The sequence below is a fragment of the Aphelocoma coerulescens genome, chromosome 5, assembly GCF_041296385.1.
Source record: "Aphelocoma coerulescens isolate FSJ_1873_10779 chromosome 5, UR_Acoe_1.0, whole genome shotgun sequence".
In the NCBI taxonomy this organism is placed as follows: Eukaryota; Metazoa; Chordata; class Aves; order Passeriformes; family Corvidae; genus Aphelocoma; species Aphelocoma coerulescens.
The window spans coordinates 49,143,455-49,287,633 of record NC_091019.1 but is presented as its reverse complement, the minus strand read 5'-3'; the positions used below and the strand labels follow the sequence as shown (position 1 = coordinate 49,287,633).

Below are 144,179 nucleotides of genomic sequence, written 5' to 3'. Positions count from 1 at the left end.
CACACTTGGCTGTCTAAACAAATCAATACAAAAGGAAAGATCTAGTTAAGGCTGGGATAAAAATCTAGTGCTTTATCTTTAAAGCAAATCAAAACATAACAATTCAACTTTATTATGTATACTGTGGTTTGTACAGATTGCAGCCCAAAGGCTGTACAGGGGTAGATAATACTCTTCCAGGTTAAGATAACAATATTAACAATGGAAAGAGAGAAATTATATCCAGTCACATCCCTCTATCAGTGGTGTAAATTGAAACTGGCACTACTGAAATCAATATGCTTTACACTGATACAGAATTGCTCAGAGATTAGAATCAGGCCCTGGTAAAGTAGCAGAGAAACAATTTCTTTTCAATTGTGAATAGTGATGGAATGGTAAGTCAATGAAGCAGAGACATGGATGGTGGTTTTCAGGTAGCATGAAACTTAAGGGAGGAAAGGAAAAAAGAAGCAGCGAAGCAATATGGGTGAAGTCTATCAGTGTTTTTAAATTTAAAAGGAACATGTGGAAATGCTAAATAAAACAATTGTTGGAAGAATATTTGTGATTGTTCTCACTGTCATGCTGTGGAACTCAATGGGAGTTTTTAATCAGCTTCCAATATTAAATTTGTATCACAAACTATGGACATGTTGCTGGAGTACAGGCAATGCTTTAGGCAGCAGAAACAGAAATAACAAATGAGATGTAGTGGCTACTGAAAGACAAGACAAAATTATGGAGGCATATTTCTTCACTAGATAAGAGCAATAGTAAACTTCTCAATTCTGTGGGTTTTCTTTATCAAAAAACCAGCAAACAACAAAAAGTAAAAAAGGAATATTTTTCATGATCTCCAAAAGAGCACGGTGATCTTAAAAGGTTGGAGGTTGAAGTAGCCCTACATTCTCTTTAGCAGCTGGCAGATTTCTTGCTAATACCCACATAATCTTTGCACAGTATCTACCACTCTAGCAGTGTGCTAAGCCTGTCTCTGATGAGCTTATGATTCTAAAATAGTCCAAGCAGCATTCCCTTAAGAAAGAACGCATTTGAGAGATCAATACTTTTGACTCTTGGCCTTGTTGAACAAAGATCAATGCATGTACAAAATCAGCCCGGCAGATGTGACTGTGAAGACTACCAGGCCCCAGAGAGAGGAATGCCTAATGGGGACAGCTATCTGTATAGCTCTAAAGTGTGCCATTAAGCACTGCACTTCACTTGGCTCATGTAGGGGTTGGGATACCTCAAGCTGTGCAGTGGTAATCTGTGTTGTGTTTTAGCCAATTTGTGCTGCTCATGTGAAGTTAGAGGTACTTTAGCTGTTAGATCCTTTATTCCTTGTCCAACATGGGGCATTCATCAAGTGAAGACGACAGCTATGCCCAGCTCAGAGAATTCTCCTGGCAGCCCCCAGACACCCTGTAGAGAAAGCACTAACATACGACAAATCCTTGCCAGCCTTTGGCACCTTGAGGTTTTTGCCTGGCCTGTTTTCTTATGTAGTTGGTATTTGTCAGCCTTTCTGATGGACTTAGAGATGCTTTTTAATTTTATTGCATAAGGGAGAGAGAAATCCATTAGCATTTGAGGCCTGTCAATGAAGATTGTGTCACTAGCTAATAGAAACTGCAAATGTGACAGCTTGCTCAGCAGAAACTGAAGGGGCAGGAGACTGCAGGTAATAGTTTGAATGAAAATTATCCTCTTTATTTTTCATTAAAAGTTTTTTCCTTTCAAGAAAAACTCACAAAAGGCAAAAACTTTTCCACAGTAATCATTGAAAACATAGGAAAAGGTAATGCTGAAATAGAGCAAAATATAAAATAAAAAATATATAAACAAACTGGATTCTCAAAGGGAACTTAGGCATCAAACTGCCTCTTTAAAAGCCAAAAAGCCCAATATGTCAAAACCCTGAAAGGGCTACTTTCCTCAGCACCTGCATTTCTGCTGAATTGTGTAACACCTAAGACCTGAATTAAATTATGTCCTGGAAAAATGTACAAAGCAGGTATTTCCCTGCTACAGTCAAGCTGGTAATAACACTGAGAGAACACCTGATGATGTGTGAAGAGCAGTTGTTTTCCTTGTTTTTTGAGAGCAAAATTCTAGCTTCTCCATATATGGCAGGAAGGAAGGATTTCAGCTGGGCTCTTCCACCTTTTCTAGAAAGATCTTTAATAATTAAACAGCTGGAATCCTGAGCTAGATGTCTTTTTCTATTTCTCCCCCAGTGAAACAATTCTGCTTTGTGTAAATTATTTAAGTATCCATTAGACCAATAGTGGCAGAAAGAAAATACCAACTGCATGATTTTGCAGCATTCATGTGGGAGAGTGAGGTCCAGATCCTTTCTCTGGTGATCATTCAGTCTGTTAGAGAAAGCAAAACATCTTGAGTGGGACAAAGTTCTTCTCCTAGAAGAACAAACATGAAGAAAGCAAAAGATACAACAAACACGTTGTGTGAAAGAATTAGGACACCATAACACAGTGGTCTAGATAGAGCTCACTGTTGAATGGTTGGATTCCTGTATTAAAGAAAAAAGGAAGAAAACATTTTTATAGATTTCATTCTGCTTACACAGGATAATGGGATAAATTTAAAAAAGATGAACAGAAATAAGAGCCCTGTCATATTGGAACAAGGTCTAATATGATATTCTCTGTCAGACAAATCACAATACAGTCCTGTTTTCTTTTTTTTTTTTTTTAGAGAGAGAGCAGGTCTGGAATTAAAGTGTTGGTGGGAGCAGCTGATAATGCAGGAGACTCTTAACCTTGAAACTTTCCAAATAATTTGCTTTTCACCCTTGGCTGCTCAACATTAGTGCAGTACAATTATGAAGATGTAAACACCACAAGGACACCTGGCACACAGCCTGTCACAATGAGTTAAACTTGAGTATTCGATTCCCTGAGCAGCCATGGAAAGAGAATGAGCCACCTCATCAGGAATTCAACTGTGTCAGTTTAGGAGGAGGTGAGCATGGGAGGAGTTGATCCATCAAGCTCAGACAAGACCCGGCCAACCTTCTGTTTTCTGCTTTCATTCAAGCAGTAGAAGCAGATCATAAATGGGCCTGTCAAGTCCACTGTCAAATGAACTGTAAGAGAGAACCTGGAAGGTACCTCAAGTTGTACCTAAATACTCTTGAAATGCCGTTTTTTTCCCCTCCAGCGCAAGTGCTGCAATTTGCTTGTTTTAAATGGCTATAAATCACATAAAGAAGCAAATTGGCTAGGGAATGGAACATTTAATTTATTTTTTTTCAAACCATTAGCAAATTTGAATTGAGGTACACTGCAATTTTGATAGACCACTAAGCTGCATCCATTCAGGGTCCTTCATTATCATGTTAACCTTGCTTCCCCTTTTTCCAAGACATAAGACATAAAGATTTTTAACTGAAGGAATAGTTGCTACTGATTAGTAAATTAAGTTTGGAGTTTCGGTGATATTTTCATATTATTATTATTAATAATTCATGAAGTGAGAACTTTGCTGAATATATCAAAATACTTAGAACCAGTATTAGAGATTTTGGGCAATTCTTTTAGATTTGTTCTTAATTAATTACTAAATATGTTTTCAAATACTTATAAGAAATAGGGTCTTTCTTACCACATTTTGGGAAAATCTAATTCTCATTTAATGGTGGTGCCATGTCAAAGTAACTTCACTGACTTCATTAAAGACTCAGTGTTAGGAAAATCATTAAAATTATTAAAAACCTTAGCAAAAGTAGAAAACCTGCTGGTGGGATGATATATTTTTTGCATTACTGTTTTTCCAATGCTTTTCCCCATCCAGATTGTTTTAGCCTAGCATACACACCCTCTTTCTTTCTCTTTCCATTTGTTTTTCTCTCTGTACATGCTTTTACATCTATATTCATACTGTTTATATATTGTCAACCATATTGCATGATCTATCCAACCCACAAAATAACAATAAATCTTATATAAACATGCCATTCAAATATGCAGTCATATGGTAAGCATCTTTGTAAAGTAAGCTGAAATTTTATGTTGCATCTACTGTAACAGTACCTCTGACATTTATCTTGACATATAATGTAAAGTAATATTTTAAACTATAATTATCGAAATTCAGCCATAATTTCTGAATAAAAGGGCACTTACTTCCTCAGTTTAGTAATTTTCAAGATAATCACATTACTGTTTGAAGATGTTTAAGAAGTGACAAAATGTCACAGCAAAGTTTCTCAAAATAGCAAGTAATCATACTTAAGGACTGTTTCTCCATAAATTAACAGGAGTTGGCTTTATTGCATTTTGTAGTTCTCTTTGCAACTCAGCTCTGCATCTGTTGCAAGGATGAAAAGGGAGAGGTACTGGTGAGGGTGAATGTGGAACATGATTTAGGTAGGAAAAGAGGAGAGGAGAGGACAGGACAGGAGAGGGGTCTCAATGCTTAGGTACATTACTAAAAGAAACTAATAACAGAGAAACAGACAGTAACCAGCTGAATGTTTCTTGGTTTTGATTGATTGACCTACACATAAATTTTTTCTGAAGAAAAAATATTATAGTGGTTTGTGGAAATTGTCTTTTACCTTAGCATCATTACTGTAATTAAAATATATGGTTTATTTTCTGTCAAAGTGAAGTTTCATCTCACAACCAACTGTGTTGTTTAAAGGCATCTTGAGACCACCAAGTTTATGATCGCTGCCAGGTAGGTTTCCAAAGTGACAAAGTTTTCCATCCTGGTAGTCCATGCCAAGGGGTTTGATCTCTGTGCCAGGGCATGGTATTTCTAAGGTGACTGGATCTGGAATGGAGCAAACAGATGTACAGGGGAAGGAAGTCAGGGGTTCTTCACGGAGCAGATACATTGAACAAATTGCCAAATGGGTATAGAGTAAATCTAGGGACCACAGAAGGGCTGAAAAATCTGAGTCTGAGAGGCTCATGTGGCAGCTGTTTCATTTCATGCATGGTGATAGGAGAAGAGAGTGGGGAAGCAGGGAATGCTGATGCACAGTGAAATTGGCCTGTCACTTTCAAAGCATGTCAAACAGGATACTGAAGAGAAAATCAGCTTCACCAAAAAGCACTAGAGCCTGGGAAGTGCATTACTGCCTGAGAACTTCCAGTTCTGATGAGCTTTTACAAGTTTTTATTAGCCTTTCTATCCGTGAGGAACTATAACATCAGAATTTCCTTCTTATGGGAACTAATGTGAGCTCCCTTTTATCTTTCATGAACTGGACATTGCATGTTTTAGCCAGCTATAGTTGTGTTTGCTCTATAGCTGTGATGGTTCTGCAATATTTAGCCTATCTTCCCCAGAAATCTTTCCTATAGAGACTGGAAAAAAATATTATTTTCCAGCAAATTACTGCTGTTCAGTAACAAAGAAAACAGAGTTACAGTGCAGAGGTGAGAAAAATCCATGTGAATTTTATCATTACAGGTTAATAATTTTTTTAACCTTGATTATTTGCATAGATGCATTTCTTGTAGAACACTGATTCATATATACGCATGTATAAATACTAAATGTTTGCTTCTGTATTCTGTCATAGTTTTCTAAATATCCTGCTTTCCAGGTCTGATGTACTTACAACTAATACTGCCCTTCCTTGTGCTCTACTGCTATGCTGTTATTCTTTTAAACACTCGCTTTAGTACTGCTACCTCCAGCACTGGCCTACCTTGGTGACAAACAGATGAGCACAGTGGAAATATGGCAAGCACAGAATTACTAATATTCTCTTTTACAGAGCTAGTGGAGGTTGAATCATGATTTACAAATACCTAGTGACAGCAAAATTAATTGCATTTTTAGGAAGAGTTTTCTTTATCCCTAACATTGACTGTCTTAGACTTTAATGGAAGGCATCTCCTTCTTTGGTTTTCTAATGTGAAAATTATGTATGTTTTTTGTAATTCTTCATCAATGGGGATAGTAAGAACACCCACTGTTTTCTGTCTTAAAAAAATGTGTGCAATCACTTCCATTTGATATCTTGTTATGCTTAGTGAACTTTTTATTCACAGCCCATAACATGTAATGGGGTGCTAGGCACTATCAGAGCGTGCTTTTTGCTCCTATTTTAGGCTTATCATTATTTTGTGGTATGCTTTGATGTTTCCCAGCCAAAGCATTCTCTATGTAAGTCGCATTAAAATTCTTACAAAATCAGTCAGTAAATTACACAGAGATTTCATATTAACTGTTACAAAAGTTTATAAAAAATATTGGTTAAAGAAAAATAAGCAAACCTCACTTTGTCTACTAATCTCAAAATAACACTTGAAATCTCCACCTTTTTCTAGGTGACTCATCACTGTCCAGATAAACATATTGACCAGGAATTTGATATAGCTCATATCTCACGTTCAAAGGAAAGAACAAGGTGAACTACAAATCAACATTTATATCCCATCACATCCTTATCATAACTCTACTTCCTTGGGGTTTACCATATTTTAAAATTCTTTCTTTCCTATCAGCATTATCAGCTTTTAACCTATTTGCTCTTCCTTTGGCTTATCCTGTTTATTTTTCTATCACGTTCATGATTTGTGCCTGCAACTACATGTCACATGCTGAGGTAAAATGTCTCTGTCACTGTGCTCCAGAATAGAGAAATGGGCAACCTCACCAATAACTTGTTTTGGAAAATGAAGATGTTGAAGTAGTGACAGCTGTAAAAGAGGGCATCTCTATACAATATGGGATGTGGTGTATAACTAGAAGAGAATTAAACCTTTGCTGTGATCACAGTTTCTGGGAAAATAAATTTCACTGTCTTTAATAACAGTGACCAACTTATTCATGACACTTTATGTAGTTAACATAAAATCAGCAAGAATCGAAACATCTATAAACAGGTTATATAGGACAGTAGGTCATATTGTTCACAGTATGTGTTTGATCTGGTAATTGATGGATATTCCAAAGTAATTTACCATTAGTCACTCTATTCAATTATTCTAATAGTTTATCCAATAACATGTGTGGAACTTTTGTGAAAAATAAGATATTTGATTTTAAGTAGAAAATATTTCACAAATAATATAATGGTTTGATTTTCCAGAGTGGCTGTATCAGTGAAAGTAAGAGGTTATTTTTACTTTAAAAAAAAGTTCATTTTTACTCAGAAATCTACTTGAGGAATAAATTGATGTATCCAGACCGCTTTAAATGCAACTTTTTTTAGTTTGAATTTTACCATAATGAACTTAACGTTGCAAATTGGAAAACAGGAATTATTAAACTGTAATTCTGAAAGCATTCACCTCCTTTTTAAAAAGTCATTTTGTGTGCTCAATGTGAGAAAAGAGGGTATACAGATGTATTGAGTTTATGTGGCAAGGTTTTGGTAGTGGAGTTCTGCAGACATGGCTTCTTTGAGAAGCTGCCAGAAGCTTCACCTGTGTACAAGAGAATTGAGGCAAGATGACTCTGATGGATTTGCCATTAGCCAAGGCTGAGCTTTTTTGTAATGGTGGTAGAACCTCTGGTATAATATATTTAAGAAGGAAAAAAAAGTTGGTGCACAGAAGAAAATATCAGCCAGAGAAGAGGGGAGTGAAAATATGTAAGAACCCTGAAGACACAAGGCCAGCGAAGAACAAGGGGGAGGAGGTGCTCCAGGCGCTGGAGCTGAGAGTTACCTGCAGCCCATGGTGAAGACCACAGTGAGGCAGCTGTGCCCCTGCAGCCCATGGGGGTCCATGGGGGAGCAGGGATCCACCTGCAGCCTGTGCAGGAGCAGGTGGAGGCCTGAAGGAGGTTGTGGCACTCTGGGAAGCCTGTGCTGGAGCAGGCTCCTCACAGGACCCACAGCCATAGAGAGAGGATCCCATGCTGGAGGGGGTTTGCTGGGACAACCTGTGTGCCCCGGGGGACTCATGCTGCAGCAGTCTGTGCCTGAAAGACTACAATCCGTGAAAGGGACCCAGGCTGGAGCAGTTCACAGGGAACTGCAGCCTGTGGGAAGGACTCACGTTGAAGTTCATAGAATCATAGAATCATAGAATCATTAAGGTTGGAAAAGACTTCAACCATTGGTCAAACACCATTATGCCAACTAAACTTTAGCACACAGTTGTTTCTTGAGCACTTCCATAGATTGTGAGCCCACCAGCTCCCTGAGCAGCCTGTTCCAATGCTTGTCAATCCTTTCAGTGAACAAACTTTTCCTGCTATCCAAGCTGAACTCCCCTACACTGCTTGAGGCTATGTCCCCTCATCCTGTCACTATTTGTCTGGCATGAGAGGCCAATCCCCACCTTGCTTTCTTTCAGGTAGTTGCAGAGAGTGATAAAGTTTCCCCTCAGCCTCCAGGCAAAACACGCCCAGCTCCCTCAGCCAGTCCTCGTATGACTTACACTCCAGACCCTTCATGACCTTAGTTGCCCTTCTCTGGACACACTCCAACACCTCAATGTTTGTCCTGTCCTGAGGGGTTCACAACTGAACACAGAATTCAAAGTGCAGCCTCACCAGTGCTGAGTACAGGGGGATCATCACTTCCCTGGTCCTGCTGGCCACACGATTTCTGAAACAAGCCAGGATGCCATTGGCCTTTTTGGCCACTTGGGCACATACTGGCTCATGTTTGTCAAGCAACATCCTCAAACCCTTTTCTGCTGTGGCACTTTTTATCACTCTTCCCCAGGGCAATAACACTGCATGGGGTTGTTGTGACCCAAGTGCAGGACTTGACATTTTGTCTTAGTGAAACTCATACAACTGAGTATGACCCATCAACCCACGTATCCAGTCTCTCCAGATCCCTCTGTAGGGCCTTCCTACTGTCCAGCAGATCAACACTCCTGCCCAACATAATGCTGGCATTTAACTGTCTCAAGGAATACTCGATCCCCTTGTCCAAATCATTGATAAAGATATTAAACAGGACTGGTACCAATACTGAGCCTTGGAGAACCCCACTCCACACTGGGACAGGGGTGAGGAGGAAGCAGTGGCCGAGATGAGTCATAAACTGACCAGAACCCTCATTCTTCATTTCCCATTCATCTGTACCACTGGAGGGGAGGAGGAAGAGAAATTGTGACTCAAGCTGAGCCAGGAATAAAAGGGAAGGGTAGGGGGAAGGTATTTTTAAGATCTGGTTTTATTTCTCATTATCCTACTCTGATTTGATAGCTATGGTAATAAATTAAATTCTTTTTTCCTGGGTCAAGTCTGTTTTGCTCATGACTGTAATGTCAACCCACAATTCTTTCTCTATATTTCTTTCCCCTGTCTAGCTGAGGATGAGCAAGTGATAGAGCAGCTTTGGTGGGCATCTGGCATACAGCCAGAATCAAACCACTACAAAAGCATAGAAAAACACCCTTTATAATGTATTAATAGAATGTATTAAATTCAATTTGTAAGCTGGTTTAAGTTGCTTAGTTTTGGGCCATTCTAGAAGACCAGACAAAAGCAATTTTTAAAAAATAACTTTCTTCCTTTGATGCTATCCTCTATATTTCAACTTTTATGCTTATTTTATACATTTCTCACCTCCCTCCCACATGGAGCACAAAGTACCCTTAAGGTATATAAGAAACCACAAAAACATATTCAGTCCTGGAGTAATTTGAAAAAAATCTGTACATGGTTCCAACAGAGCAGGACTCAAGCCAAAGCTTGAATAGTGTGTATTAACTTACCTAATGAAATATGCTGTGGTCATATTACTTTTACTGAAATAGTCGTGCACTGCTCAATTGCATTGCCTCTTTGGGATATCCATTCTGCTTCATGTATAAAAGCTGTTGGTATAGATTCTTCTAATGTCTATTTATTCATAATTCACTGATTTTAACCCCTCCCTTCTAGTTCTAATCTAAAAGTCTAATTTTAGAATTAACTCAAACCAGTCATATCATCTTTTAATCATAAGGGGCTTATTCCTGATAAAGTGGTAGGTTAAAGGTCAAAACCTCAATGCCAGCTAAAATAAACATGTCATTAGAGCAAAGGTATAATTTTCAGGTTCTGACTGCTTTGGGATTATCTCATGATATCTTGGTTTTATCCTCAGTGAAAAAAAAATCAAAAGGGAAAAACTTTTGTATTTCATAAGGCAGATAACACTTGGTCTGGATACTGTCACAGTGGAGTGACAGCTCTTGTCCTGCAGCTGCCAGGATCTAATTATGCCTGGGTTCAAAAAAGGAGTTGTGCAGCTGTGTGGAATTAGGAAGACTCAAATTGTACCCCACATAGACCCAAAGGCTTGTGGGGCCATCAAGAAGTGATTACTGTAATTTTCTAATGGTATTGGAGCAGTGATAAGGTAAGGAGTATGTGTCTGAGTGCAGTTGTTTTTACTTCAGACGTGACAAATCCTAATGTGCCTAGACTGTCTTGGCAGGAGTTGACCAGATCCAGGTTAGACTGGAAGCTGAAGGAGTTTCCAGTGCTCTCAAGCCATGTTCCTAAAGGGAAGTGTTTTGTACAGTGACAATGTAATGGAGAATATATGGAGCATACAGTGGGAAGACAAGGATCAGAGTCCCTGCTTTACAGAGGTATCACTGAGCTGCAGGATGTAGTAAGAGTCCTTATTCCTCATTTTCTCACTGGCCTTCCCACATTGCATAGGTTGAAGTAGAGAAATTATGAGGCCCTTCACACTTTTGGTTTTAATTGGGTAGGCAGAGCACACTTTTCTTTAAAACTGAAATCATGGATATAAGCTCCAGAGGTTAAGGACTTTTTTCTCATTTGTTGGATCAATAAATGTATGCTAACCAGCAGGAGGCAAAAGATCACTTCCTTTTAGAAGGACTCATCAGCCTGGATGTCACTGTGTATTAACGTCACTGTATGGCTTTGAGATTGAAACTGCTGTCATGTCTAAACAGCTTGAAATGAAAGTAGGGAGTTTGCATCAAGATACTTGCATATCCTAGTGCTAAACAGAAGAGATTGAATCCAGACAGCCATCTCTTGCCTAAGAAGGGGGAAAAAAGGATATGCTTTGCTTTTTCTTGAAGTTGTGCAAGTAGATTGCATGAAATCTTTCCTGTGTACAATTTCTTACGCTTAGAAAAAAAATTTGCTCTGTAGCCCAGGTGGACTTCCAGGTAGAAGCTATAATTTTTCAGTTTAGACTTCATTAATTTTGGACTTTATCATAATTTAAAAAAAAAAAAAAGTGGCTCCAAGCTGAATTGTTTCTTTCAGTTTTCTTTCCTCTACAGTTGTGTTACAGCTTGCTTGCTAAGAAAGCATTGATATGTAAGTTATTTTAATAGCCATCCATTACTTGATTAAATGTTTAATTTGTAAGGGTTATGTGTATTTAAACTCCATACAGTCTAGGAGCAAATGGCCTTTATAGAGTTTCTGGATTGATTACAAATATTTTGTTATCTGAAAGGTCTTTTACCCTTTTGCCAGGAAGCTCTTCCTCTCTGCTTATCTTTATTTAAGGGTTAACACCAAAACCTATAGAGTTTAATCCTTTCCAGAAATAGATTCCTGTTCTTAGCTTTTTATTCCCAGGAAGGTTCCCAGGAAGAATATGTGTTTCCGGGAAGAAAGCACAGTAGAACTCTAAGTGTGTTACTGCACAAGCATTAAAAATGTTACTGACCTTTGTCCAGTCTCTGCAGTAAGGTTATTTCATGCATTGAAGGCTGCCTTGTTCTTTAGACACAGTCAGACACAAATAGAATTGCCAAACGAGCTATTGCATAAGTCAGTGCTTTGAACTTCCTTCTCTCATTGTTCACTAACAATGTAAGAGTAGCTGAGACCAGATGCTCAAGGAGACAAGTGACAAAGAAGAGCTCATATGTTATTTCAGACTTGATTAGTTAACATTTATCTTCTTGCTAAAATCCTTTGGGCTTTATCTGTTTATATCTAATTGAAGGAAAAGGAATTGACTGAGAGAATGAGGCTTTGACAGGTGGTTTGGTTTAAAATCATAACTACAGACAACACTGGCTTCATATTGCTTAGTTAAGATTAATTTGCTTTTCCTGAGGCCATTTACATTACAGGTTTAATTCTGATATTAATCTTCTCTCAAATCTTGTCTTTAATTTGCAGAAATTACCCTGTTTGTTATTCAAATTCAGGATGCTTCTTTATGATTATGGTTATCTCACTATCAAATTTCATCGAGGTAAAGATGTCAGTTTCAAATCACAAACAATTTTCCTCCAGGGTTTGGAAAGCTCCATCTATTTAAAAGAATGTCTGGGTGATACTGAAAATATGGTGAAAAACTTATTTTCCAGCTAAAAGTTTCTGAATGGTCATACAGTTCATCACAGCTTAATTTATGAAAGAAACCATAATTTACCCTGACACCTAAGTAACTTTCTAAGAAATAAGATTGCATATTTGATTAGAATAGTATACAATTAATCAATAATTTAAAATACAATGCTTTACAGAGAAGCAAGATTCTGTCTAAAATGCCACACTTCATGAAAAATCTCTTGACTTTACACAGCCATTTTACCTGAAGAGCTCTCAGATTATTATTTTTCAAAAAAGTGAGTTTCAATTTTCTTTCAGATTTTCAATACTTTTCTTATGATTAGGGCACCAGGTCCAAATTTAGCCACCCTGAATATAGTGAGGATAATTCCCTAATTTGATGCCAGGAATTAACCTAACTAAAGGTTGTTCATCACCATTTAAATCAGACTTTGGTCTTCAAATTCAGAAATTAGGTATTTAGTAGATAGCCTCATGTCTTTTGTTGTTATCACTCCTTTCAACGATTGATCAATGTGAGAAGTGATCAGTAATATGAAGTAGTAGCAGTAGCAATAATAAGAATACTTGCAGTAACATTTTCGTAAGAGATGAGTTTCCTTTTTGATTATGATGTTTTCAAAAAGGGAGCTGCTGAGAAAGCAATTCTGTGCAGTAAATTACAATTTCTGCAAGCAGAAATTCTTTTATAAACATTACTGAGTAATAATCAGTAATAGGTGAAAAGACAATGTCATTATTCCCTTCTGCTATGAATTATAGTAGAAATAACTTCTTAAGATGTAATATCTGAGTGCAATCAAGAGATTTTCAACATCAGTACCATTAGTGCACCTGGTTTTGTCAATTCAGCCTTTCCAGCAATGGAAAACTGTGCTAATAGTATCTGAGAGATAGAATCCAAATATTACATTGAATTTTATTTACCTTAATATTTCACATTGTCTACAGTAACATTTTTCTTTACTCGTAACCTCATAAAATAATATAATTTTGAATATGGGGGCTTTATATGGATCAGTCTTAGTTCAGGAGTAACACAGGACACTCCTAAAGGAACCAGAATTAGAACAGAGGGTTTGACTGGAAGGAGAAAAACAACAAGCTTTAAAATCAGAAGGAGTCTGAATAGCAGAAAAGTATAAGAGCATAGGGTCGGCACTCAGGGCTAAAGAATAATGAGCAAGAGGTGTGAGGAAAGCAGCTTTAGCAAAGGGATACCATACTTGCACAGGTTTCAAACTTTATTATGTTACCAAAGCATGGAAAAGAATTTTTAGTAAATGGCCATAAATTTTCTTATATTCTTTCTAGACAGATGTTTATGTAAAATCAAAGACTTTGATGTATACTTCTGATGGTTTCCGCATTCTCTCTGCTTTCCAAAGAGATAGAAATAAAAAAAAAAACCAAACTTTTTTTCTCCTATTTCTTTATCTATAGCCTCCCAGCAATCCATCCTAATGTATTCAGCAAAGTTTCTGTGACAAACCATGTGCTAAATGACGTGTCATTTCAACCTTGAAGGCTTGGGAAAGTTTTTTGTTGTTTTTTTTTTTTTGTTTGTTTGTTTGTTTGTTTGGTTGGTTTGGGTTTTTTTTGTAAGCTAGTATGCTATTTTTTAAGTAAAAAACACTTTCTGCATCATGGACCTTTTCCTCTCTTAACTATTTTAAACTATTTCAGTGACAATCATCAGGGGATGGCAGAGTAATTTCAAATCCTAACTGTGCAGAAGTTTGGTAAAAAGAAAATACTTTTGCCTATATAATTTAATAAAATAAATTATTGGGTCAATTCAATTGTTTTCTTATCACAAATGAAAAGGGTTGTGTTTGGTAAAGGTCATCTGGCTTAAATCTCTACATGAGGGAAAGTCTGTTTGAAATGTAATATCAGGTTTCTGGGGCCACTTGAGTTGCCTTAGGACAAAAAGTTTCTGCAATCCAAACAATCTCTAAAAAGGTAGTGTTATACACATACTAAATAATGGATTACTTCATATTTGACATCAGTATGACAAGCCATTATTTGGAGTGCTCTGAGGTGTGCTGGAGTGCCCTTTGCTCACTGTTAGTTTTCCTAATGTAACATATCTCTTCACAGGTTGAACATATCTAAAGTCACAGTTTTAAAGCATCTTATCAGGTAGTATGTGAAAGGACATGAGTCCTGCAGAAAAAGGACAGTTCTCTTTTCTGAGTGCATTTCCCACACATTTGTATAAATATCCTTCTTCCTTCTAACTCAGTTCACCACCTGTATTTACATAATCTTCCCACTATAAATGCAGTTATTTAATTATTGTTGTTGTCATTCTCTGCTATCCCCTAATCTTGTATTTAAATTCCTAGCTCAAAATGCAGTGGTTTCAGTAGTATCAGCAGGGTCAAAGCTAAAACAAAACAAAGAACCCTGCAAGATTCAATTAGTTTTCTCCCAGATGCTGCAGTTTGTCTCCCACACTGTTAAAAATCTTCTCAGCTCATTGAGTATAGCTGGCACTGTCTTGTTGAAGGCAAGATGCAGTTATGCAGAAACTGTATGCTCTGCTATATGGGATTGCATGGATCATTCCATATCCATATGTATTCTTTCAGCAGCTGGGGAAAATGTGGAGGAATGGACTGCATAAGGTACAGCCTAGGATGACAGAATGCTTAAAACAGAGATTGTTTTTAAAGGAAAGGAGAGGAAAAAAATGAAGATTGAGTTTCAACCTGTGGGAGCCAGGAACTGAAAGCACCTCTCTTAAATAAAAAAGAGAGGCTGAAGTGATTGTTGTTTCATTGATTGGAAACACTGCTAAGCCATATTGCTGGTATTGATTTCATTAGGAAATACCACTCAAAGCTGTCTAGAAGTGGTATGATATCTTCTTTTCCACTGACTATGGAACAGCTGGAGAGATCTGCAAAGTTTCATAGCTTTCTCTAGATCGCAAAATTAATGAGCTCAATGTGTGCGTATATGTGTGCCTCAATGAGATATCCGCAAGAAACTTTAGAATAAAGGAGGGCGAGGGCCTAAGGACCATTTAAAATTCCTAGTTAAAGTCTTGAAGAGCATTAAAGGAACCTAAAAAAAAATAACCTCTCAAACTTGGCTCATAAATCTTTGACTTTTGAAATATTTCTAGCTAGTAGGTTTCTTTAAAGGGCTGGAGATCTTTTGTTCATCTGGTGATTCTGATGAGTTGAAAAATGCATGGTTTTATGACACAGCTCATGTCCCAGTCAGATGCTTTTATCCAAAACAAAATAAAATGTATTTAAAGTAAAATCAAGTGTTTTAAGTCCCAGCTGTCTGCTAGAATGTATGATCATTGACCTGAAAACAAGCAACGGTATAAATAAATAGTTTTTAACAAATGTAAAAAACACAGATTATGACCTTATTGGTAAGTTTTTCTTCAAACAAGTAACACACTGAGTTTATATATCTGAACAAGTTTATATATCTGAGAAAGCAGTGACAGTTTGGCAACTCATGAGCACAGGGGAGAAAAAAAGGTTTTCAAACTCCTCCACAGCTGTGATGTCTATGTGTACTGAGAAGCTTGCTGAGGAGAAGACATCCTCCTGAACATATATCCATAATCTCACTTTGATGGTGTCAAGTATGACTGCTTTGGATTGCTTAAAATAAGTGTCTGCCAACATTCTGTTTACAAATATCTCAAATCTAAGAAATCTTTAAAGTTGTGTGGGCATAAGTTTGTTCTGTAGTCTGAAATCAGAGCCAGAACCCAAATGCCATGACTTAGAGAGCTTTTTTATCTAGCTACAATTAATCACAGCCAGTTGCTTATGTCCTGATGAAATCTATATTTATACCACCCTTAAAGAGGACTTGTGAGAAAGCTGCCTCCCACTTACCTTCCATCTGCAGAACCGTAATGCAGATACTGAAAGCTGTCTCCCATGAGACCTACTGACATTACTTGCAGCCACGACATGTTAAAAAATCAGTAATAACTTTGGCTATTCCCGTTTGCCTTGACATGATGGCAAAGCATGTTGCTGTTTTGATACTCATCAATTATTTGAGGGAAAAGAGCCTTAAATCCATATGCTATGAAGACACCAGCTAAAATTTCACAAGCAGAATGAGGCTGGATACCGGGAGATTGTAGATCAGAAACAGAGATTTTCCAGCAGACTACTAAATCCTGAGAATTCAAAGACTGAACAGAACCTACAAAGCAGATGGAGAAAGATTGCTACTTGCTTCCCATTACCTCGCATAGGAAGAGAGGAATTGCTACTAGACAACTACTGGGAACCACCACTGCTTTTATTTTTTGGACGAATAGCCAGATAATAGCTGCCAAAATAAAAATAAAAAAAAAAACAACCCAACAACTTCTTTTTTAAACTGCCTAGACTGACAAAAGATGATTCTAACTTTATTAGACTGCAGGCCACTGTGCTTACTAAACCTCAATGTTTGGCAATTGTCATGAGTAAGAAATTCTAAAAAAGAGGGAAGCCATATGAGGAGCTACTGGGGCCACTTGGTTTGTTCACCCTAAAGAAGAGGAGACTTAGGGGAGACCTTGTCACAGAATCACAGATCACTGAGCCCAACTCTTCTTCCTGCACAGAACAGCCCCAAGAATCACACCATGTGCCTGAGAGCATTGTCCAAACACTTCTTGAACTCTGTTAGGCTTAGGGCTGTGACCACTTCTCTGGGGAGCCTGTTCCAGTGCTCAACCACCCTCGGGGTGAAAATCTTCTAATAGCCAACCTAAACCTTCCCTGACACAGCTTCAGGCCAATCCCTTGGGTCCTGTAACTCTTCACCAGAGAGAAGAGATCAGTGCCTCCCCCTCTGCTTCCCCTCATGAGGAAGCTGTGGGAATCCAGAGAGGTCCCAGCTGACTGGAAGCTGGTGAACATTGTCCTGATTTTCAAGAAGGTCAAGAAGGAAGACCCCAGAAACTACAGGCCTGTTAGTCTCATTCAGTACCTGGTAAAGTTATCCCTTACAACTGAGGTTATTCTACCATTCTATAAAAAAACACAGTACTTTTAAAATTAAGATAAATTCTGAAAGCTGTTGTAAAGAAAGACCATCATGTACTGATGAATACTTATATTTGATCCACAACTTAATGGAAAACATGGGGTTTAGTCATATATTTTCTGTATAATTGTCTGTATAATATCATATGTTAATATATTTCAGTTGTGCTATTTCTCATCTGATCTTCTGTTCAAAGTACATGTCAGCATATATTCCCATCTTCAGTGCTAGTTAGGACTAACATAATTATTTTTTCCTTGCTTTCAAAATAGGTTTTTCTTAAAAGCAAGTTTGTTTGTTAGCTTGAAGGAAGTCCAAGGCTTCTCAGATGTGTAAAGCTGAGATTTTCATGATAAGTCAGGAAGTCGGTTTCATGATTTTTAGTGATTAATTTTCAACCTAGCAAATTCAATTTCCTGTTCCCAGCAAGTCTGCATTTATTGAATGCTCATAGATGAAACATTGTAAACAAAGTAGGATAGGTTCAGGATTTTGTTTTCAACTATCTATGGTGGAAATTCTGCCTTTTTGAAGTTATAGGCTTGAGCAAACTAACTAACCTTTTTCCAACTCCTGCCTAAATTCCTGCTGCTAAATTCCTGCCTTAATCTACCAGATTTTATATTAAGGTCATACCTGAAGATTATTCTTATTTTTATTTTGGGATGGTGCTTAGGATCACTGGTAATGGATGAAACCTCTCTGCATTTGTGTCTAGACAAACAGAAAAAAAATCAATTTTTCTATCTCCTAGCAAGCTTATGACTCTACATATTTGTCCTTATATTGAACACTGACTGATTTTCTGGTCCTCCTTAGTCAAAAAAAGTAACTCTCCAGTGTGGAAAGGGACATCTAAGTAGGGAATGGATTTCTAACTCATACAGACCAACACTTTACTTCTCTTTTGAATAAAATAACTAGGGATTAATGAAAGTAAAAATTGATGGTCTGAAAAAGAGAAAATGACTTGTGATATGTATAGTTAGTCTTTGACTGATACAAGAATTTGTGGAGGATAAAATTTCAAAATTATCTAGACATATTTCTGAGGAAAAAACCCCTCATCTAGGGTTGTTTAATACAATAGTGGTTAACTGTGAGGGCTGTGACATTCCACCTATCTTGTGGAACTCCAACTCACTACTGTGGAGGGAATTGAAGAAAATACTGCTAAAGCCTGTCTACCCTTCTCCCATTATCTATTATCATCCATTCTCCTATCATAAACAGGAGAGTTGGATAGATGATCCTTTTCATTCTGACCTGGAAAAGCTGTCCTTTCATCTTATTTTCCTTTTATAATGTGCTATATTATCATATATGTAGAGTGAAATACCGTATTTGCTAGCATCATGCATAGATATACGAGTAGATGTGCCAGTCTATTGTTCAGGTAGATACATGGACACACCAAGAGAGTTCCAGTTTCCAGCTGTCTAGAAGATCATAAGAAAAAGAAATATCTGCTCTGCAGTGCAGTTCCTACATTCATATTGCCACTTTATCCAGACAGATCAGCATCTCACTTTGGCTACAGTATTGAACGGTTTCTTTTTCTTCTCAGTATTAGACCAATCTCACTTAAATTTGGTCATATTAATATGAAAATCAGCTAGCCTGTGAGGGACACAATATCTCTCTGGTAGTCCTATGTTTATTCTGGATTTCTTATACCAGTCTAGAGGAGAGATAACTTGGAAGGAAGCCATGCCTACACTGACAGTTGTCTTCTCAGTGTATATAGTATATTGTAGCTGATTCAATTGTGTGTGGGTTAGTGATGAACTGCTTTAGCTGCCTGCATATGTATATGCCAAAGGCCTCTGAAATTAATGAATTTTTCTTAGCATAAAGATAATTACAATTGTTTATTTTCTTTTACAGGCTTGTGTTGAGTGGTGGTAATTCACAATATATTCCATAGTAGAAATAAAATGTAAGTTTCACTCAGATACGTATTAAGGAGCCATATTCTAAAGTAAATATTTTCAAGTTAATCTCCACAAAGAATGCATTTAACTTTGTTTGTAAAGACCTTATCACTCAGCTGTTTTGCATAGTCAATACAATATATACTTATCTATAAATGTATTATATCATAGGGATTTTTCAGAATAATGAACTACTCTAGGTATTTGATTTATGGAATTGGAATAGTTGGCTCTGGTACTAAGAGACTGTATTTATTAAAATCAAGCCATGTGTTTCAAATAAACTTATTACAGTAACTAGAATATTTGTCATGGCACCTGTCTAGCCATGAATATTTGCATTTGTCGTAAGTCTTTTCCCACAGCTGGACTGAAGTAATTTAAATCAGAGAGCTTTGTTCCTTTCTGCAGTTTAAAATGCTTGATTATGGAGGTAGAAAGAGATCAGGGAGTACAGATTCTAATATCCTGTCAAAATTGTATATTTCCACATCCAATTAATATACATTATATAAATAAATAAAAATGAAATTGGCACAGGACTTAGTGGAAACAATTTTAAATTAATGCACAGCAATGTTAGTGAGTTTCCTGTGGCTTGTTGGTTTGCAGAAATGGGAGGGTTTTCCAGATATGACTGCATTTGTTTCATCTATTTGCAGTAATATTGCCTCATAGCATAACAAAGATAATTAGTCACATGGGAAAAGTAAAGCCAAAAGGAAAAGTGCCTCTGTGTTACCTGTATGTTATCCTCTGAGGACGAGTTCTGTTGCATGTACATCAATATATCCATCGACATACAGCAGAATAGTCATAAATACTCAGCCAAGAATAATAATGTTCTAAGGAGGAAGGAAACATGAAATTCCAAAAGAAAGACTTTTTTTTTCCCCAGACCTGTATCCATTTTTGGCACTGACTAAATTTATTTATGGCCCTTTGGGCCATGTTACTCTTGCATTAGGATCTTAAAAGCCTTGCAATTTTTGTTATCATAACATTTGATGTGGCTAATGTGATACAAAAAAGTTCTGTAATGATTTACACATCTGGAAGGTTCTGTCCAGCCAAAATATGAAGAAAAGATAGCCAGACAAAGAGATTAATATGAACACTCCCTTTGTGGCTTCAACATTGTCCTATTTCAAAAGCTATTTTAACTTTTCCCACACTTGAAGAGAGTTTGTCTGAAATTATTGTTATAGTTGTAGTGGGTTCGGTTTCAAACCAGGCAGAAACACCAATTTAGTGTAGTGGTTTGGTCCAAAATACTCATTACTGTTTAACTTCTGTGAGATAAGAATTAGGAGAAACGCAAAGGAGGCACCAACCTTGAAAGAATATAAAGAAGTTTATTAACAGACCTAAAAGAAGAAAAAAAAAAAATCATATCACACCTTCAGAACACTTCTTCTTCTCCCCCCCACCTTTCTCCCTTCTCCCACTGACAATGTAAAAAGACAACCCTTAAGATGTTCAGTCTGTTTACCACTTCCATAATAACCTTGTTCAGTCCATTTAGGAAGAGGAGTCTCTCTTGCCCCTGCTATGAAAACATTATCACAACGAGACAGCCACCCGGGTTGGTTCTCTGCTCGCATGCGAGTCCCTTCCCCTGACTTGCATCTTTTCCCACAACTGCTTTCAAGGGTCCACTCTTGAATTACTGGGGTACAATTTTAAGGTTGAGCCGTTCAGAAACAAAAGTTCTCTTCACCCATCTCTGGGAGCATTTCGTCTCTAAGAACAGAGGCCCTTCTCCTTCCCTGGGAGCAAAGGGTCCTCCTCATCTTCATTTCTAGGACTATCTCTGGGAGCATCTCTAGGAACTGAGGTCTTCTCCTTTTCCATTTGGAGAAAAGTCCTCATCGCTTCCATCTCTCCCTGTTCAAACTTCTCATGAAATTACAGCTGCTTCAGCATCTGCCTATCTCAGCGCAGGTGCTTTTGCTCACAAGTACAAGTTGAACGCTCCACCCCCCCCCATGCCTTCATGAAATTACAGCGGGTACTCTGATACATCATAGCTTTACAACAGAATTTCAGTTTTAGGCATCTCCTCTTTCTTCTTCCTCAGGTTTTCAGCTCTTCACAGCACTAAAAGGGTTAATCTCACCTCGGCCTTGCAGCTGGAATGTCACTTATTGCTGTCGGTCACATGATGTCTGCTGGACAGCGGGGCAGCTTCAGCTGAATCTTGGCCGAACTGGAGAGGGGGGGATCCGAGCTGCTCCGGCTGCCCACAGCAGGGCTGTGGGGGGGTTCCACAGGTGGAACAGGGCCTGTCAGCTCCAGGATGGCCGTGGCCCGGCCTGGCTTGGTCTGAGCAGGGCCTGGGCCGGGCCCGCTGGCCCCGCACAGGGCCTGCAGCCACCTGTCCCAGCACCAGAAACGAGACAGAGACACTCTGCCTGGCGTGTGTTTATTCTTAAGGATCACAGAGGCAGTCATGATTTTAAGTGGCTTAAAGAATTGTCCATATTCAAACTGGGCAGCTGATAGGTTCTGTCAAGTCACAGAGGAAGCTGTAAGCACCCCCTTGCAAGAACATCACTTCTGGGACTATGCTAGCTAATCCATGACAATAGTATGAATAAGGCGTAATCCCTAATGAGAGTATGTAACTTTTGGCATAATCTTAGATTTTTATGTTTTAAAACAAGTTCTGGGGTTGAGTTTTTGGGTTTGGGTGTTTCGCAGGTTTGGGATTTTTTAACTACTTTGGAGTTTCAATAAGGAGCTAAGTGGTTTAAGAGCAAAGGATAGGCATTTGAACTCTTAAAAAACCCATGAAAAATTCCAGTTTAGATATCATTTTATCTCATGCTCCTGCTCTACAAGTACATTTGAGTGAAAGAAGGCACTGCATAGGGATGCAAGGGAAAATGTGAACTATGCTGTTCATTCTCTAAACAACTAAGACAAATTATTGTTTGACCTATGACTGGGAAATAAATATTAGCTTGCCTTTGAATTTTGAAGCTAAAACTACCAGTCCAGCCTAGACCTCTTATCATTCTGATGATATTCCAGCAATAAAACCAATTCAGAATTAGTTTGGTGGCACAGAAATTTTATTCTGATAAACCTTGGCAGAATTAGCTCTGGCACCAGAAGAGCATCTTTCCCCTGGTCACATCGGAGGAAAAATGACATATATGAAGTATAAGCTCACAAGTGATTAAATGTAAGTTAAATGCATGTGTCAGCTATTGACATCCCATCACTTGAAAGTTGTGCCAATGACAGTAGAAGCCGTATACATGAGCTAAATTTCATTAAAGCCATTAACATGTTTGAATAGGTATGGTTATGCATCATAAAATCCAGCGTGCTTGGATTTTAACCAAAACTAGTCATATCATGGACATTAGCCAGATTTTGTACCTATTCTGAAGAACATCTTGCATTTGGAGATGGAAGTTCATATATGTCTAAAAATGTATGTATGCATGCATGCACAACATTTAGGAAAAAAAATATTTAGCACAACAAAAGGGGCTGGAACTACGTCATGCATTACAAAATGTGTAACAAAATGCACAGGAAAGAGTTACAGCTAAAAGTTTGGTTTAAACTGAAGCTGCTGGATAACTAGACTTCACTATATTCATGTCTCACAAGATGTGTACCTAGCACTTTCCCATTTGCTGTATTATCTCAATAAATGAAACTGATAGTATGATTTCGGTGTGAAGCATAGCTACTGGCTTTGGGGTCTAGGTTGCCTGTATTAAAAAGCAGACTTTTGCAGAAAAATCTTATGAAAGTTACGGGAATACTGAGTAAGGGGTCAGAAAACAGTATAGGATTATTATGCTGATCCCTCCCACACATACGTTATTCTCCAATGTAAAGTCTGTGCACTGAGCATTCATAATTCACTCTAGGACTTACAGAATCATGTCATATGGAAGGAGCTTCCAGAGACCATCCAGTCCAACTTTGTACTAAACCGGTGTCAGTTAATAGAGGTTGCTCACGGTCTTGTCCAATTGGGTTTGAATATCTCCAAAGATGGAGATTTGACTTCTTCCAGAGGTTGAAGGTGGAGAGGGGGAAATCCTAATATCTACTCAGAATTTTCCTTCTCGTAACTTCTGTCTGTTGCTTCTCATGTTATCACTGTTTACTTCTAAAACAGTTTGGCTTTGCTTCTCTACACTCTCCTATTGTATAGCTGTAGACAGCAGTAAGACCTCCCCTGAACCTTCTCTTAAGTCTGGACAAAGAAAACTCCCTTGGCTTTCCCCTCCATGTCATGAGCTTCAGGTCCCTGACCACCCTTACTGTCATGCTGCAGTAATGTTTACTATCTGCTTTTCAAGACTTCATATATCTTGTTGAATTTGGGAATATTATCTGGCTGGATAGGTTTTCTGGCAACATCATTTTAAAACATGAAGACGAGACAGAGGAATAACCTCATCTCTCCTTTCCTCTTTCTGCAGAACCTGGATATAGGTCATTACTGTGATTACTGTGATTTAATAGGATGGTATTTCAGGTCTCATGATGAAGAACATCTGCACCAAAACCTAGAAGTACTTGGCTCAATTAAATTTTTGATGTAGGCTGTTTATTTTGTCAAGAAAAATTCTGAAGTTTAACTTTTCTTTCTTTTCTTCTCTTAAATGTGGTATTTGCAAAATACTAATTCCCAAAGTACACATTTAATTAAGGATGTGAGGTTTTTTTTCATCAACATTGTGACCATTAATGGTGTTTTCTGTGACTGGTACTGAAAACTTAGACGAAGGTCTATCAATTCAGAACTTCAGGATTTACCCAAAGCATGCTGAACTAGAATTTATCCATGAATAGTTCATAATTCTGTACCTGATGAAATTACTTTGAAGATTTTTGCACATCTCTGACTTCAGATACTTTGCTTGGGTAACACTCAGATATTTTGCTGAACAAATACTAACCTGTCAGGTATAATTCACATTTTCTCATTTTACTCCCTATCATGCTTATTTGTCTTAAAAGAATAATCAAATTGCATGGAATCCCTTTGAAAGAAAATTCTTCTGCCCTAGAAAAATGGCAAGAGGTATAATCTGTCAGGGAGAGGTTTTAAAATGCTTTTGGGTACTTTTCAAAAATATGTCATTTTTCAGTGAAGGTTGTTTCATTTCTAATAAAGTAAAGCTACTCCATTTGCCTCAGTAGGATTTAACATGAAGCCTTAGGATGAGGAGAGAGATAAAATGGTTTCTACCATTACTGTTTTGAGTACCACAGTTACAAAATATTGTACCTGTATATGTATTTGGGTTTATATACATATATATATATATACACATTTTATGTCTATATAATTTATATATCTATCTATATCTTTATCAATATGTATTTGAACCAGAACAGAAAAACTAATCTGTGCTTGTTGAAGTATCCTAAGTATTTTAGGGACAAAAAAACCCCAACAACCCAAAAAACAAACAAAAAAAACCCAACCATGGTCATATTAGGAGTTCATGACTTGCATATCTTTTTGTATTTGCAAAAATGATGTCTTCAGAAGATTCTCTTGGTCTTCATGTGTGAGAAGCTTAAGTACTTCCTAGATTTAAGATTACTATCATCAGGGATCTTAATTAAACTCTAACCTGGATTCCATGTTAACATGGGTAGCTCTGATAGCCTGGGGCGATAAAGACCAGTCCCATAATCTGTAAGCTTTAGAACCTTTCAAGTCATCTCTAAGATACTTCTCAGTTTTAAAGAAGGAAGAGCCGTAGTTTGTTTTTCTCTTTCCAAACCCATTTTGTCTCTCTTTGTTGAGAAAAAAAAGACCAACAGGACAATTCTGCAATGTGAACCATGTACTGGTGGCATGTAAAAGAGTAGTGAATAGATTCTTGATGAGATTCGGATGCAAATCATGTCAGGAACTTTGCACTATGATGTCTCTAGCACTATTTTCTTTTTTTTCCCTTTCCTTTTTTTTTTCTTCTTTTTTTTTTTTTGGTATAATTCAATACTTCTTGGAAGTCTGTTAGGTCATTGACAAATACTGCAAATGTAGAGTGGAGTTCTATACATACGGTATCACTCAATATAGAAATTCAAGTTACTGATTGAGTTCACAACCAGGAGTATTTCCTGGGACAATAGATCACAAATAGGATTAACGATCTAAGAGTTTATGATCTTGGCAGAACCAGAAGCTGTCCAACTGTTTAAAGTCACCACTTTCCCCTTTACCTGTGTCATCTTCCTAAAAGGACTATAGTGTTGCCACCTCCTGGCTGCCCCACAAGATATTCTGGACTGTTATGAAGAAATTAATCCTATCTGGAGACAGGATCATTATGTTGTGACATAAAACCTTCAGACAGGTGTTAAATCAAGGATATTGGAAGCATGCCACAGGATATTCCTCAAAAATTACAAAAATATATTTCAAAAAGGTTTTAATTGCAAGGAAGCCTTTGGAGCAGATGAATAATTCACACATCTCAGGCTGTTTTTCAGGCAGAGCTTTTATTGATAAATGTATACGCATAAATAAAATTTTTGTAAATTAATGAAATGTACAACACTGCATGAAAAGGTCTGATGTGGAAAAATTCTCTCTGTGTGTCTGGTCTACCAAAGAATATGTATATTTATGTGCAAGTGTTTGTGTATGGGCTACTCCCATTCTTCTCCCACATGTATAAAACTTAAGTTTTACCATTTGGGCATTTTTCCCAAAGAAACAGGACCCATTGCCCACCAAGAATCCAGGAATCAGGAAAAGTTGGCATCAACTGAATACTAGCATTCCTCTTCCTCATGTAACTGCCAACAGAGCAAGTTAAGTAATATATGAAGGTGAGCTCAAGGTTCATAAAAATACAGATGACATTCAAATGAAGTAAGTTAAAAAATCTGTTGGAAAAAATTCCAGATGTATTTTATCATACAACTATAAAAAAACCCCAATGAACAGGAGGCCTCCTAATGTAATATGGAATGAAGCAGAAATTCCTTTGTACACCTAACAATTTAATCACATGGGCGAATCTAAAGTTGTCCATGTCTTTAAAGAATTATCTCAATATCTCTTTCTTTTAATAGATATATAAATATGATATATAAATGTGCACCATTCTGTCAAATGGGATTTTGATCTGGGTCCAAGTTTACCATCATGTGAAGCAACTTTCTAAGCTCTTTCTAGAAATGGGTCATACTTTATTTTTGTTCACTGTAATCTCATCCCTGGCAATTTGATTTAAATTTCCTTCTTTCCAACTATGTGCTGAATAAGATCACTAAAGATGGGTAGCTTAAACATAGGAAACCAGGAAAAGAACACCCACCAACTGGTAAAGAAAAAATACTGTGCCATAGATACAAAATTAGTTCTTCAAATTCCTATATTATTTGAATGTATGGTTTAGGATACTGACAACATAAAAGCAGGATTGCTCTACTTTTATATAGTAGAATGTGCACCACAGTGAAGCTGTCCAGAAAAATCTACTTATCCTCAGAGTCGGACGCACAAAAGGTATGCATACTTTTGAAATACCAAATCATCTCACTTGTCATATATCTGCTTTTTTCCTAACACATAGAAGATGTGATATAATGCAGTTTTATATTTCCTCTGGGGGACATCAGCCATATATTTTTAAATTAAGTATGGCTATTCATTTCCACCTGGCTTATTTTCTCTCCCACTTATCTTAGACTCTTGCTGTCATGTTCCAGAGGTGTGACTCTGTGTTTCTATCAGAAGACTGATTCTATGTGTTATATAAATAATATGTAGCACCTTTGGTCCAAGGTCTACCCACCATAAACTGCATAACATCTTAACATTAGATACCTAGTCCTAAATTGGGCATCTGGTTGCCTGAGGTTCTGTTCAATGGGGAAAGGCACATTCAGAGCGTGATTCAGATTTCATACCCTTTAAAGAAACATCTGAAGCAGCTCATTTCTCTCCATTAACAACACAGACAGCCTACAGCAATCGTGTACTTAATTTAGTCATGTACATTAAAGCAGCTAAGTAGAATGAATCTAGGCCAAGCTGTCTGTGTGCGTGGAGCACTGGAGTCACAGTCATTTGCACATGGTACCCTGCATATTTCATTAATGCTCTGTTCATCAGGGAACATTTGCAATTTCACCCTTAAAATTAGTATTCCATGTTAAAAAACTGAAAGAATATCACTCTCATATAAACATGGAACTTTTAAGCACACAAATTCATAGCAAATAGCTCTAATGTAAAAGAAGAGCAAGCATATAATTGTATGATTACACTTGGGGGTACAATGAAAGAAAATTAATGTAGCTACACTGTGTTTTGCTCAAAGAACATCCAAACTTGCATGGAATTTTTAAAATCTTATTAGAGAAAAACACAGACCTCTTCCCAGCTAATATGAGCTCTATTTTTTTTTGCAACTAACCAAGTAGAATCAAGAACCAGTATTTAAATATTGTGTACTTGATAGCTTCATAGTCTATAGACTAAAACATTTCCCATTGGCTTAACAAATATATAAGGCATGGAGAGATGATGCAAGGTCAAAATAACACAAAATACAGGCTACTCTATCACAATATGTCATAACAGAAGTTGGTTATTAGTAATTCTTGTTTTGAGTTTATATTCATTGATCCATATGCCAATAAGACATACGAAACTATCATCAATGTGTTTATAAGGTTGTATAAATGCATGCAAAGAGAATACCTACTGCTGTTTGTCTGCTGTCTCTCCTAATGTGCCAGTGGATTAATCAGTCAGTTCTGCATCTAGCAACAGCCTTATTGCAATTACCCTAAGTGTCATGTTAGGGTAAAGTGAAAAATCTCACAGGATCTATGAGAAATCAAGCCAAGAAGCATTCCTGATTGTCAGGAAAGTGTGGGATTTTAACAAAAAGTATCTAGATATTCTGTCAAGGATTCCTCCTGTATGTTAATGTTTAGCTAAATATTCCACAGGTGCTGACCTGGTTGTGTATGTGGTCTTGTTTAGGTCTTCTTTCAATCACATACTGACACAGATCTGTGCCGTAAATCAACTCTCTCCTGATGGGAGAGAGTTTTTAAAGTCCTTTCCAGGAGTTAGTTCGGGAGACAGAGACTTTCAGCTTTCACTGCTGCTAGAGAGTTGTTTATTAAATCTTATCAGAGAAACAGAGTCACTAGCATGACCCAGAAACAGCACAGAGCAGAGAAAGAAGGAGAGAAGTGTCCAATTATCAAGATTTACACAGCCTTTTAAAGATAATTTAACCAATAGTTACTAAAAAAGTATATTATTTTCACTTTCTTACCAATTATTCAGTAACACAGCCAGGAACTGTGGAATTTTTTGTCCAATCATCCCAAATTACTTTTACTGCAGAATATGGAGTAGTAGAAGAAGAAAAAGAAGGTTTGGAGAACAACAACAATCCTCCATTTTGATGTTTTTTTTCTCTTATCTATTTACTACAAAGAGAAGCCCAAAACCTCTAAATTTTTTCACCCTGTGACAATCTTACATAGTAGTTTATCACCTATTCACACCATTGTATTTTCTAGTTCTTGTCTAATAGTAGGCAGTTTTTTCCAAGGTTGGAGGTTAAAACAGTGTTGTTCAGGGGGGTAAAAACCCTTCAAAATGGACAGAGAAATATTCTCAGCACTCTGGGGTCCTACAACATACAATTTGGAAAATTTGCTTCTGGGTACTGCTCTGTATTTCAGTGTAAAGTGTATCCATACCTTCAGGGCATGACTTGTGCCATATCAACAAGCAACTATTAAAACAGATCTTTTTAAATTCAGGTGATGCCAATACATATATGATAACATCCCACAGTCATCATAATCTCTTAGAATTGGGAGACAGGTAATGTCCCTTCTTGGTTGGTCTGGCGTGATTATTAGCCCCTTAAGTCTATGATAATCTAACTAGTATGGGTATTTTCAGTCTTGATCACAATGAGGGAAAATGAAAGATGCAAGTCCTGAAAGACCCTCTGTAGAAACATTTAACAACTGTGGTCACCACAGAGTCATGCTCCTTTTTCATCTCTCCCTCCACTGTAAGCAAAACCACATCACAACGCGCTTTCACTCCCAAGTCCCTGCAATCCAGATTCCAGCTATCTTGAGTGTAACAATATTCTATTCTCTTCCAGTCAATACCTGTGCCTCAAATCCTTACACCCCGAGATTTCATCTGTAGCTGAAACTCTCTCATCACGTGCCATCTGTAGCTGCTGCCCTCATTGTCTCCTCCATCGCTAGTGATCCCTAAACCTTCTACAGTCCATGTGCATTTCTGGTGCTGTTCCAACATCTTCAAATGCATTAACTCAGGACACTGATCTCTGTTCAGCAAATTTGATCTTCAAGTACATCCACAGGAATTTTTTCCACATAAATTATCTTGGATTATTATTATTTTATACAGAAAAAGGGTAGTCAGAAGGAGGAGAACTTAGCTGACAGCCACAATATGTGGACTGTGAACTGCAGGCACACTTTGGCCCCATTCACCTCCTGTCCACCCATTCCTTTTCTATGTCTCATAAAAAACGTTACATTCTTCATGAGGTTGCCCAGGAGGGCAATGGGGAGAAAAAGGATGGTTGGAGTTCTTATTCTTCTTCCCACACTTTCTCCCAGTGAGAGGTAGATTCCTGACCCTCTCCTACTTCCTCATCCAGTGGTACGAACCCACTTTTGAGCTACTATAACGTCTCTGCAGCCATAGGAAAGATGTTTCACATACCTTTATGCCTGTTTTCCTTCTCCATGCTTTATGCTCTTAGCACTTTAGACAGATGATATCCTTTAGAAAGACTTGGTTTGTGCTGTTTTTAGAACAAGAGGGCTCTGGTCTCATACTGCGAGTTAAGTGAAATACAAATAATAATTGATAACATTGTCACACTATTTTTAGATGATCTAATCACAGATGAACAAGAAAAGGATTTGTTGCTGTTGTCTCACTTTATTGTTAGGGCTCATATAAACATCGAAAAAGTTGCTTTGCTGTAACCTGGATAATCAGCGTAAGGGACCTTTCAGAAGATTTCAGTTAATCCACTTTCCTTCTTTTCTGTGGAGTCCTCACATCGCTTCGTTCACTACTAGAAAACTGTAAAGGTCAGCTTCTTACTTTATGGATGATGAGAAAAGGAAGTGTCCCTTTTATATGTATAAATACACTTGCAGAGATGAGTAGATAGTAACAGCATTTGTAGGTTGGAAATTTCTAGGGAGGCATATCAAGAGGACCAAGTCAGTTAGTGCTATTAGCAGCAGGCCCAAAAAGCAGCAGGAGGTTTCCCGTGTACCAGAGCTTACACTGATAACTAGCTATCTAATGAAGCAGCTGATAATACAATAGTTATTTTTTGTCATCCCATGAATTTTCTACTTTGTAATTCTATTCAGGTGTCAAGCTAAGATGACAGAGAGTTTCCAGTGGCTGAATTGATGTGGGGTTGGAAAGGACATCAAAAGAAAACAAAATAGTGTTTTAACAGAGAAAAAACCCCCTGATTTTACTCACACTTACTGAATTTGATATATACACAGGGTTTCTTAGAGGAATACTAAAGGCAGTGAAGGATCTTGCCTTTATTTCTTAGGTTCTGTTATCTTGTAGGTTATACTCAACATTCTCCACAGGCAAGGAAAGCATTCTTCCTTCTGGAATTTTGGAAAGCAGTACTTGTCTCATTGCTGTCTTCTAATAACACTAATACCATGCTTTAGTATTTATTAATGCTTATGTGTCTTCATAGCACAACTGTGAATGTGAATGTGTGTGTGCATGCATAGGGAAACAAAAAAAGCCCACATCTAAAGTGCATATGTTTCAATGATTTTATAGGAATTGTAAAGCTGCTTTCTTTCCAGTTTACTGCATAGAAATTGATAATTCCTATGGCATAGAAATTATCCATTTCCTGTACTATGTTCATTAAATTAGACGAGAATGCTGTTCTTTCTTCTCAGTCAAAATGCACCAGAACAACCTAATATGTTCCATTCGCATTAATACCTTGGTATGCAGTAGAGTTTTGTAGCTTGTCTCTCACCAAGACACATCAATAACTTGTGTAAGACCCTCTCAGTGCAGCTGGAGCAAGTCCACACAATCATACAGATAAATGTCACACATTCATTTGGATTACACATCATATTAGTTTTCCCACGTGAAAACAGCAAAGAAGAGGAGGCGATTCCTTAATACTAATTTACCTGTAACACTTCAGTGACAGTTATGAAGAAAAAAGTTATTATCATTCCTTGATTCTGCATTCCCACGTAGTTCAAGCAAATTTTTGATCAGCAAGGATGAGAAGCCTGGAGAGGAATGTAGTATCTGACTGCCTTGTGAAACTGTTTCCTTACAAAGGCAAAGTTTCCTTACAAAGGCAAGTTCAATTTACCTGAACTTTTCACTTCTAATGTTAAAAGGAAAACAGAAACTCCATTTAAAAATGCTACTTGAGTTGATTACATTTCCTGACTATTTATGAACTCCTGATGGTGAAAAGAGCAGCTCTGGTACCTCAGGTCCCGATCTCTCTATGGTAATGCCAATGCACTGCATGTATTAACCAAAGGCCCATCTGCAGAACTCCATCCCAGACCAGATGTGGTCTCTAAATGTAACTATGGGGCTACAGTGACTCAAAGGAAAGGTCCAGGTGGTTCAGGTATCCCATAATTCTTAGAATTGTAATGCATTGCAATATTTGAAGCTCTGCTAAATTACACCTGTTGAGAATTTAGACTATTTAGATAATAATGTTTGTAGACAGTAGAGTTACAAAACAGGCAACTCCTAGAAAAATGTGTGCAATTTGAAATTAGTTTTATGATATTTTATCTTTTTTTCAACACAGTCTTCTTGTCTTCCTCATTAAATTGCTTCTTATCTTCTTACAGTGTTGTTATTATTAGCTTCCTCATTTTTATTATTAGCTTTCCTCTTTTCCTAGCACAGTGTGATTTCCACCAGGATCAAGATTTGGCTGAGCTAGGTGCTTTAAAGATGAGAGGCAAAGTGTGATGGTTTCCCTGGCAATAGGATATGCTTTAAACCTCAGAGTGCAAACATTTGCTCTCACACAATACATTTTCCTTCCGTTTAGTGGCTGGCACAAACTGTCACCTCTTGCAGGGAATCAGATATTTGTTTCTGCAGTGAATTATGCAAATAAAATGAAAAAGGATGTTTAAAATTCTTCATGCATCTTATACAGGCAAGTTCAGTGCTATTCAGATTATTTGGGGCTAACTCAGAATATTGTCATTCCTCAGGAACAGTCCTCTCTCAGCCAGCAGCAGGTTACATTGCATCATGTGAACAAGCGTGGCTGTGTCACGGCTCATGAGCCTCCGTCCAATGCCAGCTGCATTAGAAGAAATTAGCAGTGGGTGAATGTGTAATGCTGAGTAGCCATGGTAATGGGTGATGTCTGGCCCCTTTCCTGTCCAGTAAAAATAGGTTGCAGATTTCTGTCTCTCCTCAGGGCGCCTCTCATCAGGAGGTCAGGAAGGCCAGGAGGGGCCGCGGCCCGGCTGCCACTGTCTCTGAGGCAGCTCCGGAGTGAGCGCGGGGCACCTGCAGCTCTCGGTGTGCGCTGCCGCGCTGACGGCTGTCCTCGCCGGGCAGACACAAGCAGGCAAGGCAGACAGACAGACAGACGGCTGCAGTCCCCGCGGGACTGTCAGCAGGCGGTGCTGCGTGGGACGGACAGCTCCTCTGTAAGTGGCCGCACAGGGCCGTGCGGGATGGAGCCATGGGGGCTCGCACGGCCGGGCTGCTCAGCTGTGGCTCCCGCAGGGGCTGCTCTGGCCACGGCCCTGGGCCACACGGAGAGACACGGAGGATTATGCAACAGCAGGGAAAGTGGGGTGAGATTGAGAAGGTCTCTGAGGAAAATCTGCGGGAAAATCTGAGCCACACAAAGCAAGGGAGGAGGGAAATTGGGGACCCCAGTGGTATAAGCAGTGGAGGGTGGCTGCTGCGGTGGGGAAGGCTGGGAGCTGATTGATGACTCCTAGCAGCAGAAGGAGTGTTCCTAGTCCACCTTTAAACCCACTGCTGTGGAATAGGCTTAGTGTCAGGCACTGCAGGACTCAAGCAAGACCTGTCAGGGCCAGCTGATGAACCTAATATCTACACAAGGTGGAAAATTTGAATGACAGTTTTAGGAGTCTCATTTCTGCAGAGAACTGTGGCAGGAATTAGCTGTCCTGACCTGTTGTCTTGGGAAGTCTGTTGTTCGCTGGGGTCCAGGAAGTGCGATGTTGCAGTGACTGCCCAGGTTTGTCAGGCTGTCAGACTGTTACCCCTTGCTTCTCCTCTGTGTGCAAACCAGCAATCCTGCGAGAGGTGAGCTGTCTGGTCTGGCTGGCTTCCAGGACACCAGGACCCTTTTCAAGGAGTGAGAGCAGGGTGTGATACATGTGGCCAAGTGAAGCAGCACTTTGCAAACACTGTTTGCAAAGGCCTGTTGCCCTCATGAGGAGGGCTTTAAGCTAGGAGTAAGATCACTACATCCTGAAGAGAAGCAAGAACATAAGGGACAGAAAATACTCATCCTGGGGAGAGCATGATAGAGAACATCTCCAACTTTCTTGTCAAAACAGCTTGATTTGGGGCTCATCTCAAGTGTCTATATATGCATGTAGAATGGGGAACAAGCAAGAGAAATTTGAAGCTATGACTTTTGTTATGGAAACATTATGGGATAGCTCTCCTAGCTGGAATGTTGTACTGGATATCCAGTCTCTCCAGATGAGGGAGGGTGGGAAAGCAAGGAGGAGGTGCTATGCTCTATGCAAAAGGGTCACTTAAATGCATAGGGTTTTGCCCTAGGGCACAAGATGGAGCAATGGAAAGCTTGTGGGCGCAGGTTACAGAACAGACCAGCACAGATAAAATTGCAGTAGTTGTCTACTACCTATAAATCCTGATAAAGAAGAGGTGGCAGAAGAAGTAATATTTCGGGAATGTAGAGAAGACAATTTTGTGCTGCAGGTGATGGATAAAGCAACAAGGGGAGGACACTCTGCTCACAAACAAGAAAGAACATCGGGGTGATGGTTGATGTTGTCAAAGGCTGCCTTATCTGCAATAAAAATGACATTGTGCCGTTCAAGATCCAGAGATGAATGAGCAAGATAAACAGCAGAAATACCATCCTGGACATCAGAGGAGAATTTTTTTTTCTTGTTTAAGAACCTGATTGGCTGATTCCTGGGCAAAATTTGGGAAAATATAAACACATCCTCTCACACATGGAGCTGTAGGGAAAGCAAGCTAAGAACATGCTCAACTTCACTGTAAGAATTCAAGAAGCATAATTTATTTTACAGTTAATAGATCTGAATTTAGATCATATATTTTAGAACATTCTAAATGAGGGATTAGTTATTTTTTCAATGAAAGGTGAACTATTTTGCATGTAAAATATTTATCCACCCGTGCATCAGAAGAGCCAACACTTTCTACAGAGTTCAGTGGCAGGAGGGAGACTAGGAACACACTGATAAAATTTAGAGACCCTTCAGACGGGTGTGAGAATTGAACATAGGTCTCTGATTTCTCTTATTTGTGAGTCCTTCCTTCCTTCCTTCCTTCCTTCCTTCCTTCCTTCCTTCCTTCCTTCCTTCCTTCCTTCCTTCCTTCCTTCCTTCCTTCCTTCCTTCCTTCCTTCCTTCCTTCCTTCCTTCCTTCCTTCCTTCCTTCCTTCCTTCCTTCCTTCCTTCCTTCCTTCCTTCCTTCCTTCCTTCCTTCCTTCCTTCCTTCCTTCCTTCCTTCCCCCGCCCTGTTTGGATTCTCCATTTTTGTTCTTGAATTAAACAATTGGTTACCTATCTCCTGCAGATTATACAGCATTATCAATCTTAAACAAAGCTGGAGCTATCTGCCAGATAAGATTTACACATTTACAACGATTCAAGCCATGCATCTCTCTTAGGTACATTCTGTTAGCAGCTAATAAGAGCCTCTAATTGGCATTTAATCTTAGTAACCTCTGCATTCAGTATCTGTCTATCTCTGTGTTTTGCTTGGAAAGCTAAAGTGGTTTAGTCTGCCTTGTGATAATGTCTCTTTTATGTTCAAAGAAGGTGAATCTTCAGCCTATTTTATTGTAGGTTTCTAGACTCTATGTAGAATCACAACATGTCCCAGAACTTTTAGTATAGCTTTTCAAGCCACAGATACTTTGAGGTTTATATTTTACATCTATGTGTGAATAGAATCATAGAATGGTTTCAGTTGGAAGGGACCTTAAAGATCATCCAGTTCCAATCCCCTTGTCAATGGCAGGGACACCTTCCACTAAACCAGGTTACTCAAATCCTTATCTAAACTGGTCTTGAACACTTCCAGGGATGGGGCATCTACAACTTCTCTGGGCAACCTGCTCCAGTGTCTCACCACTCTGACAGTAAAGAATTTCCTCCTAACATCTAAATGTACTGTCTTTAAGTTTGAAGCCTTGTTGTGCCCTTTGAAAAAGTCCCTCTCCATCTCCCTTGTATGCCCCCTTTAAGTACTGGCGGTGACTGTGTCCCGGTACTCAGCACTGGTGAGGCCACACCTCGAGTGCCTCTAGGATCTTCAGTTCAGGAAGGATAGTCAGGTGGAGCTGGAGTGAGTCCAGAAAAGGGCAATGAAGCTGGTGAAGGGGCTGGAGCACAAGTCTTACGAGGCCTGAGGGAGCGGGGATTGTTTAGCCTGGAGAAAAGGAGGCTTGGGGGGACCTTATCACTCTACATTTATCTGAAAGGAGGTTGTAGGCAGGAAGAGTTCAGTGTCTTCTTCCAGGCAAACAGTGATAGGATAAGGGAAAACAATCTCAGATTATCCAACGGAAAGTTCGGGTTGGATATTAGAAAAAATCCTTCACTAAAATAGCTTTCAGGCATTGAAACAGGCAGTCCAGGGAGGTGGTCAAGTTCTGATCCCTGGAGGCATTTAAAAGGGGGATAGATGTGGTGCTTAGGGACATGTTTTTTTGGAAGACTTGGCCATCCAAAGGCTGGACCTGATGAGAGTACAAGTCTTTTCCAAATGTAATGTTTCTATGATTCTATGAAATATTCTTTCTTTCTGCTCCAAGTCAGGCTCGGCTATTAGCTGATTCAGAAACCTTCTGACAGTGTCTACATCAAGGATCTTTGGCTGCCTATTTGAAGGGGTAAACATCCAAAGCTTCTAGGATATGTTTATAGTTAGGCACGTAGTTTTCTTTTCTTTATATAAAATAATTAAATTAATAATATTACAATAAGTAATAAAATCTTTTATCTCTGGCCCCAGTGATTCCACAAGTTTATTTCGCTTTACTGGGGGAATGTCTTAGAAGCACCTTTTGATTTGCACATTTTATTAGACTTATTGCAATGAGTTTCAGGGAATTGTTTGGGTCACTAATCTAATGAGTGCATACATCTGTGTCTTTATTTTTTCAAGTCATATAACATAAGTAATTTTCTCAATAGCTAGATTATTATCATTGTAGGCATAAACATGACACGTAAGTTAATCTAAGCTAAGTGGGATCTCTGCAAGATCAGTAATCAGAAGCTGGGGTCACAAGATAAGTTCTCCAGTTGTTTTGTGTTAAACTTTCAGAATATTCTGTACTCGAGATTGGTAGCTTTGAGGGCCATTAAAACTCTTTCCTTCAGTATACTATATTATCTATGAATAGTAAAACAGAATTCTGGAAGTTCTCTGAGATTTCTAAAAGTACAAAGAGAGAGATGGGACAGATGATGCAGGATTTAGATCTCCAGGAAAAAGTACAGCTAGCTGCCCTTTATGGTATACTTTATTTTTCTTTTTTCTGTGTTGACCCTGGACATCTTTGAAACATGATGTTTAAATTTAAAAAACCCCAAATATTCATAACTTTTTGAAGTGTTTGAATAGAGAGAAGGTCTAAGAATAAGTTACAATACATACATATCAGAAAATGAGTCTGAGAGTCAGGGAATGTTATATTAATGGACTCAACTCAGAAGAAAAAAAAGGTATACTGTGGATTATGCTATCTACCCCAAATGCTAAATAGGATGCACATTTTTTAATAACAGAAGTTTATGCTTGGACTAAAAATCAAAGCTTACATATATCTCTATCATAAGAATTACTCTAAATAATTCAGGAAGACCCTAAAGTAAAAATCGGAGTATAAACTTATTTACAACTAGTGACATGAACATCCAGGAGTCCTGAAATCCATTAAACCTTTTTTCTGCTCTGTGAAAAGTGCCATTGTTGTAGTGTTCCAATGAGATGGTGTATATATCCCAGTCCATTGCAATAATTCATATCTAGTTATATGTTCCTGCCTAATCAATCTATAAATAGCCATCTGACAGCCTTGGTGATTGTATCATGTCATTACAGGCTGCGTCTCAAATGCAGTGTCATTAGTCACTCTCAGTACTGCTGGTGGTTTGTTCCAAACATGGTTTAAAGTCCTTCATTCTTGTGCTAATAATATCTTCTAGACTTCTTTTATTCACTCCAGCGTATTAGACTATCAAATATACAGGTAGAGCAGTAGGAGTCATTGGCATACACATGCTGAATTGGCTATGGCGGGCTGACATCTGCCTAGCTCTGCCTGCTACAGGGCTTCCCATAAAGCCTACTACCCATATATGTACCTAGTTCTGAAAAAGTGTGGAGAATTTATAGCTGAGCAACTAACTGAGGGTAAATAATTTCACAAAGTTTGCATACTTTTAATTGCTACAAGTACCATCTAACTTTTTTATCTTAAAATAATTCTGGGGTAATAATTTTGGATATAAATATCTTGAATAGTTTCAACATGCCCCATTTGCTTGAATTGCATGAGATCTGAAATTTTAGACAGTGTTTGATGTTCTCCTCAGCCATAATTATAGCTAAGTAAATATTGGGAATAACTAGCTATGGCTGTAGTTTTCTGCTTAGTATTCTTGGATTTAAGTAAGTCTTCCTGAAAACAATCCAGAGACAATGAACCCAAAAAAGAGTCAGCACATTAATTTCATTTTTTAATGAAAAGTCATTAAATATTTAAACAAGCATTCACAGATAAAATTCGTCTGTAAACAAACACAACTTCTATAATTATAAAAACTTCATAAATTTGTGATTTGGCAGCAGCAGAATGGATGCTAAAGAGGTAGCAAGCCGAGAAGTGTGATGGGAAAAGACTGCTAGGACACAAAATATAGATGGTCGAGCTAATGCTGTGTGTTGTCATTTTGTGTGAGTCCAGGTGCATAGCACATGTCAGAGTGGAGAAAGCCGCATTTCCTTCAAAGAGAGAAATTTTGTTCATTCCTGGGGTGAAAAAGGTGCTGTGATTTACCTTGGCTTTATTAATTGTGTAAATAAGCTTGATAATGCACATACTTTAGTAACTAGTAAATATTCATTGCAAGAAGTTACTGGAGCATTGTATCTGCCTGTGTCTGTAGATACATACGTCTTTGAAGGGTTCATTATTTCTGTAAAGTGAATGATTCAGTGACCCTGGAACAGAAATGTATATGTGGTGAAGTGTGCTAATAAAACGTTAGTTATGCTATCAGGAAACCACAGTTTGAGGGCTGTTGAAGAAAAACAGAGGATTGTAACAGAGACTCCCTGAAAGTTCAAGTATAGGATAATTGCAGAGGCCTGGAAAGTGCAAGGAAGGAACAATACCAGAGGTGCCAGGTCTATTAACTGAGATCACAAATGGTCATTTCATGGTCATTAATGAAATGCCATATTGAGAGCTGAGTGGAACTTGTTTCAGAGACAAAATACAACAAAGAACAAGTATCACACATATGTGAAGCTTACATTACAAAATAAATTTGAATACACCTAAGTGTGAACCAGTGAGAAAAGATCAGACAAGCACAGTGTTAGTGAACGTATCAAAGTTCCCTAGGCAGACCCCAAGTGAGAAGGAAGCATCAGCTTCAATGTTTCTCCCACAAAAGAACTTGAAGTACCTCAACCACATGCTGATTCTTCTCCTCAAAGACTGGTACCCTCATTTCAGGACCCAAAGAGCAGAAATAGGATGGAGATAATGCCAGAGAGATATGTAAATACTAGAAAGTTTGTGTGTATCTGTTTTATTGCCATCATTTTGAGGAGTGGACTGTAACAGTTGTACAATTGTGGAACAGTTTAGCTTGGAAAAGGATGTGTAAAGGTCATCTAGTTGGATTACCTGAGTCAGACCATTACCGAGCAGGCGATACTTTTTAGGCCATCTAGTTTTAAGTATCTGTAGAGGCAAGGGATTCACTGCCACTTTGGTCAACCTGTTACAGTGTCCTACAAAACAGGTGAAACATTTTCTAATAACTTAGAATTGTCATGTTGGAAATTGCAAGGATTGCCCATCCTGTTATCACTGTATTCATTACCTACATCAGCTTGTGATGGTTATCTGTCCTTCTGTACAATTGGGGGGAAGCTGAGAAGAAACTTCACCTCATGTGAGTCAATGATTTAGGTGCAATCATGCTTCAGAAATCCAAATGCATTGTCTTCATTTTCTGCAAACACCATTTTATTCATGCTCTAGGGCAAAACATCTTCTCATTAGTGCATGTCCAGGAGTGTCTCTAAACAACACAAATGAGCCCAGTGGCGATGAATAGCTTATCTTTCATCCACAGCTATAGTATTTTGCCATCACCACCTGAGTGAATTTTCCATTATACATTAATAATGGGTAGAACTGAAAAGGTTCAGATTTTATGTGCCAGTTCCAACCGGACTCAGCAAATTTTTTGAATCAATAATATTTTAATTGCAGATCTCCTTGGGAACAATTTGTGGGGGTTTTTTTGTTTGTGATTTTATTGTTGTTGTTTTAAATTTTATTTAGAAGGATCATAAGGCATCCTATTCCAGTTCTTGGATGGATATCTAGACAGCACTACATTGTTTATGCGTAAAACAAATCCCAAGAAAGGCACTAAAATTTTGAGAGTTTTCAGAAAACTGGGGAATTTGATTAAATTTCAAATTATTTATTAAATATATTTCACAACAACAATCAATAGAATTTATATTTTTAGGGAAAGCACGGAAACATTTCAAATCACTTCAGTAAGGGAAGCAATATCTATGTTACTTGCAGCACAGAGAGTGCTTTCAGGTGACTTCTGGAAGAATATGAAGCCCCAAGATATTATTTTGTCTTCTGAAACTTCTTACAATTTCTGACTGCAAAGGCTGAAAAAGTTGTTTCACACATAGCGATCATTGGATGTGGATCAGTGAATTACATGAAAGTGTGCTTTTCAAAATAAACTGTAGACATACAAAATGTCTCTTACGGATTTTTTATCTAATTAAATGAGAACATAATAACATTTTCACTGACACAGAAGTATTTTCCATTGGTATACCTGAAAGCATTCGAATATGCTCAAATTAATTTCATTCCAAAGTTCCATTTCACAGAGAAGTAAAAGCAGAAACAGAACGAAATCCCTGGCTAGTGATCCCACTATTGGTCCTAAATGGCATGTGGGATTGTTCTTCCAGCCCAGAGATAGGAAAAGATATCTGAGCTCATCACCTGCAGTCATGTGGTATTTGCTTGGACATCAGCAACCCATATTTCAATAGTAACTCTGAAATAGGAAAAATCCTAAGGTTTTCACTTTTTCCAAGGACTTACCTCTTTCAGGTACAAAGCACTCCTCTCTGGAGGAGCCAAACTTTCCTGCTTTCCTGGTTCCTATTTGGAGTGAACGGGAGAAACAAAATAACAAATACTGTAGAAAACCTCAGTGTCTTTTTCAGTGCTAAAGAAATGCAGGCAGGTTGGAACTGATATTTTAAAAGCCAATTGTAATTTAAGCTCATCTGAAAAGAACTGCTTTCCTAAATATAGCACCCTCCAAAAAAATATTCCTTAAAAATGAGCTGAGACATGAGTGAGTAAATGAATAAGTAAATAATCTTTCCCAATAACAAAAAAAAGCCAGGTACTGAATATACAGCTATGACACAAGGAAATTTTATTTCTCTTGATCTAATACTTTGAGTGTAACATGGCTGTAAACCAGCAGGCAGCCATAAACACCAATAGAGAGAATTTAAATCAATATGAAAAAACAAGTTTTCCAACTGCAGCCTTTGTAACCTTAAAAACAGCATTAAGAGGCAGAAGGAACACATTGCATTCACCATACAATTTTCTGAGTGTCACAGAGGTTAAGAGTCTCCTTGACCATATCAGCAGGTAAATCCTCTATGTTTGTTCCAAACCCAGCAGGAACATCAGTAATTTACAGCAAGGGATCTGTGCAGGATCTTTTGCTTTCATCCATGAGGAGCATTTCTGTTGCTTAGGTGCTGTGCATGGTAGAATTTCCTGTTGTTTCTTAACATAGGAGAATTGAATTTGTTGCATAGGAGAATTTTTGATGTGCATACACAAAATAAATCTCAGACATCTCAGGTTTATTTCTCAGATTTTTCCAACAGGAAGTTTTTTAAATTGTGTCTTGCCCTCTCTCCCCACTTCCCAAGTCAATGGCAATGCAGTTGTTTAACTGTGGCCTGCTGAAATAGAGACTTCGTTTTTTACCTTCCACTGAATATGTGATGTCATAGCCACCTAGTAGATAAGCTGCAGATAACATGACAGTAATCACAAGTCTCTGACTGGGTACCAGAAGTCACATTCTTCCTCTTTCCAACTTAATTACTGGAAAATTTCAATAAAGTGTAAGTTAATTTTATTTTTTATGGAAGAAAGAAGAGACTTCTGCTCATGAAAAAGTGCAAAGTACCTATTCTCCTGGGCTCTATGTTACTGAAAAATACAGCTGCCAAAAGTATGTTGAGGAAATTCCATATACATGTGCTTATTTTGATAACCAGACTCCAACAACATTAAGTTTCAGAAACAAAACTGGTCTGAATGATTAGCCCTTCACACCTCAATGATATCAAATTGACATCTGTGGAGGAGATAGAGTATTTTTTTACTGTTTGTATGTCAAATTAGGAGATGGGTGCTGTTTATGATATTTGACTGATTTTTCATCATTTTACTGTTCTTCCTAAAAAGAAGATACTGATGGTCTTTGGTCCAAAACATTCCAAGATTGCAGCTGGATTGCCTGGGTTACTGTATTGTTAAGAGTTACTCAGGATTTCAACTTTTAAGAAGACCTATTTCAAACCTGTAAATGAATGAAAACTTCTTTTTGACAGTCAGGAGATATTCTCACAGAGGCAAAAATTACTGTAGTTTAGGAATCTAACGAGTATGCTACTGAGGGACAAACTTAGAAAACAAAGTCTTGCAATACTTAAAGCAGACGAAGGTGGATACTTATATAGTAAAGGTTCATTCATGGGTTTTATGTATAATAGGGATTTTTGTGTGTCTGTTTTTGGAAACAGGTTTGAACAGGTTAGAAATACCTCCATGAAGAAATTATCTGAAAAATATGAATTCATATATGTACAAGGATAAAGGATCTGGAACTGTTTTTATTAATACTGCTAAACCTTCACACAGAAAAATTAAGAAATGCTTTTGATAAATACTTGTATGGAAATAAGCTATTTTTGGTCTTCTAAATTTTCATCATTGTTGCTCAACCCTTATTTCACTGGTGAAAAACTTATTACTATTCTTTTTTCCACAAGCTGCCAATTTCTGTATCTTTGTCTGACACCTATAAACAAGGTTGTCAAGGTAGATGGAGGAGAGGAGTAGCTGGGGCAGAATTACACAGCTGATGTTGACACAGACTCACAGGCACAGTTATTTGCAAGGTCCATAGCTAAAGGCATACATGGATTCTAATGGCAAATGTTGCTTCCAGGGACAAAAGGAAACAGTTTGAAAAAGTCTATAAATCATTGAAAACTACAGAAATTCATTTAAATGACAAAGGTTCTAAACTGTCACAGTACATGTAGAGAAAAACATCAGATTCAAATGTGAATGATAAGTCTGTTAATTTAAAGTGTTTATTGTGTCCAGGTCCTTACCACCTGAAAGCAAATTATTCTGTAATGTAGGACTCATGATGATGTGATGCCATAAATGTGTTAATACTATGTAAATGCAAAGACAAAGTGCTTTAAGAGCACAGACTCAAAGTACTTCTCTGTCAAGGACTGAACCTTTCATATGTTTTGAAATGCTAGTTAAGTAAAAAGCAACCAACATGCTATGTTATTAGAGTTAAGCTTTTTAGTTTGCAAAGTGTCACACTTTGAAAGGTAATTTAATGCTGCTGGAGTTAGAAGCTGTTTTTAGATTTAAAGTTACCAACTATATTGCACACCTGCACCACAATTTTACAAGGCATTCTGGTCCTTTTTCTCATCATATCAGTGTGTGTGTATGTGTTCAGGTTTTTATTCTTATAGCAGAAAGATAAAGTATTCACAGCATGTTATCTATCTTAAAATATCATGTTACTTCATGATATTGAAAGCACACACAAAATCATCTTGGTGATTTTTTTTCTCATAAAGACATTGTGTGACAAAGTTTGTCTTATATACGTCTTAATAGCTGTGAACAGATCTACTATTTTTACATATTTGCAAAATCGTTTGGCCCCTCTGCTACATTTTCATTTAAAGTAAATGAAGGTTTTTAAACTACTAAAAGTGGTAATGAAATTTTTGTGATCTGGAAAGTTACATGAAACTGTGTTCTTTACTCTGAATTTTAGTTAAGAGAATGAAAAGAGTAAACTTCCTTACCAATAATTTCATATCTTAAAAAGAGCAGCCTCTTCTACTCTAAACAGACTTACAGTAACTTTAATGTTCTGACAAAAAAATTCAAAGGAAACAGAGCACATAAATATCTAGTGAGATAAACTTATACATATAAATTTACTTTTATTTTATCATGTTGTATACCAGAAAGGTTATCTGTTATTAGTTGACATCAGTGTATCTGAAGGCACACTTGAAAATGTTGATTTATCTGAGAAAAAATTAAACCAGCTTCTTTTCTGAATCTCTGAACTCACAATAAATTAACAGAATGGCCTAAGCAATTTATTTGGTGAGATGATATTTCAAAAGTTCATTTTCAACATTTTCTTCCATAAGATTTCTAATCTGCTATAGATGAAACTCAGTTAGCAAAAGATTTTTTCCACAGGCACTGAAAACTGCAACATTTTTTTCATCTTGTATGTCTCTTTACCAAATAATGGTCAGATGAAATCCTCAGGAGATGGGAATGTTTCCTAGAGCTATAAGTCTCTCTTTCCTAAGGAAGGAGTAGTAACAATGGGTGCCTGGCTAAAGTGCTTCTTAGGTGATTGAATTCGAAGTGCTGTATAAGAACACAGACTTTTATAATTCAATTTCAGATCATGTCCAGAATAAAGAATTCATGGCAGGTGTAAATTGAAAGCAGTGGCTGAAAGAAATGAAGTTAGTACAGAAACCTTTAAAATGCAAAAATGTTCAGATTTTGTTCACTGTGATTTTCAGAGTAATTGCAAATCATTTTTAAAGCTATTTAAACCAATTTCCCCATCTTCAGTTACTCCCATTGCTCTTACTGCATGGTTTCTTCCTCTTGCTTTTGCTCTGACAGTAGCACATTTTACTTAATGACTGATACCTTTTGTTTTTCTTTTTCATTTATTCAGTTCATAGGACACTTCAGTGCTCTACTGGAAAAGAAATATTATCAAAATTCATAAATTATGTTAATTTTAAAATTATTGATAATAATGTAGATCTGCTATAAGAATGCAATAACTAAGAATTGGAAATGTTGCATTTCTTATTTTTACTCCTGTAAACATATGCAATTTATGACACATGTCCATTATAAGAGAGTTGAATTTTAAATTTATTCTCTCTTTGAAGAAAATGACCAAACCCCCAGTGACAGGAGTATTCAAAACTGTACCTCATAATTTTAATTGGCAGCATAATCCAGAAATTTTCTATTTATAATCCATTTTTAAAATGTTTCATTAGAACCATTCTTTCCTTTTTTAATAGATTACATTGATTCCACTGTTGTAACTTGGAACATAGAATAAAGCAAGAAGAAAAACCTCATTAAGCTTAAGGTTGGTCTGTATATGACTAACTGCTGAGAGATCTCGTAGAAGAAAGTCCTGTCTGAATAATTCAATGACACTTAGAACATGGTTAATCTTTCTTATATTGTAGAGAAGCTTTCTTCTGCATCTGGAAACAGAGACTGGTTAACATGGCAGAAGTTGTCTGATCTAGCCAGGTATTACAGACACTATGCTCTGCACATAGTCATAGTCCTTAACATCAGTGTACACGTCTCACCGTCAAAACAATTCATAGGGAGAATTCTGAACTCAGGTGTTAGAAATTAATTTTAAACATTTCCCACAAATATGAATAGTAAATAAAATCATGTCATTTCACTGTATGACAATGACAGCCTATGGAAGTGATACTTCACTCCCTACTCAAATTAAAATTTATTTTAGAAATAAGTATTTTTTTAATAAAAGCAGTACTTTCAGTATTTGCACATCTGACCAGACCTTGGAGCTTTCTCTCTGAATTCTATTGAAAGACACAGTTTTTCAGCCTGATTTAAATCTCTATACAGAAGACAGACCATTGGCTTAGACTTGATTTTGAAACTTCACTCCCACATACTGGCATATGCACAGACAAACAGAAAGGTTGGATAAGTTCCTTATATTTGGAAATGCTTAGAAAGATATACTTTCTGATAGTTTTGTTTTGTTTGATTTGGAAATAAAAATATTATTTGAAATAAGCCTTGAGACTGGAAACTCCAGCTCCACTGAGCACGAATGCTCAGCTTCAAGGCTTTAGCAATTCCCTTCAGAGTAGAAGACCTTAGATTAAAAATATCTTGCTCAAAATTATTATAATGATTAAAATATTTTTTAATTTGATTGTCAATTTCTATTAGAAATATAAATGCCTATGAACAGCAGGATTTTTTTGGAAAGTGGGAGTGAATTCACAGATCCCTTTAAGTGCTAAAAAACTGAAATGTGATACTGTCTGGTTTTAGAAAGGACAAGAAAATAAATTGTAATAATATGTAAAGGATGCTAAGAAGGCATGTTAGTGTGGTTCTGTTCAGACAGTAAGAGTGTCTAAAAATATTCCAAAATTAGTCTTAAACTGAGTTTATTTATTTCTGTTCTTTAACATCTGATTTAGGGGACATTCCATCAAAACAGAGGTTCACTTAAAAAAATAAATATAAGATTGCTATCATGCCTACCAATTTACAGGAAACTTGAAATGTATTTTGATTAAATTACTTTTTTTTTTTGAAGTGCAGACCCTTTTGCATAGTGTCAAGTCTCTTATGAAGTCACAGGGGCTTTAAATAAAACTTGCTTGTTAAAAGCACAAAGGAAATTTCCTGAAGGTAAGAGGCTCACTTTGTCAGGACTTTGGAACTGAATGACAAAAAATAGTCTTTGGCTCTTTTAATTCTTTGGATTTGGTGAAAGAAATTTAGAGAGGTTAAACAAAGTTTGCGTGTGGTCCTACAAGCCCTTCAGCATGGTTTTCAGCTGCTCATGTGACAAGGTTAACCAGAAAATTCTGCTGTCTTTATAACAGACTGCTCATTGAATGTCCATTATTTAAAACTCAAGAGGCATAAAGGAAAGATATAAATTATCATTTAGATGACAAATTATAAAAGAAGCTTATAGGGACTTAATAAATTTAAGTAACAATTGCAGATTAAATACATTCAACATATATTATTCTTTAATGTGCACCATACTTTATTTAAAAAAATGAAAAAATGAAGTCACTCCAGAAATACAAATGTGTTCTGCCTTTTTATAGCTTGATGCCATTAGGGTACATCATGCACCGGATCTGTGACAGCTTTGTACTCCTGTGGGTCTGACACGGCAGCGGATTCCTGACAGCTGACTGCATTGGAGACTGAAGTCAGCCTCACTGGGAATGAGTGGCAAAGGCATCCCATTGTAACTTGCCCAGAGGCTCTGGGCATCCTTGGCATAGAGTCTTTCAGGAGAGGGTATTTCAAAGACCCCAAAAGGTTGTGGTAGGCTTTCAGTACAGCTGCCTTGGAGATGGAGGAAATTAGGCAGCTGTCTACCTTGCCCAGTCTCTTGGAGGACCCTTCTGTTGTGGGGTCCCCGAGGGTTGAAGAACAAAAGGTGCTGATCTCTATCACAAGGAGTACCATCCAAGACTCCCTGATTCCCATCCATACACTCATTTGGTGACTAGAGATACAAGGAGTGATCAGTAGAACCCGCTCACCCCTTAAGAATCCCACAATGGGTGCCAAATAAAATTGTTGTAGTTTAACTCCAGCTGGCAGCTAAGTACCACACAGCTGCTCACTCACCCTGGTGCCCTGCCCTGCTGCCCCCAATGGAGAATTAGAAAAGGATAAAAGTGCATGGATGCAGATAAGAACAGGTTAATACTTGAAATGAATTCTTGAACTTCTTGTGCTGGCTGGCAGAGCATGGGTAACTGAAAAGTCCTTGTCTTAGGGTAAGCATTGCACAGCAGCAACTAAACCAGCAGCGTGTTGCCAACATTATTCTCACTGAACCCAAGACACAGCTCCAGCCACTAGGAAGGAAATGATAGTTGGAGGCTGTCTTAGGCACAGCAATCATAAAGTTAAAGAGTTTTTGACTCTTGGAGAAGTAAGGAGGCATGCCAGCACAGATGCCACTTTGGACTTCCAGAATAGAGTTTGAATAGTTATTTTCAGTATTTATTTTCATTATTTCAATCCCTGTTCCTAATGTAAACTGTTAAAAATCCTCTAAAATTGACAAATTCACAAATTAATTGAAAAATGTAACAATTTTAAAAATTGTAAAATATTATGCTTTGAAATCCTGAATTAATTGAAAAAAAAATTTACAGTGTCCAATCTAGGCATTGTCTAAGCAATCAATTATTTATGAATGGCTTCTCCTGTCTTTTCTGGTCCTGTTTTTCTCTAGTGTCTCTTAGACTGAGTAGTGTAACAACATCCTAAGTATCATTAAATAATAAATCAGTAAGTAGTACTCACCTCATCATACTCCAGGTCACACAACCTAACATTTCTGAGAATTCTAATTAACTCTTGTGGATTAGTAAACTGGAAATATGCTTTGTCATTGAAATAAGGGAAAAAAATGCAAGGAGAAAGAACTCCTACGTAGATTGCCATTCTCACAGCAGGATAATCTTATCCTGAGAGAGACTAGTACCATTTCCCTTTGGAACTGTTGAATTTCTCTTCACATGCTGATTGTGTTTTACAAAGTGTTTGCATTTATTAGGTTAAGCATACATTGAAACATTATTTATTTTTTCAATATTACCTGATGACAGAGGGAAAGAAGCAGAGGGGAATAATTTGTGTTGGACATTTCTTGGCAGCAGCTGACAGCTGTCATAATCTGGTAATTGATCCTGAACCATGTGAACCACTGTTAAAACACTGTGACCTATTTTGGTGATCCAGGTAGAATTTCTGTTCCTGAAAGACAAGCAAAAAGAACTGGGAAAAGAGGGGGAAAAGGATCATTCTTCAAGAAAGAAGTAGCAGTTTAGGAGAAACACATTACCTGTTTCCTGTACTCACCACTAATTCAGGCTAAATACTTCTTTGGTTTGCCCCTTTTGTGTCATGAAAAGGCATTCATTACGCTGATTTCAGGCTTTGTGTCGGCTTGTAATAGTGCAGTTTATCACCACAGCAAGAGCGAAAAGCACAGAAAAATTAGGTTAATCAATATCCCTGCAGTGTGTTTGACATTACATTCAGGAAAGGTTTAGCATGTCATTCCTAACTACAGGCCATAAACTGCCTGAGGTCTGTGTATGCTCTTGATGTGAATGCTGGTTCCTCATGCGGATCGAGGGCAGAACATAGCTTTAAGCTTCTGCTAATCATGCACCCCCTGCAGACACCTAGCACCTTGGATTGTAAAAAATGTGACACCACTGCTTCCAGTATTCCCTCTCCTGAAAAAAACTTAAAATGTTTCTAACTGGCAGACCTAGGAAAAATCCCTTACCAAATGTTCTGCTTAAAACTTATGCTTATAAACAATTTTTTCCCCTAACATTTAAAACTATTCAGTTTGGTAGGCAGGGATTTGCTGGAGGCTGGTGTTTGGGTTTTTATGAGTGTTTTGGTACCTTTACGCTGGATCAAGATAGGAAATGCAAAACTGACAAGTGAAAAAAATTTGTGAGGCACTTCACTAGTAAGGGATAATGTGATCACAACCATAGGGAACTTAGGGGAAAAAACCTCCTACTTTTTGTGCTGAAAAATCACAAAACTTCCAGAAATGTGCCGATTCACGTCTATGATTAAAAAAAATATATGAATACCTTATTTGTGGAAATAGTATGCTCTCTTATACTGAAGGTGGAATTTGAGCAAATGCTAGTGATGACTGTGATGATGCTTTGTGATGACAATGGAAACCTTATGACACATTTTGTAACGCTGGAAGTTACTCCCCATGTCTTTAGACTCAAAACTTCCTAGTCTTGCATGTTGCAATCCCCTGTGAATTAGGTAGTAAATCTTTAATTTATTTTCTAAAAGCCACGAATTTTTTGAATTTTGTTCAGAGCAAGAATTGAGGACTGTGAGTTTTAGCATTGCACAAAGTATTGCTATAATTTAAAACATATTTTATATCTGTTATTTTAAATTACATGTTCTTGAAGATATGTCATAATTTCTGTAAACCTCAGTAAAATACTCCAGGTTTTTTGGAGAGTTACTTGTAGAGTTTATACAATTATATAGTCTGAGATAAAGTTCAAAGACTCTAGGATGAATATCATTCAAATTTACAGAAACCTGCAGTCCAGATCCTTGGTAGACTTAAAGAGACATTACTTCACTGAAATTAATGGAGCTATACAGACTTGCTCCAACTCAGAAACTGTACTGAAATATTTATTTAAAGATAATTTAAAAAACTTTCATCTTGAAATTGCATAAGGTGGTTCACAAATACTGGCTTTCCTTCAAGACTTGATATATGTGTGGTTTTCACTCGAATGAGAACAAAAGGGCTACTCAGCATAAATTAGAGATAAAACAGGAAAAGGAAAAAAGGACAATTAGAAAGATACACTGACAACTGATAAGACCTGAGTACAAGTGAGATATATTCACTAAATTAACCCTGAGTGGAGTTCATATGTGCTACTAAAATTTCAGAACCTAAGGTTTATTTCTGAATTATTTTTCTACTCACATTTTTTATATGTTAAAAAGTCCTCTTCCCACCCTTAAATGAATTTATTTTAAAGTCAGAAGGGGATCATTATGATCACTTATTCTGAACCTTTGTATAAGGCCTGCCCCATCTTTTGAAGCAAAAGAATACAATTTCCTCCATAATAATTTGTATTTTTATGTCTCTCATTTTTTCACAGTATTTCTACAAAATGAGATGTGGATTTCACTGGGAACAATGTCTCACTCTATGATTTTACTGTAGGGCAACCACAGGCACACATTCCTGCTATTCTTTTACCTCTATTATTCAGAGAATGGGTAACATTTTGTGGCATAGGCCTTCCAAAACTTTCCAGTGCTTATGTTTTACGTGCCAGATGTTTTGGTTCCTGTAAACATTTATTCAGAAGCACACGTAAGTGTTTATAGATTAATTTGTAAAATGGGTCTGAAAGAATTAAACATTTTAATTGGCATGTTGAAGGATTGAGTTGTGTCTCTCTTTGGCTACTATTATAATAATTATTATCCATGATAGAATACAAATTTATGAAAATGAGGGCAAAACTCAGACTTCCAGCTCTGAAATGTACCCTCCTTATAGCCGGTTACTTGTATTATCTTGCTATATCAGTGTGCAATTTGGCAGAAAAAGGACAGAGGCACACTACCTATTCAGTTAATCACATATATATATATATATATATATATATATGTATAATATGTAATCATATATAGATATAGATATAGATGCATAAAGGTATTTCTCCTGAAGGAATCAGTCTTATTTACACTTATTCATACTTCACAAGTATAATACTTTCATTACAAATGCAAACTCAACAAGGAGTCCAGATATGATTCTGGATGAAATCATGTAGGGAAATTTTGCATTTGTAAAACAAATGTTGAATTCAGTGAGAATCTAAGAGGATAGTTATGTGGCCAGGGTGGCAATCAAGGTGATTTGGGCCTCATAGTGAATCACCTGGTCTGGAGGCCCCCTCGAATGCTGGCAGCAGTGCAGTGATGCTTGTAGGCAGTCCTTGAGCACTTTATTCTGGCAGCTAATAATAAATCCACTGTGTATTTTATCAGCCCGGATATTCCCTGAATAATGGCCAAAGAGGAAAGCATTTATCCACCATGTGCATCTGCTTAAAAGCTGGAACAAATCTTCATTTTTATTAGAAAGGTCACTCACTCATGGCCTTCATCTTTACATAACAAGTGCAAATGATTTTCTGGAGCATTTCTGTGCGATTATGCTCTTTCCTGAAAAGTCCACATTAGCAAGGTGATACTTTTTTAATATCAAATGAAACCTTGTTAACTACTTAAAAGCCAAAACTGAATGAAATTCTGTAACTGTGCCTTTTACACCTAGCATATGCATCCCTTTCTCATACACTACAGAGCATCTAAGATAATTTTAACAAATTTTATACTGCCTTAGGATGCAATGAAATAAAGAATTGGAATGATAATCATGGTGATTGGCTAGGTATGAAGACCAGAAAAAGCAGACAGGAAACATTTGCTACATTCTAGGAGATTTTTTATAGCAATAATTATTTTACTAAGTTTTAAGTTTTATCATCTGTGGAAACCATGATAAAATTTAGAAATACCAAGGAAAAATTGAGCCATGAAACTGAAAATTATTGGAATCTAATGTTGAGTCTATGAAGAGTTGTTACCAGTGGTTTTGATTTGTAGAGATTCATATTTGTAGAGATTCTAGTTAAACAAATCTACTCACAGCACCTGGAGACTCCATGAATAATGCAGAACAATTCTCTATATGTTATTAACACAGTACCCAAAGAGATTATTGGAATGTTTATCAGTATTGTTTAATAGCAGATTGTTTGACAAACAGGCAGGAAGGCATGACTTCAAGCAAGTATTTCATTATTATTTCTGGTTTTATTAAATATGTGGTTTGAGCTATTTTAATTAGGCAGATTATACATCTATAGCTAGAAATTGAAAAGAACAGGCTAAAAAGATAAGATTTTCTTACACCACAGCAAAATATTTTGTGATATTTAAAATAAAGAGATGCAAACAGCTCTGTTCTCCTGTGCTTGAGATATAAAGTAACTGAGATATAAACTTGAGATATAAAGCTTAACTGAGTGTAGATGATTATTTTTATCTTAAGTTATATCTTCTTCCTACTATTAGATTTTAGTAATATTTTAATTTGAAAAAGTGATTTGAAGCCCAGTATTGCTGTAATATTGGGTACCCCTGATTTGCCAACTGATGCATTAGAATCATCTAAGAGTTGCAAATTTGCTAATTTTAGGTTGAATGTGTTCCTGGAGAAACCAGGAACCAATGTAGAGTTCTGCTGCAATGCTGCAGAGACCATGCATTGTGGGCAAAAGGTAACCATCCTTTGGAATAAAGCAAGTTTTCTTTCAGGTCTTCTACCAATTTGGTCTCTGCATGCAGAAGTTCAGAGGTTCATGCAGAGTTCAACAGTTCTGTTCATAGTAGCCAGACAATCTGAGATACAAAATTTTATTTCACAGCCTCTATTCAGAATAGCCACTTGTTGCCTCTGTAGGACCAGCAACTTCTGCAAGCTTCACAGGTAGTAAGCAAACACAAATGGTGTTAGAATGATACTGGTTTGCAATATATGACACTATTCTTTCTGTCTTTGCATCATACCAGTTGCTAACTTAGATTTGTCCAATGACAGCAACTGTTAAACTGATATCCAAATGCAATTAACTGTATGAAACATTGTTGATACAAAGGCTACAGTAGGTGAGGACCTACCCTCAGTATTGGAAAATAATCACAGGTTTTGAGTGAAGGAAAGAGCCAATGTTAAGGAAGCACTTTGAGGGAAAAGGTCCCAGACTGCAGTGCCCTGAACACTTTAGGTTTAGTACACCCTAAACATAAACACCTAAAATACCATAAATCCTTGTTGATACATCTCTACTATGTATTGATATGTTTACTCTGTCTAGCAACACATGCTAGATTCATTTATGTCTCCCCTTCTTTATCTATGTCATTAGCAGATATATTTACTGTATCCTCCTATTAACATATTCAACAGACCATTTGAGTCAACTATCATCTACTACTGTTTTAGTATGAACATATTTTCCATCATAATTTGTCACAACACCTACAGGTGGCCAAAACATGTCAGTTGATTTTGTGTTAGGGTACCTTGCATATAATTTTAAGATAACTATAATCTATTAAAATAACCAGAATTACTGTATACCCAACACTATCAACTGCATCTACAAAAAAAAAAAAAAAACCCCCAAAACAGTAGAAGATACTCTCAAAAACTTTATTACTATATAGATAATACAACATGAGTATTTCCTGCAAGTCTATATATGAAATAATAGACCATCAATAAGGAGAGGTATAAGAACTGAAGAGAACAGTCAGAAAAATCTTGTGGCAAAGAGTTATGTCCCATCCCAGAAGACAAGGGTAATTGAAGTTCTTGTTAATAGATACCTTGGTGTGGATTAGAGTGAAATGACACTGAATGACAAGTGTATGTAAATATGTATGGGTTTATTTTAGAACAAATTGATTGCAAAGGAAAACAAGTATGTAGTCATTTTGGTTGTTATTATCTATAGTAATATAAAAATAACACTTAAGAAAATTTGTAAGGAAAAAGAAAGAAAGGATAAGAGTAGAAAGATCTCACCACTCCTAAGCCTCAGACTTGGTTGTTGCAATTTCAATGCCTGTTGGTCAGAAGCAGTAGCCAGTCTTGACTAAGTAGCAATGGCTGTGGTGGGGGAGCCCTAACAACCCTTCGGTTTATATTCCCTCAGGTTTCGGTGGGAACTCCCAGTACCAGCCCTGGGGCAACAAGTTTTACACTGGATGATGTAATGCTGTGGATCAGGGATCCTTCAGGAGTCTTTGATGGTCTAGGTCATTACAGCTGCCTACTAAGTCAGTGCAGTTGAGTCCAGTGTGGCCCATGATGGACCATCAGCAGAGATGAGCACCTCCAGGCTGTGTGTGACTATGCCAGTAGTTCCCTGGCAGGGGATTTATCACAGCTGAGTTCACTTGAGTAAGGACAAAGAGACATTAGCTGCCTCAAAGGATTTGCCTCTTCCCTTGCCTCGTTCAACACCCAGCTTGTAGCCTGTTGGCTGTGCTCACCATCTGCACCTGAGAGGTTACTTTGCAGCTTACTGCATCAATGTTTGAGTCCCCAGCATTCTAGTCTATTCCAGTATCATTCATGGATACATTCTTCTCCCCAGACCTGGGATGACTGGACAATAGTATGTCCCTTTATGTTATCTGAATTTCCTGTCACAATCCAAATTCCAGTTAGTAGGCATATTTGGGGAGGATCACAGATGAACTGCTGCTTCTTTGCAGTTTACTAGAGTAGGTAAAAGTCCTTCAATGATTTTAGCTATGTTTAAGCCGTTAAGGTTTTCAGTTTCTCCCAAAAGCTCAAAACTTCCTGGAATGTATTACTAATTCTGTTCCAGTTAGTGTTGAGAGCCTGTGACATCCCATAGGATTACTCTAATGGTGATCTCACTTCTAAAGGTAGTACTAGAGATTGTGCTGGATTGAAGTTTGATCTCCTATGAGGAATTTGACAGCAGCCCTGTGGATAAAATCTTGGGGGCATGGTAAATGAAAACCTGGACACGAACTGGCAATGTGAATTCACAGCCCAGAAAGCCAACTGTATCCTGGGCTGCATCCAGAGCAGCATGGGCAGCAGGACAAGGGAGGGGATTCTGCCCCTCTGCTCTCCTCTGGTGAGACCCCACAAGCCACACTGAGCTCTGGGGTCCTCAGCACAGGAAGGATGTTGACATATTTGAACAAATCCAGAAAAGGATCATGAAGATGATTAGAGGGAAGGAGCACATCTCCTATGAGGACAGCTAAGTGAGCTGAGGCTGTTCAGTCTGAAGAAGAGAAGGCCTCAGGGAGACTTTCCTTTGGGTACTTAAAGAAGTCTTATAAGAAAGATTGGGACAGACATTTTAGCAAGGCCTGTTAAGGTAGGACAGGGGGTAATGGTTTTAAATTAAAAGAGGGTAGATTCAGAATAGATAAAATGATAAAATTATTTATGATGAGGATGATGAACCACTGGCACAAGTTTCCAGAGAATCTGTGTCCGACCCACCCCTGAAACTGTTCCAGACAAAGCTGGATGTGGCACTGAGCAACCTGATCTAGTGGAAGATGTCTGTGCTCATTGCAGGGTAGTTGGACTAGATGGCCTTTAAAGCTCCCTTCCAACACAAAACACTGTATGATTCTATGAAATTGAATGGTGTCAAATCAACTATTCTTATGAAATATTCTGACTGCTAAGAGGATGTGGCAAAAACATTATCCTTTAGTCATATTTTTTTTTTTAACTCTCTTTCATTCTCTTTTTCTTCCTTATGGTGTTAGTACCCCTTGTGATTTCCTACCTGACCAATATGACATTGATTAGCACTTTCTTTAAAGGGATTTCTCTTTTGTATTCACTCTGGTGTTCAGGAACTCTGAAAGTTTGTAAGGTGTAGCATTGCTTTAAGCATGAGACTTACTTAGTACTGATGTATGTCTATCTGGCTTCAATCAAACAAGAAAGTAACATCTGCTTACAAAAGATTATTTAGATGAGGCATTTTAATGTTAATGGTAAACCATGTCATTAGAAATGAAAATAAAAAAAATTACCCATATTCTTAAAATATACTATGATTTTTTAAAATCTTGAAAATAATTTTGTTTCCAGCATCTCACAATAATAAAATCAAAGGGGATCTCCAGGTAGACGAGAATCTTCAAACTATAAAACAATTTAGGTTTGCCATTTTCAGGGAACATGAACTTTTATTTGATCTTGATCTTAAGCCTGTGCAGACTTTGCCATAGTACTTTTCATGAGAGAGTTATTCATTATCCTTAATAAAGGCACACTGACTGGGACCCATTTGTTCTTCACTGACTCCATTACAGATATGACTTAATTAAACCTGTCTTTTCATAGCTAAATGGAGATGAGATGAATCCCACTTTTGCTGAGTTCCTCAAAACCTGTATCAAAAATTTTCCTGATGGAGCTTATTCTATCTGATTTCCTAGGACAGGGGCTTGAAAAGTATCTAATGATAAATGCTGCAGAACAATGGCATTTTGATTTTTTTCTTGTCCCAGAATGTTGTTGATACATTCACATGAGTTTCTACTTTATAAAGTTTAACAGGGCAGGGCATGGTAGGATCATTATCCATACTGAAATATCAGAGATAATATTGCTGCCATGGACAGAAACACTGAACATAAAATAAAAAAGTTTCCAAAGCATTGTAAATAGAGTTTATATCTTCACCATTTTGCCCTGGCATCAGTTCAGTTTCACCTATATGCTATTGATGGTGTAGATCAATGTTCTACCTCCTCTAAGTAATAAGATATATGTTACATGCTGTTGTGAGTATAAATTCTGTATGTATGGAGTACTATATCTATATATTTCCAAAGAAGAACATACTATCTTTCATGGAATATCTATAATCGAATAAGGAGCTTTTAGTACAATATAACAACGTTTAAAAGTATTGTGTATATGGATATATTTATAAAGTACTTAAACATGTTCATTTGATCACAGCTGCTCCATTTGCTGTGCAGATGTACTTCCCTTTTAATCTGCAAAGCCTCAAGTTTGTGAAAACTTTGACTGGTGAAAAGATGAGAAACATATTTCAAGGTTTTATCTTCCTATTGCTTAAGAAATGCTATGAAACGTGATGTGAGATGTGGAATGTTCCATCAAGTTGTATAAATAAGTGAAACCATTTGTCCTTCTGATCCTCTTGCATGTAAATGCTGTCAGGATAAAATGGCTGTTAAGAAAATGGAACATAATTAGACCTGACTTATTCTAAACACCCTCAGTATAACTCAAACTAAGGAAGCTTAATATTTAAGAGTAGGCAATTAAGATAGCAGTCTTTTTGCTTAACATTTCTCCTCAGTGTTTCTTTGTCAAGTAGTTTGAGCTGTTTATGTACAGTACAGCTTCTGTATATAATATTACAGGAAAATCCTGGCATTCACTGGGGCACTGGTAGTTTAATGTGACTGCTACTACAACAGAAAGGTCTGCAATAATTCTGCTACTCCTCTGAAAAGAAATCTTTAAATCAACAAAGAACTGAGATTAATTCATTTTGCCTGAATATGAATAACTAATATAATTTTGGATTGCAACTGTTGAACCATTGTAAACAAAAGGAGAAATACATTCATCTATACAAAATGAAACTAAAAAAACCTTTTTTTTTTTAATTGAAATTTCCAATTGCATTAACTTTTTTATGTAGATGTAGTCTACTGAGGCAAAAAACTTAATACCATGGAGCCTCCTCTCTTCTACTCCAGTAAAACTAGAAATCTGCTTTTAAGTGCATATTTATTTATCTTTATGCCATTTAGGATGAAACTGTTAAAATGTTGAAAGCAATTTTTATTCTCTTCTTGATTTGACAGGTTAATTTCCTGGGCATTAAATTTTGAAATAAAGTAGATAAACTTGAGAATACAGCCTGTATATACAGGTCACTTTATCCCAAAGTTTGATAGGGAAAATATAATTAATTTCACCTGCTTTACTGGGATTTTCAATTGTAGTAATCTGTGAGCAATTATGAAGTAATAGGTAGCAATTAGTAGTATTTTAGATGCTGTGTTTAATTGTAGATCTTTTATCTCAGTCCTTTCCAACTCAGGATATTGTATGATTCTATGATTCCATGAACTGAAATTATGCCTGTTCATTGTAAGTCAAACAGTGGTGTAACATGATGATTCTTAGCAAAGTTTTGAATTGCTTTAAACATCTGTAAATCAAATCAAGCACAGACTATCTCCTCTGAAATAGTCCAAATACTTAATCTTGTATCTTTTAGTTACAGTGAAGAACAGACTTTTATTACAGTGAGCATTTTGTATATTTTTTCATTTCCTAGTTTTGCCACGTCCCAATTTCCTTACTTCAAGTTTTTATTTCATTTGCATTTTGTTACGCCAGTCATCTCAGTTCTAACTGAATACATTAAATTCCTTTGTGGATGCAAGCATAATACATGAAGCAGCAGGAATAACCAGAGTAACCGATCAAATCAGACAGACTTTAAGGCTTAACTATATGTTATATGACAGTCATGACAGATATCTTTACTAAATGTTGCTAAGCAAGATAAAACTACATGAAATATGAGAGATTCATTGGTGTATTTGTGTATTTTTGTCCTTTGAAAGGGCAAGTGATGATGAAAGAAACTTTAGCTGTGATGGCTAAATTCCTCTGTGTGGTTAAAAGAATTCTTTAAGCTTTCCTATGCTGTTTTCATGGGACTTAGTATAGCACTGGTAAAAGTGGTAAGGTTAGAGATATACTCACTCTTAAGGCCTTCAACTGAGTGAAAATAAACAGAACAAATAAATAAGAAATGTAAAATTAAACTTTGATGTCTCTGGTTAATTGCCTCCCAAACTAGCAAAAAAGCCCATTTGCTTCAGAATGGCCCATTTGACAAAATACACTTACAAAGGACATAAATTTGCATTTATGCAAATAGTAACAAGGCAGTGAGACAGTGGGATCGAAACCACTCATGTTTTAAGGTGGGGGCAGTGATACAGAGCTCAAGAATTTTAATTAGAAATAATAAGATGTCAGAAATATTATGTTGATAAAATCATGATCAAAACAAAGATTGTGGCTCCTTAGGGGTGCTGCCAGAGTAACTGTCCTTGATTTTATTTAGAAGCTTCAGCCTTATAATGCTTGCTAGAGTTCTTAGGATAGATACAGTTTCTTTTCTCTGTTAAGTGATTTATGATTCCTACATCACACGTGAGAATCATGAAGATTCACTATAGATCTCTGTTTAAACTTCTTTCTAATCCAGATAGAGAAATTGAGTTGGAATCATTCCTCATCTGCCTGTAGATGTGTCCCTTACAATGAAAGGGGGATGGATAATTCACAAAGAATGATTGATAGGCTGAAATCAGATCATCTTTCATATTCATGAAAGCTGACATGAATTTTAAAAGATCTCTTCAGATGTGACTTTTTTTCCCAAATATCATTTCTGAATTTTAGAGATAATACTTCCTGATAATATTCTTCAATCCATTACAGTATATTAATTATTTGAGAGATTGATCAATTAACAAAGACTTATAAGGGTTTGGGTTTTTTGCCTGATACCAGACAAGTTAATTTTGTTTTGAAGGGACAGAATTTCTTAGTCATAAAAATATTTAAAATATTAAAAATTAGTTCTCTTTACATATACTAATGATAATATCTTTTTATGAATATTTATTAACAGAAGTTTAGAGTTATTCAAAGACATGACAAAATACTTCCAAATTTTACTTTATTGTAATTATTTTTGCTTGTTATTAGATAATTTCTTTAAATATATTTGACTTTTCAGAATACTGGAATATCCTTTTTGTCTTATGTTTTCCTTCTCTGATATATGCTTTCTGTCTTCCTCTACTTGACTGCATATCCAATTATTTTCCTTGTAGCAAGTAAGCACCTCAAAATTCTTAGTATTTTTAAATACATTTTGGAAGATGCTTAGGATACTGAAATTACAATGTATTGTAAATGTAGTTTAGCTAATATTTTCCTCACTTTGAACAGTATATGTAATCCAAAAGTAAATATTTTAAGAGTCTCATTGAGCAATTTTAGTTTTGACAAATTAGTTTTAAAATCATGGGTTTTAATCCATGGAAATCAAAAAACCCCTTTTTTTTAAGCTATTATTGCTGAAATTAATTAGAAAACTGAATGTTTCCTTGAGAATCCTGTGTCTTGCTTGTCTCACCCCTTTCTGCATTTTTTGGCTTGTATCCCCCTAAAGCTCTTACCCTGAAATGTATCAGCCAGACAAGAATCATGATGTGGCAGTGAGGGCACTCCAGCAGTATTTGGAAGGACTGATAGGTCTGAGAAGGTTCAAGAAACACAGACGAACAAAAGGGCTCAAAGATGAGAAGCAGAAGAACTCAAAGAAACCCTGCAGAGGTGGAGTAATGGGATGAAGCATCATGAACCAGCCTCTCATGTTATGACCTCTTTAGCACTGGATGATCTGGAGGAATGCATCTGTTTTACAAACTCAATACACATGTTCATGATGTTTGTAATTGCATTCCTGATACATTAACTTTGGCCACAGTTATTTATTGTGTCATGTTAAGCTCAAATTCAGCTGAATGTGTTTGGTTTTTTTCTTTCTCTTTAGGTTCTTTATCTTAAACTTGCTGGGTGTTTGACAAGTAGTTCTTAGGTTCTTTCTCATAAACATAGCAAATAAGGTGTGCAAACAAATCTAGACAGAAGTATTCACTGTATAAGCTGTGATGTAAGGAATGTAAAATATGGATTCAAATGTCAGGTCTACCTACTCATTTCCTGAACTTAGAGTAAATGTCTGGTGACATATAAGAGTAAAGTACTTAAAAGATATATATAAATTCTCTTTGCAACTAGGCTTACCAGCCCTATGCAGATCAACTTTAGTATTCTGAGACCAGCCTCACTTGTTTGGTTCAGTTTGAGATGAAGAACAAGAAAAGTGAAACTTTAAAAATGTATTATCACTTCTCTGGAAGACATACTATCCAAATTAGTTGAGCTCTAAAATTTCAAAGTATCTAGAAGCTGGAAGTCTTTTTACTCAGAACAAATACAGCTAGATTTTACACATAACTCATCAAATACAAAGGAAGATAATCAATATCTCATTTTATAATCCAGTTTAGTAAGCAATGATCTGGCAGTTCTTAGAAACATTTTTAAAAATGCCACTAAGCTGAACCTTTAGTCAGAAAATGTGAAATAAGTTTTCTTCAAGTCTGCAGTTCTCTGTAAATCTTGTCAGACGGGAATATCTGCATTCATTATAACTTATAATGCATTTTACTTCTACAACAACAGCTTGCCAAAAAAATCCAATACTTGTCAAATCAAAAGTAGAGATTGACCTTCAAAAGCATGAAATTAACCTCTTGGTACACTATGTGTTTCAAATTTCAATCTTCTTGATGTATATGCTGTTTTTTTAACTTCTTAATTTATGTCATTTATGACAATGTGTATTGTTCACACAGCTAGAAGTCTGGGTAATGCTCAGATTGGAGGGCAGGTCTGTGCCTTCAGTGACATATGAAGAACAGTCAATGAATGACAAACCAAAATGAAGGCATGACTGACCCAAGAAAACACAAAAAACTAGTAAAGCAGCCACGTGCTGAGAAAGTATAGGAAAATGCAGAGAGGACTCCTTTCAACTGTGTTGTTTGCTTGAGGGTGGCTGCTGAGCCAGGTGGGCTGAAGAACATAGGAGATGGTGAGACAACCTGGCTGCAGAATCTGCAGAGTGCAGTGAAGGAGCTGCTCTCAAGAGCTACCTCTCAGCTCATTGAAGAATCAGCAGTCACCTACGAAAGTTTTGCAGCAGGGAAGGGGTGAAAACTGGAAGGGATCATGTGCAGATAAGAGTTTGAGGTCATGATGGAGAAGAAGTAAGGGGCAAATTGTTACTAAGACATGTGTCTGGAGTTAAAAGAAAGAAACAAAAATAGCATTCAGATGATCATAAAGTAAAAGGGAAAATATGATAATCACCATAAAGAAAAGTGACAGAGAGGAGGAAAGATATTTTACATCAACAAATACTATGATTAGGATCTTTTTGTCAAACTTATTCAGCAGACTGCTGTTATAAAACAGAAAATTAAAAAAAAAAAGGCAACAACAAAACAGTCCATTTGCTAGACATGGTATCATAAAATATCATGCTTTGGAAGTATTTGTCTTACAGAATCTATCTGCCACAAAGAAATATACAAGATTGTTTCAAAGATAAATTTCTGTTAAAGCTAGAAATTTGTCAACGAGGAATTACATCTACATAAAAGACTGTTTATTTATTCACAATATGAGTACAGACACTGAAGGACTTTGACCATGGGAAAACCCAGTGTGACCCTTGTGCCAAAGGACATATTTCCAGGAGACACTTTCACAAACAAGGCTTCACACAGAAGCTCATTTATAATGTGTTTGCTATACTTAAGTACTAAATAAAAACAATAACTGTGTTTTTTTAATAGATTTAAAAGGCCTACATTGGTAACTAAAAAGCTGGAAAATTTGTCTTATTAGGGAAAACTGAAGGGCAGAAAATTAAAGTTTATGTGGAAAAATCTTTACACTTTAAATATACAATCATTTGATATGTGCTAGAAAAAAATCTTCTCTATCTGAAAAATAAAGTTGGTATAGGAAGAAATTAATACAAAGTGGTGATGGGTACAAACATTCAGACTGTAAACTAAAATAATAATTAAAACTAGGAAAAAAACATCTGGAAAACAAAAACAAACAACCTCTTAGTTGATGTGGTGAGAGGAAAGCCTATCTCTAAAGTGGAGCCTGAATGATGTCTGAAGTCAGCTAAATTGTGTACATATCAACGTTAGGGAGACTGGACTTAATGATCTAGGTTCCCCCTTATAATCCTGTGTCTCTGGATTTAAAGGCATCTTCATGCATTTGAAGTTACTGCACTTGTAACCCACAAACAAGCCTGAATACTTGGAGAAATAAAACTGACATCCTTAAGGATAAACAGGGGGGACTCTTCATTCAAGATATGTCACTGCTGTCATTAAAGACATTGATGTACTGCAGCTTCTCGGTCTCTGAGAGTGATGAGTGGTGTGAAATGTCTGTTCAAGACCTACATGACATTAGTGAAATGAAATCTTTGTAATATAAATCCCTTGGCATTGGCAGAGCATAGAATACCATTTCTCATTTTATTAATTTCTGACTCAGGAAAGGTACTCCACAGTTTTGTTGATTATTCTGAAGTATTAAACTTTCAGTTTTCTGGTTTCTCCAGATAAAAATAATAGCATGGGTCCATGTCTTGGTTTAAAGACAATTTAAGAGACAAACACTCCAAAATTATTTACCTCCTCTTTAGTTTTAACCAATATTTTTCCACCAATAAGGACAGATGAATAGGAGTAGATATAAATGGAAAAAACCCCACAGTTTACTGAAAAAACCAAAATAGCAGCAGGCAAGAAAAATAATAGTAATAATCACTAATTACAAAGTTGCCGAAAGTTCAATGACTCCCTGGGAGCTAAGAGAAACTAAAACTGGTGGAGAAACCCCTCCTTCAAGCTGGCATCCTCCCCAGACGACTGTGTGTGTGGGGACAAACACGGTGGCAGCCCTCCCCCCTGTCCTGACTATGTGTGCCAAGACATAACAAAGAGAGAAAGAAAGAAAAAACAACACGGAAACCAACCCAACACAGTTACAAAAACTCCTTCTTCCCACAAACAGCAACCAAAAACGATCAAGGACAAAAAGAAAGAAGAGCCTGGAGTTTAAAAACATATCTATTAGAATACAATAATATTTTGGGTTTCCCAGGACAAGCCAATAGAGATGAGGTTCTGGCTCAAGTCAAGAGGAAAATCCAATACTTCCTATGAAGGGTGAATTTTATGGCTTATCAAATAAACCTACAGTATAGATCACAAGGGTTTATGGTGTACAGGGCATATACCACTGCCAGTGGGACACAATGGGATCTGTACTGCAAGATCAGATGGGAATGCCTGGCAACACTCAGGAAGTTTAGTACTTTGGGGCAGTCCAAATGGCTTCCCTGTGGTGACATGGCCTGGATAACAACAGGTAATAAGGGAAGAATGTGAGTATAAACTGTTGATGTGAACAAACTACCATATTATCTACCTCTGAGTGGGAGGATTTTAGCCAAAATTTATAATGCTGTGAGGAAATCAGCAACGGTGACATTTACTTAAGATGACCATCAACTTGATTAAACAGTAACCAAATTGCTATCAAAAGCCAAGAGTTAGCTGAGGTATAAAGTGAAATTAAATATAAAAGAACAAATATTTTTAACAGTGAGAAGTGACTTCAGAACTGGAAGATGGAAACAACAGTAATCAAACCTGGTTTGACACTGCCAGAACTTTCTCCACAGCATCATAACTCTGCCTTGGCTAGAAAGAGATGAGCAGAGAGTATCCAGCACATGCAGTGACAATGTGGGTTGCAGCAAGGAGATTCACAGCTGGGGTTTGCATAGGTGACCTTTGGGGGTTTGCATAGGGGGAGCCTTTTCTCCACTGTGGGCATGATGATATATTTGTCATGGTTGCATATAAAGTTGGAATGTCTGCATATTCAACAGGAGATGTACATGTAGAGAAACACCCCTGTTCTTTTTAGTTTGGGAAATTTTTCCCTTTGATATCTGCCATTTTTTTTCTGTCAGTAGGTATTAATGTGCAGGAGACACTAATAAAACAGACAGAAACCCCAAGACCTTCCCTTCAAGGAACCCTACCTTCCAGTGTTTTTCAAATATTAAATTGTTAGGTCTACAAAGTAGCCTTTCCTAGCCTGACTTGTGGATCCATTTATAAAGTATCTTATCCAGTGCTTCCTAGTTCACAATCCTTTGAGAATAATCCCTTTTCTTCTCTTTGTAAAGGTTTTAATTTAGCAATCATTAACCATCTTTCAGCTTTCTCAACAGTCTCCTTATGCCTACCAGAAGGGTCAGTGGAGTTTGCAAAGAAACTATTCTTATATATTTTAAAAAGTCTTTCTTACCATCTCCCTCTCTGTAACTTTTCATAGATTCCCAAACACTTGACAGATTTTCAGCTGAGCCACCTGCTTGAACAGTGTTCTGTAGTCCCAGGGATGCTGGCCTCTAGCTGAGACTCAAGTAGGAGCTCTGTCTTGGGGTGACTTTATGATGTGTATCCCATATCGCTGCCCTATGCCCAGAAATTAATTTTTGTGCCTTTCTATGCCTTTAAACTGAGCCTGAGAGAGGGAAGTAAAAACTGAGCAAAACTTTTTCAAAGCAGTTTGCAGCTTGTTCAAGGACACACAGAGATAGAGACTTTTTTTTTCAGCTGCAGCAGGGGAGTGGGAGGGAAGGGAAGCACCCGTCTTGCTTTCCTTCCAGCCAGCTTTTGGCAGTTTTATTTCTCAGCTCCTTTTCCTTCAGATAGTTGAACTTTTGTTTTCCTGGGACTTTGTTTTTTTCCTTTTCTCTCTGCTGGACTGTTTCAACATCAGAATACATTGGGAGGACTTTCCACCGAGGCCTTGGCTCTGGAGGTGGGCCCACCACCCCATCCCAGCTCCAGCGAGGGGGGGGGGATCTACAGAAGGACTCGGAACTTTTCCCAGGTGTCTCTCAGCAGATCAAGAGGTTTTATTATTTAGCATCATTATCCTTTTCCTGTGTGTTTCTTAAAGAAATAGTTTTTATCTCTTTCACTTCCCTTCGAGGAAAATTTATTTTTTTTCCCAAACCTGGTAGGGAGGGATGGTTGTGACCTACCATCTCTCAGAGGATATATTTCTAAATTTGGCCAAACCAGAACAAGCTCAAATGGTACAGTAGATATTTGCACAATTAAATATTATCTTCTTTTGATGGACTGTGGGGTCACATGGCTGAGGGAATCATAGACCGACATGCAGTAATTCAGATGTCCCCTCTTTTTGTGTGCCACCAGAAACTACAGACTTCAAAACACTGCAGGAAACTTCAGAGCAGCTAAAGATGAAACTACAAGTGCCCTGTGCAATAGCAGAGCACAAGAACTTAGAAGCATTTTTTAAGCCTTTCAGAAGAATTGTTGGCTCCATTTGTAATCCAGTCTCCAGTCAACCTCACACAGAGCTCTTGCAGATCTAGCTGTCAGATCCACTGCAAACAAAACAGCTTGTCCAAGTTAAATTTCAATAATATGATGAGAACTTCTATAAAATTACATACCACTTATGTTTTTAAAGACACAGGAAAGATTTAAATGTACAGGCCTTCTGCCCAGAAGTATGTCAGAGATAAATGAAAATGTCATATTTCTGAATGTCAGAAGCAACCAAAAAAGGTGCATTTAGTTTCTTCTTGTTTCAACCGAGTGCACCTTAGCACTGACCTCAGGCCTTTTTCACATTTTCTGAACTAGTTCCACTTAGATTAGGTACTTCATTATTATTAGTTGTACTAGTTACTAGTCTAAGTATTTTCTTCTCCCTTTTGAACTTAAACATGATTTGTAGTCAGATAAGCCCTAATAGGTATTACTTCCCTTAGCTGTCCAGCCACAGCCTGGACAATGCTCGAAGTTAAATCTGAATTTTAACTTCTTGAAGAAATAATTAAATCAGTGTTAGCAGCAACCCATGTGGAAAGTGCCTGCCTAGTAATTCATTACCACAGCCTGTCTCTAATTTGCCAGTGTGCATGGCAACCCTACAGTAGTGTGAGAGAGGCAACAGATCATTTATATAAATTAAAATCAATAGGGGGTTGAGTATGGAGCCCAGTGGAATATCCTCTGGGCAAGTGGAAATTTTAAAGACTAAGGACTTAATCTTAGATGCTTGACTTCTTTCATCAAGGTAAGACTTAAAAAGATTAATTATAATTTATGAAATATTAATACCTAGAAAGCTTTTTAGCAGAGATATTGTATTTCTGCAGAGTCAAAATGAAAGCTTTTTCAGGTTTCAAAGTGCAGTGTCAACATGGCAAAATTTACAGCTTTAAAAAGCTTATTATTTTCAATCTCGCTAAAGGGGATTTTTTTTTCTCTTTCGCTGAACAACAGGGGTTTTTTGAAAATAATAAATGAATTGCCAAGAATTATAATTTCTGATGCCTTTGAAATGTATTTCTTGATCCAAAACCAGAAGGGAAAATGTTTTTTTCATTCTGAACTTCTGTTACAATGTAACTATCACTTCTTTATCTGTGAAGTTTCTGTCCTTGACTTTAGTAGGCACACTGGTTCTAAGGCTATAACTTACTGTAGGTCAGACTCTGGCCCAAAGCCTTCATGCATATATTTATACTGAGAGAATTACTAGAGAGATAGATATGGATATTTCTGACATTCATAACATACAGACATCTGAAGGTCTAAAGAGTCCTTATTTCTCTAATGGCTGCAGCACTGCATTGCACAGAAAACTTAATGAGATCTGGATGCATTGAGTGACTTTACAGCAAGCAAATGGTGGAGTCCCAAAGCCCCTTGCTGTCACCACAAGACAAAAAACACTGCTTTTCTCAATGGGTTAAAGTTGACAGGCAATAAAAAATAACCCTTTTCTTAAACACAAAGCAGATAATAACTCACACTAAAATCTACATTTGTTAGTTTCAAGATCTATACATTAGCCTCCCACAGAATCATATTATTATTTAATCTGTTTTTTTCTGCCCTGAAATCTTGTACTCTAGTCCTGTTTACAGTTCTGCTTGTCCTCATTCAGCCTAGACTATAAATGCTTTGATGCAATATCTTTACTGGTATTGTAAAATGCACTGCTTATCTACTCTGTGCTATGGGTAATACATAATGAGACAATCTGGGGCTTGTAAATCTAAACTAAATGTAGTTCTGGGAACCTTGGTATTATCTATTGAATATTTTCCATGTCTTGCTTTTCAGCATTTATATGGAAAATAATTACATGCATATGACCAATAGGCAAATCCTAACAGATACTGCCATCCCACATAAAGTGTTTTGTTTTGAATTGAGCGCAACTTCTACTTTGTGCACTTTGTTTCTAAGGATACAGTCATGAACAGGGAACATTTTCCTCAGGAGCTCATCTGTTCCTGCTGCTTCTTGCTCACCTGAAGTCATAATCCTTGGTTTGTAGCTATAATCAGCTCTGCAGAAACTAATTGTGATGTCACAGGCAGAAGATTATGACTTCAGGGGCAGAACAAACAGCAGGAGCAGGTGACCTCTAAAACACAAGATGCCTCTTTTCAGGAAAAGATTGTTCAAATGAAAAATGGGGGAGAAATGTCCCTATCTTTGATAAGAAGATGTTTGTTCAGGTTTATAAAATGCATTAATTGGATTGCAAGAGTTAATTTGAAGTGAAATTCTCTGTGATTATATCAAGAAGAGATAATATATTCAGTAGCAGCTGAATTACTAAGTTTGGCTTCTAATTTCTCATTTGATTAAATGACAAATACAACTACTGATGCAATCAGCAACTTATCTATCTTTTCACATAAAACTGGAACCATGTAAAAACTCATTTCCTCTCTAGCTGACTTGCTGTGAACTCAGTTGTAAAATTTTTAAAGGTTTCTGCTTTTTTTTTTCCCTTTCATTTCATGTAGTGAACTGATCAGAGGCACTTTTTCTGATAGCTTTCTAAGGGAATGTTTATGTGATTTAACAGCTTGTTATATGACAACATTAAAGAATCAGAGTTGATTTGTGTGAATTTTTAAATTTTTTTTTACTTTGTGCAGTAGTCAGAAATTTGGTAGTGAAATATTGCTTGTACTAACCAGAGTATTTTCCTTCAGTCGTACTCTGAGAAAGTGTAACTGACCGTTTTAAACAGCATCTTAAAGTTTCATAGGGAAGATTATTGAGATCAATTCCCACTTAAAATCCCTATTTATAGCATGTTATCATTGAGATTAGGGCTACAAATGTGGTATTATCACCATATGGATTCATTGGCAGATGATGGATCTGTGCTCCAGTGTGGAAGCATGGAGGTTTTGGTGGTCTGGATACCAGTCTGTCAGGAGACTGAGTGAAAACAGACATTTATTTTAGATTGGATTCCTACTCTTTTGTGTGTGTGTCACATTCCATTCCAGAGAAATGTATTTGGGTTCAGGTAAATGACACTTGGAGAATAATTTTTTTACTCTATATTTTTTTACTTTAGGGTAAGATTTTATTCCTAAAAGGAGGACTTATACTAAGATAGTAATTTAACCTGATGTGTTATTTGTGAACAGCTTCCCATCTACATCAGACATGTGACTTAGATCACTGGCTTCTTTAAAATATAAATGGGGCTGCTGTGCAACACTATGCTTATTGAACTGCAATCTCATTAATTTTGTTCTTAGAGATGCTAGCCACAAAAAAATTACAGGTGAAAGTGTGGGTCTCCTCTGGGTGCTCAGATAAACCATTTTGTGTCAGTTTTGTAATCTGTATGTAATCTGTAAATTGGAGACTATAAACACTTTTTGTTTTGAGATTGGTGGCTACAAAAGTTCCAACACATAGTACTAAGGAGCATATCAGTATTGGGAAGTGCATTCTTGTAACTGATTTTCCAATGCTGTTAGTCAGCTAAATGTTTAAATGTATAATTTGTGTATGAAATCATGATCACTGCCCCAACAATGTGTGTGTCTGATGAGAAAATACTGTATTCATATTTTCTGGAAAATAAAACACATGCAAAAAAAAAGAAAACCCAAAACAGCTGCAAAAGCCCAAACCAACAAAACAAATCCCACAAAATTTATCTCCCCTATAAGCATCTGTACATGATTAATTTATTACACTGGGTTTAGCAAAGAATTATAAAGAACTTGCATTTCTTTAAAAGAACATGGAAGAAAAAATTTTTTTGTAAGTTTTAGGATTAAATTGTGCAAAAATATCATCCCATCATTACATAATTTTTTCCAGACAGTTCTAAAAAACAGGAAAGCATGAGAAAGCAGTAGGCAATTAAGACAAACTTTTGTCATTCATAAGTGCTGTAAGTGGCAGCTGGTATTAGAGTATTCTTGAATAGACAATTTAATAAAAGCCCATGTTCCTGAATGACATTTAAATTAACTACAGCCTTTTTACAGATTTAACATACAAATCTATTTATTTTGATAAATGTTTTAATTTTTCCCCCTGGAATGAACAGTCTATTTTGCACATTGGTGGAGAGCAAAATTCTCCCAACTCTTCTCCTGACCTTTTGCAAGTTCAGAAATCACTGATAACAAGAATTTGTTTCCAATTTAATCTCACCAATTGTGGTTATTCTAGGGCAGAGCACTGTAGACATAATGCTCATTGACATAATAGCACAGATGAGCTGAATAAGAAAGCATCTAACAACATACTTGGAATAAAGCTGCATCTCTTTATGTCTTATTTTTATATGCAAAGACAAGAAACACTGTAAGGATGTTAAAGTTTTTATCTTTATGTACACAGTAAATGCTTTTATGGAAAATCTTAATAAACAAATTCCAGGCTTCAAGGAGGAAAGAAAACCATGATTTAGTTCCCTATTCTACCAGTGCATGTACAGCTTCATCTGAGTGGTGCCTTTACCTTGCAGTAAACCCCCCACAGCTTCTTATATCACTATAAATGGTATCTTTAAAATGGTTAGGAGTTTCTACCATGAGACCAGTAAAAATTTGGATCCAAAGGAAAAATATATGAAATTTGTTTTTGATTAGCTCTAGATCTTATTGTGAGTCTCTCAACTATTTGAGATGATAAAAAAGTACATTCATCAATGAGCACAAAAGATATGTTTAGCCTTCTATGCCATTTGAAGAGTTATTTACTAACTTTGGAAAAATTATTAGAATATTCAATACAAATATTGTTTATGGACTCCTTTATGTCATGAAGCAAACTGCCCCATAGTGAAAGACACAACCCAGTTGCAGAATAACCAATGGAAAAAAAAGTTAAAGCTTCCTACTTTGATCTTGCTGTTCTAATGTATGTTTCACCTTAGTTACTAGCTCATTGCAAGGTATAATGAATTATTAAAACTAGGCTTTACTTGTTAGAGTAAATTAAGGTGTGATGCATTACCTTCTGCTGCATTTCTGTTTAACTAATTCTCAGACTTAATAAATTTCAGTAGGTTTCACAGTTGTGAAGTATGATTTGGTGAGTTTATCCTATGTTCAGGATTATTTTAGGTGCACTTCTCTGTAACACACTCTAAACATAGCCTTTTTAAGAGGTCTCCTAGTTTAGATTTTTAAAATATAATTGGGATTCCTCCATAGATTTATTCTGCTAATGAATGAGACATAAAATATTTTCTTGTTCTTTTTAGTGTTGCTTAATCAAAAATAGGTTTTCTGCTTTGCTTAACATTTGATATTTAGAGCAAAAATGCTTAATCAAATTAAGGCAACAGAAGAAAAACTTCAGTGAGGATTAAGGGGATTTTGATAGAACAGAGCAGCTGCTCACACCCATTCTAGAATTGGGACATCTGTAAATTCCCAGTAGCCTAATAATCTGATTCTTGGAAAGATGATGGAAATTGCCTACCTGCTATCATGTACTGGAGAGACATTCTTCTAATTAACATAAGGTCCTTGATCTTTAATTTAGATCTGATTTAGACTTACAAATTAACACATGATCCCTTCCAGTTGGTTGCAGCCTGTATAAAATTTGGTTCAGAGAATTAGAAGCAAAAGAACTGGAAAAAAGATATAATTTTTATAACATAAAATACATTTTAATAACTTCTCAAATTATCTTTTTTATTTTTATGTAGCTGCACAAAAAAACCCCAATCTGCTCCTTTTTAACTGCTTTGTTGCTAGAGATACACTTGATAAATTCCTCTAGGGTAGAAAAACACAATCAAAACATTCCTCCATGTAAAACGTACAAAATATCCAGGCATAGCATTCGATGTGGCAGAGTACAAAGCATCTCATCTCCCTCTGGTTAAGACTCTTCCTTTTTGAATGGACAACCTCAAAAATTTTCTATACTTAATATTTCCATTTAGAATTTGGAGCTTTTTATTTTTCATGTATTCAGCCAACAGAACAGTCAACTTTATTCACTAATGTGTTTTGCTACTTTATACCTTCTAATTAGCGTTGTATGGAAAGATTCTATTGGTCCTACTTAATGACTAAACATAACTACGGGCTTTGAGTTTATAGTCTCTAACAAATGCTTTATCCTGTTTGGAAATCCCTAGTTCATTGGGTTTAATTGCAATTGCTATTAGAATATGAGGAATATCAATCCTATAGCCAGAGGTGGTAAAATTGGAAACTGTCTTTGATTAGTTTTGGTTTAAGTAAACAAGTCAAGAAATTTGCTCAAGAGGTTCCCTTTCATGTACTTTAAATGTTTTAATTTCCAAACATTTTGTCAATATTCACCCATCTCAGCAGTTTGAATCCAAAAATGAAGTTTTAGTTTGGAATCCAGTGCTTAGGAACAAAAAGATATCGAAGTTAACTGTTTTTATTTGCTATCAATATCCTAGTAGGATAACTGAAGAAATAGGCTAGTTTTAATTATCGTTACTGAAATATGATATTAATACCATCACATACAAATATGTATATATTAATATTGATGACAAATCAAAGTCATATTCTACGAGCTTCCTTTCCCAAACTTGAAGTGTTTTACTTATATTAGTTTCCTTCTCTAAAGATGTTTTTTCACCTGAATGGCAAAGGTCTCCTACTCACACAGTTTCTGTATAAACCCAAAACTTACATGGGTTAGTGTACTTTAAGAAACACAGGGGGATCATTCCAACTCATTAACTTTGAACTTAATTTTCAGTATGATATATTCAGAATTAAATTCAATTATATTTTCAGTTAAGCAGTTTCTGACTTATGCATTAGATATTATTATCAACAAGGTTTTTTTGGATGAGTTTTAAGCTAATAAAATTACTAGAAAGGTCCTTAGAAAAAAAATAATTTTCCAAAGTTTCTCACAAAGTTTTGGAACACAGAGCACTAGCCCAACAATTTGTCATCTGTTACAGTTCAAATTCCTCGCCTAAATACCTTAATGTATGGAATTTGCTTCTATTTAAGATACTTTGATTGGTGAACAAGAGCACAGTAAATGGCTCTAGTGTACACATTCATTTTTCTTCTTTGACATATGAAATGCAAAGCAGGTCACACTAATTAATCAAACTTTTAGGATACTGGGTGGGGTTTTGTTTTCTTCTTTTTAAATGTTTTAGATGTCTCCTTTCTAAGTAACTTCTCCCGATGTTCACTGCTCTGGCAGCATAAAGTGCAATTTACGTTCTTTGAGTTACAAAAGTGATTAGAAAATCAGATTAGTCATCTTCTCTTGAAGAGTAAGTGCAGACAGAGACTGAAAGTGTGAAATCTCTATAAAGTACAGTCTAAAATGTTTGGTTTTGCCTTGATTACCTAAGGATATTGGTGATACATATTGAATTGCAGCCACATTTAATAACGAATTTACATGGACTCAGTTCTACTGATTCAATGATGTGTATTTATCCACCTAATAAAACTGTTCATTTGATAAAGTTATTGAAATTTTAAAACAACTACCATGGTCTGTAGAGATTATATTATAATAACTTGATACAGCGACAACAGAAAAAAAGGAAACATACACACACACACACATTAATAAAATACAAAATGAGTTTTAATGACAGCTATTTCTGTGTCCACCAGTGAAAAGCCCAATGGACATAAAACTGTGTGCCACCGTCACAAAAAAAGAAAAAGCTTTTAGGGAAGAATGGGATCAACTTGCCCAGTGTGACTTTATTTTCTAGCAAACAGCCCTAAGTATGTGGGAACTTAGCCATCTGCTTTTCATACATGTCTAGTTTCTCACATGCAGTTGAGCTTTTTTGTGACAGTATTGCTAGCAAAAAAAGATACATAAATCATGTTCTTATTTATTGGTACTACAGAGCCCACACAGTGTCTTACCCCTTCCATATTCCTTTCCTGATAAAAGGTGTTATCTGTTCATTATAAAGACAAGAACACAGGGAGAAATACTCTGGAAATGTAGATTGTCTTAATGTGGACTGCAACACAGTTGCAGTCTGAAAGGCTGCATTTTCCCTGCTAGCTACTGCATTTTATTCAAATTCCAAGTAATCTGAGAGAAGTCCACTAGTACTTTGCAATAAATTCAATTGTTAGTACACCATTAAAACTTGCATTATTTTCTTAATGTATGGCAATTACAGGAAGTTCTGTTCTGAATAACACAATTTAATGCACTGTGAAGACTGAGAGTTCAATAATCCTAAAAGTTTCCAGAAACACATTTTTGTCTTTTTTTTTTAATAGCTGGAACTTAAACCCAAGCAACTAAACAAAAACAAACAAAAACACCAAAATATCCAGACCAAGGAACATATCCCGACCTGGTTACATATATATTTTTATATTTATCACTGTTTGTTTTTTTTTTTTTTTTTTGTAAATATTCAAAATTATTTATAACTTCCAATTGCCAGATACTTCTGGTTTTCTATACCATATAATTTAGAACCAAGAGCTTACCACATACTCAGTCCCGATCCAGGTTTAATTATGCTTTTTTGCTCTGTTTTCTGTGAAAGTCAATATGAGATCTTTGACTGATTTTCACGTTACTTAAAATCCTGAACTCCAAGAGTTTTTACTTTAAAATTCTACTCCTCAGAAGTGTACATATATTTTTGTGGAAGTTGTCTTATATGTTTTTGTGAGTTTTTTTTCAGGCTCCTGTGTTATTGGTGGTTACATCTATGAGGGTACTAGGCAAAGTTCTTGAGGCAATGTTGTAAATTCCTTGGGTTTCCCAGATCAGTGTGTTGGACTTTTAGCTCCAGTGCTCAGCAAGGTGATGCAGAATCACATCATACATGGAAGATTTCCAGAGATAATTTTGTTACTCCAGTACCACGTCTACTGTTTTAGCCAGATAGAAGTGCCTCTTTGTTATTTTGTCAGCTAGCGATGAAACAAAATGAATTTCTCGGTCAATTTGTAGGACATCAGGGCTAAGCCTCTTCCAGGCGTGGGCACGCTTGCACGGCGTTCACAGAGGGAGGGCCAGTAGGTGCCGCTCGAGGCTACTTAGCAGAGGCCGCGGCTGTGCGGGACAAAGGCGCCTTTCCGCTGCTGCCCCATCTCCGGCTCTTAACGCATCCGAGCCCGCTGCAGATGCTGGAATCTGGTGCCCCGACATTCGCAAACCACTTGTCTTTCTGCAGATGAATCTCAACTAAACATCTTATCAAACTAGAGTTCAAAACACCTTCATTTTCATTCAGGTCTGGACCTTAGAGGCTCATGTAGATCTTGGTTATGTAAGGTCAATTCTTCGTGGACCCACTAGATGTTAGTAATTTTTCTTGTGCTACTTAATTGACTTTTGTGATAGTGTATGTGATCCTGTCACATGCCTCATTTCTGGAAAAGCCCATGTTGTGGAAAGGAAGATTAGGTATTAAATTTTAAGAATAAAAGCAGGTGCGGGAAAGATGAAGAATAAAAATTGCTGCTCTAATAAGGAAAAACTCACCAAAATCAAAAGTCAGAGGTTAAAGTTCCTGTATAGAAAATTGTAAGCTGCTATGATTATAATGAGATGGATTTACAAATGCAAGGGGAAAAAAAAGAAACCATGTGGTAGGAACATAAAAAGAGTAAGCCCAAGGGTACACAGCCAGGTCAAAGGTCCCTGTGTGCTGACATGCTGTTTCTGACAGTTGCTAATACCAAATCTTAGAGGTGCAGAGGAACAAACCAAGTGCATAGTCCTGCTGCCTCAGAGTATTCTTCTCTTCAGCCGTTTGTGACCCAGTGACTTTTAAAGCCAGATGTAACATCAGTTATTTCATCTTAGATGAGGAGAAAGTGTGATAAATGTGAGGATTGCTTGGATGTATAATCAATGTAAACCTTAAAAGAACAGTGTCCCACTCCATGGTTGTTTTTATTTATGGTAAAACATTAGATCTTCTGATTTCAATTTAAGGGATATTTGGCTCAAATGTCCATTTTGTGGTTTATGCCATTGAAACCGATCACTGCTTTGCAGGATCCCCTAGCAGTGTGAGATCTCATCCCTACAGCTGCATAATATTTACTGTCTCCTCTCTCCCCACTGTTTTTCTCTCTTTGAATGGCTAATGGCATCTGGTTATTAATCTTTACAGGGGTGGACATTTGAGCTGAAATAACTCACACCTTTACCACCTACTCTTTGTATTTCTTTTCATAAGCTTGGTATTCTTGAGCTATTTGTTTTCCTCTAGGAGGTTTTATATGACAATCCATATTGAGACAATTTTTTCTTTTTGTAGAAAAAGGCATTATCACCAAACTACTAAGCTTAGACAGTCAGAGTCACATGACATTCCTGGATTTAGTTTTCGGGGGGTTGTTTTTTTGCTTGTTTGTTTGTTTGCTGGTGTTTTATTTGTTAGTTTTATCTTGTTTGGGTTTACTTCTTTATTTATCCCTTTGAATAGGTACACATTTATTGTTATTATTGACAAGGAATGATTTCTGTGAGAGTGATCACACAGTCTTGCCTCTGATGACATACCTTGATAATATAATTTGTTAAGGGAAGATTGTAAGCGTGAACAGTGTGAATAACTGAAGGGAAATTGACGCTAGCAGAAAAAGTTGATATTGGTTAATGAAGTTCAGGATTTGGGAAGTCCTGTGTCTCTCATCACTTAATACTAGAAGAAGCAATCTTGTTTCAAGTAATTTTTAAACTTCTGTTATATGGGCTGATAGCTCCTGAAGTTCAATGTAGGTATCTCAACATAGTTATTAAAATGATAGGGCATAAAGTCTCCAGTCAGCAACTCAGTATACAGTAAGGATGCAGAAAAACACCTGCTTGCATCTTGGATATGAGAAAACCACAAAATTATATACTGTATATTACTAGTTTCTAGTGTTCCTATCTTAAATGAAGGAATGTAATACCTCACATGGTATGTAAAAGAGGACTGTCTCAAATTGCTGCAATAAGGTACATTTTTCACATGCTACAGAACTAGCCAATGGCATGCATTACTATTTAATGCTGAAGATAAGATCTGTGTTATATCCAGCAAATCAATATGCATAGATATAGAGATAAGAAGAGCTATAATTAGAAAGCACTGAAGAACAAGATTTGCAAGGGAAATAAAAATCTCATGAGCATGACATGAGATTTGGCAAAGATTTCACTAAGGAGGATGATCCTCTGCCCTTTGCAATGTCTTTTAACTTTTCTATGAAGTATTTTCAGCTCTTAAAATGCTGTATTCATGCTACAGGAATAATATTTTTGACTGAGAGGGGGAAAGTCTTATTAAAAGAAAAAGAAAGAGTTTTATGTAAAGAGAGAAAGTAAATGTGAAAAAGACAAGATCTCAGATGAGACTAATTTAAATAAAAATGTTATCTGTTACTTCTCAAGTGATAAGGAGGACAATATTATTACACAATTTATTTTCATTTGCACTTCATAAAAAAAATTAATCAGAGTAGAAACTTGTTAAAGTGTTTTCTAATATGGTTTAAGGTACATCAGTGTGAAGTCATCCTCAGTAAAAGAAACATCAGCTAAGGGCATAATTAGTCTTTTTTTATTGAGCTTTACTTACACTTTATAGATGCTTATTTCTTTGATACTGATAGAGAGCACCTTGATTTTTACTTTCTGATTGAAATGTATAGAAATTAACTTTTTTTTTTTTTTTCCCCTAAATGAATATGAATGTGGAGAACTATCCAGCTTGGTTGTGGGAGATTTTAATTCTTTTTTTCTTTTGCACACAATTCACATTTCCATAAAGGAATAAGACCTCAAAAGCTGTAAATAATTTTTCTTCCCATCATAAAAATCAGAGCACTTATTTAAGACCCTCCTATAGCATAGGAAAACATGATGGTTTCAGGCAAACCTATATCCTGTAGACTGCACTGATTTTTTCTACACCAACTGAACTTTCAGTCATCCACTTTTCTGGAAATGCTGAAACAGGGGCTTCTGAAATGGCATTAAGCAGCTATAAGTTAAGTTATAAACCTACATGACTGTAGCATAAGTTTAGAAATCTAGTTTATACATAGTTACAAAGAGGAATTTTAGATTATATACATGTTTTAAGCAGGAGCTGAATCTCCTTGACTGTGATAACCTTCCCCCTTCTAATTAGTTTAAATATTATTTGAGCTATATATTTCCATAAAATCTTTGAGTAACTTTTTTGCTTTGTGTATGTGTATGCTTTCCTTTTTATTACACTGATTTTTCAAGTTCACACAAAAACACTTCTGAAATTTGTCATCATCTTGTTATGAAATGAACATAATATTATAAAACAAGGTCAGCAGCACTTAAAAATTCTACACTGACTTGAATATAACCACTGCAATACCTACATATCCATATCTAATTGTATAATATTATGCAGATGACTGCTCAGGAAAATGTGCTGTATGAAGCATATTTATCCCTGTACTGCTAGACTACTTTTCTATATTGCTGCAAATGAATTTTGCTGACAATGAGGTGTCTTTAGCATGTCCTTAATTAGTTCTTAACAAAGAAATGCCGTAGCAAAGATGCTAAAAAATGTCATTTTCTGTAAAAAAAAATAAGAAGAAAAAACGATAAAAATTTGATATTGTAAAAGTGTCAGTAGAGAAAATTTTATCCAGATCCATTGGAGTGTAAATAAATGAAAAAAAAAAATTGTTTCATTGGCTTATTGTTAAAGAGAAGTACTCAGATAAGTACCTTTTTTCACCATGGCATTCTGTCCCTGGTACATAAGTAGAACTTAGAACAAGAAATACTCGGCCTATCTGAGGGCCAAGCCACACTGCTATAGTGTAGAGCAATATTACAGACACCTAACAAGGATGTGGACAAAACAGAGTGCAAAGCCTGGAAATGATAGCTCCAGCCCCAGAAGCATAACAGATATACTATTTCCATTTGTGCACCTCACTTACTTGAGAGGTGCAGTGATCCAAGGGCACCTCTATATGATTTAGACATATTGTGAATATTATTCTGAACTGAATCTGGAGAACAGGTTTAAGTGATTTTTCAGCCTCTCAGCTTCTCCATCTGTTGAAACTGTGATCTTGATATTTATATATGACTCAAAAGATGTTGAGAGACCTAGATCACTGAAGTGTAAAATACTTTAAGAACTGTAGATAAGGTTACTGTATAATTTTACAGTAATTCCAGGGAAAATGGATTTACTATTATAAGGTCTTAAAATAGTGAGGCAAACAAAGGTAGGCGTATGAAAGCTGTTTTTATATTATTAGACAAATTGTTTTAAAAAATAATTTGAAAGCATCCATGTTTTGACAGTTAAGGTCACTTCTACTTTAATTAAAAATATTTGCAGACAGTTAAAATGTTCAAGGCAATATTCAACTCCATTTAGATGTTTCCAGCTCTTCAGATTTACTATCTATATTTTCACAGTAGTTAGGACATTTGTAATAATCACATTGTATCACAATTCAGCATCTTTGCATGGAAAACTCATGGGAAGAGTGTTTTAGTGTTTTGAAACTGTATGAAAAGAGCACCATTGACATAACAGTTCAGGATAGCTTTTTCATGGAAAGTGAAAAGACTCACCTACAATTTTTAAGTGATGTCTTTGGGGACCTGTTAATATTCACTGTGAAAATAGTCAAAGCAGATTGGAAAACCATATAGGAGTGAAGGGAACAAAGCCTAGGAAGAAGTGACACCTTTGAGTGGATAAGTGTATGGTTTCAGACTGTTTCTGACTGAGATGGATCAACCAGCAGGAGAGGTGACAATCCATGACTGCTCAGAAATGCAGGATTGTGCAGACACAGAGACATTAGGTATTGGCATCAATCAAGAACACAAACCATTATGAATGCTGGAGTTAAGCACTCTGACATTGCACAAATGTGTTATGAGTAGAAGAATCAGGCAGGTCATTGCACTCAGTCCCCCACAATCAGCAAAAATTTTTAGTTCAGGTAAATCTAGAGAACTTTTTCATTTTCTTAAGATCAGACACCTCTCTTGAGACCCTTGCTGTTCTATGACTAGTTTTTTGTGTCTCTCAGCTACTAATTTTCAGTGAAGGGTTGCTTTTATTCTGAATAGTTCCCTAGCCTAGACAGAGGTTACCTATGGCTACTGTATTGATAAAAGGCATGGATGTAGCCAGAAAGACACCCTATCATAAAACCTATTTTCCTGAAAATTAATCCTTTAAGAGAGGTGATGGAACCTCTGACATTTGAGATATTTAAAACTGCACTGAACAACATACAAAGCAGAATATTCAAAAGAGCAGTACTATCCTAATAGATAAAGTGAGCAAGTGATCTTTTACATCTCTTTAACCTTCACTGCCATCTGAGAGATTTTTAAAATAAAATTCTGTACTTCCAGGTTCCAGTTGAAAGAAATATTGTATTGGAAAAGATCTCTTGTATTACTGAATCTAGTTTCCTGCTCCCACAGGCAACAAAGTGAAACCCATCAATTGCTCCCTATCACAGGATAAATGTTAACACATCTGGGAAGGAGACTTGTCAAATTTCTATCTTGCCTGAGACTAGTGGTGTTTATACAAGAAATCCTTTAGAATAAGTTTGTCAAAACAACCTAACAAGTTTTGGATCTTGGAAACATTCACAAAAACCTTCATATAGTATCACTGTTCATTAGTGCCTACCTCTACTATGCTGTATGAAGGAAGCAATAATATGGCTGGAAAAATATAGATCATAGATTCTGCTGAGATTTCACCATCCAAATTTCATCCACGGCAACAGCAACCATGATTGGGTAACTATAGGTAAATAGCTTAAGTTCATGGAAGAACACATATTTTCTTTCACACATGAAAGATACTGAGCAGCACTTTAAAAGGGTAACCAGATCATTGAATTCTCTGCACTTGCTGAGAGTGACCTTCCTAAGGAGATGCAGGTACATAACTCTCAGGGAGCATATCAGCACAATATCACTAAATACTCAAACCTGAATGGTTATGCTGGTTGTTTTAAATGTAGATATTATTATAACTTCTTATTTTTTTTCCAATTTAAAGAACCAAAACACACACTTTGAAATCAAGAGAATGATGAGACAGAATTTAAGCCCATGCTGCCTGCTCTTTTCTCACAGCCAGTTAGGGGCCCCAGTGGGTCTCAAACAAAAATCAAATGCTTGCTGCTTAATCTTGAATTTTGATCTCTCTACAGGCATACAAGGAGATAGGAAAAACCCAAGCAATCCATAATGTCATAAAGGAGACTATTATATGCAAGAAATCTGCATATTTCTTGTATCTTGTAAGCTAAATAGTACTTCCTACTTATTTAAATAAAAAGTTTTTGACATTATTACTTTCATTAAATCTGAATATTTTTCCACAAGAAAACCAATTTTAATTCATAAGACTGTAGTAAAACTAGAAAACTTTATTGATTCCATCATTTTTCTTGCTTACTAAGGCCTCTCTAGAAGTCAGTCTATAGTGGTAAAATGAATACTACCATTGACACCAAGTTAATATTTCAATGGTATCTAAAGATAATGGCTATAAAAACAATATTCCATGTATGTTGTTTGTTTTCTTCTTTCTATGTTCTTAGCATCACATGTTCAAGCCAAAAAGTTGCCATTGTGGTTTTGTTGCCATTGTACGTTGTTCATGTTCAATACACTGACTCAAAAAAGCTTTTTTACTTTTGTTCTGGCAGCCCCAGTACATGGAAATATCTGCCACGCTATAATTCATTCCATATCTCAAAATTCATATGCATTTTTTTTACAAAATAAAGCACTATTTATTCTAATTTACTTGAAATCAAAATAATGAGTAAACGTCAGTTGTGAAACATTTCAGTTTGACTGTGACCTAAGTCACAGAACAAATCAAGAAATATTTTAGTCCAAGTCTGACACTGTGACACTTAAAAAAACCCCAAGAAAATAGCTTGGTGTAATTGAGCTGGAAGTGTCTGAAAGAGAATACAGTAACTTCAGTCATGTACTTTTATATTTTCTGATAAAAATACCTTATTGAGAAAATCTAGCTTGAAACACATTTACTGTTTCACTTGGTGAAGTTATAGGATGAATAAATATGTTTTGGATTCTTTTTTAATAACTTCTCCTTATTTTTGTATGGCCTTTTTTTTCTTATTTTTCTTTCACACTGTACTTATTATTCCTATTTCCACCAGAGCCAAAGGCAACAGATATTCATTAATTAGTTATTACACTCATTAAAAAATAATGTCTCCTAAGCACATACATTTTGACAGATTTCCTTGTACACTCAACTCATCATTATGGGATCATTTATGTCCTATGAATTTTTGAATCTGCCCTGGGTGATTCTATCAGCAGATTTAGTTTGTGATACAGCTCCATAGGATAGAATTACTATGAATCAAATGAAAAAAATTGAAGTGTTAAAATATATTGGGTTCCAAAACCTGTTGAAAATATTGTATGGATTTAACACACAGTTAGGCGTTAAATGGTGTAAAAAATACCTCCATAATAATCTGGTTACTTTTTAGTACCTCATTATTGTCACACAGGACACTAGGCTAAACAATGAAGAAATACAATGCCTAATAGATTTCAGAAAGATTTTCAATCCATTTTTTCTTGCTACAGTTAGTGATGGTATTATTTTAACCAATACCACAAATTACTGAAAATAACATGAGAAACATGGATATTGAAAAGATGTATAAAGAGACAAGGAGCATATGTTTAATTCTTTATCCCTTAACCGGACTGTAGTTCAGAAGTGAGATCATAATCTCTGAAACTTTTTTATTCTTAAAACTGCATCCAAACAGAGCACACAATCACTGAGAAATGCAGCCAATAAGGCAGGTTTTTTAAGATTAATTTTAAAGCTTATTTTGGATAAGAAGATGCAGGTGGGACTTACTGTATGTCTTTGGGATGTTTATCTTTTGCAGAGATTAAAAGAAAAAAAAATCTAGCCTGTTTACTGATTCTTCAAAACTTGACAAAAAGTATTCAGAAGAAGGATTTACTATACATTTTAGTGAGACAAGGCTGAAGCAATTTGGGATTTTTGGAAAGCAAACCTATTTCTTTTGGTAACCTACAAGATGTGTCTTGTAGGTTGTTTCATTTGTGTGGAAGGTAGTGTGGGGAGAGAAGGGAATGGTCTTGTCCTACTAGTGCCTTGATTTTTTAAGTTCCCATAGTCGTCTATTTATTTGTGCAGTTTTCTTTCTGCTGTTCTTTATATGAAGAAAATAATCAAAGAAATTATAGAGAGACTGTCAAAGTTTTTTATCACTTTTCAAGCAAATAGACAACAGTTTTATTGTCTTTTTGTGCATTATTCCATCACTGTGAATCAGCTTTCCTAAAAGGTGATTATAATGACATTTCTATGAAATTACTTTAAAATTATGATTGATATTTTATGACCAGCATAAATCAAAACAGTATTCTGTGAGGCCAACTAGTTATTTTCTTTGCTTGATTGCTTAATTTGTATAGAAAGCACAATTTCATAAAGAAATTCAAAGTTGCATTATGTGTGCATACTGGAATGTGAAGAAAATGTAGAGTGCAAAATTAAGTATAAAGAGAGCAGATAAGAATAAAACTAGTGAATTTAAATAAAACCATGTCAAGTCTTGGCGATTGCTGGTGTGTTCTTGCCACATCAGGGCTTCTGAAGAACATCAGTAGAACTAGAATAATCAAATAATACCCCTGATATTTATGCTCAATTCAAAGACACCATGTAAGTAACTTCTTAGTTGTACCACTTTATTTATTTGTGTTTCATCTTTATAGCTTGAATTTTTAGGCAATTTTGACAATTTTATTGAATGAAATACTTAAACTCTCATGTTTGTCTTGAATGATTCTTGTTCAAGAACACCTACCTGAGTCTGAGGAAGGGAGTAAATACCCTTTCAAGGTGCTTAGAGTAGAGGAACCTCAGCTATGGTATTCAGGTGCCTGAGTCATTTCTAGAATCTAACACTTCCTTGCCTGTGAAGGGTCTGGTGTCAGCAGTGAAACCAGACACAGTGCAGGAGAATTTTATGCAAGACCACACAGCACCACACAAAACCTCTTGATCTACCTTGCCCCTGCTCCAAGGTTGTGTTCATTCAAGGCTGCAAAACAGAACCTCTGAATTATGTCAGAATGATTTGCAGCTGGCAGAGAGGCACGATCATTGCTGGCTGGAGGCACCAAATGAATTTTCACTTCTGCCAAAGTATACATTACACTGAGAAACTAAAAACTCAGTACACTAGATCGGTGCATATTTGATGCCCTTTTCTTTAGTTCTCAAGTGAATAGTTTATAAACACATAACAGAAATATATTTTTGGGTTCAAAATTTAGCATTCAGCATTTGGTTTGAAAAAAACCAAACACAGCTAAAAGGTTGAACTGAGTGGATTTGGTGTGCAGAGATTGTAATTATTCAGCAAATCACCTGGGACATAAAGTCTGAATTGTCATTTCTAGTGGGGATTCAAGAAATTTTCTGGATGGGCTAGGAAGCCAGAAATACAAAGACAGAGATCTGAAGCTGCAGTTCTGTATACAAGCTTAAGAAAAAGAAATCATATTTCATATTCCTTTTCCTGTGCCATTGCATTAAAACTTGTAATAGCCTGATATAATCATAGGTAGTGCCTGACAGTTAAACACACAGAGGGGTGTATAAAAAAAATAATCTGTGTTTTTGAACTCAGGTCTTAGCTATGTGTATAAAATAAAAAGAATATTCCATAGTTCTGTTGTGATCCATGACAGTAGCTCAGCTATTTTTGCTAATAGCAATAAATGTCTGTAAGGCTTCCACAAATATTTAGATAGAAGCATGAATCCTCATGAGGAAAGAGTCAAACCCCTGCCTTAAACATAATTTTGGCTTGCTTTTTGGTGCTTTCCCAGCTACTGGGTTTAATGTTTGTCTTCATTACTGTACCTGAAAACAAGAGCTGGCTTCATTTGTAACTGCTCACCCTGTAATGGAAATGTTAATAAAATGCTGAACTGCAGAAAGGGCCTGGTAGTAGACATTCTAAACTGATGACAAGAGGAAGTGTGTAGAGACTGGGAATCCAGCATTCTTAAACAAAAATCATAGGGGTGAAATTTTGACCCCTATGAACAGAAAAGTTCTAGGAACTTCAATGAAAACAGGATTCATGGTAAATTTTAGAAAGTAGGTACCCAAGATTAAAAGTGCCCAAACTAAGAGGTCCCTTTGGAAAACCAGCATTTGAATGACATACTAGAATTCACACAAGGAGTCACTGTCAGAACTGAGATGAACTCATGATTTCCTGGCTCTTACTGATTGAAATTACTTCTTAGAACTGGCTAGCATAGCAATAAAAGCAAATTTTGCACTACAATAATTTTTGATACTGTGTTCAACTTTATAAAAGATATTCCTTGGGGGTGAAATTAATGAGCAACACATAAAGACTGGTTATTCACACCTTATGCAGCTGCACTTACAAGAGGATTGGGAAAGGTGAAATCCAGCCTCAATATAAGGCCATGATATGCTGTGCCTAAAATTCAGGGGGTTGTGGCTTTCATTTAATCTTAGAGGCTGGCATAATACCTGCTGAATTTCTGTGTGTTCTTCATAAGGATTCCAAGTGACTTGATCTTGATCTGACATTTGCAGCTCTTTTCCAAGCCTATTCCTAAATGCTTTGCCACAACTCATTTTGATGCATAATCAGGCCTTCTTCCCCAGCTTTCATAAAGAAGGAATACATTCCTTCTTCTCATAAATACTTTATCAACAGTTTCTGTGTAGGATTTACTTATTGCACTTCTGTGAGGTAAATGAATTCAGGGAAATGATGGGAAAACCCACAGAAAACAGTTTAAAGAGATTCCTCTGGCATTATCTATGTTGTATAGATAATAACAGGCTTTCATACTGTGTGTATCCTATCACTGGCAGACCAACCATCAGCATACGTAAGGCTTATCAAGTTAAATGTGAGCTGTGGAGAACAATCAACTATGAAGGAAGAGTAGCATACAGACGTGGTTACCTGCTCTGTTTTTGCAATGCACGTTCCATGTTTCACTTTAGACAGACTGACTGAATTTTTAGCAAAGAAATAGAAAAAAAAAAAAAGGTACACTGTAAGAATCTGTGTTGAGATGGGGATAGGAATCAAATGAGACCAAGTGTGTCCTTCTCTTTGGTTATTCCCTTTCCACCATGCAGATGAAGAGATATAGTACATGAAAAGTTGTAATATCCATGATTCTCAAATTATTTGAAAGAATTTTGTTAATTAGCATTAATTTTTCAAATGTTCCCATCTTTCTTATGAAAGACGCACAAAATTCTATTAGTCAGGAGTCTTCTGTGGTCTAATTACTAATTTTATTACGTCAAAATTTCTTCTAGAAGTCAATAGGATTTGGACTTCAGAAAGACTGAAAATTAATTACAGAGCTTGGCAGTACACTGGAATCACTGGATTGTATACTCACTGAGGTGAAATAGCACTAGTAAAAACCTGCTTTAAATTTAAATTTTGCTATGCTAGTTTCGAATGAAGTACTCTCTTACTCAGAAGTCACATTTTGAGTGCATTTCTAAGTAGTCTTCGCTGATGATATTTGTGCCATGCTTCCTGTGTGGTGAGATAGCATTTACAGCATATCTAAATGATATTTTGCAGTTAGCTCAATGTCATATATACAGGGATACTCCCTTTCTAAGACCAGGCTAAATATTTGTGTTAGCCCATCTCCAGCACTACTACAACACTTCAGTACTATAGTAATTACAGTAACTTGCAGTAGAAGAATAGTTTGGAATGGAGAGCAGAATGCGATCATGTCAGCAGACCAGCGTAGGCATGCCCAGAGGTGTTAATTAGGGTGGGAGAGCCTATCTTCTTAATGCTGTAGGTGAAGATAAGGAAATATTTTTAATGGAGGAAGCTGAGAGTCCCAAGCTTGTCAGAACTATACAGAATGTTATTAATAGGAAAATAGTTTTAATGTATTGGTCTTGAAGAGAATTGCACCATATTTTCTTATTATCCTACTTACAGACTCCTTAGGTGAACTCCTAAAAATACCTAAGGTAATACAAACGTCCTCTGAGTGTTGTTTGATTCCAAAGAAAGACACCTTGATGATGACAGATTTAGAAATATAGTTCTAGAAAAATATTTGCTTCAACTCACAAATGGGGGTGGCTTTTTCAAAAATCCCTCTTGGATTACCCCACCTACTGCCTTTAATAGTAGACTCTTAGGGTAATGTAAAAAAGACAAACTATTTAGGACTTCCAATTTTAACCACATTGCAAAATAATCACTGTTCAGTTAAGCATGTATCCTCATTGCTTTATTAGAAAGATTAATTTGTGTTTTCTGTGTATTTCCATGACTGATTTGTAGCAAACATAAACAACTCTCCTCAAAAGTTGTTAGTTTAAGGTAGCCTTTTAAAAATCACCAAAATAAAATAGACCATCAGACCAAAAAATGAAATCCTTGAAAACCTAGAAAAGAGCTCCTTGAAGAGATGATTCAGGCTTTTTCTAAATGTCAACTTCTATAAAAAACAGGTGAAATAATTTTCCTTCCTTTTTGACCATTCTTTTGTAGTACATATCCATTTAAGTTTTTTTCAACAGGTATATTCAGCTTTGGACCACCAAAGCTATTTTGCAGTAACTGAATTTCATTTTTACCATGTCAGTTACTAATTTTCTCTCTTGTTTATCTGGTTTTCTTTATGCACAGCTTTGGAAGAAAGATTTCTACAAGTGGCATGGAAATGCATATGTTATTTGGCTCACCAAGAAGAAACAGTAGGAATTACATACATAATTTCTTGTTTTCACAGGAGAAGGACAACTCTTTCAAGAGGTTACTATACAATGTGACCTTTTTGCGTCTCACAAGTTTTCAATTAGATTTTGACTCTGAGAAGATCTTAAAAGAGAATTATTGATAAAAAAAGGTTTTATAAGCAGAGAAATAAGGTTGAGGTCTCACATGGTCCCACATTCAAAGGTTTTATTCATGTAAGTGCATGAAGAAAATAGATTTGAAAGTGTTTGAGACTGAAAAACAGAGAACAATTGTCTAATGGTGTTGTAGTTTTATTTATTTATGGATTATATTGATTTTTTTGTCATCAGCTATGAAACAAACCATGCTCCTGAATCAGCTTCCTCAGCAATAACATGTGCAAAATAACACTCACGTTGAAGTAAGTATTCCCAACAAAGAGAGTTCTTGTAGCATACTCTATTTCTATTAGCCACATTTCAGAGATGACTACGTATTATATTTCTCCTGACAGTGAAAATTGTCTAATGGTAATAGTCCAAGCTATTAAAAAGAAGTAGAATATGAATGCTTTCTTTCCTTCCTTGCCTTCCTAGAAGACAGAAAAGGAGACTCGACAGAGAAAATATCTCAAGTTGTTGCGATCCAATCTTATTTTTGCTGACTGTAAAGATTTCTACCTTCTGAAAAGTCAATTGGACTTGACAGAGTACAAGTATGAAACAGATTTAGATTTCAGATTATAAATTCTCTTTGTAAGGGTTCCAGTGTACAAATTTCACAAATGGACCTACATCACAGCTGAGACTGTTACAGCACTGATGATATTCTGAACAGCTGCAAGTCCAGTGGGTTGTTATTTTTATTTATAACATACCTGTACAACTTGATGGCTTTGGACCTAAAATATCTGCAATTATAACTTGCTGATTCCCATATTAATCTAATACAGTAATACTGGCCATCCTTTTCTGCATATTCATTTTTGTGGGTGTGTATTTATCTATTATTCTAAGTGTTTCCTAGTTTACTGTGTTTTCCAAAGTACTCTCTGGTTTCTGCAGAAGTTCTGTGTTGCTTGGACAGCTGTCATGTCATGCCCAAGCAGACTCAATAATATAAATGCAGAAGATTGTTTATAGGCATCTCTTAAAGGTTTGAAATCTTACATGGTTGCTCTTTATGTAAGAATTTGGGCTGTTCTAAAGAAGTGCCTTGTAGATGATTATTACTAGTCAAAACTACCACACTGGTAAATAAGTTTATTCCTGTTTTAAGTTTGAATTTACTGAGGTTAACCAAGTACATGTTTATGCTCTGTGGTGCAAAAAAACCTTTAACATTCCAAAACATGCATTTTCATTCCAAAACATGACTGTTTGCCCATACGGCTTCAAAATTAATATTTGAATTTATGAATCAGAAACATTTTAAACAAAACTATTATTCTTTTTACATCCTTTTGCTAAAGAGGTTTTCTTTGCAATTTTGTTTTTCTTTATATAAAGAAGAATTAGATATGACAGGGAATCTATAAAAAGAATATGCCATTTATCATGATAGACTATCTTTTATCAAAACAAATGTTGATATCCTGTCTTATAAAAGTCTATCCATTATTATCAGACATTATGAATACACTAAATTTAGTGTATTTCCAATTAAATAGAAACCTTATGGTATTTAAAATAAAAACTCCAAGATCTTTAGTGACTTTTTCAGATAAAATTGAATATTTTTCATTGCAGTCAGGCTCAACAGGATAAGCAATTGTTCTTTGCCTTTTGTGTTGCTACTCTTCAAATGCTTACACAAGGTAATCATATATCCATGGTTGTTATTTATCTAAGGTTATCATATACCCACCGTTATTTGTTTAGATGGCACAAGCCCAACTTCAGTTCTTTTTTAGTTGTTTTCTTTAGTCATAAGCCTGCTTTCTCATCATCTTACTCATTCTTTATGCTCTACTCTTGGTTGTTTCTAATTTTTTTCTTATTCTTTAGGAAAGCTAAAATGGAACAAAGCATGAAAGCTACAATTTAACAGAAGTGTATAGAAATGGACTACAAACTTTCAGATATGTAATCAGAATGAGACAAAGATACCTCTTGCCAACATTCAGGATTCCAGTGCATTACAGAAAATTATGTGAAAACCTAGCCTTCTGATTTACTGCATGTATGTCCTTTACTGAGTTTAATAAAAGAATCTCCTTTAGTCATTAATGCCATGCAGCCTAATACGGAACATATAATGTCCTTGATCCATTGCTGCAAGGTCTGGCAGAAGATTAAAATGTTTCATGCAAGTGTCAAGGTGCCTACGAAAATATGACAGCTTGCCCAGTAAGTTGTAGGATAAAATGGGGTAACTGTTGTTAGCCTACTCTGAGTACAGTTGTTCTTAATTATGCCCAGAAATAAATCCTGCTACTTTTCAACTGAATGTAGACTATATAATAATAGAAAGCTGGAAAAATGAATTTTCAGAGTTTCACTGGGCTAGGACCTGAGTGCAAATAGGTGTAGCTTCATTTGATAAAGTCTGGTAAACTGAGAGTCTGACCCATATGTGGATATTTCAAACAGATAAGCAAAAAATAGCTTGAATATTGGATGTCTTTTAGAAATTCCTAAAAGGTGGCATTTGGGGTTACATTCGATTTCTGAACTTAATTTATAAAGTATGTTAACTAACGAAGGATTGTTTGGACAGAATGAGTATGGAAGGATGGTATTTATTCCTTTATTAAAGGTCAGCTGCGGGCAAGCAGGTTTCCTACTCCTGCAAATAGTATTCAGGTGAGGATTAGGTAGTTCTTGGAAAAGAAGTGCCAAGAATCAAATTCCAAAGTGGATCATAGGAACATTTTTCTCAGATCACAGACACAAAAGAAAATTCAAGTGTTTGTGCTCAACTACAGAAATGCGATCCTGGAAGGAGTCAGGTCTATGTCCAGAAATGAGGTGGTAACTAGAGATGGTGGACACTAACTTTGTGTTGATCTGTTAAATTTACATTAATTTTAATGAATATTTGTGGCTGTTCAGATCCATGGCTTTGTGGGGAGCAAATTATATATATAGATAGCAGCCCTTCCATATCAGATGTGTATTTCATTCACATCCTGCTCACTGTGAAATGTAGAACACATCAGCAAGTGAAAAATGTACTGCTGAGGAAATGGGGACATAGATGAAGAGGGACTGGGGAATAGCATTAATAGATTTAGCATGGGAAATATAAAATAATATGTTTATTATGCAGCAATATTCATTCCATTGTCTCAGTTTAATTTTAGTGTGGACAATTGTTCAAACCTCTGGCATGTCAAGCAGAGAAGAATAGCCGAACAGCATTTGTGGTTTCAGTGCCACAATCCATATTTCCTATGTTTTATTTCCTATCTCTTGTTTTTCACAGTCAATTTGTGTTTAAAACATCCTTGCACTCTGCCCCAGGGACAGATGCACTTCAGAAATTCCTTCCTTCATGCATAACTACCTACCTAGTTCAAAACCCTGTCTGCAGTCATGGACATTATATATGACAGAGAAAAATAAATAATCTCCACTTATTAAATGGTTCGCAAGCATTGTAAAGCATTTAAAGTGCACATCGGAAATGTCTGCACTTAGGGAGTCCAAGACTGATACTGCCTTATTTTTCTTTCCAAGGAGGTACTCATTGTCTGCAAAGCTTACTAGCTTAGTAGGCCTCTTGTTTTTTCCTGTTTGGGAACTCCTTCCCTACACAGGAATCATGAACCATTTTATCAGAAGCTCCTCCTTGAACTTTTCTGTTAATTATTACTTTACATACCACAGTATGGTATGTAAATACCATGAGAGTGGTATTTTTGAAGCACACTTCACCTTTAAAATTTTACTCATCATTTTCTAAAGCCGGATCACATATGACAGAAACTGGCAAACTACTTTCTGCTATTATTTCTGTTGGGTTAAGAGACAAGGGTCCTGGTAAGAAGCAACGTGCAAACAAGAAGTAGAAAGTCTTGTTTTAAAGACTTGACAGGCACATATATATTTTCAACAACAACCACCAAAAAGTCGTGTTACTTAACACACAACTTCACTCAAAATTCAGGATTTGTCTCAACTTTTTTGCAAATGTTTTCTGCACCTTTCCTAGTGAATGTTGCCACTGCTGAGTACTATAGCACCGGGTTCCTTTGGTGGTTTATATACTATGCCAAAAATACGTTTTATTGCTTTGCTTCTTAATTTCACTGGCAGGTTCTTGCACTAAAAGAGAAATCATCAGGACTGTTTAGTAAAAATCCTGAGATGAGCTTCAGTAATATCTACCCTGGCTGGAGAAACAGCCTAATTTGAGACAATTTGGGTCAATGTGTTGAAAAGATTTTTTCACTGGAATACTACTGATGTCAAACTCCTCGTATCTTCTTCCTCTTTCTCTTTCTCTCACCTCTCTCACACACATTTAAAATTTGATCTTTATCTCTTTCCATTTATTCAGACTACCATTTTATGTAGAAAATAGACAAACATTCTTTAAATTTTTCTAAATTTGAAGCTCAGATTATATGATGACGTAGTGAAGTCTGCCATTTATGTATTACAAGAGAAAAAACTATATTTATTTTGGGATTTGCCTTTTTTCAATTAATCAGATATTCTCTTTTCATCAGTCACAGGAAAAGGGGAAAAAAATTAAAACATCAGTTCCTTTAAATACTGGTTTTCCTTTCCCTTGCCTTATTTATCTACTCACTAAACCTGGCCTGATTTTTTTTGAGCTGTTTTTTTTTAATAGGTGTTTTCCTGTGATTAGTTTTCCTATCAGTCTATCTTTGACTGCATTATCATTAAAATGGTGCAGCTCCCTTTACTCAGGCACAATCATCTTCCTTCAAAGCTCAAAAATGAGTGACCAACATTCTTCTTGAAGTTTTTGTGTTTTCATTAGACAACATTCCTTCTCCTTTGAAATCTGTCAAGACTTCAGGTAAAGGATTCATGACCTGTACATAAAGTAATATTCACACCTATATTGCAGTCCGGTAAACAAATGTGGTCTGTCAGAGAGAAGCAATTGGATCACTGGTGCTTTCATTCTCAGGTAGAAAATATCTTCTATTATTTGGCAACTGACAATGAAATGGGATCTCAATGTGAAGTGTGTTTTATGACTTATCAAGACTGCTAATTCAGTTTTAGAAAAAAAATATCATTGTCTTTAATTGGGAGGTGAGAAAGCAACTACTGTAATATATTTTGTAACCTTTGCAAAAACAGAGAAAACATTCAAGAATAGGTCACTCTTGGAGCACAGTCCCATGTAAATAAATAATTGTTTGTTCACATACATGAATAAGATTCAAAGAGACATTGATTTATTAAATGAAGGGTCATTAGTACTGGAGGCAAAGGATAAACAATCTTGCATGGAAAGACTTACTCTAAAAGATGACACTAGCTCTTATTTTCACTAGGATATGTAAATCAATTTAAACTGATTTACTGAAAGTTTGTTTTTAAGATATGCCATTTTATATATTACTTCTAACTTTAATGAGTGCATAATTAGTGTAAGTTGGCATAGTGCCATTCATTTTAACAGAACTCTGTTGACTTACTCCACCTTAAGATCTTGCTCATTAGCAGCAGTTATCCTCGATTTGCTGTAATAATATTAATACAAGCCTGTTAGGAAATTTTTTTAAAGACAAATATTTAGAGAGTCATTGATACCTTGCTTCTCATAGTGCTTATGGAAATGTAGGCTGTCTAGATGTAATGTGTCCTGAAAATGAGAGTAATTGTCCAGCTGCTGGGAAATTCCAGTGGGTAATAATAATTTTACTTGTCCAAAAATATTAAAAATAATCAAAATGTTGCATTAAGAAAAAATTGATTTAGAAAATATCAACAAATAGATTATCTCTTGAATATATTAATTTTACTTCATGTCATTTGCTTTCATAAAATTGCATTTGCATTATTTTTGTTTGTGCCTTGCTGTGATCTATCTAGAGGGTGAATTAGGTCCCTCTTCAGGTAGAAGGAGAAGTTATTTTTCAGAGGTACCATTTTCCATAAGGAAAATAAGCCTATTAAGGAACACTGTGCCAGGATAAAGTAGAAGAGGAACAAAACCCAAGGAGGAAAGCCAAGTGATGGTTTCTTAGGCTTACTCATACATACTTATATAAAAATACATTCCCACTACATAGATTAGTTTTACTACTCTGAAAACAGGCCATATTATTTTATGGATGGAGCAATTACTAATATTGAATTGATAATACTGGAACATAAATACTGTAGTAACTATTTTAACTGAGTATCAGAGAGACAAGTAAAAAAATTATCTAGAATTAGACTTATAATGTATGTAACAAGAAATATAAAAAGGGTATATGGAAACCAGAGATCTGGTAAAAAAACAACCTGAAATGTAATTTGGTGTTCTGACATCAAATTTTTTTAGCACCATTTAAAAGTCAAAGGCTTTTTAATATTTTTTCTCCCTGTTTATGCATTAATGTAATGTTCATGCTTCATGCTGGTGAGCTACATCTGGAGAGAACGCATATATGCAAGTTATAAAAAGAATGGGTTTGAAAAGCACAACTATTTTTTATTTAGATACTGGCTGCACACTTAATTGATCTGTTATGAAAATATGACAGGTTTAGTGCTCCAAGAGGTTAAAATAATACTTAATAAAAGCCAATACATTCAAGTATATTTAAAACACTTATTGTAACAGTTGATTCTACTTAAAATAGATCTTTAAGTCAGTGAGAACATTAAAAAATTTAAAGGGAAAAAATATGTTACTACTTTTCCAGCAGCTCTACATCAGACAACAGCACAGCAGCTCACCATAGTGCATGCAGAAGGAACGTCAAATGAAGGAAGGAGGTGAGGAGGAATCAGCAGTTGGTTACACAGTAGAGAGAAACCTCAAAAACTCTTATTCAAAGCATTTACATTTTCAGTCAGGGGCATGCTGCCGTATTTAAACAGAGCTCATTTTTATCTGGAATGCTATTTAGGGAAATGATAACGCTAAAAGAGAGTCTTATACTTTCTGTCTTTTTCTGATTTCTACATCCCTCTCCCTCCCTGCCAAACCTGAAAGATCATCTGACATCAGAGCATGAGTATTGAGGTTTGTTTTTTTTTTTTTCTCATGCAAAGCCACATTGGAGTTCTTCCCAATTACTGGTGCTGTACTGGGTCCCACACCAGAGGTAATCAGCAGAGATCACAGCTGTCATATCTAGCCTTGTACTATACTTTTCAATATATTTCAGATGTTTTTAATGTATGTTTTATACCTCAGAATAAATATACTTTGAATTTTATGAAGATAATGGATGTAACTAATTAACCCAAAATATTAAAACATAACAAACGCACAAATATGTATTCATAAAAAAATAGGTCATCTTGTGTGTGAATGTAGTAATAGTTTGTTTCCACTTATATTGCATTTATTGTGTACTTTTAACATGCTATCTACAGTATTTCTGAATTTCTTTTAGCCTGAATCTTGCTTCAACAAAGTTTCTAAAGATAGCATGAAAAGCGTCTTTGTTGTATCTTAGTTTTTCTTGGCTCTGTTGGGCACAGAATGAAAGCAAGAAGTATTTGGCCTTGCGTATCTAAGTTGTCATTTGGAAATTTCAAGTTTTGGTTTCTTCCCTGCATGCTGAGGTTTAATTTAAACCATGTCACCCACCCTGAGCAATGATGTCATATCCCTCTGTGATAGCTCTCTGAATTTCTCTGAAGTTGCCAGTGAGTTAATGCCATTCTCTCCTCTCATAAATGTTGAGCAAGTGCAATAAAGAAAAATCCAGCACTTGTTCATGGAGAAAACTTTGTAATTTGTAGGACAAATGCCAGAGTCAATGTTTAATTCTCCATTAATATAGAATGAAAAATAATTAAAAAGTTTTCCAGAATTTAATTTTAGCTCAGTTTAGTCATATAATCATTATGGTTGTTCTGGCTTCAGGCTTTCACTTACATTTCAAGGGAACATGTCTTGCTTTACAATAGCAGGTATTGTGGTTCCTCATGCTACCTTTCAAGGCTGTCATAAATTAATAGTAAAAGAAAAGACTTTCCATGTTATTTTATCCTTTTCCCTTTCTAGAATAGGATTATTGTTCTTATGGATTATCCCTTACAATGGAAACTGCAGAACTATATTCAGTATAACTTAAAATCTCTGAGCAAATAGCTTCCATCACCACTTACTATTTAACAGATGCACTGATGTATGCAAAATTGATTTTCAAATGTCGTAACAATTGTATTCTGAACTTTAATTTGAAGGACCCATTAATACTGAAAACCAGACAAAGAGATCAGTCTGTATCTACTTTATACTTCATTCCTGTATCTACAGGAATCATTCTGATATTTAATCTGATACAGATGACACAATGAGACAGAAGAAGGAACAGAGACAGACTCTGAAGGTAGAGTAGGCACTGGTGTGGTTCAGAAGATGAAAAAAACTAATGTAAATGTTGCAAGTTACATCTTAGTCATAAAGCACATAGAATCAAGCTTTGTGGGTTTTCCATTAGACACAATTTCTTTGTGTTAGTCTCTGTGAACTTCTCTGCATAGGATAAATGAGATTAAAAGGTTAAGGTGTGCAGTATAAGTTACTTTTATGGATAGTACAGAAAGAGGAACACATCACAACAAAAGGGGGACCAGCTACTTTCTGGAGTGATTTTGATTTACATTGACTCTAAAGATAACCTACAATGTAGCAGAGATAAGATGACCAACTCTGAGATGGGGAGAGTCAGGTGAAATGTTGGTTTTAAGGAGTCAAGGCTGATATTGACCATGTACAGCTGGATTTTAATTACGTTCCAAAACTGTTGCAACATCCATAGTTCTAGCAGCCTAGAAAATTTGAAAATATTTTGGGAAACCAAATTTCCAGAGATGTGTTTGTCATCTTGTTTGTGTAAAAATCCCACAATCTATGTCAAATACTGCATAAACATTTTGGATTTTTTTCAACAATTGTGCTAACATGATAAAGTGCTAACAAGCTGGTATGTAACACTGATGAAATTTACATATATAAATTTTATTTTTTCTATATACAACAAGGATAAATCAATCATTATAGACCACTTTAGACAAGCCTGTCAGGTCTAAAAATTTATTGATTATTTTCTAAAGCAGAAAATAAATATTGTGTCCTTCTTAGCTTTCAAAAATCTTGCTTACAGGTATACCACTGAAGATATTTATATATTGCCTTTGTTTCCTCTTGAAAAGCAATTGCTGTGCAAATTATTTTGACCTATTCCTTCTTGAACGGAGATTTCTGCATATGAATTGACAGGTGCTATAAATATTGTTTATGGTCTTGCCTTGCTTTGGGTTTTGCATCATTTTTTCTTCTTGTGTTATTGTATATATTACTTACCTTGGAGAAAATAATTTAAACATTTAGTTTAACTCCCACTATTTACATTTTATTCCTAAGCAAAAAAACCCCAAAATCCCCTCCAAGATTGTTTACAAATATTTCCTGGTCCATGCAAGTAATATATTTTTCACTGATGCTTTTTATGGCTCTGTTTTGTTGCTTTTCTTTGAATGACTGGAAGCTTCTCTTCATTAAAACAGGATATGCCTTTCACTATTCCAATTAAATCAAATCTTTTTCATAGAAACAGCTTAGCAAGTGTAAGGATATGCGTTTCCTGGTTTATGCCCACAGCTATATTAAACTGTTTTGCAGTGGCCTAATTTTGTTCAATAAAGGCTGCATTAGTATAAGTCTGCTCTTATCAAAATAGCCACTTTTAGGGGAGCAATATTTTATGCTAATATAAAATTGTATACACTACGTAAGGATAGTTCAGTTCAAAATACTTGGATTACTTCAGCACAATAAAAGAAGAATCCTCAAAGGGAGAGAGAGCAGCGACAGCATTTCTGGGAGCAGAAGGGATGTACCTGAAGGGCAGGGAAACACTTGCCCTTCCATCATCATGCTGTGATAGGAATAGTAGCAAGTTACCCTTTTTTTCAGAAACTCTGCTTTTCAAGAGTGATAAAACTGAGAGGAGAGTACTGTTTGTGTATCTATGTGGCCTCCCTCACAGTAAAATTGCAAATCTAACAGACAACTTAAACTATTGGAAAAATAGAAACAGAGCTCTCACAGATACTAGATGTTTCATAGGATTTGTCTGTTTTGCAATGCCACATGGAAAAGATCCTCTAAGTTTGACTCCATTGAGGAAAAATCTCTGTTTCCCTCAGGCTGACACACCTTTGCTATCAGATGGGTATCTGCCAGTGTCAAATGGGTATGTGTCTGCATCAGATTTGTAACTTAATTTCCATTTATTCACAGAATCACAGAATATTTGAGGCTGAGAGGAACATCTGAAGGTCATCTAGTCCAAATGCATGTGCAGGCAGGGTCACTGAGAGCAGGCTGCCCAGGAATGTTTCCAGAGAGCTTGTGAATATCTTCAAGGACGAAGATACCACAAATTATCCTGACAATCAGTTCCAGTGCTCAATCACCCTCACAGGGAAAAAGTGTTTCCTGATGTTCTGACAGAAGAAAGACATTCCATGAGAACCTGTCTAACATATAACTGTCCAGTTCAGTGACCTCTGGGACCCAACTAATCTTCCTATGACAATTATAATTTGGTATGAATATATGTATATGTTTGTATATATATAAATGTACATAAATAAAATCATACAGAATCATGCTGAGATCATATCCTGATGTTTGAAGGCACCAGGACTGTCTGAACAGTCCTGAAAGGCATGGTAAGGTGGGGAAAGCCAGACTTGGTACTTTCTCATTCCTTATTTTTTACAGGAACAGCCTCTGCACCTGACCCAGAAACCTCACCCAGATTTTGATTTAGCAGGAACTATTTATTTTGTTCCAAGACAAAGCCCAGGACCTAGATAATCTGCAGACCAGTACTCAAGATCAAAGCTTTACAGTGTATAGAAACACTGGGGAGCGCTGGCTTTGAAACACAAGTTTTATCAACTGTTGTTCATGAAATGACTTATTTCAATGTCATTTTTAATCCCAGCAATATAATACTTATTGCTTTTTGTGATGTTTTAATTAATATTCACAAATTTTATCAGAGGAAGGGGAATAAACAAGAAGAAAATATTTTTGCTATTAGATAGTGGCTTGCAGAAATAAAATATCAAGCTGTCAACTGTGCTTTAATATGCATCTTTATTTCCCATATTAATTTGTTTACATCCAAATGCAGAATATCTATAACTTAAGTAAGTTCCCTTTTCTCTGCTGGAAACCTTTTTTACTTCATCATGTAAATGGAAATGTTTTCATATCCTCCCCCAAATATTTTATTCTGCATGCATGGCAGGATATTGATTCTGTATAATATATCTCCCAGAACAGTGTAACAGGCTCTGCCTGGAAATATGTGTGTGCCCAGTATGCCATGAAAAAAGAATAAAGATCTCAGAAGCAAAGATTTCCCTAATTGTTTTATTGGGGACAGTGGAAATGTTATTAGAGAGACATAAAACTTATTAACAAACAGCATTTGTGAAAATGTAAAAACATTTATTTTCTGTATTGGTAGCCATTCTTCATCATATTTTTAATTGTATTTCTGACAAAACAATAAGAAAAGTAAGTCTGCTTCTCCTAACAGATCATTCATATTCTAATAAATAAGAGTTTGTATAAATCATGCATTCTATCAGCAAATGTTATCAACTGTGATGAAGAAGGTACATGTACATTCTACCTACTTAAAAAGAATAACTGTCAAATGCAGCCTTTCTTGTCCTACATACTATTAACAGCTAAAATTATGCTAATCCTTGTAAAGAATTTATTGACTTTTATTTGGATAAAATAAGAGGGAAAACAAAGAAAAGAGGAACAGAGTATCTTCTAGCTTTCTAGTCTGAATAGCAGGATAACTTTGAGAACAAAGAGATTTAGCTGTCAGTGAAGACACTTTCTAGCAGAATAAGGCATCAGTCCAAACTGCACAGCAGTTTTCTTTGCCACTTTGTTTGTTTCTCATTTCTGTCTCATTTATGTTCCTTATTTGTTTGCTTTTACTGCTTAAGTGACAATGCATACCAATCTGCACAATTTACATGTCAAGGGTGGGATATGCTAAATCAACACACCATGACAACCAAGGAAATAGCAAGTAACCTCTCTCATTGTATAATCTAGAAATCAGAACTGAAAGGAAACCTTTAGTGCTCTTCTTTTCTGCCTTCCTTCTGTGTAATCCCAAATCCCTTTTAACAGACTTTAACAGACTCCAAAATATCATTCAAGCAGACGACGGAGGAGATTGAAATCTATTAAACCAGGTAACACTTCATTTTCACAGACCTCTAGATGAGTAGAGGACTTAAAAAGAAAAAAAGTAATCTCAGTCGTGTATTTAATATTTGAATATTGAATGAAAAACTGCTGCCTTAGTGAGCACTTTTGGCTTCAAAGTGCAGATTTAATTTTTTTATGGATAAATCTGTAACACTAAAATTCTAATGTATACCAAGTGCTATAGTTTCACATAAGAACTGATTAGCATGCTGTCCCACTCATTTTTGGATGAGCTGTGGGACATGAACTGGGTTAGGCAATAGAGAAACACAAGTGGATCTCCATGAAGCTGATCAATGAAAAGTGCACACAGAGCAAATGCAGGCATCTGTACAGGCAAGGAGCAATCTTGCAGGAAGGTTCCTAGGAGCCTTGGTGGGTAAGAAAAATACATCTGTCCAGTGCATTCTTGCAGTGATCAAGGCTAGCCACACTCCCAGGGCTGCATCAGTGTGGTCAGTCGGCACTGGCTGGACACCAGGTTTCCACCAAAGCTGCTCTACCACTTCCTACCTCAGCTGGACAGGGGGTAGAAAATATAACAAAAGGCTTATGAATCTGGGTAAGGATGGGGAGAGATCACTCATCAATTACCATCTCAGGCAAAAATCCCTCGACTTAGTGATAATTTAATTTTATACCAATTCAAGCAGAATTGTATGAGAAATAAAATGAAATCTTAAAAACACTGCAAGGCTTCACTTTGTTCCTGAGTTCTCCACTTTCTCCCCTTAGTGCAGGGGAACAGGGAAGAGGGGTTGTGGTCAATTCATCAGAAGTAGTCTCTGTCATTCCTTCCTCCTCAGGGTTAGGGCTCCTCACAGTCTTCCCCTGCTCCAGAGTGGGGTACCTTCCATAGTAGAGAGTCCTCCATGAACTTCTCTAATGTGAGTCCTTCCCAGAAGTTAACTGCTCCAGCCTGGGTCCCCTCCATGGGGTGCAGCCCTTCAGGGATAGGGTCACAACAAGGTCACAGCCTCCACAGGGTCACAAGTCCTGCCAGCAAACCTGCTCCATCATAGGGTCCTCTCTGCAGGAGGCCACAGGTCTTGCCAGGAGTTAGCTCCAGTGCAGGATTCCCATAGTATCACAGCCTCCTTCAGGCATCCACCTTCTCTTGAATGGGGCTCCTCCATGGGCTGCAGGTGGATCTCTGCTTCCCTGTGGACCTCCATGGCCTGCAGGGGCACAGCTGCCTCGTCATGGTCTTCAACACAGCCTGCAGGGGAACCTCTGCTCTGGTGCCTGGAGCACCTCCTCTCCCTCCCTCTTCTGTGACCTTGGTGTCTGCAGAGTTTTTTATCTCCCAAATTCTTACTCCTGTCTTTTCTGGCTGCAATTCCTTCTTCACAATAACTTTTCCCCATCTTAACTATGTTATCCCAGAGGCATTACTAAAGCCACTTAGTGGTTGAGCCTTGGCCAGCAGCTGGTCCATCTTGGATCTGGCTGGCATTGGCTCTGTCAGACATGGGGGAAGTTTATGTCAGCTTCTCACAGAAGCCACTTGTATAGCCCTCCCTCACTACCAAAACCTTGCCATGAAAACACTATACAATTTTCCAGAGAGTAGACCACAAGTCCAGACTGTGCTTACTCTCCTCTATTTCCCACTTCTGTCTTACTCCTGAACAGTTTATCCAGTTCTGAGACCACTGTACAAGAGAAATATCAACAAACTGGAGCGATTTTAGTGACAGGTCACCAACATGGCTAAGGAGCTGCAACACATAACCTAGGAACCAAAAAAATTGACCAAATTGGTTTGGCTTGGATGAGGAAAGGATAAATAGTATAGGTAACAGTTATATGTCTATAAAACTAATAGCAGTATTTAGCTATTTAAAACAGAACTTTTAGAAAACATGGGACCAGACTTGGTTTTGGTGCATAGTAAGAGGATGGAGAGCAGTGGTCACAAGTGGCAGCACAACAACCACAAGGGTATAAGGAAAAAACTCTTCCCCTTGTCAGTTATTAAGCACTGGAACAGCTTTCCTAGAACAACTGGAGGATCACAGTCCCTGAAAACGTTGTGTTGAGCTGTGCAAGTATTTCTAGTGCCTGGTCTAATTTTGAAGCTGGTCTGGCTCTGAGAAATTTGAACAAAGTGACTTCCAGAAGTCTCTTCTAATCCAAGTATTTATTTAATCCGGTGACCAAGAGTTGAAAACTTTTATTTTGTGAGACTCTTTTTAATGGCTTTCTTTGGCCCTTGCAATGTTCAACAAGATCCAGAATTACCTTGTCTTTCCTTTAAAAAATGAACTCACAAAAACTTGGGATAAGGATAGAACTTCTTTCAAAACTGGCTGTCAGAATGTCTATTTTTTAGCTGATATCTGATACTAGCAACTGTATCCTGCATTTCCACAATCACCCCAAATAATTCCATCGCTGAAAATTTAGCAATGATCTCCTACTTGATTAGAGAGGATGAGCAGGAAATACTTAATAACCTTGCTCTGAAGAAGGAGACATTATATAGCTTGATTAGATATTTTCATGGATGGTTTCCATCAGTATTACCACTTCAGTATCGCACAATCCTGTTTGATAGAAGATTCACTGATCACAGGAACTGCTTTGCCCAGGAAAGCAAAAAGAAGAATAATTATCTGTATTTGTTATTTTCCTATGACTTGCTTCACTTGCCCTTATTACTTTCTCCCATCTTCTTCCCTAGCACTCTTTTTATGGTCCCATGTCTTTTGTCTGTACATAATCCAGAGATGAATTCCACAGTTCTTCTAGCCATTGGTTACCACAATTGCATATTAATTACTGACTGAGCACAGGCATCTTTTGTCTTTTAGAGAATTTGAGAATGCAAAATATAAATGAGGTATTGCTTAAGCAAAAATAACATTTATTTGAAATTGGTGGGAGAAAGCAAAGAAATAAAATGTGAAAGTCTATGAGAATATCTATCACAGTAATGTGAATAGCCTGAACTTTTGGAGTCATATGTTAATGAAGATATCTGTCTTCCTCAGGTTGTGTACAATTATTTCAGAGCTATAACAAGCTCTTCTTTGGCCTATCTTCACTAACTGAGCAACTGTTTCTTCTGGGCTATTCCTTCCCTCCTTAGGTCTTTAATCATAGAGTTCCATATAAAATAACCCAATATATACTGATACAGGATGTGTCTGAGCAAGTTACAAAACCTATAGCATACATAAGCTGCTATTAGCAGTTTCCAATTTCTCTCACAGACTGTTGGTAAGTGGCTGTCTCCTGGGACCAAGGGGGAAACCATGATAAAACAGCAGGTTTTCAGAGTCATCATGCCCAGAGCTGCTCCAATTTGCACACCACCTTCAGCCTGGGGCTGTTTCAAGTTATATTAGCTGACGTCTGCAGGGCAAAGTAATACTGAGGTCAGTTTGGAAAAGTTTCCAAACTTTTGAGTTTTAACTGAGTTGACCATGAATTGATAAACTGCTGGGATGTACACAGTTGTTAGGTTCAAATACTAGGGAGACAAAATATACCCTGTCAAAATGAAAGAAAAACTACTCAGGATTTAAGATAATAATTCCCATTATTCCCCTCTGGGAGGTGACAGTTATTGGACTGAAACTATGATGTTTGCATAAAACTCACTTTAGCTGATTTGACAATAAATAAAAGAAAGAAATTTCAGAACCTAAAGACATCTGAAAATATTTCAAGAAAGTTAGTGGAGATTATGTATTCCTCATAAAACCTTTTGCCTCATCATGTTGATTTAAAAAGACTTGTGAAGGTGGAATGGTTTACAATGAGATAATCCAAATTACTTATATGGCAAATTAATGGTCAAGAAAGACAACATGGAACTATTCCAAGACAGATAGTTTGGGCTGCTACCACTACAAATAGCAATATATATATATATATTTAATGCTTGTCCTTATGGTAACTCACTGTTTTCATTCTTATTTTGAGTAAATTTTTTCCCCTGCAATCTACAGTTTTTATCACACTCAAACACATTTCTTTTATGCAAAATTATTCCTGACCCATTTATTATATCAACTAGGTAATATGTCTCAATATTGTGTGTAACATACATACATTACATATGTTATTTTATATGATATTGTTCTTGCATTATTTGATGGCATTGCCCACAAGTTATTTCTGTCTTATATAATTTTAAAAGATATTGTATTAAAAACATAATATACTGTTAGAAGCTGCATTAAGGAAAGGAATAAATAATGTTTTTTCTGATAATAATTCTTTGTTGTGTCTTTCAGTAGTCTTGATAAATCTGTTTTATATCTCTCATTATGACAGACTATAGTTCAAGGAGTATTTTTTTTTAATTTATTTGAACTTTACAATAGGCTGATTACTCGCAGAAAGAAGTCTGAAGAGGTCTAAGCTATGCTATCTGCACAAGGATCAACTGTTAGGAAAATCCTAACATATTTCACCGCCAAAAGAGAGGAAACTACTTTTTCATTCTCATTTTAACTCATAACTATCTTTGGACATATGCAACTGGGTCTTGGTTTGCCACTTCCTCTTGCTGTAGTTTTATCTTTCATAAAACACTGTATGAAAAAGAACACAGTTGTATGAAAATTGGCCTAAATAAAACTGTTATGGTATGAATGAATTACTGCACTCTAAAGGCCTTAGTCCTTTTCATGTAATTATTTAAAGAGCTGGCATTGGATTTCCACTGATAACTTATCCAGTGATCTTCCTTTTAAAACTTAGCAAATAAAAAGTTCTTCCATGATCCAGTGTGATCTTATCTCCTAGCTCATTCTGTTTTCTACTATTCTACTCTTTCCTGGTTTGTCCTGTTCTGTTTAATTTTGTGACTACCTCAAAACCCATTATTTTTTTCAAAACGTTCTAATTTTCTCAGATTTCTTGGAAAATTTTTCCTTTAAATTCTAGAATTATATACTCTAGAATTCTCTGGTATCAAAAATGTGAAAAGTTTTTTTTCTCAATCTTGAATGCAAAAAATCTCATTTTATTGTGAGAAAGTAACAGTAAATGTTCTCATTCATAATTCAATAGCTGTTGAACAGATGAGATCTCTGTGATTGCCATCCAATCAGCTGCTGATGCTTAAAAAAAAGCAGTTAAATGAAACCTGGTTAACATTCTTCACTGGTGATTAATACCACCCCCCCCCCACCCCTTCACTGCCCCTTCAAAAGAAAAAAAAAAAGAAGAAAAAGAAAAAGAAAATATTAGAAAGAAATAGGAAAGCTAAACATTTCAATGAGGGAATGAGGGATAAAATACCCCATTTGGTCACAGGTAATGTAGATTCTCTGTGAGAAAGGATGTCTAATGCATAAGAAGATACGCGACCAATAGAGGATGATGTAAAGAAAGAGATGCTGGAAAAAGGTTGTACTGTACTACTCCCTCCTTGTGCCCTTCTGAACTTATTTTTTACATGACTTTTACAAGGTGAAGGAAGGTATCTTCTATTAGATGCTAAATGGTTATTTATTGAGCTTAGAAACTTAATCATTGGATCAGAGAAGGGTGTAATGAAGCTCCTGTGTGAAAACCCTCCACTTGCTTTATAGGTTGGTCAGCTGGTCTAAAAAAAAAGTAGCTGTAGCTTTTCTATAGACTTTTCTTCCATTTTCCTTTCTAGATTTTCATTGATGCAGTAAGCTTTAGAAATGACAAGCATTTAATATGTTTTATTTAAAAAGTAACTGCTTACTCTACAGGGATGCTGTGAAATGTGAGTAGAGTCATAGAATGCTTGGACCTTAAATTTCATTTATCTTTAGCCCCCTTGATACGGTCTAGCTATGTAAAATGGCTTTAAAATTGTACTTACCATGTACTAAAGGTTCCTAATCCACACCACTGCTGAGAAAAGGGCCTCAGTGTGAGAATCAGGCCTCCTAAAGAGTGTTTGCCCAGCAGATTGTCACTAAGGACATTTAGCTGCAGTGCTTCTGCAATGGCATCACAATTAGAAACTTCACTGTTAAATGAAATTCCAGCTGCCATGATCCTTTACCTCTTAGCATGACCACAAAACAAAATATAATGATGCAACACAAAGCTTGTGGATGTGTAAGAAATATAATGTATTCAAGTAACCTATTTTTTTTTTCCAGGATGTGGTCCTCTTACCAGTTAACAAGCCATCTAAATGTGTCATCTAACCAAAATATAGCGTTTTAATGATTTTAAATAGCTCACCTGTTGCAAGACTTGATTTCTGTTATAATGTTATGGAAATGTCTCATTTCTGCTCAGTACTACACTTGAAGACAACTAAAGTTAGAAATAGATTTCAGTGACTTTCATGTAAAAGTAGAAAACTATAGTTTAGGCTTTTTGTGGAATAAAAAAAAAAATAAAAGGGGGGAAAAAAATACGTCCAAAACCTCTTGTAATTTTATTGCAATATTTATTGTCTTATAAAAATAAAAAAAATATCCAAGCAACTCCTTCCTATTCTTCCAGTAGAGGTTGCAGAGTCTTCTGTGTATGGTTGATTCAAATATCTGTTGACAAGCTTAAAATAGATTTGTTTGTAAAGGAAGTGCACTGTCCTCAGCAGAAGGATGCATTAGGAGAGTACAACTTCTTTCACAGAGGATATAGTACTGAATCTGGTAGTTTCGTATTTTGAAAACGAAACTGCTTCTTGTGGGTAACTTTAACAGCCAGACAACAGCATTTATTCTAGCAGGAAAAAATTACTATTCTATCCAGAAAAGCAGGAAATTCTCTGTATGCTGAAAGAACAGAAAGGTGGGTGAAGATCAGATTCATCCACGTTGCAACAAAGCCATGTTTGCATTTTTGTATTATTATTCAACATTTTATCATTAGAATATATTGATATCTGTATATATTACCTTTGCAGTATATGCTTATGAACTTGTTCTATTTCCTCAGTGCTTGTTGCCTTATATTTACTTCTGCCTCATTTCCTTTCCATGATGTACTATTTATTGCTTATATTCTTTCATCATTGAAGACAAGTTCATATTTTATGGAAAACTCTTGACATCTAAGTTTCAAGCTCTTCCACTCTCTTTTGGTGGGGGGAAGGAACAAACACAGCTAATTGCTTAAAAAAAAAAAAACAAAACCTCCTATTTAGGTTTTCTGCAGGTTCTATCAGTTCACAAACATCTGTGGAATAATTTGTTCTTGAAGAATTTTCATTGACTTTTCAAGCTACAGCCAGTAGCAAATAGCAAAATGCTTATTTGGCATTTTGTCATGCCAAACAGTTGGGCATTACAAAATTTCATGTGAGCTTCCAGGCTGTTCTGAATACAGTCTGATCCTACAGATGTCTGATCCTAGCGTGAGCCTACCAGATTAACCTACATGTCTCAAGTAACACCATAGCCCTGGAACTGTCGTTTGGAAACACTGTCTTCATTTCAAATATTTGTGGCAGATATTTTTCTTTCTTAAAACAAAGTAAATATTATTTAAGTAGCTGCTTTCTAGAAATCAGAAGAATGATCTATGTGGATCTAATATTTCAATTTTTCTAAATGACTTTTCCCAATCTAGTAGCATAACAAATTAAAATATATTGTATGCATTTGAACCTTTGATGAAGTCTAGCTGTCCTTCTTGCTACTTTTCTATAGGTCCTAATATCATTTAATTATTAGTTCCAATAGAAATTCAGTTAAATTTCTGAAGTCAATTTTCTCATGTTTTTTTACCTGTTTTCCTAGGCCTAAGTAACTATTTTTTTAAAATATTACAAAGTCTAAGTCAGTAATTTTTTACTGTCCATTAACATGTGGGTATATGCTTGCATATTTTTAAGATCTGTCTTTACAAATTATATTTTATTTCCTTATCTTTCTGTTTTCATTTTCTTAACAAAGCTGAAGCTATGCCTGATGATTAAAACATCCTGTGCATCATTCACCCTAAAACCCCCAAAAATTGAAACAAAATCCCAACATGCTTTTGATTTAAATCTTTAATTAGAATAGCAGAAATATCATTAAATAAACTAAATTATACACGGAAAATGGATGAGTTGCATGCTTGAGCATTTAGTAGCATAACACGGAACCTTCTACTCCATCTCTGGTTTATTCCCAACCCAAACCTGTAGCATCCATAGTTAAAATCTAGAGGATGATTTGTAACTTGTCATAACAGACATGGTTTCCAAACAGACAACAGGAAACATAGCTAAATAAGAAGAAATATAAAACAGTAATGCAAAATACCATACGTGTATTGAAACATAAAAATACTATTTTTAAATTTTGTGCATCACTTCTATTTCTTTTTGCTGCACCCACACACTGAGAAGCTGGTTACTGAGATTTATCCATCTGCTCTCTGTTGCTCACTGGCACTTTGAATCAAACCCACTGAATGGATCTCCAAATGCTACAGTAGAATTTTATCAATCATTTCCATGGGACAAAATCTTCAACTTTAATTTTTTCAAAAGCTTTTATAAAGCATTAATCATCTGTTTAAGGTTATTAAGATCCTCTGTTTATGTAAGGAATAAATTTACTCTCTGTAGCTGTTGAAAATAGTGTAATAAGAAAATAAAATTTTGTTTTCAGTTGATATATTTAAAATACATATGTTGGATTTTTCATTGGCATTCCCAATTTGACATAGAAAATTAATTATAGAATTATTTAATTTAACGACAGTGTTTTGGAGAAATGTGAGAACTGAAAGTCAAGTGACTGTCTAATGTAAAATTTAATTAATAAAACAGTGGAAAAAAATTAAAAATTAATTTCAATAGGAAAAGAAGGTTATTTGTCAAGAGTTATCCTGATTTTATTAACTTCTGGGGCAAATCTTATTCATCACCTGATCTCTATTAATTTCATTTCAGTACTTGAAATGCGACATGCTCTCAGCTTTTTACAAGCTGCAGTAACTCTTTCCTACCAAACTGGGCCAATTGAGGCTGTTGGCTTTGTTTAAGTTATTGACCATGCCGAGTTGTTGAGGTTTGACACTGGCCCAAGGCCAGGCACCCACAAAAGTCGCTCACTAACCCCTGCCACAGCTGGGCAGAGGAGGGGAAAAAATCTAACGAAGAGTTCATGAGTTAAGGACCAGGAGAAAACACTTCAAGGGCAAAACAGGCTTAACTAGCAAAGTGAATTTGTTACTAACAGAATCAGAGGAGGATAATGAGAAGTAAAAGAAGCCATTAGAACACCTTTTTCCCCCAGCCCCTCCCTCCTTCCCACCGACAGCGCAGGGAGACAGGGCCTGGGGGTTTGGTCAGTCCATCACCGAAATTTCCTTCCGCTGCTCCAGGAGTCTTCCCCTGTGAGGCCGTGGGGTCCCTCCCATGGGAGACAGTTCTCCTGAACTTCCCTGCCGTGGGTCCGCTCTCAGGAGCAGCAGCCGCACCGCCCCTGCTGCAGCGTGAGCCCCTCCCACGGGCACACGGCCCTCCCGAACTGCTGCGCCGGGGCTCTCTCTTTCATGGGGTGCAGTCCCCCAAGGACAGGCTGCTCCAGCCTGGAAGCAGGGCCCTCTCTCTCCAGCGGGTCTCCCACTGGATCACAGCCCCCTCCAGGCATCCACCCGCTCCGGCACGGGCACCTCCCCCACGGGCTGTGGGTGGATCTCTGCATCCCCCGTGGACCCACGGGCTGCAGGGGGACAACCTGCTTCACCATGGTCGGCACCACGGCCTGCAGAGGCATCTCGGCTCCCCCTCCTTCTTCACGGACCTTGGTGTCACCATGTTGTTTTCCCTCACACATTCTCACCTCCTCCTATTCTCTGGCTAGAATCCACAATCTTGTGACTTTGTTTTGATTTTCTTCTTAAATATGTCATCACAGAGGCGTTACCAGCCTCTCTCATTGGCCCAGCCTTGGCCAGCAGCATGTCCATCTTCAGAGCCATGAGAGTGGCTCTGCTGGACATGGTGGAAGCTTCCAGCAGCTTCCTCACAGGAGCCGCCTCTGTGGCCCCTTGCTGCCAGAAACCAGGCCGTGCCAAACCAATACACAAGTCCATATGATGTAACACACTTACAGAATCCATTTTGAATATTTGCATCCACTTGTTGCAACTGCAATCTAAGCAGAATGAATACACGTCTATTTTTTAGCACAGGAAAAAATGCTGGCTTTTTTTTTTTTTTTTTTTAAAGCCCAGATATGAGTTTGCCTCCACATGGAAATCAGAGTCACACCGTAGGTTCTGCTGGGGAATAAATTCTGGTTCACATTTATAAATTTGTTGCTAACCATGTATGCAAGATTTGTTATTGCAAAAAAAGAGAGTAAAAATAAGGGTCAAGTGCTATAGTTTAGTCACATTTAATTGTAGGACAAGCTTATTGTAATTTCATTCTTTTCTGATCAGGCTTAAGACATTTTGGAGAAACCTTTTGGAGCTCTGTTTTCACAAACTGCTATTTAATATTCAGAAGGTTGCTCAATGACACTGCTTTTTTTTTTTTTTTTTCTTGTGCATAGAACTACACCTTGCTGATATTTCATCTGGCATTATGAGAGCTTCCTCCAAAAAATTGAAAACCTAAAGAAATGTAAACCTGTGGAATTTGTAAGTGATTTTTCTACAGTGTCTGTCCCAGTAGAAGAAACTTCTTTTGCTTCTACAATCAATGTAAAAAAATAGCAGATATTATATTTACTTGGAATACCTTGCAATGGCACATTGCATGTCACCCTGAAAACACAAAATGACTTAGAGAGATCAGAGAATTACACTACAGTGTTTGTAAACCCTCTGCAGTGACAAACACCTTATCTTGTTCAGGCATTATGAGCACATCGGACCCTCTTAAGAAGAATGACAGCTAGAACCAATTTTACTGGAGCTTGTTGAAATTTATCTTTTGTCATGACTGGCTCTTTGTTTTACTCACAGTTTATCTGTATGTAAAGTGCACAAAAGATCAAGAATAGTATATGGCTTCTTACCAGGAAAAGCTAAAATTGCAATGCAGGAGTGCAAATGAGGCTCATAAAAGCTGTCATGGAACTACAAACAATGCATCCAAACAAAAAAAGGTGTTATAATCCAGGAAAATAATTACAGGCTCCTCTTGAAATTCCATACCTGAAATAAAAGGATGCTGTAAAAGTAGGCCCAGCTTTCAGTTTCCTGATGTTAACTTTGAAAGTAATGAGCATGAATTGTCAAGTATACAAGTAAAAGCTACTCCGGCATAACTATTTTCTGTCCAAAAACCTTTACAAAATTTAAATCAGATCAGAAGACATAAAGGTAGATTTTTTTACCCTAAAGAAAGGAAAACAAGCACTACTAATGACCACATTAATGTTTTGCACACAGTTCTGTATCCAAACTGATATCTGTTATCATTTCATTTCACACATTTGACTAAAATCCAATCTCATTTAACCTCCTTAAGCCATGATATTCTACCTTTCCTTCTAAATCAAAGCAAATCCCGTTAATTTTATGTATAGTTCTGTGCATCTTTGCTATGCTTTGGGATTTTTCCTTGTATTCAAAGCAGATTCAAATATTCAAATATTCTAAGTTAGTCCAAATCCACTGGGCCAAATATTTCTGTTCGTCTATTTACTTTTATTGTGAGGGATGCTTAATGTTTGGCTGTCTTTTGAATCTGTATTTTCAAAGCTCCAACTAGATGATGCAGCTGAAACCTTAGTAGTTTTCTGACAGGATCATAGCAAAGGTCAAGTAATTGTGGAGTTGGTCTTCAGTTGCCAGTTTTTGCCTCAGTTGCACATCTGTAATATAAAACTTTTTCTTTTTATCCTCCATTTCCTTTCTAGATTTAAACCAGAATATTTTACAAAGTTTTATGGTAAATGTTAGCTTAAACTTCCTACTTGCTTTCAGACTTTTGCTCTCACCTGAATTGTGTTTGAAAGGAAAAACAAAATATAGAAATTGATTGATCCGGTGTTTGACATCAAGCTGAAAATATCAAGTAGGATAAAAATTTATGAGAAACCTGGAAGATGAAGGCTGAGTAATTTTGACTCAGAGCCTGCAGTTCCCGCTTTATCAGAATAATTTTCTTCTCACCGTGTCATCAAACAGGATCATACATCCTGCTTTGCTTCAGCAAGGACTCCTGAAATATGATGTTTATCTTAAATGTTTGTAGAAAGTTGGTCAAAATTGCTTAAATGCTTGAAAAATTTGTACATAAAATCTGGAGGTATACTTTTAATGGTTGATTCTGATCAGCTTAGCCAACTGAATCCATGAGTGGAAAGGCTGAAATGGACAGTGAATGCACTGATAACCAGTTTGATACTACAGGTAAGCACAGTTTGAAATATGGTCTTCCTTTAAAGCTTAAATGAGGAAGAAAGTAAAAAGGCTAAAACCAATATGAACATGTTTTGCTTTTCTTTTGGTCCCATGTATTTTTTTCTATTATCGTTGATAGTTTTCCCAAAGGAATATTAAAGTATAAAAGCCTTCTAATAAAATAGGATTTTTGGAGTTTACAAGATCAAATATTTGCTGTTTAGCCATGATAACAGAAACATTTGTTCACCCTGAAAGGGTCAAGTATTTATTTGATAGTTCTTTTTCAGGTATTTATTTCAGAGTTGTTTTTTTTTTTTCCTATCCTCTTCCCTCTCTGTCTTCCTAGTAATGTCACAATAAAGCTTACCATAAAATGTCACCTAAAGTTTATTTAGAATTTTTTCAGATTAAAAAAGTATTCAGAGCAATAAGGACAGTTTTCTAAACAAGTCATCAATTAATTTGTGGTAACAGAGCACAGTCCTACATCATCTACTGTTATAATTGTATTCCAGCAGGAGATGTATCCAAGAGTTCAGGTACTCTCATCCCTGAGAACTAACTATTGATCAGACACACTTCCTCTGCAGACCATGTAATACCATATAAAGGTCACCATGGACAGCACAAATTGCTTTTATTGAACAGGATAGTGAAGAGGCATTTAAGGCAAAAAAGCACCTTTATGTTATTTTGGCAGGCAGTTGATTGTGACTGTGTAGTTCATAGTCCTGAAATCAAATTGTAACACTCTGGCTTGCCTGAGTACCTAAGACTATTTATTTTGGGAATTGAGTATCTCCCAAATGAATCAGGCTGAGCAATTTGTTTGATCAGAACAATAAAAGATTGAAAGACTAATGAAATGCATCTGCAATATATTTTTTGAACACCCACACAGGTGAAAGGAATCACTCTTTATAAGGCAAACATATATTTGAGTGTGTCAGATATTTTAATTCATATTTTGTTATTTCATTGATAGTAACTGGTATACCCCACTTCAAAACTAGTGATTTAACTAAAACAGTATTTATACTTATAAATGAGTGTACCATAAAAAACAAAACCCAAAACAAACTAATATAAAAATCCCCAACCATATTGAATAAATTAGGAAAATTAATGTTTTGATCCTTCTGAAGAGAAGTTGAATTTGATTCCATTTCTTCCTTTGGGAGAAAAAGATATTCCATAAAATTGAAATTGTTCCCATACAGTACTGAGATTGTACAGAAAAGATAACATTCAATTTAAAAACTCCCTACAGCATTGACCAAATCTGAAAAGGGAGTAATGCACAGTTTGTAAGAGAACTAATGTTCAGTGCCATGTTCCACCATTGCTACTGACACTGGTCCACTAGTCTCAAACAGCTCTTAATGAGCCTGTGAATCTTGCTTTATGTGTGAAGTCAGTGCTATGTTCTCCTAGCCCAGCTTCATTATTTTAATAACTGGTAGAGGATAAATCAGCAAGGAGATTCCTGTCAGACAATTTACTGTCTGAAGAACAACATTTATGCATTCATGCACAATGGAGACAGGAATCAGATGGAAAGGATCCTGAAAAATCGGTTAAAAAACGCTAAAAAGAGAACACCATTCAGGACAGATGTGGAAGGTTTTTCCCTCCTCACAGGCATAATCAGCTGAAGAAATATTGGAATAAACAGGTCTGCAAGAATGTTGTCAGAAGTTAGGAGATATTCTGTTAAAGAAGTGACACTGGTCAGAAATCAAGAAAACACAATATAGGGGAAAAGGTTAAGAGTTCGGTTTATATAAAAGGCAACAAGGAGAGCTATTTTGTAATACCCTTCAGACAAGCATAAGCTTCCTGCAAAGAAGAAACAAACATGTTTTCTATCTCACTAAAGCATGGGACAGAAATATTTATTTGTAGCAGTTACTATTGCTGCTGTTTATTATTATTATTATTATTATTATTATTATTATTATTATTATTATTATTATTATTATTTTGGATTAAGTATTTAGATAGATTAAGTTTTCAAATGTGAAAGTTATTAAGCACTAGCCTCTGGAGGCTGTAGAACATCCAGCTTTGTAAACTGTTGATGATGGGCTAGTGCAGTATCAGGAATAGCCAGTGGAACCATTGTCATCTTGGCCAGGGCAGTTCACTTTTTCAAGTTATTCAGTCTTCTGTGCTTTCCTCGTGGCTCATTTCTGTTTGTCATACTGTTTCAAGGTTTTGTCTAAGCAGTGTCTAGTCCCAATCTCCATTACTTCAGAATCCAATCTGAGATGGCAGTTAGAGTTTTCTTTACAAAAAAAGTTGAGGTAGCTCAGAGTTCATGCATGACAATGGCCATTACTATAACTAAAACGAGGGGTTTATCAGCTTTTATTTCTAAAACCAAGTTGTATTACCATCTGTGATCTAGAAGGCATTTTTCTAACAATTTCAAAAGGCATATTTAGTTTCCTTATGGGGGTTTATTCCCTTTCTCATGTGGCACTGGTTGCTCAAACAATAGGATAATATATTAAATAGTGTCAGAGCATTCTGTTCTTGTGTCACACTGTCTGTGCTGCTAAATGATGCACAGAGAGATTTCCCCAAGTCACAAGATGAAAATAAATATCCTTCAGTGAGGAAATGACTATGTTTTTTAAGTTGTGAAATATAACACTAAATACTTGAGGAGTATGGAATCCCCTGTATCAGATTCAGTATTTAGGCATCCTTGAGACCATGGAAAATCCAAAGTACTGTATAAGTAAAGGCCTTTCTGGACAGAAAATTAAGATGGAATATATCTATGGCCAGTGATGGCTACTGTGACTTATCCAAAGGAAAAGGATAGTGAAGATGTGTAGAAATGCCCAGAAAGAAGGGAAATGAAGCAAAACAGACACTTGAAGTTAGTAACAGAAGGAGTTGCAGAAAGATGAAGTGGCTGAGTGGCTGCTTAAGGAATAAAACAGCAGCCCCATATCACTCGGCTGGAAATCAACTGACAAACTGCCCAAATAATTCTGTCATTCAAAAACAAAAGCAAAAAGTGAAGTGTGACTTTCAAACTCTGCTTTGCTGTCTAGCATATACAGAAATGAAATGTAGAGACTCATAAAGATGTACATTGCCTTTTAACAGCTAACTGACACTATCTGCATCCAAGTGCAGACCTTGACCTCAAATACAAATTGATCTGGTTCTTATTCTGCTGGTTTTAAGGCTGTTCCACCTATATATAAAAAACTTGAATGAGTTTATTTTCATATTTACCCTCAGTTATAACTCTCCAAAGGTGAGCAGCATTTGTGTTTCAAAAGGAATTTAATTCAAACATCATAACCAACATAATCAACATAGTAATCAAACATCACAGAAGGAAGTCTGTATGCTCTGACCTACCTGCAGATAGACTAGAACAGTTTTCTTTCACACTGTTGAAGACATTTTATTTTGTGTCAATTCTTTTTCTAAATTAGATGAAAATTTGGCCTGGGTTTAATACTTTCCACATTTTTTTTCTGTTTTCCTCCTTTGAGAGAGATCTGAAAAAGGAAAAAAAAAAGTTGAAAGATAAGAAACTTCTAAAGTCCAGAGTTCTCCCTCCTATGATGATCACCAAACTGCCAAACATTAGCAAAATTGTTCTGTTTATGAATACTTCTAATCTAAAACTTCCTAAAACAGCCAAATTTTGAAACAAATATCAATCAAAACTGCATGTCAAAGCTCCTTGTTTACATCACCTGAAATTAAAAAAATTCATCCGACAAAACCAGTTATTTTTCAGCTAAGGTTGTCCTTTAAGAAATAGTTAAAGGAAAAATAGAGATATAATTAATTAGATTTTAAGTCATGCAGTTAGTGAAAAATAAACCTAATGTCCTTGATAGGATTTTTGGTTTGGTATTGATTTCCCTATCTTTAGCCACAGAAAATCAAATACTCTTATTCACTGTGGTATGATCGCAAAGTTTAAACTTCTGAGTAAACGTGAAGAAAATCCGTTTGTAACACAATATTGTCTAAAATTCAAAAAAACCTGATATCTGTCACCAGGAGTCTGGAAGAAATACTACTTTAGGTAAGACTGAAAGAGTTACTTGAGTGGAGAGTTTGTTAAGTAACACAAATCATGAACGTTTTCATATATTTTATTCCCATTCTTTCCACACAAAAATCCTTCACCTACAATTCAGAGTAAATAGCGAGGACCAATTTTCTGATAGTGTTAAATAAATGCTTGTAGAAAAAGTTGGCAGCTTCATTGCTTAGAGAATTTCAGGACGAAAATAAATCATAGCAACAGCCCAATGCTGGCCTCAAAGACCTAGTTTTTATTCTCCTTTGCACAAAGCCACTTCCTGTGCTTGCTGTGCCTGAATCCTCCTTCTAGCTAGAACATAGCAGAGAAAGAAAAATCTATCTCAAGACAACATTTTATATTCCAAAATTTGCTTTCATTTTTCATTCAGACAAATGCCATGTCTATCATTCACTTCACTTTAGAAAAAGAAAGAAGCATGTGAGGTGGCAGTTCATGCAGTTTAATTAAAAAAAAGAATGAAATGTACAGTGGGATTCAGTTTTCCTGAGTGGCAGGATGTGTTACATCTTCAAATTAAGACACGTAGGTTTCAATGTAAATGCCCACACATGGATGTGCAGTGCTGTTTGAAATATCTGCTGCTGACCTCCAGCTATTGTTCCAGAGTGACATAGGACTCCCCTTAATCTTTTGTCACTTCTGCCAATTGTGTGCAGATTTTTGGATTTGGATGCTTTGGGGCATGTCAAACACTATTGTGAATGTGTGTAACAGCAATTAATCAAGTCCATAGAGGGGGATTGTCATGGTTTTACCTCAGATTGCAAATAAGCCCCAAACATCCACTCATTCACTCACTGGGTTAGGGAATTGGAAGAGTAAAAGTGAGAAAACTCGTGGGTTGAGAGAGAGACAGTTTGAGAAGTAAAGCAAAAGTCATGAAAACAATAAAAGCAAACAGAACTACTTCACTGCTTCCCAGAAACAGGCAGGTCTTCAGCTATCCCCAGGAAACCAAGGCTCCATTGCACATAATGGTGACTTGGAAAGGCATCACTACAAATGTGTGTCCCCCTTTCTCCTTCTTCTCCCCACTTTATACACTGAGTATGATGTCATATGACCTGGAATATCTCTTTGGTCATTTGGGGTCACCTGTCCTGGCTGTGTCCCCCCCCAACTCCTTGTGCATCCCTAATATCCTCACTGGTGGGGTGAGGCATTGACTCTGTAAACATTGCTCAATGAGAATGAAAAAATCCCTGTGCTATCAACACTGCTTTCAGCACAAATCCAAAACAGCCCCATACTAGATAGTATGAAGAAAACAAACCCTACCTCAGGGAAAAAAAAAAAAAATGGAGCAGCAGAGAGATAATTTTGAAGTTAGGTACTGAAATTTCGGTGTTTGCATGTGAACCACACATACAAGCTGGCACAGTGGTCCATGGGGTGGAAGTAAGTGCAACCAAGGATGTGCAGAATACTCAGCTCACTCCAAAGTAGATTGTGCTGAACTGACACTCTGGTCTTTACAGAACACTTTCAAGCAGCTATCTAAATTCACATTTTAATAGGAAGAGATCATGACAATATGGTCAAAGGAGTAGAGGGAGGAATCCATCTTATTTTTAAAGCAGATGGCTATGTATTTTAGACTCCACTGCCTGTATTGACTTCCATTTACTAAAATGGATATCCTCAGTCCTGTGTTAGAAGTAGATGGCTAACCCTTACGTGCAATGTCAGTGGGAGGAATCCAACCTCTACTTTTAGGAAATCATTTTTATTCATATCAGTCTCTATAGAAACACCTTAATGCAGGTTTCTTTATATTGCAGACCAACTGGTACATGCATGAAATTCTCTATTCACATATAGTAGCTTTTTCTTAGGAAAGTTTGAAATAAATAATTCTCAGTTAAGAACTTTGTAGAGACAAAGTATGACTTTGCAATTAGAGTAATTTTGAGTGAAAATCTTTTACTTGGGCCTATAAATATTATTCATCTCTTCTGGAGTCCAAGTAGGCCTCTTACAGAAGGTGTCTAACATGTCTTCTTCCTAACTATTTCAACAAAAATATATTACTTCTGAAATTCAGAGTTTCAAAGAATTTCCTTGCAAATATCAAGCCTAAAGTCACAGAAGTTTTCAAGCATTTTAAGTATCAAAACTCTAAAGCAAGTGTTTAAATTTTAGGAGATTGTGATTACTATTTCATTTCAATTTAGGAAAGATTAATTTATTATTATTATTATTATTATTATTATTATTATTATTATTATTACTATATTATTATTATTATTATTATTATTATTATTAAAATTCTTACATTCTAAAGATGAACCAGAATCACATAATTATTTCGGCTGGAAAAGACCTCTAAAATCATTAAGTCCAGCCTCCAACCTTTGACAGATCATGACCCTACTGTATTACATGACAGGAATTAAAGAAATGCAATAAAGAATTTAAAGAATTAAAACAACTGCAATAATTCTGAAAAATATGGTTTCTGCAGTTTTGACGTATCTTGATAGACTGAAGGGAGGGTGAGGAAAACTGCAATCTTAATAAATCTCCTGCAGCTAAAGATTTGAAACTCACACTGTTTCAAATTAGTGAGGACAGCAATATTTATTTGCTGTTGAGTTGTAGGCAGCAGGACATTTCAGCAGGAAACACTTTATAAGAATTCAGCTTATGACCGCAGAAGTTGCAAACAAGTACTTAAGCCATATGCAAGGAGAAGATTTGCATACTGAACAAAAAGACGAGTAAAATTGATTGCCATTTCTGTCTTTGATCTTTCCAGAATCAGAAAACTTCACGTGAATTACAAGCAAAGGAAACCTAGGAAGGATAGAGAACAAAGACAGCACACTCATTGTTGTCCCTGCATGCTTAGGGGCAATTGGACAACATTACAGTCCATCGGATCTGGTGTTTTCAAGCAGGCTGTCTCTGTAAAATAACAACTATGAAGATGTGGATGCAGCTGACATCTTGTTTGTTTGTTTGTTTGTTTGTTTGTTTTCTTCTTCAAAGGAGAGTTGGATGTCTGGCTAGACAAAGGAAATGGAGAGTAAAGCTCATCAGCAGAGGAAGCAGCTACAGATAACGTACTCAGCCCCAACAAAGGAGCCAAGCCCATCACAGCTTTTACCACTAGATTTGTTAATTTCCAAAACCCAGACTTATCCTATTCTGAAGCAGCTTTACAAATCCAATATATTTTTGGTCTGCTTTCGTCTCATGTCCTCATGTTAGTCAGACATTGAAACTAATCTGTGCTTTCAAAAGTGGTTATATGATTGACCCAAATAATTATCAGCCTATCTCAGTACTACAAGTTGTTTCAGTTGTTCTTTAAATCACTTTGAAAGGTGTGGCTCTTAAGTCTACTCAAGAGATCATAACTTTTTTTTCCATATTGTGTGGGTTCTGTAGCTAAATGAGATGCCTTGATTGCCAGAGTCTCATATTTATACAACCTCATCTCTGAGAAAGTGAGACAAATAAGTCTTATAATGATTTACATCGCTCCAGTATTGTAACAGACTTTAAAAGTTTAATGAGAATTTGATAGGGAAAAGAAGCAGCAAGTAGGCTCATCAATGAATTTCCAGAGTTGTAAGAAAGACAATTTTGTATAGGTGAACAGCAGCAGTGTCTACCTTTTTTTGACTACAAAGTAAGAGGAAGCATGCAACCACCTTTATATGTGGGACTATATAGTTTAGGTAGTTTGAAATTAGAATAGGAATCTTGAATGAAAAAGGTGAACTAGTGTTACAAAAGAAAATATTACTTCCTTTAAATCTGTATGATCCAGTAATTTAGGGTCAGAGACAATGCAGAAGGATATTTGCAGTCACTTGAAATTTTATTAACTGATGTTGTTGACCAAGTTAAAATGGTGTAGACATGGCTTATAGGAACAAGAATTAATGGGAAGTTTTCTAAAGCAAAAATTTTTTGAAGAAAAATAATCACAGGAATATGCCAAAAGCTGAACACTTTTGGCAATATTTATAATGATCTAAAAAAAAAAAAAAAATCAACATTTTGTGATTACAGCAATTTCCTTTTCATGCAAATATTCGATATAATAAAAGTTGAAAAAATGTCAAAATAAACCTTTTCAGTAGGCTGAAAATAATGAAAGGCCTAACCCTAAACAATCATGATTTCATATTGTGAAACATTTCTATAGAAAGCTGTCTTATGCTTTTTTGGAAGAAAAAGAGCAAGAAAACAAATCTTCCTAAGACTCACAAAATGCAAAACCAGACCTGTTTTAGAAATGAATTAACAGTGCAGGTTATCGTCCTTTGGATGACACATGCACCAAATTTGGTGGGCTGGCCATCTTCCAAAAAGGATAATTACATTCTGCTTACCTGTTATTCTCCTGCTGTTTTTCTTGTAAGATGTATTTTTTGTTACATTCTGTTCCAAAATATTGTTAATGATGCTGTCTTCACAACAGTGTTTTTTTCCTTTGTTTTAACCACTAAAAAATACATTTTCTCTGGAATGCATGTCAAACAAACAATAACAGATAAGTTATGATCCCTAAAAATTATTAATTCTACAGCACCATATCTATCTGTCTCTTTTTGAGCCTTCAGAAATATGAAACAAACTTTGTAAAAATCTCCACAGCTGCTGTCATGCAAGATAATTCTGCATTCAATAGAACACCCAAGAGCAAAAATGAAATCTAGAGAATTTTTTTTAACTGATGCAGCTAGTATAAATTATGATTAAGGATTGAATTGTATATTTATCTACCACAAGAGATTTAATTCCTGTGTAAGCTTTCTTCACTAAGATCTCCAGAATTTCAAATATGAATAGTATTATGCAATTATGTAAACAAATAAAAATTCACTGCCTCTATTGATTAGTTCTGCCACCTACTCAGTATCTATTCTGCATGTTGGCAAAATTCACATATATGGGAGTTAATTTTTCCATATATTGCCTCTTTTTAAAGTTTGAAATTCTACTTTTTGAATACTTCCCCATAATACTAATTCAAAATACCCTTTCATTGTTAAAATTCTAGGTCCAGACAGATTCCCTGTAAATGTACTTTCATCACTAGAAATTCTGTTGGTTTTCATCTTCATCTTCCAGGCAAGGCTTTCAAAGCTTGTATGTCCAAATATATTTTCTTAATATGTTTGTTTAAATACTCATTCTGGAATACTCAGGACTTTTGTGCTATTCTGGTATTTAGCAGCTATTAGGACCTCAGCTATTCATATTATCCCACTTTTCAAAGTCTAATAAATAAAGGAGTTATACTTCATTGCTAAGTTTCAGAGTTTAAGCATATTCATAGATAATTCCTTGTAAACAGCAAATTAAACAAATCCTGGCCATTTGGAATGACGAAATAAATTATGTGGAAATAAATACACAGGCTGTTCTCTGGACAATGGGCATGACTCCTTCCCTAGAAAATAATAGTAAGTGGTGGTTTGATTTTAAGAATAGAGAACTTGAACAATGTTCTTGCCCTTGTCTTCCTCTCCCCTCCTCTCCCCTCCCACATTTCAGCAGCTATGGGTGTCAGAGCTTACCAAATGAGCTATCTCTTATATAAAAGACAGAGATTCAACCACTGTTTCTAATAAATTTAAAATCAAAAATGTTTACATGATTCCTAAATTTTGGCATATACCCTAAGGAAAGCTGTATCTTCCAGTAGAGTTTTTGAAACTGATATTTAATTTTCATTTTTGAGTCTGCTTAGAGCAATGTGTTCTCCAAACCTTTGGCATGCCTGGCTTTCATATGATAATCAGAACTGCCATATGTGTAAGAGATTTGCTTCTCACTTAACTGCTTTAACTTGCTGAAATAATCAGCATGACTCAAAGCCAAATTCAATAACTTGATGAAAAGAACACTCACGAAGCAACTGTCCATCACTTTTCATACTGTGACAAAATGGTTTTTATTTTACTGCAATTATTTTGAGCAGTTGTTGTGTGTTCACAGAATTCTGTTTCAAACTTTCTTTTGAGAACAGAGCTGAGTTAATTTCAATGAAATAGCTATTGTAGTTATATATAAATTACTCAGTAATTCATGGGCATGATAAAATCCCTGAAGTTGCTATAGACTACAATACTAATTTAGCGCTTCAAATTACATATACAAACAAATTAGAAATAAAATAATACCTGTTCCAAATCACAATGTTATGGAATTTATATTTGAGTCATAAATTAAAACCTAGTGTAGAAATGTTTGCTGAAGGAAAAATCTAACCAGGAGGTGCTCACCAAATCAAATGTAGCTTTCTTGTGATTCTGCTTGAGTACTGGTTCAAACATAAGCAGGAAAAAGAAAAGATGGATTAACTTTTGGACGTGATTTACATACACTAAGGCAGAAATTTAGTGCCTTCCTTAGGAAAACCTATGTTTTAGGCTTTGCATGCATGACACAAAAGTTACTGAATTGTTACAATTACTGCAGGAAGCCCTAAATGTGCTTCACTTGCTGATACATCTTAACAAAATAAAAACTTTTGATTTTCTCTAAGATGTAACTTCATTTCTTAGCCTGTTACCCCACAAATGGTAAGAAGGGAAGGCAATAAAGACAACTAGTAAATATATATACAATTATAAAACATACAAGTTTTAATTAAAATAGTTAATACTGTAAAATCTGAATATTACTAATCGGCTGTGCTCATAGTTTCTATTTAGTGTTTTCTACCCATCTACCTGGAAGTAAAACTACTTTGTTTATTAGCTGCACAAAAGACTATGCTATATATACACATATATATATATATATTTATTTTTATCACATTTTGTCAATAGCTTCATTTGCACATGCATATTTCCTCTTGTAGGAGAAAAAAATGGCCAGATATTCTCAGCTAACTATCTTATCATAAAATTGTACATATAATATAGATTCAGTATTAAGACCAACATAAAAAATGCCAGAAAAATCTCAAGAGAGAAATCAATAACTAAGAACTGTGTAAGTTTTCTGGTAAAGATAAACTAAAAGACATAGTTTTAAAAATCTATAACTTAGTTAAAAAAAATACTTTGTAAAACTTTTTTTACTCAAGGAATTGTATACCCTGATATCTGAATTGGTTTTTTATACCAATTTCAGTGATTAGGCTTGACTTTCTTTTTATGGATGTATTTTAGCGAGGTAAATTTACTTCCCTGTATGTTAATATCCTTGTAGCCTTTAAGTAGGCATAAAAATAAAATTACATCAGCTTAATTATTATCTGTTGTTGCTATCTTTTTATTATTTCTATAGTGTCAGAAACCAGGTACATCTGGTTATATAGCATATAAGCTTATAGCACTTTATATACAGCTATGTAGCATGTGCTTTACTTTGCTTATTTTAGTGCACTTTCAAAATGGAATATTGGAGCATGCAAGAAGAGCACAGGGAACTAATTAATACAAGAGCAGATCACAGTCAATTTACTGAGTAAGAGTGATCAAACCATAATTGCATTTAAATGTTAGGTGCTATCAAGAGTTACAGTCACATAACACTTCAGGAAATGGAGGTATGGGTAAAATGTGACAGGTCCTAATATTAACATCAAAGGTTGCTGTGTCTTAGAAGGAACATGAATGTTACTTAAGGAAATGATAATACCTTTGCAGGAAAGGCAATATAATTATCTCACATTTTCCTAGCTCAGTTTTTTCACACCTTCCGCTGATGCTGCCAGTGTTGAACGCTTTGACAAACCTTGAACTGTTTGAGCAACCTTGCAGACCTGTGATAAGGTGTTGCCATTGCTAGCAACAGGTCATAGTTCTTGTAGCTTTGTTTTACTTGTTTTAGCTGTAATACTAATTTCTCTAATTGACAAGCTGTCTGTACCTAATTTGTTTTAATTCTTCTTATCTTTGCATGATACAACTAGAATTTTACACAACAGTAACAAGCAGATTTTCAAGGTAGAATGAGATATTCCCACCTTTTCTTTCCCACTGGCAGTAAATCATAACCATCTGACTGTGGAAACCTTCCCTCACTCATGTAGACCCCACTGTTTTCACAGGGATCATGTGTTGTGTACTTATACCTTTATCTGTAAGGATCTAACTTCCAGTAAAACCAGAGTTTGGCACTTGAACACAATTTCTGAATCTGAAAGGACAAAGACACTGTGTTGAAGTGTGACCCCCTTGCTATGGAGTACACAGGTGAGCCTGGTGCCTCCAATACTCGGGTAATTAACAACAATGTTAAGTGACTCAGAAGGAGTTGGTAATGGTAGATAGTACACTCAGCAGGATGTTGCTTAATGACAGGTGAGTAGCTTGCTCTTTCCTACTGATTGCAAAGTTTAGCTGTCCGCTCAGACTTGGTACTAAAAACAAACCTGTAATCATTTCTCATCTATATTAAATCAACAAAATTTCAGTTAATTTTAATAATTTCCTAAACATTTCTTAATTTATTTTTTTTATCTAGATAATTTCGATTCATTGGAGGAATGTTGTGCTTATGGCCCCAGTTATGCTGACAAATGTAGGGAAAGCAAAGTGAAAGACCAGGAATTCAACACGTGACTCCAACCAAAGGTAATCTAATAACAATCGGTCCCTTTTTCCTAAAAGCAGAATCACTTTTTGAAAAACACATGATATGCTTATAAGTATATTGGCTTAAAGGAACTCAAGAAAGATAGAAAAAGATTCATTTGAGAATCTCTGTGGGGTTTTGGAGTGAGTAAGATTCTTGGAACGATCTTAGCTGACATGATTCAAGCTCAGTTCTGTTGATGCTGAAGTACCACTCAGCAAATTTAGAGAATTCCCCAGGAAAACTTAATGCCTGAATCCACTCCAGATCAAAGTGCCTATATCTGTACTTCCAGCAGTTCTAAGAGCCTTTTGCAGTTCTAGTTCCATAATCCACCTGCAGTTTTACATATATCAAAACTTTAAAAACATTACCTTGATTTCCTATAAATAAAACAAAGTCAGTCAACAGAAGAAGAATAAATGTAGAAAGTCAGGATTAATTCAATACATGGTACTTTTCTTACACACATTTCTCTCCATTTATTTCTTAATTTCCATTCTTTCACAAATAAAAATTAATCCAATGTAGAATTAGTCCACTGTTATATAAGGTAAAATCCTTTTCCTGAGAAATCAATGATCAAAGAAATAAAGGTTATTGTAAAACCAGGTTTAGTCTTTTTTAGCCGTGTATGAGATTGGATTTTGAAGAAAAGATAATAAAGCAAGCAGTAGAGATATGATTGAAATAGGAGAAGATATTCTAAAATCAAGACTACATTAAGTCCTGTGGGGCTCAGGCTGTATTAACATTCCCTGGACTAAGTTGTGCTGCCGATACCTCCCTGGAACATTTGGGACTCCACAGCTAGAAAAGTGAGTGCAGGAACCAGGGGAGTGGTGGAGATCTGGTGAGCAACTCTCCATTACGTGCCCTATGGCTGAAGTTTGTTCTTTTACATACAGTGAGAACACTGACAACCATTTTCTCTGTTTTTAAAAAGACAAAATCCTCCTTTAGAATAATTTATTTTAAGGGACAGTTCATTTCTGTATCTTTATCTTTGGCGATTAAATTGCTTCTTCCATTTGATTCACCTTTCCCTTCATCTATGCCTCAATTTATCAAGATTGTTGTGTCTGGGTTTAGCTAGAGACTAACACTGAGACTAAGACATCATCTTGAGGGGCTTGATTTTTTTCTTTAGATAACAGCTTGCTTACCAGAAAGAATAAAAAACCTAGTATTGTCTTTAGCTCTTCCTCAAGTTCCTGGGTACACTAAAAGTTGTGCTCTAAACCTGACTTCCTTTTAGTCTATCTTGTGTCTAATATCAGTCTAATGTCAAATATCTAATGTCTAATAATAAGAAAAGCACTATCAGAGTTTTGGATTGGGTAAATTTTTTGGGACATTGGTGCTTAGACTAGTGACTTTCACCGAAGTCTGTGTTGATAGTTTTTGATGTTCTTGTATCTCTAATTTTAGTGACATAAAATTACAGTGCAAATTTTAAGGAGAAAGGCACTAGTGGAATCACATGTGCTTTACAGCACACAAAAAAGTCTTGATCAGCTATTTTTTTTTTAGCTATGGTTGATTGTTTCATTTTCTTCCAACACCTTTCTCACAGGAAATAGTACAGATTTGCTGAACTACAGAATATATTTAATAGTAAAGATACATGAATCAAAATCTGTCAGCTAGAACTTCAATGCCAGGTCCCAGGAATAGATTTTGTCCCATTCTTCTTGTGTAGAAGATTGAATTTTAGACAGTAATTCGAATGGCACTACCTTGGTATTTGCCACAAGAATACAGCAGTAACACAATCTGGATTGCCAGCACAGTTAAGTGTTAACATAACCATGAAAATATTGCTTGTATGTATGTAGAAGAATTTCATGTTGATGTGTTTGAATATATCTTTGTGAAGCATATGTGCCAATATCACAAGAGCTGCTGAGAAGACATTTTATTTATTTCATAATAAATAGCTTTGACGTAACTTCTGCCTTGGAGACAGATGTATCTCTGCAGCCAGTTAGTTGGTATCAATTACACATTACATTGACAGTTTTGCTTCTTTCTTGAGAATGCAGATTTGATGTTTTTCCTCCTTCTGCTGCACACCAAAATCATAATCTGAATTCTTAGATGTAATTAGTGGCTGATGCTCATTGTCTACCATCTAACACATTGCATAGATGCACATTTTACAGCAAAGGCTGTTATTTCATTGCAATGACTGAGATATTTTTAGGCATAAGCGCTTTGTTACACAAGGGTCCAGTATCTGTGGAGAGCTTTTGCACCTTATTCCATCCTAATTTTCTAATCTGCTTGTTATTTTTTTTACAGCCTTTAACTTTCACCTGGTCTTTGCAGAGTCCAAAGTGCAATTTCGATACTACAGTTTGGGGTAGGAGTGCTTGATAAGTCACTGACTGATTTAAAAAAAAAAAAAAAAAAAGTACTCAAATCTCTGAAAGGGTGCAGCTACTCCACAAACATATATTTTGAGAATACCAGCACGAAAGAAAGGGTTAAAAGTCTTGTTAAGACTTCAGGTCCTGTTTACCTTTTTATCAGATGGGTAACAAAAAAATTAATAAAAACCCTAAAGAAGTAGAAAGAAAGAAAGTTAAAAGCTCTGAGTCAGACAAAATATGGAAAAATGGTGTTAATCAGGGACATGGTCTGATCGGTGGTTGAACAATTATCAAGAGGTAGATAAATTGCTGTCTGGCATTCTCAGCTTTGTAAATTTGAACACTTTCACCTACCAGGCCCCAAAGGTGTCCCAGATGTCTTGATAGAAAATATAGTGCACAGAAGAAAGTTTAATGGGCACATCTCTAAAATTCATCTCTTGTGTTTTTACCACAAATGCATGAACTGCTTAGTGTATTACAAAATAAAAAAGTAAACATTAAAAAAAAAAGAAAATATGAATCTGTAAGCTTTGCATAAAAATATTTGGTTTGTCCCATAGAGAGTTTTAATCCACAGAGATAAATGTACTTTAAGGCAGAATAAATAAGAAAGTGCTGTTTTGAATAGATAACATTATAGGTCTGAATGCTGCAAAGTAATTAAAGGATATAATACCCCATTATAAAAGATCAATATGCACTTGAGATCAGGGCAGGATCTGTTTCTGAAATGATATAGTGCACACTGATTTCTATCACATTTTCAATATTGATTTGATGTGAACCTTGTTGATTTGACTTCTCAGCTTGTTGTTTGCTGAGGTTTTAAGACTGCCTGTGCCTCCAGAGTGAAATTAAAGTCAGGGCTGTTTGCATGTCTACATAAACTGCTGTTAGCAGGTCTCAGTCACAGACTCTTCCATAAACAAGCTTTTTATTCCTTTGAAATGATCAGTTCCAGATCTGTTTTGACAATTTCTTAGAAACTGATTTTCATAAGAAATTCTTTGATGGGAATGGTGAGTGCAAGCAGCACGGAGCTATAGCCTATTGCTTTCTTTTACATGTTGTTTGTTCTTTTATGCATGAAGAAGCTCTTTACAGTATTCTGATCAGAAAAGTGCTGGTGGGGAAATTTTTGCAATGATTCTTAATTGGCTTTAACTTGACATAGATGATATCAGCAATTATTTGAATAAAAATGAATACATTAAGGGAATGACAAGAATCATTGCAGCATTGCTTAGTAACAAGACAGCCAACAGAATGGGACAATCTCATTTTTCTCAGTCTATTAAAATTGGAAACTCCAGAAAGAAAACGACAGATTTTATTTACACATAGGTCTGAGATATCTTTCTCATTTCACCCCATGAAATATGAGAAGAACAAGTCCTTTGGACAGTGACTGCTGGCACTTACAGCCATTGACATGGTTAGAGGTTGGATCCCAGAAACTCCAATTCTCAAAACTATTTCCAAGCTTCCACATGACATTTCAAGTCCACAGATTCAGGTGGCAGTAGTTAACTTTTATTCTAACACCAGGGAATGTTTAAAGCTTTTTTTGAGATCTCACTAGGAAAGATTAATCATACTAAATAATGTGCATAAAACATATTGGGATTATAAGACAGAAATTGTGTCACTTATTTGTACTAAGTTTCTGTATGCAAATTTGTTATATAAAAGAGGAATAGAAGAGAACATATTTCCCTCTTCTCCCCATGTACTTGGCATTTCAAAGGTTATACGTCAATTTGAAAGACCTGGGTTTAAGTATAAATTTTTATATTTGTGATCTTCTGATCATCATTACTATGAGGTTAAGCTGTTTTGAAATGTCATCCACCATTCTTCTGAAAGGCTCTGGATCCTTTGGGTCAAACTCACTGGCTTGAGCACTGATTTTAGCCACAGATTTGAAACAATAAACTATAGTCATATGCCTATCAGAGGAAATGAGGTGTGTGTGGGAGGCAAGACAGAGGGGTAGGCTCTCGTGGGCACGGTGAATCTTCTGCTTCTGACACGAAGCAGAACAGCTTCATAACAAGTGGCTGAAAGTGAGAGCGCTCCTCCCCAACAAGTGCCTTCAGCCTGCTGATTAGGACACTTGTGTGGGAGGTGAGATATGGGGTTTGGTGCCCGGGACTTTCACATCTTATAGGAGGTCTCGGATGCTCCAATATGAAATGAAACGATCACAGTAATAGATCCTCCCTCCAGCTGTCTCCTATAAAAAGCAGTGACTCATGTTCCATTTAGAAGGAGAGGTTAAAGATATGTTATACACCAAGAAGGCCTGGGGAACAAAAGTGCATCTCAGTAGCACAGAGTTCATCATTTAGCACAACTACTGCTTTTTGGAGTTTTTCTGTAGGCTGCTTTAGGTAGTTTCCAACTGAATAAATTGTTATATAATTTTGAGACCTATTATGAGCTGCCTAATTTTCTTTAGACTGAGTGAAAGCCCAAAGTAATTTGGTTATTGAGTGTAGATTCTGTTTGCAGGATCAGAGGCCTCAGGCCCTTTTTCTACCGGAGGCTGTAACTCTTACATATTTTCAAAATTTCTGTATTTATTTTTCCACAAAGGAGCAAGTTCTTGATTTTGGGGTAAAACCCAAACCAAAACATTTTAAAGGGAAAATATCTTGTCTTTTTCTACAAAGAATCACTCACTTCTTTGATGATATAGAACCAGTAGTTGTATTTTACGCATTACCTGAGAGTGTCTTGTTATATTTCCATAAATTCTGCTTTTTGGCCAGTATCAAATTTGCAAAAGAACTCTTCCATCTAGAATCCAAAAAAAAAAAAAAAAAAAAAAAAAAAAAAAAAAAAAAAAAAGCTGTTTCAAAAAGGTAATGTTTGTTTGCTTTGTAAGTCTCTGTAGCTTAAACTTGCATTTGCCTTGACTTCCAGGTAGATCTTGACTTCCAGCTTGGTTGTACTGACTTGCTTATTCTAATGGTAAGATAAAACTTTCCATGAAAGGGTAACTTCTTAGTTTGGGTGAATCAATGTAAATCAATTGACTTTAGTGTTATGATGATCTGCACAAACTGGGATCTGGCCCAAAGCTGAGCATTTTGTTACCTGGAACCTTTTTATTTTTAATCAAAAAATACTTTTTAATATTTTTTCTAGATTTCTAATTATGCAAAACAGCTGACAGCCAGTGATGCCAGTGCTATCTAATCACTGTATACTACAGACAGCAAAACAAAAGATTTGTAATTTATCCCCATGCCTCCCTGAATCTTAAATCTACAAGATTAAATGCTTAAATGTTGCAGTCTCTACAGTAGCTTAACATTCAAGGAGCATTTACTCTGTTAAATCACTTAAGTGGCTTGAGAAGGTTAATGAAAATACAGAAGAGCCTCAAGCTTCCTAAATAGAAGCTGGAGGGAGATTTTCAAAAGCTAAAAAATACAAGATCTTAGACATTTCAAGAGGGCAGTGTAAAGATCCTTTACCTGATCTATTTCACAATAAAATAGGAAAGTAAATATTATCAGCCTGTTTTAGCAGTTTCTATTTGTTTATTAACAAAAATTTCAGCAAATGATGATGGGGGTAGGGTTTCTGGGTAGTAAATTAAATAAGATACACAGCAAAAAAAAAGTATACACAGAGACATATTAATAAAATAAAAATTCCCACTCTGTTTATGTAGGTCCATTGCCAAGAATGATGTGACCACCACCCTATTTGAGAAAGCTATTTGAGGAGGTTTTCTTGACTTCTGCTCAGTTGTGAGAGACAGTGTCTTGGAGTCAGCTTCTCTGCTGGAATCCCAGCTGTACTGCTACTCTCAATTTCCCTTGGAAAACTATGAATCTCTGCCTTAAACACACTTTTACAGCGAATTTATTCAAATGACCTCCCTGTTCCTCAGTAAACCTGAAGGTGTAAATTTTTAAAGCATAATTAAGGAATAAAAAAGTTGCAGTGATTTCTCACAGAAACCAAATATGTGTTGCTGCCATGCCTACCAGCAAATGTGTGTGTATGAGGTTAGATACTGGACTTGTAAACTTCCTCTTATAAGCTAGTGCAAAGACCAGACAGACCCAAACAATGCTAAGCAGCAGTGGTATTTTTTACTCCTTTAAGAAATGTTCTCATTCTTGGTATCTTTTGCTTCCAGGCTGAAAATGTCCTGTCATCCTATTTATATGCAATCTAAAATACACAGATGACTGGACACCAAGTATTTTTTTTTAATCATGTTTTCACTTATGTAATGTATAGTTACAAAATGACCATCACCTATGTAACACAAAAATGAAATAAATTTAATAATTTCTTAGATGTTGAAGAAATCATCTATCAAGAAATAGTAAGAAACCAGAATGTGTCTAAAGGGTTTTTTTGACTGTGCATTTAGTTTGGTGTTAGCCAACATCTAATGATAAGATGATAAATTTTAAGGTAGAATTAATATTTTTTTGTAAAAATACAAAATATTTTCTGATTTTCTGCAAAACGATTTTGGAATCTCTGTGTTTACATATATTGCATTAAAGTTTTTTAGATTAAGCAACAGTTCAAGAAAATAAATCATTTCTAAATATTTATTGGAAAAAGCACTGCTTATGTTATTGTTTTTGCCAAGATTCACCATATATATATATATATATAAAATTCATTAAATTAAAAGTATTACTAAGCCTTTGGAGAACTGATATGTCTGTATTTTTTTTTCTGGTGGGGGTCTTCCAACTTTCCTACATGTTCTAACTAGACCAACTTGGCTTCTCACTAATATTCTTTCCTCAGGTGAAGTTCCCTCATTTTGTAAACCTTATTAATGCTGTAGGCAGAAACTAAGCAGGCTACTCACCTGTAACTATTTTAAAAATACTTAAGTGAACATTTGCCATTTCAGGGTCAGTTTGCATTCTGGCTGAATGCTCAGATCTACTTTGTTTATACTTGCTGATTTAACCTGGCTGCCAATTACTACCTGCTTGGCATCCAGAATCACATCTCATAGCTCACCATTTGTGCGGATGTTGGATGTCATCACTTCACTCTAATAAACATCTGAGATCAGTTTCTCTCAACTCTTAGCAACTGTGTAAACAAAAACGCAAAGGATAACCTTGGAAGGAAAAAAAAAATAAAGAGGGGAAATAAACCCTTTCACCTGTGAAACCACAGTCTTTGGTGGTGGAAAGAAATAGGTTTAGCTTGGCTCCTATTAATTTCTTAACTTACATCCCAAAATTGTCATGCATAATTTGATCCAAATGGAGAGCCTTGGTTTCAGAAGGGGAAACACACAGCTCAAGTAACAGAAATGAGTGAATCACCTGTAAGTTATTGAGAAGTCAGACTGCCTCCTGGGTCAAGGTTAGGGTAATTAGCTGGTCAGCCTGAGCTGCGATTTGCCTGAGGAGAAACAAATGAATTTGGTCTCCACATTTTCAGCATGACCCTTGTTGCATTCTTCCTGGATCCAACAACCTCTTCTTTATGCATGACTGAAAAATATCTTTCCCACTGCTAAAATACTAATATTTCTTTCAAAGACAGTACTGGGTATCAGCACTCAGCTCCGTTCATGAATTTTTCTAATTTCTTGGCAGTCTGCTACAGTTTTCACACTTTTTATCATTGACATTGCAGACTAAGTCAGCTGTAACTAAATTATGCATGCCTTTTATTTTTCAGTTCCCCCTAATTTTCTCAGTAAGTACAGAAACCTGAGCTATTTGCTGCAGCACATTGCCTGAACTTCTTTAATACAAGCACATTTATTTGTGGTACTTGTCCCTTTCCCAACATTTTCCTCATATTGTATTTTTAAATTGGAGACATTTCTTTTAGCTTTATACATGTGTAAAAAAGCCCTATTTAGGAACAGAATTGCCTCCGTTAAAGACAACGGAATCTTTCAGCTGACCTCATTATTTCACCTTAGGCAGTGTCTAGAATGATCACACCAAAGGATTAAGTTCAGTCTAAACAGTCAGTTCTACTCGGTGCACCAGGAAAATTCAAATTAAGATTATTTCCATGTGGGATTCTTTAGTCAGAATCTTCTTTGCATATACACATGTGCATGTGTGTATACACAACCTCTAAAGTGTGAGAAAGCAGTAAACCAGAAGATTAAGATTGTACCTTCTCTGGTCTGGAGCTTGGCGCAGATGCTTTCCAGACATTCCTCCCAATCCAAATTATTCTGTAATTTTCAGGTGGTAATGGATTCTGATGACAGTTTCTGGCAACAATTTCTCTGCTAACTTATGAATATCCCTATTGGATAAATCTTCATGCACTAGAAATGGTAAAAAGGCTTCTCAAGTATGTAAGGTTAGTATTCCTATTAATAGGATAAAGACCTTCTCCTATGTGTTCTATGAACACATGAGCAAAGACAGCCTAAACTAATTCTAAGGGTCTGTTTGTGAAACTGGAGGCTTTGGCTCCCATGGCATTTCCGCCAAAGGAGTGCAGCTGTGATATTAAAGAATAAATAGGTCATTTACAGCAACATGTGGGACTGACTGTCACTGTCCAGAGATGGGCAGTGGAGAACAAAGCTTACTGAATAAAGCTGTTAAAATCATGTTGTCAGTCTAAACTAGATTAGCACAGAACTTGGGTGATACAGCTTTTTGCCTACATTCAGATGGGCAAAATAGAATTGACACTCATCAAGGAAAAAAAAATCTTAGGTCCTGTTAAGTAGGATGGGTAGTCTATTAGAGAAACTAAAAGAGTTTGAAAAACCAAGAATCCTTTGAAGAACCACACTGGTGCATCATTAGTACCACCTTGACTCCTAGCCCTTATACAATCACACAGGGTCCAGGAAAATATCCACAATGCACTTGCAGGTTTTACTTCTGTTAAAAAAAAAAGTAAATCTATAAAATACATTTTTTCATGAGGGACAAATTCTAATTTGGGAGGAAAAGTTATTTAGACCTTCTGTAGAGAAAGATATCTGTTTTCCTATTAATCTGTCAGTACCCTCAAGTCAAGTCTAACCTTTCCAGATCATGCCCTGTGGTTACCACTCAACTGGCTGTTTCTTTGCACAGTTCACTTTGTTAAGATATGATACTATGAACTACCTTGAACTTTTACAAAGCAAAGGGCTTGTATATCAGCAAATCTCTGTCATTTTCAGCCCAGTATAAATGTATCTTGTTTCTGTTTGCTTTCCTTTAGTAAACAATCTGTCTTTTTCCATTTCACATTTTCCTGCCAAAAAATATATCACAGTTGCTTGAATTAGTGTCTAGGCAGAACTGCAGGGTGAATTCCTTTTTTTTCCCTTGGGGGAAAACCTGTGAACACACAAATACATATATGCACACACCAGCAGAGACAGCCTGAGGCTTAGCAGCAGCCAGTTTTGATTGCTTCAGGACAGAGTTTTTGTAGAACATTATTACGCTATTTTTTTATTGGTGACTTGTGATAAAACAATGTTTCTCTATTTGTAATTTTTAAATAATTTACAAAAGCACTGGAAAACTATCCAACTTATTTGGCTTTAAATACTTTAATACTGCCACTGAGTTTGGAGAAAGCAATTCTCAGTTTGAAAGAAAATCAAGGAAAGCTAGTATGCTTACATTGTGATTATCAAAGCAAATTTAATACACATTTAGATGCCATGCCAGCCCATTCAGAAAGAGCAAATTTGCATTAGGCTACATTTAGACCTCATCTACAAGCCATTCAATTAAGACTCAGTACTTAGCTTTAGGATAGGATGCACTAGGACACCATGATCTTAGTGATAGTTATATGCTACACAAAGTACACCAGGCACCTCAGAGATCAGGATAAATATGCAATTTTATTCCAAAGGAATTTGGTATCACAGACAACCTATCTGGTACATAGATATCTTTCCTAAACTTTCTACTTTTGATGAAAAGGAAGAGTTTAGGCTTTTTCCTTCAGCTTACTACAATGCTGTGAGACAGAGCAATGTTTTCATGCCCAGATGGGATGGCCACACCAATACAGCATCTGAATGTTCAGCTAGGCTGCCTTGCCTCACAAGATCATGACTGATACTATTATCAGCCTAATCAGCCTACTCCAGGTGATTCTACTGGAGCAGGAAAGTTGGACCAGATGACCTCCAGAAGTGCTTTCCAACCTCAAGTAGCTAGTGATTGTGTTCTTCATGGCATGTCCTTGCCATGCAGGTTTGGTCAATATTTTAATTAAGGAAATTGATGAAGTAGTGTTAGGTAAACACCAGGAAACTGTGCAAGACATCAAACTCAAAATAAATGCAGGGCAAGTGAAAGCCAGGATTAGACTCCAGCATGATCGTGAGAAACTGGTTAAATAAGCTGCTATCAACAAGATAAATTTAAATGGATCATGTGCTACACTTCTTAAAAAAAAAAAAGTAAAAAAAAAGTGAGACCAGTTTAAAATTGGCAAATATCTGTCAAATAATTGACTTGAGAGCAGCTCTACAGGAAAGTGATTGGCATATAGTAAGCATTGAGCTGGCTGTGAAATAAATGGTATTTCTAATTATTAGTATGTGTCTGACTGAAAAACAGGAAGCAGTTGCACTTTTCTAGCTGAAATTAGTGCAGCTTAAGCCTAGAACTGCCTGCTGTTTATAAGCTGGAAAAACATAAAATGGAGGAGAAACTGAAAGAACTGTATTGGTTTAATATATAAAGGTGAAGGCTAAACATGGGATGTTAGAGTAGTAATATATATCTCTTGTGTAAGAAATTAAGTATCAGAACCAACAAATTTAGATTAACAATGTATATAGTTGCAAAATGGCACCACAATCTGGAATATCCGATGGAATTTTGAGAATCTTTGTGATTAAACAGTCTGGAGGCTTTTTTTTTTTTTTTTTTGATGTTCTGTTTTTCATCAGAGCTTAGATAATTGTGTTTTAGTGGTAGAATGAAGGACTAGATGTAGTAGGTCATCACTAAGAACATGTTCTAAACAATATTCACAAGTTCACTTTCTTTCCTGAAGTTCAATCAAAAGAAAACTTAATTATTTTCCTGTGAGTTTACACTTCAAAAAATTTAGTTTTATTTATTGTTTTTAAAAAAAGAGTAAAAAATAAGTTTGAGAGAAAATATTTTAATTTAGAACTGGGCTCTCATTTAAGGATGGGTGATTTGAAAAAATATGTTTGTTTGTCTTTTGTTTAGCAATGAGACAAAACTGCATTTACATTCTAAATAATTGAAAATTCATTGATGGCTTACAGTTTTTGTTCCCTCTAATTATGTTCACTAAAGGTATATCAATTCTATGACCTTAATTCTGAATGATGAATGAATGTATGTTTAAATCCATCCATATGGATGGAAAAAAAGTGAAAGCTATTTTCAAAAGGTGTGTGTAAGAAACTTAAACACATCTGTATTTTTACAACACACATTTGTACTTTTACACATCTGCTTGAGAGTTTTGCTGATGAGAGGTTTGTAAATTGTATGTAAATGGATGTTTCTATAGCAGATCCCTCTCTTTATATTTTTAATCAAAATCTGCCATGGTATAGGATTTTTTTTTTTTTAATCTACTTAAAAAAAGGTTGAAATGTGCCAAATAAAAAAGAAAAAATGAGTTATAAGGATAATTGCAGTTGGTCAGAGTGGATTCCTGTGACACTGATGGATACAGAAACATTGCTGGAGATGTCAATACAAAGGTAAACAGAATCTGACAAGGAGACAGATGCTGCTGTCAAAAAGAGATAAAAATGGCCTTCCATTTTGTATCTGTTTGCTGTGGTTGACAACACCAGTACACCACCACTGATTCTCTCAGATTAATTAATCTAGTGGGAAGACTCTCATAAAATACATTTGTTCAAGGTAACATCTGTTTTAGGTTACTTACTCTGTCCTGTGTTTAATATCTCGTAAATATCTTTTATTTCATTTTTTGTGAACATTTGCCTAAGTTTACTGAGACAATAAAGATGTCATGTTCTTATATTTGTTGAGTGAAGGCCTTTTCCAGAGTACAGTCCTCTAATTATCTGCACTGTGTACCCTATTTGTTTTATAAAAATGTATTCAGTGGCAATACGTTTCCTCAACATAAGAATTTTTTTTCTGCTCTTGATATGGCTAAGTACTGTTTGAGAATTGTTTATTTGATCCTTGCTTTTCCCTCACTAATTGATGAATACATTTGTTCACTAATGAAATGTGTTCATTATTTGGCTACATTGCAGATGGTTGAATAATATTAAGAAAGATCTGCAATATTTTCTACTTTTAACTTTTAATCATTGCTGACTCTCTTATCTCATGTGATTTGGCATCCCATTTTACCCATCACCCGATCCACATTAATTTATCTTCAATATGAATCACATAACCATTAAAAAAAAAAAAGGACATAAAAAGTTTCCCAGATAACAGCAGGCTTTCATAATACAGCTCCCAGAGCTTTCTGTAGTATGTCTAAATGGTCTGTTAGGGACCACAAAACTCCCCCAAATGTGTACCCACTGCCATTGCTGCCTCAGTTCCAGCAGGAACGGCTTCTCCAGAGCACAATGCACACTGAACCCTTGGCACAGTTCCAGCAATGCTGGATCAGGTGATCCTCAGAGAGTCTGGTAATTTTTGGCTATGCACTTGTATGATGGGCCAGGAGAGAACCACTTCAGACTTTATTGTATGGAATCTTCTGAAGTATGTTTGTATCTTTCAGAGTATTACAGCTGTAGCCAGAGCTTAGTGATGTTTAAAACTTGTGATGTCCAAACAGAAAAAAATTGCTGGGTATGTAGCTAAAAGCATTTGACCATAAAATTTATATTTAAGAAAGCAATGGGTTTAATGGACTGTGTCCTGAAGAATCCAACTTCAGCTCCTGTGTTGGCCTCTAATGTTTTTTCTAAACTGTGCGAAAGAGCATTGTGTCAGCTGTGTTTTGTCAATGTTCTATTCTTGCCTAGAGACTTTGGTCCAATAGGTAGGGTGTGCAAATGAGTTTTCTTTCTCACTTCAGAACTCTTCTCACATTTCACTTCATCTCTCTTGCATTGTGTGCTCCCCTTGTGTAACACAGGAATAAAGCTTATGTCATTTTTTTGCAAAGAATTATTTGTATTTATAATTTTAGATTATATACTGACTGTTCTGTAAAATGCCATTGTTATTATATGTTTGTATCAAACTAGCACAATGGGACTCCAGCTTCAGTTGAGTTCTAGGCACTACAAAAGAGATTGATAATAAATAAGGAAACAAAAATATTTGTTAGAAGATGGGGAAGTTGCAGATTTGGAGCATCTTATAATCATCAGGACAGAATGAGTTATATCTTTTGTACTGTTCAATTTAAGCAGAATAGGTAAAACTCATGTACTGTAAAACTATGCTTATAAATTAAAGCAGTATAAAATAATAATTCAACCTCAGCCAGTGAGAAACTCTTAAGTTCATGTTTTATTTCACTTTTGAAATTCAGTCTTAGTATTTTTAACAGTATGCTCTGACCTAGCTGTCTTTCAAGAAAGAAAGGTATATTTTAGTCAAACTTTAATTCCTTTACTTTGAAACAATAATAAAGCAGATTTAAACCAATGTCCTCTGGAAGCTGGGAGATTATTGCACTGTGATCTCCTTGTTCTAGCTGTCTAATTTGTATAGACTAATCTGTAACCAGACAGCACATTATATTTAATGTAGAAATTTCAGTTTAAAACTTTGCTATGAGAATGCTGCAAGAGAAAGATACAATTCAATGCATACTCATGTGACACCAAGGTGGTATCTTCACCTAGAGATGCTATAGATGATATGATCTGGCCTTCCTGTCCTACAGGTTCTCTGTCTGAAAAGTATGACTAGTGGTGCATTATAAAGTAGAATTTGTGCCATATACTTTTACATTTCAATGAATGTACATAAATAAAAAGGTACATTTTTACATTATCAATTGGCTCACAAACGTCCTTAGAAGGAAATAGGTCAGATTACAAAATAAACTCTGTAACTTCTTGTTGATTAAGAACTGTGTCAGAAGACTGCCTTTCTGAGCTCAAATTTTTCTCTTTTGTGTTCAAATCATTCAAACTCCCCCTTTTTTTTTTTTTTAATCGTGTTCTCCAATGAAATCATGGCAACAAAATTTACAGCTCAGAGCAATCTGGACTCTATGGGCCACACTCACTACACTTCAGTGAGAGAGGAATTCCTGATGTCCAAGCATAGGGATAAAACAGTACTGTAATAACATCTCTCTTTTTCCTCTAAAATTTTGTATCTATTCCACCCTTAATGGGATATACTATCTTATTCAATATCCTGTAGTGTTTCTATGTTCATGTCTTGATTTCATTTCATGATGGGAATATTTGTGCATTCTATTGATCACAACAGCTTGAAAAAGAGGAGGGATAACCCTTCCTTTCAAAATTTCTGTCTCCAGTTTACTAGTGAGAGGGATATGACAGTCTGCTCTATTTTCTCTGCTTTCTCTCTGATATTTAAACTGGTTTGCTCCCATTTTTACCCTAAGTAATGCTATTCCCTTTCATTGATGGAGTGTAGATTTTGAAGAACTTAGGAGTCAGTCCAGTTGCCTCTGCTAAGGAGTCAAGAAAGATTTCTTCACTCTCAGGTAAAAATGGCATGATGGATTTGCTCAGCTTCATCAAAGTCAAGAAAGGGTATACAGTTCTTGGAGAGGATTCAGGAATTTCTATTAGTCATCTATAAAAATATTGTGCCCAGTGTGGATAAAGATCAAGTAACCAATTTTACTAAGTAAGAAAATCCTGGAATTTCATCAGTGGACCTTGAAAGAAAAAGAATAGAGATGAATCAGTCTTCACAAACTAATATCTTCATTTGAGTTCCTTTCACCTATTGCACAGCTGTGTAAGATGGTAGGATAAAGAAGACTAATGAGGATAGCTTTTGAAGCAGCTCGAAGAAACCCCTATCTCTGTAATGTATTATACCATGTAAGTCTTGTAACTTGACCATTTTAAAGGACTGGAAAATCAAGTTAACACAATGAATCCTGCTGCTTAAATTGTTCCTGTTATTTCAATTACCTCTATATTTAATTACTTGTTGAATTTTATTTTGATCAATCAGCTATGGCTAGGAACTCTCTGTCACCACTGTACTGGCTCTAAGCATTTTTAGTCTATACTGGTGGGATGCATAAGTTTATTTTTATGAAGGATCCTCAATTTCAAAAGAATTCAAGATAACTGTTGGAGAGGTTCAAAAAAACTGCTAGAAAAATTATCAGACTTGGATTCTGAAATCTTTTGAATCAGACAGCAAGGTGCCCAGTGAAATGGAAATCAAGGCCAGTAGCTCAGCCAGTAGAGGGAACTCTTACACAGTACAAAGTCAGGCAGGAATACAAGGTAATACATTAGGGATATAAATATGCATGAACGTGTACATTGCAAAAATCCAACAGTAGTTTTTGGCTTCTTTGTACATAGCACATTGACCTTTGCATTTTTTTCCAACTGCAGTTTATTGCAGTGAAAGTACAACTATGCTAAATACAAGACTGAAACAGTTCAAAAGTCATTTTGCAAAACTTAGTGAATGTTTAGGGGGAAGAATAGGGAGCATCTATTCTGACTACTCTTTTTATTAAAACCTGCAATTTTTCTTTGAGAGTGGCAAAACAGCTTCATTATTCCCCTGAAACATTTCAGATAGAGAATTTTTTTCACAGAGTACAATTGTTTCCCTCAGAAATTTTCCATGCTCTAACTGTGTGACTTAATTCAAGTGTTTTGCTCCCTATGCACAAGACAAATATTGCTGACTAATGTGAGCAACATGTATCTTATGCTGGCTTCATGGGTTGGATTTACAGCAGTGCTTATCATCTCCCTCACAGGAAGAGACATCTAGATTTCTACAAGTGGGTTTAGGCATTAAGTATTTCAAAAAAATGCTTTCAGCAAACACTAAAGATTTGTCCCCATGTCTCTGTTGGGTTTTTTCTAGATCCACATCTATCAAACATTTAAAACTCTAATAATTCATTTTCTGAGCCTTCGATAATCAACTGAGTGATGACTGTTTTTCATTGTCTAATCAACCCAGATATTGCTTCAGGACTCATTTATTGAGAGTTTGCAAGAACGCTTAGTTTTCATTGGATAAAGTATCTTTTTCTGTTTCTATTTGATACTGGTGTCAGCCCTGAAGTATAAGATTCTACATTTATCAAAGGCAGCTAGTAATGGATGAGCCCTTACAATTAGGAATACTGCCATCTGTATTCCTGCAACCCACTCCTGTCTGGCAAACCAAATGCAGTGTTTACTTTTTCTTTCTCACTGTGCTTCATAAGCTTTCTTTCTGTTATGAGCATTGCATTGTTGCTGACCTTCTACAGAAGAAGAATCTCACTCTTTTTGTGGCCCTAACCAAGTATTTTTGTTAATTTTAATCTTATTTTTTGTACTTTCTCTCTCCCTAGTTTTGGTCGTTTCTGCACATCTTGTTACTGGTAGTCATGACCTTATTTCTGATGATCATGAATGTGTGTCAAAGTTTTTTTGAGTTCTTTGTGGTGTCCCTCTTCCATCTATGGCAGCAGAACAAGAGAGGTACACAGTAGACTGGATTATGTTTTCTCAATGCTGTAAATTCAGGGTAACATCTCTGAGGACATATATTCATCCAGTGTTCAATGAACATATACTTTTCTCAGCATTTTCTCATTTCCTAAAGAAAAGCAGTATGTTCCCATACCAACAGGTTGTGATGGACATTTTGACATGTAAATAAGTGATCTTTTTTTAATCCCGCTCATGTCATGCAATCACCAAGGCTGATAATTATCTTTTTCAATGTTTCCATGGAGTTCAGAAAGCTCTTTTCATAAAAGGAAGCTGAAAACCCAGTATTTAGGTCTGTCCTTACTTACAAAGCATTTTGTGATTTTAGAAGCTATTGTGTATGGAACCCTCCCTGTTTTGCTTTTTCTCACTTGGAACATTTTGTTACATATTTCCTGACTTTATTTGTTAACACTTCAGCCTTTTTGTCCCACAGGGGTAGATGCATCATAGATGACTTTGGATCTGCTGCTTGTACTATCCACAGAAACATCCCAACCCAGGCAGAATTGTGACTCCATTAGCTCAGAATTGCACTCACACTAATCATCTCTTCCAAACAGGTAGTGCCAGTTAGCCTTCTAGAAGTTGCTCTGTAATTTCCAAACTTGAGCAAGGCATCATTTAGGATTACCATATGGACATGTCAGATCTGATATCTGCTAATCCAGGCATCTATGTTGACACAGAAATCACTGCAGTGTCAGTGAAAGTATGTTTAAACCAAAACTTGAATAAATCCTAGCAGAGATCATCATACTTAACTTTGCATTGAGGAAGAGAGTGTAAAAAATGGCTAAAATGTAGTGTTTGCACATTAATCATGAAGATACACTCTTTTCACTTACATAAAGCAAATATCATTGAAGTCAATGATATTCAACTGAATTCAACTGGCAAAGTCAGTTCTATCCTTCATATGACAGGGTTCTTTGTGGTCCTCACAGTGAATCTTCGGAAGCTGGTTAAAGGGAAAAGAAAGGAAAATTATATCACAAGTAGCACAGTGGGAAAGAGCCAGGAAATAATGGAAATCACACCACATTCCCCCAGCAGCCCCCCTCTAGCACATCAGATCAAAGCCTTTCTATTTTAGAATCAAAGCTTCTTTATATTAAATACCCAGAAAGTATGTTTAGATAACATTAAGAGACTGACTTAAACCATAAAAGTCAGGAAATTCAGAATTAAGGCTGACACTCAGATTTTAAATCACACAGGGGAGAAAGGCAGGAGTGGGGATGGGAAGGTGAACTCAGGCACAGCAGAGTGAGGATGGAAAGTGAGACTCATCTTGGCATCTTTCTACCTGTGTCACTGGAAAACTAAATATTGAGTTTTTAGGGGTTTATTTATGACCACTATGCCACTGCTTTCCTTTTTTTTTTTTTTTTTTCTGACAGATTGGCCAAATAAATATATAAAATACATTTGCTCATCTCAGATCAGCTACATTTTCTATAGCTATCTTATCCAGCCAGGAAAAGAAAAGGTGATGTAATTAGTCAGCTCTGTTTTCTTTTTCTTCTGAGATTCATGCTGCTCTTAGCCCCACTGGTATTAAGTTAAAACTACCCTGTTCTGAAAGCTAGCTTTATGCCTTTTTTTTTTATTTATTTAATTGAAACCCCAGTTGTCCTTATAGATTTTCCTATGCAACTTCAATAGGATATGGTTTTTCTCTTCTTAAATTTTTTAACAGATTGGTTTTTAAAAGCTGAATCTTTACACCCAGAATGTAACTGAAGTGACTAAAGTGATCCTTCTATATAGACACATACAGACTGTATAAACACAGTGTTCATGGCTGGGATTATTCACAACA

The 144,179-nt window shown here is 36.1% G+C and overlaps 2 long non-coding RNA genes across 3 annotated transcripts; one reads left to right on the top strand and one right to left on the bottom strand.

Annotated features, from left to right (window-relative positions):
* Nucleotides 1-46,999: 46,999 nt before the first annotated feature.
* Nucleotides 47,000-54,441, bottom strand: LOC138110846 (uncharacterized). Of its 2 annotated transcripts, XR_011151109.1 has the most exons (6): nt 54,153-54,441; nt 51,435-51,556; nt 49,579-49,757; nt 48,821-48,907; nt 48,558-48,715; nt 47,000-47,808 (listed from the first exon to the last, which is right to left on the bottom strand). It is a non-coding gene; the product is annotated as an uncharacterized lncRNA (long non-coding RNA). The 2 variants fall into 2 exon arrangements; XR_011151108.1 differs by lacking the exon at nt 51,435-51,556 and having other exon boundaries at nt 54,153-54,435.
* A 12,452-nt stretch (nt 54,442-66,893) lies between these two features.
* On the top strand, nt 66,894-98,899 carry LOC138110845 (uncharacterized). The gene is made up of 3 exons (XR_011151107.1): nt 66,894-67,013; nt 88,009-88,134; nt 98,461-98,899. It is a non-coding gene; the product is annotated as an uncharacterized lncRNA (long non-coding RNA).
* The last annotated feature ends 45,280 nt before the right edge of the window (nt 98,900-144,179 follow it).